Source organism: Lithobates pipiens, unplaced genomic scaffold, assembly GCF_037356315.1.
Source record: "Lithobates pipiens isolate NorthernLeopardFrog02 unplaced genomic scaffold, aLitPip1_a1.2 Scaffold_28, whole genome shotgun sequence".
In the NCBI taxonomy this organism is placed as follows: domain Eukaryota; kingdom Metazoa; phylum Chordata; class Amphibia; order Anura; family Ranidae; genus Lithobates; species Lithobates pipiens.
In genome coordinates, this window is record NW_027507789.1 from 183,255,602 (window position 1) to 183,399,780 (window position 144,179).

At 44.2% G+C, this 144,179-nt stretch overlaps 3 protein-coding genes across 5 annotated transcripts; 1 reads left to right on the forward strand and 2 right to left on the reverse strand.

Moving 5' to 3' along the window:
- Positions 1-6,368: 6,368 nt before the first annotated feature.
- DNAAF19 (dynein axonemal assembly factor 19) lies at positions 6,369-29,797 on the reverse strand. 2 transcript variants are annotated; one of them, XM_077460080.1, is made up of 4 exons: positions 29,721-29,797; positions 23,988-24,139; positions 8,620-8,752; positions 6,369-6,884 (listed from the first exon to the last, which is right to left on the reverse strand). In XM_077460080.1, exons 2-4 carry the CDS (start codon positions 24,128-24,130, stop codon positions 6,477-6,479), a joined length of 684 nt encoding a protein of 227 aa, XP_077316206.1. In that variant the 5' UTR covers positions 24,131-24,139; positions 29,721-29,797; the 3' UTR covers positions 6,369-6,476. The 2 variants fall into 2 exon arrangements, with proteins under 2 accessions (XP_077316206.1, XP_077316207.1); XM_077460081.1 differs by lacking the exon at positions 29,721-29,797 and adding an exon at positions 28,797-28,924.
- A 209-nt stretch (positions 29,798-30,006) lies between these two features.
- Positions 30,007-68,612, forward strand: EFTUD2 (elongation factor Tu GTP binding domain containing 2). 2 transcript variants are annotated; one of them, XM_077460082.1, is made up of 28 exons: positions 30,007-30,086; positions 35,903-36,024; positions 37,591-37,756; positions 38,940-39,018; positions 39,104-39,179; positions 39,894-39,959; positions 41,838-41,873; positions 41,963-42,053; positions 43,644-43,726; positions 44,058-44,224; positions 45,459-45,583; positions 49,488-49,551; positions 51,132-51,222; positions 51,305-51,440; positions 52,790-52,917; positions 54,773-54,966; positions 55,987-56,098; positions 57,245-57,385; positions 58,416-58,517; positions 59,407-59,489; positions 59,654-59,740; positions 60,691-60,817; positions 61,761-61,848; positions 63,563-63,681; positions 65,439-65,533; positions 65,614-65,767; positions 66,142-66,249; positions 68,242-68,612. In XM_077460082.1, the coding sequence occupies exons 2-28, from the start codon at positions 35,914-35,916 to the stop codon at positions 68,335-68,337; spliced, it is 2,925 nt and encodes a 974-aa protein (XP_077316208.1). In that variant the 5' UTR covers positions 30,007-30,086; positions 35,903-35,913; the 3' UTR covers positions 68,338-68,612. The 2 variants fall into 2 exon arrangements, with proteins under 2 accessions (XP_077316208.1, XP_077316209.1); XM_077460083.1 differs by lacking the exon at positions 30,007-30,086 and adding an exon at positions 34,484-34,504.
- A 33-nt stretch (positions 68,613-68,645) lies between these two features.
- HIGD1B (HIG1 hypoxia inducible domain family member 1B) lies at positions 68,646-115,157 on the reverse strand. The gene is made up of 4 exons (XM_077460085.1): positions 114,650-115,157; positions 112,597-112,750; positions 82,809-82,943; positions 68,646-72,274 (listed from the first exon to the last, which is right to left on the reverse strand). Exons 2-4 carry the CDS (start codon positions 112,691-112,693, stop codon positions 72,180-72,182), a joined length of 327 nt encoding a protein of 108 aa, XP_077316211.1. The 5' UTR covers positions 112,694-112,750; positions 114,650-115,157; the 3' UTR covers positions 68,646-72,179.
- Between the last annotated feature and the right edge of the window lie 29,022 nt (positions 115,158-144,179).

Here is a 144,179-nt window from a genome sequence, read left to right on the forward strand (position 1 = left end):
AGTCATGTGCTGTAACCTCTAGAAAATAAACAGTGAGCCATAATGTGTGCTGTAACCTCTAGCAGCCAGCCAGTGAGTGGTAATGATACACTGTAACCTCTGGCAACCAATCGCAATCGCTGCCTGAACTGATTCAGTAAACTGATTTTGAGCCTAGTTGCTATTTATTGTATCTCTCAAGCCATTGCAAGGAAAGTAAACTGGCCCTTTGTTTAGAAAGTTTGGAGACCCCAGTTCTATATTAAAGCCCCAACAATTGACCCCTCACCCCAGCACTTGACCCCCCCTGTCCTCTACACAGATAGCATGCATTTCTGCATATCTCATCCAATAAAAAAAATAAAAAACACTAAGGCTGGGTATACACTAGTATAGAAGATCCGTATTGAAATTCTCACAAAGATTTGTATGGAAATTCTCAGTACTTTTGACAGATTGACAAATGTTGTTTGAAGATTTAAATCTGGATTTGATTTTGGAATGAATGCATTTTCCCGAATGAAAACTACATAGAAATGGGAGAATGGTATATATCACGGTAACACCCAAAAATCTGTCAGGTAGAAGCCAGCACAACACTAAACAAGTACAAACCAAAGATAAAGATACAATTATTTGCAGCGCTTAAAAATTTCTCCTGCTACAAATTCATGTGTAAAAAAAAAAATATGTACGATGTGAACAACCACAAAAGTAAAAATAAATAAATGACAAAAACTGTGAAAAGTGATGTGAATATCAAAAAGCTCAAACTCTACAAGTCCATATACTGTCATATACTGTAGAAGTTGGTAAAACCTGAATTGAAAAGTCCATGAAGGAATAGTGAGGAAAAATAAGCTTCTAATGCCGCATACACACGACCAGACTTTTCGAGGGACCAGGTCCGGCGGTCTTTCCGACGGACTTTTGGCGGAGTTCCGATGGACTTTCCGAATGAACGGACTTGGCCACACACAATCACACCAAAGTCAGACGGATTTGAATGTGATGACGTACGACCGGACTAGAATAAGGAAGTTCATAGCCAGTAGCCAATAACTGCCCTAGCGTCGGTTTTTGTCCATCGGACTAGCATACACACGAACGTATTTCTCGGTCCGGCGGAGTTCCGGTGGGAAAATATAAAACATGCTCTGTTTCTAAAGTCTGCCGGATTTTTGGCAAGCAAAGGTCCGATTGAGCCCACACACGATCAAATTGTCCAACGGACTTGTTCCGTCGGACCTTTGCTGTCAAAAAGTCCAGTTGTGTGTACGTCGCATAAGACAAGAAAAGGTATTCCACATGATGTCAGTGTAGAATGGAAAAACAACAATGGAACCACCACCGGTTGTGTGAATGCTTACCGGAGTAAAAGGACCCAAATGGACGTATGCACACTGAGCCAACAAGGCTTGTGGTGTAAACACCAATGCATGGGACCTCTACTCCTGTAGAACTTTTCAACTCACATTTTACAAACTTCTATATGACAGTATATGAACATACAGAGTTTTTGAAAACTACATACACTGTTAAAACAAATGTTGATGTCACCCCACTAATGATTCGAAAATTGAACGATCATTCTTAAGATTACAATTTTTGTTACAGAATCTACTAGTGTATACCCAGCTTAAAAAGGGTTTGTAAAGGCAAAAACAAACCAAAAAAACCCACACATGCCATACTTACCTGCCCTGTGTAATGGTTTTGTACAGAGCAGCGCTGATCCTCCTCTTCTCAGGTCCCCAGCTGACACGCTGGGCTCCCCCCCCCCCCCTGCCGGTTCCCCCCATAGCAAGCTGCTTGCTATGGGGACACTCGTGCATGCCCGCTCCAGAGCCCAGCTCTCTGTGTCCATGAGACACAAAGACCCTGGCACTGCCCTGTACCCTCCTCACTGGCTCTGATTGACAGCAGCGGGAGCCAATGGGTCCTACATCTCAGCCAATGAGGAGAGAGAGAGACCCAAGAGAGCCTCTGCTCTCGTGCAGGTAGGTAAGAATTAGGGGGGGGGGCTGGAGGAAATATATACTGAAGACTTTTTAACTTTATGCGTAGAAAAAAATCTTCAGCCTTTAGAACCACTTTAAGGCTAGGTTTACATCTGAGTTTTTTCTTTATGAATTTGTAATGCATTTTTCATGCGCTCCCATCGAAGTCTATTCAGGTGTTCTACCAAAATAAGCGCCTGCACCTTTTTCCAAGTTGCACAGAAGAGCATTGCATAGATGCGAATGGACCCCATAGACCAGTGATGGGCAACCTTTTTGGCGTGGTGTGTCAAAAATCGGCAAAAAATCGAGCATAACTCGCGTGGTGTGTCACTTCGACAAAAAAACATAATTTTGCGCAATTTATAGTTTAAACTACAAAAATGTATAATTGCAATATATAATTGTATTTAATAAACCAAAAACAAATTATTTAACATACCTGCTTAGTAACTTCTTTGTTCATCAGTCGATTTCGTATGTTGCCCTTGATATTATTGAACTTGTTTGGGGTGCCGTGAACCAGGGCTGTGGAGTCGGCTGCTTCCAGCTCCACGTCCTCATCAACATGCCGCTCCAGCCCGCCCCTGCTATGAATATTCCTAGTGACGCGAGGGCGAAGATTATGAATATTCATAGCGGGGGCGGGCCGGAGCGGCATGTTGATGAGGACGTGGAGCTGGAAGCAGCAGACTCCACAGCCCTGCCGTGAACTGAGATAAGTGAGGGGGAGGGCGAATTCTTTAACTAACCTGCCTATTAGTGACTTTTTTGTTGCTGAATTTCATTGGCTAAATCTTCAATTGAAGATTGGTATTTTGTACACTTCAGGCCCAAGAAAGCGCTACTAACCTCATCTGTCAATCTGTTTCTTTTGTTGGTTTTGATATTATTTAATGCTGAGAATAAGGTCTCACAAAAGTACGTAGAAGGAAAAATTGTGAGTAAAGCTGTTGCTATATTTGTCAGGGTGCTAAAAGTGTCTGGTAGTTTGTTCCAGGCACTCCAAATTTCCTGTTCGTAGTGGCACTCATCTTTATTCTCCAAGCGGCCCCTTTCCAGATTCTCAAGCTTTGACCTCAAGTCGACAAACACCTAAGCCCAGATGCTGTCTTGAAATTCTGCAAGCTGCATCTCCAAATCATCTATTTGCATCCATTGGAAACCATTTAATTCCAAACTATTGTAGACTACTACATCAGGATACTTAATTATTTTCATGGTCTGTTCTAGGCTTCTAAATTGACTAAATCTATCAGTAAACTGGTCAAGTAACGAGTCTAAAACATGCTGGTACTTCATATGCAAGAGTTCCACTTCATTTCGTACAGCTGCACTGGCCTTCTCAAAATGCTTTTGTACTCGAGGAAAATACTTATACGTTTTAGTTTCTACATCTCTCTTGAAAATTTTTACTTTACTTTCAAAAGCTTTTATGTATCCAAACATAACATCAATACTTTTGCCAAAACCTTGTAACTTTAAGTTCAGTTCATTAACATGAACAGAGAGATCTGTAAAAAACATCAGGGTGTTGACCCACTTATCATCATTGAGCTGAGGAAAGTTTCCCAGATCCTTCTCTTCAAGAAATACCTTAATTTCTTCAAAGCACTCCACAAAGCGCTCAAGAACCTTGCCTCGGCTCAACCATCTTACATTATTGTACATCAGCAGTCCACTGTAGGTGGAATCAACCTCCTGTAAAAGTGCTGAAAATTCTCGCTTGTGAAGGGGGCGAGCAGCTATTAAATTAACTATTTTTGTTAGAACTGACATTAAGTCATTTAAGTCAGTGAATCCTGCCTTGGCACATAAAGCCTCCTGATGGATAATACAATGAAAAGGCACAATCGCATGTCCAATAGCTTCTGTAAACAATTTCACAAATCCAACGTTTTTCCCCACCATGTTTGGGGCACCATCTGTCGTCACTGACACAACTTTAGATATATCAATGCTTAGGTCGCAGAATGTTTGCATAACAACCTTACATATTTCGCTTCCTGATGTACTTGTTGGCACTGATACTAACTTTATCAACTCTTCTCTTATTGTGTGACCATCAGAATATCGACCAATAATGGCCAACTGAGCATGCGATGTGACATCAGTAGTTTCATCAAGAGAGATGGAAAAATATTTACAATTCCTTATGTCTCTCTTTAATTGCTGTTGTACGTTTGTGTTCAGTCTCATTATTCGGTCTTTTATGATATTTCTACTGAGTGGTAACTCAGATATTCTCTTAATAATTGCATCTTTATTCTGCATATCGTGAAATAGAACTGGCGCACATCTTAGGAGAGTTTCTTTAATAAATTCTCCCTCATTAAGCGCTTTTGCATGCTGAGCTATGGAGTGAGCAATGCTCAAACTTGCAGAGTTTAAATTTGTAGAGCCTTTTATAAATTTAAGGATGGAGTTAGATTGGCTTTTATAAAGGTGTAGCTTCCTGGAAATGTATTCCCTCCTATCATCCTCACTTTTTTCCAAGAGCTGGGAATGATTAGTTTCAAAATGTCTATTTATATTCCACGTTCTGCTTACTACCGTTTCAGTACATAGAACGCAAAATGATCTGCCATTTTTTTCTATAATGCCATACATCTCGCTCCATGTCTCTTGAAAGGGTCGGCCACTGCTACTACCACTCCCTTTACTTAACCTTTGTTTTTAATTTTTTGGGTGCTCCATCAGTGGGCCAGTGACAGCAGATAGAATTATAGATAGCCAATTAGGGGTTAACTAGCCTAACAAGCTAACACAACCTCCCCCTCACTTATCTCAGTTATTGTGGGCAATTACAAGTCCATGGCACCCCAATAGTTTCTGCTAATGGCGCTCACAGTTCCCGTTGGCACTCCGCTGTTCCCTGCTGTGGTGGGGTCGTAACCGACAGTCCCAGGAGTAGACTCTCTGTGCCGGCCTGACTGGAGAGAGGCGCGCACTGTTCCCGCGCTCCTCTCCTGCGGGTCCTTCTTCGCCGCGCTGATGACGTGTGTGCGCACGGCACGCACGCCTTACCAGCAGCCCCTGCGCTCAGAAAGGGGCGGCGGCGATACAGTAAGTGAGTGTGGGCGGGGGAGATCACACGTCCCGCCCCCCCCCCCCACCGTTCCTCCAGCACAGATTCTCTCATCCTCTGCGGCCGTGCAGGAGCCGAGGATGAATCGCATGAAATCCTGTGCGTGTCACCCCAAATGGCTACGCGTGTCAGCACTGACACGCGTGTCATAGGTTCGCCATCACTGCCATAGACAATAATGGGATTACTCTAGTGGTACAATTTTGTGTGCTGGCCAAAACATGGCAAATCTCACAGATGTGAACGCAGGCCATATAAACCAATATGAAGACCAAATTTTACAGGTCCCCACTTTTATCCCCTCTAGGGAAAAAGTTATACAGACTACATTTTTATATAGGTCCTATAATACTCCACGTCTCCTCTTCTGTCTAAATAGACTACCTTCTGCTGTCTGCCCCAGATGTTCACCAGCTGATGGCACTTTTATCACATGATGTGGGAATGTCCACCATTTAGAGCTTTCTGATCGGAGGTCACCACTTTTATCAGTTCAGTTACCGAAATACCTAATATCTGTAACCCCGTAAGATGCCTCTTCGGTTATATTGTTAATAAATCTCTTTCTAAAAACTCTAAACATTTTCTACATCTAGTTCTGTTTTATGCTAAAAAATCTATAACTACGCAATGGAAGTCCTGGACCCCCGCCCCCCACCATATCTTTTTATCTTACCCTCATTAACCAGGCACATCCACTATACAAATTAATGTATGAAGCCAGAGGTTGCCCTCGTAAAGTGGGTGAGTTCAGACCGCACTATACCACCAAATACATAAGCTACTGGCCAGGGATAAGGTTCTTTTGTGGATCCTTTTTCACTTTCTCATGATTACTGTATTTATGTATATTGATGTCATAACAATCTGTCTTTTCTATTTGTAGCCGAGCTTGAAATGCATGATTGCTACTTCAATGCTAAACCATGTATAATGAATGGACATACTGTATAACCTATATAGTGATATTTGAGCTCTGTTTGCTCTATTTTCCTTGTTTTCGCTCATTTGTACTCCTTATTTTGTGTAAAATAAAGTTACTCTTAAAAAAACGAAATATTAAGACCAAATACCATAATATTCTCCTTTCTGTTGTGGGTATATATTCCAAGATGGGTTCAAATTGCTGGCTCCTAAATTCTTCAGATGATTATCCAAGCTTTGTACTTACAATAACATTTACATAGAAGGGGATGACTGGTAAAGCCATATTTGTACCCACAATCTACAGTATACTACTGCAATCATTGTATTTATTGACCCCATCCCAGATTTTAAGCCATGATTTTGAATCCAGCTAATAATGGGAGAAGCAGCCAATTTATTTAATACTGACAGTACTTTATAAATCATTAATGGATAGACTGATCCTTTAAATCAGCAATACCCAGAAAAATATATTATGTTTTTTAGATGCTGGGCTCCGTGACTTTATAAACAGACATAAGATGGATCAGCATTGCACTGGTTTTACCATCAGTTTGCTTTTCGTCCATGACTATACATTGCAGCTTCCCAAATAATTCCCTGCAGATTGCACATTCAGCTTTGCTGAGGAAGATCAGGTTGAGATCGAAACGTTGCGTCTGTGCCAGGCAACTCAAGATGTCCAACACTTCCTGCCACTGTACTCTCTGGATGTTCCCCTCCAGTACCTGCAATATTTCACCCAAGAGTGCTGAGCACACCTCCGCATGGAAAATGTGGGACAGTTTGTTGGCTCCAATTTGCAGCAGAAAGTCATATCTTTTCTTTACGTCTATCCTGCGCCACTCACGGGTAAATTCAAATGCATTTCTGGGTTCTAAAGAGGATTCCTATAAATAAAAATGAAAGATAAAACTTTATATAAATCTGTTACATATATGTACATATCATGAGTCCTTTCTGGCTTATTTTTTTTAAAGACACCCTTGATGTTATGATTAATAACTTTCCAAGAGCGAATTATATGCAAAGTCGCTGTCTTATTTCAGTATTTTTCATTCAAACTAACTTTTAGTTTGGCTTGGCAGTGTGCTCCCATCTTAATTGTGGGTATGTGAAGCCCACTAATGTCTTCTTCCGGGATAAGGTGCTGCTGCTGATGGTGACCCAGCATGCACCTCCCTCCCTCATGCATGCACGCGGGGCAGGGGTTATCTCGGTTTGCCATCACAATGGCGGAGGAAGTTCCAGCCCCATTGTGATGGCAACCTAATCTATCAAGCTAGCCCACTGACTCCTGGGAATAATGACACATATCTCCCAGGAGCCAAGGCGCCACAGGATATGACGTACATCACCGCGGCCACGAGGGAGGAAGAAAAAACATACACCCTAGCAATAAGGTACTGAGAGCTGGGGGGGGGGGGAAATGGACAATGATGTTTTAGTTTGCTGTTCAGAAACTGATCCTGTAAAGATGTATATGTGGATAGAACTCTGCTTTAAAGTACAGACCTTACACAGATCATACAAAAGTGTACCAACAACAACCAATCAGCATCTTTGCTCTGAGCGATTGGAACAAATTAAACAAATATTCGTTATTGCCCTTTGAAACTTCAATATGTGCTAGCACCAACATATGTTTTGACCCCCCTCAGTGACCAGTCTCATTGATGGTCTTCTCCAGAACGTGTTTTAGTCCCTTGGTGGCCAGTCCCTAGAGCGTGCGTGTGTGTGTGTTAACCCCTGGGTAGCAGGTTTCCAGTGTGTGAGCATTAAGCCCTTGGTGGTCAGCCTATATCCCAGAGTCTCTGCAGGGGTCCCCAAGGGGAGGGGAAGCTCTCTGGGGACCCTCATTTAAGGGGGAGGTTCTCTGGGGATCCTGATGTAAGGGGGAGGCTCTCTGGGGACCCTGATGTAAGGGGGAGGCTCTCTGGGGACTCTGATGTAAGAAGGAGGCTCTCTGGGGACCCTGATGTAAAAAGGAGGCTCTCTGGGGACCCTGATGTAAGGGGGGTTCTCTGGGGACCCTGATGTAAGTGGGGAGCTCTCTTGTGATATATACACACAAATGTATATTACTGTATATATATGTGTATGCCCACCTAAGTATATGACTTTCTTTACTGCTATAGGCTCTGGCCCCAGATCTTTTGTAGATCAAGCAATGCCTCTGCTTCCAGGTATGGGGGAACCATCTCTGCTTCTCTACAATGCAACACTCCATGCCTCAGTGGCCCTTGTAGGTCTCATGGGAACAGGGGGATCATGCACAGGACTTTAGAAACACAAGATCAGGATGGCAGGACAAGTACCGACTGATTATATTGTCACCTGTAAAGTGAACTTCTCCCAATATACTCATAATCCAAATGCAAAAATGTCCAGAGAAAAGGCCATCAGGACACACCAAATAGGCTCTGTGGGAATAATTTCTTAAAACAAGTACCATTTCACTTGTACAATGTGATAAATGAAGAAAAACAGCAACATTTCTGGAGGTAATCAGATGGACATATCTGGATTAAAAGAAAGGATGGAGTTTGCAGTAATGTCATGGAGGAAAAAGGCGAGCAGCCAGGTCGGACAAGCAGATGCAATCAATTTCTTCTTCCGCCTCACCTGTAATACGGTACAAACTGCCTCTCTGGATGAGCTGCTTGCTGTGGCAGTTGGATTCCATGGCTGCTTCCTATCTCCTCCAATCTTGTCCTTCCGCTCCAAGGGTTTCAGGTTAGATGCGAGTACAATATCTCTGCAGAGTACAAGAGAACATGGAATAGATTGTTCAAAGGAAAAGTCAATACCGACAACGGCAATATATTACTTTACTGAAACATCCTCCAAACTCATGTTACATTAAAAAAAAAAAACATATAATTGTTATATATAAAAAAAATAAAAATGAAAATAAAGGAATTATTGAGAGCATATATCTAAAAGGATGCAAAGAAATTCTATAGAGTGTAAAAAAATAAAAATAAAAATGGATTTCAAACAAGGGTTGGCTTCTGTAGAATTTCTAAAGTAATTTTGTGGACATAACCTCCCAACTGCCCCTGATTTGGAGCAATGTCCCTCTGTCCCTCCTTCCTCCTCATTTGTCCCTCATTTTGTTCTGATCCATATAGTTGTATATAAAATGCACTTTTTATCTTTCAAAAAGTCTTTCCCAGTTTTCATCCAGTTTCTGCATTGCTGTATTTGTAAATTTCAAAAGCCAATATAAAGAAATAGTAGTGGTTAAAATAAAAAGCAATTGAGTTTTTCTTTTGCTAATAGGTGTCCCTCATTCCCATCTCAAAAAATGGGGGGTATGGTTGACCCAAAAGGATTTTTGCAACTTTGTGATAGACATCAACCCCACCAATTTCTTGCTTCGGCCCACCCCCTCCCTCCATTCTCACCTACTAAAGGATGATGTGTGGTCTGCTCTAGCACTCTCCGTGGATATCCACATCAGATATCCCATGAAGAACCTGCACATTGACAGTGGCTGCAGGAAGAAGGACCTGTTGGCACGTCATCAGAGTGGTGGCTGCAAGAACAGCTGGCCCCCACATTTGCGTAAGGAAAGAAAATGGCAATGCGGGAACTGTTGTGTGGTGAGGATCATAGCAGGACAATACTGGATTTACTGAGTGTGTGAAAATTTTATTTGAGCATAACCCAGCACAAAAAAAAAAAGGAAGGATAAAAGGGGATTAAAAGCTAAAATTAACCCCAATGGGTGTCAAGGTTGAGGTTTCATTTAAAAGTAAACCAAACCCCAATCATTAAAATCTATATTAAAGTAGAACTCTAGGCAAAACTCCCCCCCCCCCCTTTACTTCCTGTCCTATAGCCAAAAAAAAAAGTATTATAAGAGGAAATCCCTGCAAAATAAGGGAATCTCTTGGGGACCCCCAGGCCACCAGATCTAGGTTCCCAATTGGAAGATTCCCCCTCTATTACTTTTCTGGGGACAACCAACTTTCACTTTTAATGATAAAGGTAAACAGGATAGAGAGAGGATGAATCTCACTAAGGCCACTTTCAACCTGAGGCGTTTTTCAGGTGCTACAGCGCTAAAAATAGGGCCTGTATAGCACCTGAAAAAAAACGGCCCCTCTCACTCCAGTGTGAAAGCCGGAGGGTTAAAACCACCCCGCTATGCGGCCGAATATCGCCACTAAAACTACGGCAAAGCGGCGCTAAAAATAGTGCCACTTTACCACCAATGCCCGCACCACCCCAGTGTGAAAGGGGCCTAATAGAAGCACAGACAGCTATAAAAACCTGACAGGGGGGCTAATCCCTCTGCACTCTATTCAAAACAAAAAAAAAAATTTGCCTTTAGTTAAACTATAACATTTTAATATAAATTCGTTAATCTTTTTAAATTTGCATCTTTTATTAAGATAATATCTGGTGATCTTGCCATGAAGGGCCTTGTTTAACCCCTAGGCGCTGAAGGTAAGCTAATTTGCTAACACATCTGTGCCGAGAGCATGTGCTCTGCACACTCTGGGCACAGTTATCACAGCTAAAGGAAGCTCCTGATAGCGTCTTGTGATCGGGAGCTTTCCGGTCACCTGATCGACAGCCACATGATCATTATCCCCGCCCCACCTCCGGGCATCTGAAACCTCTTAAGGGGTTTGGAGGCTCTGGTGCAAAGGGGTTAACATCTCCCTGTTATAGTGTGTGACAACTTTCTTTCAGTTGTGTTCTAGCATTGTTACTCTGTACCTGCTCCCCTGGTGGAGACGACAAGCAGCTGTGCTAACACATTGTGCAGGTATGGTCCACCACCAAGCTGGTCCAAAGTAATGACTTGAAAGCTGACACCGGAGTGAGTGAAAGATGCTGATGGGGATTAGCAGCAATAAAATGATATTTTTTATTTATTTTTTAACACATAGGGTTATTTACGAAAGGCAAAACCACTTTGGACTGCAAGTGCACATGGAAGTGCAGTCGCTCTAAATCTAAGGGGTAGATCTGAAATGAGAGGAAGCTCTGCTGATTTTATCATCCAATCATGTGCAAGCTAAAATTCAGTTTTTTTTTTTTCCTTGCATATCCCTCTCGGATCTACAGTGACTGCACTTCTAATTGCATGTTCAGTGCAAAGTGGATTTTCCTTTAGTAAATAACCCCCATAGTGCCTTAGGCCGCGTACACACGGGCGGATTGTCTGCCCAACTTAGTCCGCTGAACCGTGTTTCAGCGGACAATCCGCTCGTGTGTGGGCTTCAGCGGACTTTTTCAGCGGACAGTCTGACAGACTTTGTCTTTCGGAATTTCCGTAATTTTGTCCATCCAAACTTGGTTTTGTCCGTCCAAACTTGGTTTCAGCGGACAGTCCGCTCGTGTGTAGGCAAGTTGGACGGACTAAGTATGGCGCATGCTCAGAAAGGATTTACACGGCCGAAGGTTGCATTGCAGTGTATTGGACGTTGTTTTTCTAGTCCCGTCGTACGTGCTGTACACGTCATCACGCACGTTTTCAGCGGACTGTCTGTTCATCGTGTGTGGTCAAGTCCGTTCATTCAAAAGTTGAACGGACTGTCTGTCGGATTGTCTGACGAACTTAGTTGGGCAGACAATCCACCCGTGTGTACGCGGCCTTAGTAAACTAAAATGTGTAAAAATGCTTTTTTGCAATCAGGGCACAAGTTTTGGTAAAACAGGATTTCCAGTAATCATTGTCCCCTTGACTGCTTCCTCAGAAGCCCCTACATTGCCAGAGGTCAATTTACAGGCATCCCCCTACAACGTCCTTAGATTTACAGAACCGGAGATTTTACGTGTGGTAAGAGGCTCTATAAATACATAAGGGGTGCATTTACATTGACCATTCATTTGAGGATAGTAAGGTAGATGCTCCTAAAAAGCAACAGCTTTTTTTACCTTTTATTTACTGAAACCACTTACTGAAATTGTTTAACCCTTTCCCGCCGAGCGTACGCAGATCTGCGTACTCGGCTTCCGGGGGGTATACCGGGATGATGCCCGCACCTGCAGGCATCATCCCGGTACCGTTTTCTTCAGCAGGCGATTGGCTTTCCAGCCATAACAACCGATGCGGCTAAAAGCCGCTCGGCTGTTATGCCGGAGGAGCGGGAGGGGACGTCCCCCCCTCCCGCCGCCTCCCGCCGCTGTTACCGGTGCCCCCCTTTCAATCGGGAGCACCGATTCAAGTTGCGCTGCCACCGGCCACTGGGGAGGAACTGGAAGGAAGCCGTAATCGGCTTCGTTCCAGTCTCCTCATAGTAAACAGTAAACATAGTCATGACGTCACTTCCCGTTTACTCGGCTGCCAATGGCGCCGGTTTTAAAAAAATATACGGTATTCAGAATCGCCGTTTTCGGCGATCTGAATACATTGAAGTGTAAAGGAGGGGTGGGGGGTCTTTTAGACCCCCGATCCCTCCATAAAGAGTACCTGTCACCACCTATTACTGTCACAAGGGATCTTTACATTCCTTGTGACAGCAATAAAAGTGATCAAAATTTTTATTTTATTTTTAAAAACAATTTAGTCATTTTAAAATAAAAAAAAAATAAAAAAAAAATTTTTTAAAGCGCCCGCCGTCCCCGCGAACTCGCGAAGCAAAGTATGTAAACGGTGTTCAAATCACACATGTGAGGTATCGTCAGAGCGAGAGCAATAATTCTATCACTAGACCTCCTCTGTAACGCTAACCTGGTAACCGTAAACATTTTTTAAAGCGTCGCCTATTGAGATTTTTAGGTACCGTACTTTGTCGTCAATCCACAAGTGCGTGCGATTATAAAGTGTGACATGTTTGGTATCTATTTACTCGGCGTAACATTATCTTTCACATTATGCAAAATAATTGGGCTAATTTGACTGTTTTTTTTTTTTAATTCATGAAAGTGTCCCTTTTCCCAAAAAGTTGCGTTTAAAACACTGCTGCGCAAATACCGTGTGACATAAAATATTGCAACAATCGCCATTTTATTCTCTAGAGTCTCTGCTAAAAAAATATATATATATAATGTTTGGGGGTTCCAAGTAATTTTCTAGCAAAGAATATGGATTTTAACTTGTAAACACCAAATGCCGAAAATAGGCTTAGTCATGAAAGGGTTAAATTCTGATTAGCTCATTGCAAAAAACGTAAACTGCTATTAAAAATTAACTTACGTTAGATGAATGGCCTGAGGAACACACAGGTACAAACCTTTAGTCTATGGATAGTTCCAAGTAGAGCTGCACAATTAATCATCAAGAATCGTTATCGTGATCTTCACTAAAGTGTTTCACAATTCTTTCTATGCAACGAATTCTCTATGCTCTTTTGAAGCCACAGCCATCAAAAGAAAGGAATAGCAAAACTGGGCAAATTCTTTATCAGTTGAACTTAAGTATAAACATTGTAACAGTTTGTCAATGGAATAGACTTCCTGTGTAAGCGAAAAAAGTTTAACCACTTAAACACTAAAACTTTTTCTGACATTTGTTGGTTTCATTTGAAAATCATTTTTTGCTAGAAATTTACTTGGAACCCCCAAACATTATATATATATTTTTTTTTTGTAGAAACCCTAGAGAATAAAATGGTGGTTGTTGCAATATTTTATGCCACACGGTATTTGCGCAGTGGTTTTTCAAATGCATTTAAAAAAAAAATATACACTTTAATTAAAAAGAAAACTAAACAGTAAAGTTAGCCCAATTTTTTTTGTATAATGTAAAATTAGATGAATCATGAGAGAATCGTGATCTTTATTCTAAGCCAAAAAAATTGTGATTCTCATTTTAGCCAGAATCGTGCAACTCTAGTTGTGTCCCTCCTCTGAGTCATTCAGGTCTATCTTTGCTAGTAGAGGAGAAGGGGGAATGTCCCTCCTCGGAGTCATTCATGTCTATCTATACTAGTAGAGGAGAAGGGTGTTTCCCTCCTCTGAGTCATTCAGGTCTATCTTTGCTATTAGCGGAGAAGGGAGAGCGTCCCTCTTCCGAGTCATTCAGGTTTATCTTTGCTAGTAGAGGAGAAGGGGGAATGTCCCTCCTCCGAGTCATTCAGGTCTTGTAAGGAAAAAACAGGGAGGGGGAGGCGCCGACTTGAGCTTAGTATTAAAATGATGACTTTAATAGGCTAAGATTAAAAACACTTACAAGATGAGGCCAATAGAAGGAGCAGTCAGCTCCGAGCACGTAGCCTTTCATCACTGCAGCCCTGATTGACAAGATTCCAGCTCTGCCTAGCTCCAATCAGATGCCGGTGACATCACTTTCTGTTCCATGGTCCATGCTGTTCTGTGTGGAGCTGCTTGGTTCCTTTGCTCCTGGAGAAACACTGTGATCCATTCCAGCCGGCTTCTCTATCCTTTCCAGCTATCCAGAACAGCGGTGAGACCCACAGGGCCATGTGGAATGCCAGGACTGCACTTTACATTGACGAGCATGCATCTTCTATCATCTTGTAAGTGTTTTTAATCTGATCCTATTAAAGTCATAATTTTAATAGTACACTCAGGTCGGCACCTCCCCCTCCCTGTTTTTTCCTTACATGTCTTGCAGAGTTCTGGACACACTCTGAAGGATGGCTGCCTTCCCTTTTTTTTTTCCATTCAAACAGGTAATATTTATTGAACATCATTGCAAGAGTACAGTCACAAAGGTACATATCAAACATTAAAGAGGTGTTGCATCATAGCCATAACAATAAAGGAAATACATTTCTCCAAACCAGTAGTCATCATACATCACAGACAAAGAACAAAGGGTCCCAGTAGTGACATGTTAGTCATCGTAACAGAACATCAAATTCCCTCATCACACGTGGCAACCTCCTGCAACCATTTATCCCAGATTCTATGGTATTTAGCTGGACAGCCCCTGTTTTTATACAAAATTTTTTTATATGGGAGAGTAAAATTAACTTCCCGCTTCCAGTCCTCAACTTGGGGTGGAAGGGGCCTCATCCACTGTCTAGCTATCACCTTTCGAACAGAAAACAAAGTTTCCTGTAAGAAAGTGCTAGTAATTTTATCCAATACATCAGGAAATATCCCTAGTAGACAGGGTTTGGGGTCGAGGGCCAGAGGGGAGCCCATGACATCATGTAGAAATGACACTACTTGCTTCCAGAGTTCCTGCAGTTTGGGGCAAGCCCAGATAAGATGGAAAAACGTCCCAGTCTCAAGGAAACACATTGAGCAGAGCGTAGATTGATTCGCATTATATTTAGCAGTCCTGAGTGGGGTGAGGTATGCTTTATGTACTATGTAGATCTGAGAGAGCCTGTCCTGGAGCCTAGGGGACACCAATTTGCACGTTTCCAGAGCCTCCTCCCATTCCTCGTCTGTCAGAGCACCCACATCGCCCTCCCAGCGGGACTTGAGAGCATACGCTAGTCTCGCCGAGACGGGGGCCGTAAGCATACCATAGAAGCACGAGATTAGCTTTTTGGGATCTGTAACCTTCACTATGGCGACAATAGGATTGGGAGCAGGCCGAGGCAATGACTGCGAAAATTGTGCTCTAAGTGCATGCTGAACCTGTAGGTATTGAAATAACATAGTGTTTGGAACATTAAATTCCTCCTGCAGTGCCTGAAATGTTTTAATAACACCCTGGTGAATTAGGTGGTGTAGGTAGTATATTCCCCTCGATACCCATAGCTGTATACCCTGGAGCTTTTGAAGTTCCGGCAAATGTTTGTTATGCCAAAGTGGGGTATAGTCATTCGGCGATGCCACATTCAGTTTAGTGGATGCCAGATCCCAAATCCTTCTGTAATGGAAGAGCATGGAATGTTTATCTGGCCCCACTGCAGAGTTCCCCGCTCCTGTCGAGATAGCAGCAATCGGGTCATCTGCAATTTGTGCCCAAGTGGGGCATAGAAGAGTTAGAAAACGTTATTTATCAGTCTTGTCTATGTGGAAGAGTTGAGACAGTTGTGAGGCAACATAGTAAAGATTCAGATCTGGAAGAGCCATGCCCCCCATATCAGTCGGGCTTTTCAAAGCCTGCCAAGCAAGCTTGTGTCTAGCAGTTCCCCACACAAAGGGCCTAAGGAGACTTTCAAGGGATTTAAAGTATTTCAATGGCAAATACACCGGGGCATGCCACAACACATACAATAGTTTAGGTAATAGGACCATTTTAATCAGATTAACTCGTCCCCAAACCCCTATGGGGAGGCGGGACCAGGCCTGAATCTTGGTACGTACCAGGGCAAACAATGGTTCTACATTCAACACAATGTAATCAGCTGGGTTCCTAGAGACATAGACACCTAAATACTTAATAGTGCCAACTCGCTGAAGAGGCAGACTGGCCTGAGACTCTGTCTGTGGAAAACTGTCAATAGGTAAAATTTGGGATTTTTCCCAGTTTATGCGGAGACCGGAAAAGCTACCGAGCCATTCTATCATGTGGAGGGCCTTTGCAAGGGAAGGGCCAGAGTCCGCTAGGTATAGCAGCGTATCATCAGCGTATAGACTGATTTTCTCAGTAAGTCGACCCATCGCCAGTCCCTTGATCTCAGGGTCGGCCCGAATCGCCACCGCTAAAGGTTCAGCCGCCAAGGCATATAGTAGCGGGGACAGTGGGCACCCCTGTCTGGTACCCCTACCGAGGCCAAATGCCCGGGAAGACCATCCATTCGCCACCACCTTAGCCGTTGGGTGATGGTACAACAGTCTCACCCACCGAATAAAGTTCGGGCCGAAGCCGTACCCCGCTAGACACTTCCATAAATACTCCCATTCTACTGAGTCAAATGCTTTAGCCGTGTCAAGTGACACTACCACGCGCTCACCCATCTCCTCATGTGTTGCCTGAAGGTTTATATATAGCCTACACAGATTGAACGACGTATTCCGCCCCGGCATAAAGCCCGCCTGGTCAGCCTGAATCAGACTAAGGATCACTACGTTCAATCTGGTAGCAAGTATTTTGGCCAGAATCTTAACATCTACCTGTAATAGGGATATTGGGCGGTAGGATTCCGGGAAACCCGGATCTTTTCCAGGTTTGGGAATCAAAACTATCGTTGCCTCCCTCATAGACGGAGGCAATGTTAGCGTGTCAAAAAGATTCCTATAAAGGTCGAGAAGCCTAGGCACCAGCACGTCTTGGTAACGGGAATAAAATTCAATGGGAAGACCATCTGACCCTGGTGACTTGGATTTTGCAAATCCCGCAATAGCTTCTACTATTTCATCGGTGGTCAGGGGGGACTCCAAAGCCTGCACCTGCTCCTCCGTAACCTGAGGGAGGGAAACCTGAGCCAAAAAACGGTCCATCGGAGTGGTGTCGTTTGAGACTGTAGTGGTGTATAAGTCCGCAAAAAAGTCCCGAAACCTCTCTGTTACCGCAGAAGGGTCCGTGATGATCTCATCACCCTGACCCCGCAAAGAAATAACAACCGGGAGTCTGTCTTCCCTGTGGACCAAATATGCCAGTAACTTACCAGCCCTTTCTCCGGATTCAAAATATTTTTGTTTGGAAAAAAAAAGTTTCTGTCGGGCCTTGTCTTGGTGCAGCTGAGAAACCACTCTCGACTGTAATCTAAGGGCATCTGCATTTGCCGTAGACGGGTCATCGACGTAGGTGCGTTCCCTGGAGCTCAATTCCGCTTCAGCCTCAACAATAACAGTGGCCGAGTCAGCCTTGAGTTTATTAATGTGGGCAGTCAGTACCGATCGGGCGTGTAATTTAAACGTGTCCCACACTGCTGGAACTGATGCCGTGTGGTCATTATCCTCAAAAAACGTTTTCCATTCCGTCTCAATAGTGTCATCATCAGGCAGTAATGTCAGCCAGAACGGGTTCAGTCGCCACGTCCGCGGGGGTCTACCTAGGGGTACGTCAAGCACTACAGAGTAGGGGCTATGGTCCGAAAGTAGTCTGGGGCAGAACAATACTTCCTTAAGTCTGGGAGTGAGTTGTTTAGATATTAGTATAAAGTCAATCCGGGAAAGAGAGCCGTGTGTGGGTGAGAAGCATGAATACTCCTTCTTTTGAGGAAATTTGTATCTCCAAGTGTCCACAAGGTGAACGGTGGTTATAAGCCTGGACAGCCTAGTGGACCCAGCTTGCCCCATCATCAGTTCAGGGGTCTTGAGCCTATCAAGAGAAGGGTTAAGCGTAGTGTTGAAATCCCCCAGCCAGATAACAGGAACCGCCTGGTGTCTGGACATAAAAGACAGTCCTTCAACCACCAACGTCATGGTAAATGGGGGGGGGGATATAAAAAGCCATAATAAGGTAGGGTTCCCCATACAGTTTAGCATGTAAAAAAACAAACCTGCCCTGTGGGTCAGTAAGAATTTCGCAAAGTTCAAATTGGACAGACTTAGCTACAAGTACCGAAACCCCCCGCGAATGAGACGTGTAGGTGGAGTGAAATGCCCACCCAATCCAAGGGCGTTTGAGGGCCATCTGCAGTCCACCCTCTACATGCGTCTCAACCAGAACCATCACTTCCGCCCTTTGTTTTTTGAGGAACGTGAAGGCTGCCGCGCGCTTAAATTTGTCACGCAGGCCCCTCACGTTCCAGGTAAGAAACCGTATAGACGCCATATGGATACATAGAAAGTAACAAGTGCAGGCAACCCACCTCCAAACAGCCCTCCCAGAAACACACCCCAAAACAGTTGTGCTAGGTCAAGCCCGATCAGGGGCTGCATAGACAGCAGCAGTAAAAAACATTCAGGGAAAGCAACACTTAGTTTAGATACATACTCCAACACATTTATAGTAACCTTCTGCATGGAAACCCCAACCAACTCACCCCCTCCCCCCACCCTACCCTGCACCAACCCCAACTCGTGCGGGTATATTCCCTGAAAAACCAAACACGTCTGGCTGGGAAAACCAGTTTCATGAAATCAATAAAACTAGAGGTCGACCGATATATCGGCCGGCCGATATATCGGCCGATATTTGCCGTTTTTTAAATAATCGGCATCGGCCGATTGTGTTAATAAAAAGCCGATTCTACAGCGGGACTTTGAAATAACTTCTGTAAGAAGTCATTGTGAGTTGTCTGAGTCGTCATAGCAACACTTTCCTCCACTCTGGGCAGACTGCCAAGAAAAGAACTAAATGATACAATGTTTACACTTCTGAATGAATGAAGTCATCTCTGTGTAGAAGTTCTCAGTTTAACCATTTAAAGACTAAATCTTTTCTGACACTTGTTGCTTACAAGTAAAAATCCTGTATTTTCTGCCAGAAAATCACTTAGACCCCCCAAAAAATATATATATTTTTTTAGCAGAGATCCTAGGGAATAAAATAGCGGTTGTTGCAATATTTTATGTCACACGGCATTTGCACAGAGGTCTTTCAAATGCATTTTTTTGGGAAAAAAATACACCATTTAAAAAATAAAAATAAAATAAAAACAGTAAAGTTAGCCCATTTTTTTTTTTTTTTGTCCAAAAGTTTTGACTACCTGTTTTTATTTAATATATAGGTTTTTTGTTTTTTTTAATCTAGATCATACATACAAGTAAACTGATTGGAGGTTTGTTTTGTTTAATAAATGTTTAAAGCGGAAGTCCGCCGGGACTCCGCGTTTTTTTTTTTTTTTTTTTTAAAAGCCAGCAGCTACAAATACTGCAGCTGCTGACTTTTAAAATAATGACACTTACCTGTCCAGCACGCCCGCGATGTCGGCACCCGAAGCCGATCTCTAGATCGACACTCGAGTGCTGCCGCTGCCGCCATCTTGGGTATGGCAATCAGGAAATGGAGCCTTTCGGCTTAATTTCCCGGTTCCCTACTGCGCATGCGTGAGCCGCGCTGCGCAATGAGGACGGTCCCCGCTGCCTCTGGGATCTGTGTGTTTCCCAGCAGGCAGCGGGGCACTTGCGGAAGGGGGCGGGCACTTGCGGAAAGGGGCGTAATGTACGCCCCTTTCCGCAGAGAGCTAGCCCGGAAGTGGGTGCAGTTACCTGGATTATCCAGGTAACTGCACCCCCCTCCCCCCTGAAAGGTGCCAATTGTGGCGCCGGAGGGGGGGAGGGTTCCGATGAGCGGAAGGTCCATTTTAGGGTGGACCTCTGCTTTAAGTGTAAGAAATTTTCTGTATCACTTATGAAGACTGCTTTCACACTGGAGTGGGCAGACGTTGATGGTAAAACGCAAGTTTTAGCGGCTCTTTACCATCATTTTAGCGGTGCTATTTGGCTGCTAGTGGGGCACATATAACCCAGCTAGCGGCCAAGGAAGAGGTTAAATGCGCCCATGAAGCACCGCTGCCAAATCGCATTGCATGCGCTTCGGCAGTGGTGCCCATTCATATCAATGGGCAGGAGTGGTGGAGGAGCGGTATACACCACTCCAAACGTGCTGCTTGCAGGACTTTTTTTTTTTAAGATCCTGCCAGCGCATCGCCTCAGTGTGAAAGCACTCTGTCTTTCACACAGACTGCAGGGGAGCCATTTTGCAGGCACTTTACAGGCGCTATTTTTAGCCCAAAAGCGCCTTAAAAAACACCCCAGTGGGAAAGGTGTGTTAGATCAAGGGGGATTAAAAATAAATAAATAAAATAAAATCGGCCTAACATATCGGCCCAAAAAAATCGGCATCATATATCGGCTATCGGCCGCCATGATTTCTAAATATCGGCATCGGCATCGGCCAGAGAAAAACCCATATCGGTCGACCTCTAAATAAAACAGTTAAGAACATTAAGTCCGAGAGAGGGCTGTGGCCACCGGTACCAGAGGGCAAGGTAAAGTAGAACCCCCTGTATAGTGGTACACAGTGTTGAACAAGAAAAAGTGTCTGTTGCTGTCCAGCCCCGGTGACCATCTCCCTCATAGCAAAAAAAAGGCCCAGCAGACAATGGAGCAGTTTTCCGCTGCACCGTGCAATTAGACCGTAGGTCCAACATGTCTCCCCTTGCTCCGGGAGAAAAAAGAATAAAAAAAGAAAAAGTGTAAACCAAAAAAAAGTTTTGAAACAAAGCAAACAGGAATGTACTGCAGAAAGGGTCCCTCAACAGGGACACTAGACAAAAAAGGGGAAAAAGTTGATGCATATACGTTGACACCAGCAGCATGTGCATATGTTCCAGATTCAAGAAGTTTAGCAGGTCACACAGCAGTAAGAATTTAAAGAGAGAGAACATATGCCCCGGATGCAGGCACCCTGAGCAAAAATAGAACAGTGCAAAAAGATCAGGCAATCTGTCACAGTTCCAGGATTCCAGGGGTGAGATAAGAAAAGTGGTAGCTTACATGTCCCAAGGAGTCTCAGGCGGCTCCATCTCGAGGCGCCCTGCGTTCCAGCCATGCTATGACCTCTCTGGGTTGTTCAAAGAAGAGCGCCCGGTCCCCTGCCTCCACCCTGAGGCGTGCAGGGAAAAGCATAGAGTATTTCACTTGCTGTGCACGCAATAATCGTTTGGCCTCCATGAAACCCTGCCGGCGTTTCTGGACGTCCGCGGAAAAATCAGGGAATATTGCAACTTTAGTATTGCCCACCGGGATATTACCCTTTTCCCGGGCCATGCGGAGGGCAGCATCTCTGTCCTTATAGTTCAGGAGTTTTGCAATAAAGGTGCGTGGAGGTGCACCCTGAGGTGGAGGCCTGGCAGGCATGCGATGTGCGCGTTCAACCGCCAGCATGGGGGAGAAAGACTCTCTGCCATAGGTACTTATCAGCAATTGCTCCAGAAAAGTTGTGGGGTCCTTACCTTCAGCCCCCTCCGGAAGACCAATCAGTCGGATATTGCATCTGCGTATGCGGTTTTCCATTTCGTCCTGTTTAGTAATCAGGAGGTCTATTTGCTTCTGCATGTGGTCAGTGTCATTTTGCAGAGGTGAAAGAGCATCTTCCACATGGCTGATACGGGTCTCAGTGTCCCTCACCCGGTCCCGCAGCTTCTGGAAATCTTGTCTTAATAAAGAAATGTCCATTTGCACCTCCTCAATCTGGGATGTAAGGGACGTGCGGCATAATGTAATTGCTTCAAGAAGCCTGTCTGTGTCTCCCGCCACACGCGGCCCTCCCGGTTCCTCCGCGCCGCCATGTTCCTCCCCCTCCTCACTCACATGTCGGCGGTATTGGGACAGCCGTGCCGCCGCTGAGCGCTGAGATTTTGAGGGAGACATATGCTCCGGAATGAAGGGACGCCTGCCAGATGTATTAAGGTGAGTATCGGTGCTGTGGTGTCACAGGATCAGCGTGGGAAACAGGATTCCTCGGCGGAGCTCCGGAGACACGCGTCCTACTCCTACGCCACGCCCCGGCTGCCTTCCCTTTTAACCCTTTCTATGGATACAGCACCATCCAGCTATTACAGCCACAGACTATAAGCATTACTCCATCTGGAGCACCAGATAAACACTGACTATACCGCTAAGTCATTCAGGTCTATCTTTATTAGTAGAGGAGAAGGGGGTATGCCCCACCTCCGAGTCATTCAGGTCTATCTTTGCTTGTAGAGAGGAAGGGAGTGTGTCCCTCTGTTATTCAGGTCTATCTTTGCTAGTAGAGGAGAAGGGGGTATGTTTCACTTCCAAGTCATTTAGGGCTATCTTTGCTATTGTAAAATGAGGAGGTATGTCCCTCCTCCAAATCATTCAGGTCTATCTTTGTTAGTAGAGGAGAAGGGGGTGTGTCCCTCCTCCAAATCATTCAGGTCTATCTTTGTTAGTAGAGGAGAAGGGGGTGTGTCCCTCCTCCAAGTCATTCAGGTTTATCTTTGTTAGTAGAGGAGAAGGGGGTGTGTCCCTCCTCCGAGTCACTCAGGTCTATCTTTGTTAGTAGAGGAGAAGGGGGTGTGTCCCTCCTCCAAGTCATTCAGGTTTATCTTTGTTAGTAGAGGAGAAGGGGGTGTGTCCCTCCTCTGAGTCATTCAGGTTTATCTTTGTTAGTAGAGGAGAAGGAGGTGTGTCCATTCTTCCGAGTCATTCAGGTCTATCTTTCTTAGTCGAAGAGAAGGGGTGTGTCCTTCTTCCGAGTCATTCAAGGCTATCTTTGTTAGTAGAGGAGAAGGGGCGTGTCCTTCTTCCGAGTCATTCAAGGCTATCTTTGTTAGTAGAGAAGAAGGGGGTGTGTCCCTCCTCCAAGTAATTCAGGTTTATCTTTGTTAGTAGAGGAGAAGGGAGTTTGTCTCTCCTCCAAGTCATTCAGTTTTATCTTTGTTAGTAGAGGAGAAGGGAGTTTGTGCCTCCTCCAAGTCATTCAGGTTTATCTTTGCTAGTAGAGGAGGAGGGGAATGTCCCTCCTCAGAGTCATTCAAGTCAATCTTTGCTAGAAGAGGAGAAGGGGTGTGTCCCTCTTCCGAGTCATTCAGGCCTATCTTTGCTAGAAGAGGAGAAAGGGACAGACCCGCCTCTGAGTCATTCAGGTCTATCTTTGCTAGTGCAAAAGTATACATAGAGCAAGGAAGCTGACATACTATTGGACACTAGAGAAAACATCTACATATCCCTACAGAAAGTGTATACACACACACATATACATACGGTATGGTTTTTCACCACACCCAAGAAGTAGTCGTGTGGGGTGGGGAAGTCATCAGCTTTGCTCCACCACAAAGCACAAAAAGTGCTTTTAATTCAGGATAACACATTGAAATGGGAGTGTGGTGAAGGTGATTATTATGGGATGTGACTTTGACAGGTTCACGTTTAGCAGACTTCTTATTGTTCTATACCAATTGTCACTGCATTATAAGAACTATCATTTCCTGCAGCATGGTCATCTCTGATCCGCTAGCCCTGTCCAGGGGATTGGGGTCCTCAAATAGAAAATGTCTTTATCCATTCTTATAGACAGTTTCCAAATATATAGTTACTGTAGATATAGTAACATAGAAGAGAACCTGTCATTATATAAGGTGAGATTTGTACACAGAATAGGAAAGGTTTTCTGTCCTGCCTTTGCATTAAAGCAACCTCTAAAAAAAAAATCGTAATGCTTATAGTAAATCTGACTAATTCAACCAATCAGCTTCTTTATTTTGCTTTCAGTTGGAACCTGATTGGTTGCTGCTGGCACATACCTGAACTCCTCATAGGATGCCACTTTCTGATGGATGGCACGGAACCTGGCATCGTTCTCCCTTCGGTGCTTCTCATCTGCAGCCACAGCATTGGCCAGCTCTCTCTCCAGCTCACTGAAGTTGAGAACCTCGGGGCTATTCATTGTCGAGAGCTGAGAATATGGAGGTTATTAGAACAGATACACCAACAGCTTACCATCCCCTCCCCCTCCCCAAAATTAGAAAGTTTTGCATTAACATACGATACACCCGAGTAATGTCCCCGATCATAGATTTCCTTATTTCAAATAACTTAGAAAGGGGCAAACTATACAGAGGGTGGCACTCTGTATTAATGGTGGAAACAATATCCAGTACAGTGGGCTAGAAAACATAATGGTCCACATGATAAGGATATCAGAGAGAACCGGTCATGATGTACCTGTGCTGAATTGTGATCATTAAGTTGACCATACACTATACAATGTGATTGTACAATCTCCTTTAGATCTACCATCAACTATATAGTGCAAGGGCTTGTCTGACTGGATACAAATTGAAAGGATTGTTTAGATTTACTAAAACTATTTCAAATAATGACAACCCTAAAGAAGATTGTACACTCCGATTGTATAGTGTAGGGCCAGCTTTAACAACCTGACTCTTTGATACCTGCCTAATAGACATGTGCAATATTTTTCGTTCCGAATTAGTTTTTTTATGAATTTCAACAAATTCGTAAATATCCAAATGAATGAAAACCCGTTCAACTACCATATTTATCGGCGTATAACACGCGCCGGCATATAACACGCACGGCAATTTTAGGAGAGAAGTTTAAGGAAAAAAAACTTACATTTCAATGCCCATCAATGCAGCCTTATCAGTGTCCATCTGCAACCTTGTCAGTGTCCATCTACAGCCTTGTCATGCAGCCTGTCCATCATTGCACCCTTGCAGGGGCGAACTGATCATTTCGCTACTCGGGCACTGCCCGAGGGCCCCGGGCCACTAGAGGGCCCCATCAGGGTTGCCAGCCTCAGTAAAACCAGGGACAGTTTGTAAAAATCTGTGTTTTTTTTTTTACATCAGTCTCTGAAATGTCCCTTACTGACATCCTTTTGGTCTAAAAATCCTGAGATTATCGCTGCCCCACCTCTCCAGTAACTTCTCAGCCAATAGAAACATGTCTGTGTATACTGTGTGTACATGTATGTGTATACTGTGTGTGTATACTGTGTGGCCCCATAATCTCTGATTGCCTGGGGGGCCCATAATCTCCTATTGCCCGGGGGCCCCATAATCTCCTATTGCCCAGGGGCCCCATGAGTTGTCAGTCCGCCCCTGCATCCTTGTCAGTGTCATATGCAGCTTTGTCATGCAGCCTGTCTATCATTGCAGCCTTGTCTATCATTGCAGCCTTGTCTATCATTGCAGCCTTGTCTATCATTGCAGCCTTGTCCATCATTGCAGCCTTGTCCATCATTGCAGCCTTGTCCATCATTGCAGCCTTGTCCATCATTGCAGCCTTGTCTATCATTGCAGCCTTGTCCATCATTGCAGCTTTGTCTATCATTGCAGCCTTGTCCATCATTGCAGCCTTGTCCATCATTGCAGCCTTGTCCATCATTGCAGCCTTGTCCATCATTGCAGCCTTGTCCATCATTGCAGCCTTGTCATGCAGCCTTGTCCATCGTTGTCCCCTTGTCAGTGTTATTTTCAGCCTTGTCAGTTTTATTTGCAGGTTTTATTTGTAAAAATGGCGCCGCCGAGATGTCCTGTGTATCTTGGCGGCGCCCGGTAAATCTCGGCCGCCTTCGGCCATTCTCGTCGGCTTTCGGCCGCCTTTGGCCCTTCTCGTCAGCTTTCGGCCGCTCTCGGCAGTTTTTGCTGCCGAGAAGGGCCGAAAGCCGCTGAGAAGGGCCGAAGGCGGCTGAAAGCTGCCCAGAGGCTCCAAAATAGTGCAGGATCGGCGTATAACACGCACCCGCGATTTTCTCCTGATTTTAAGGGGAAAAGGGTGCGTGTTATACGCTGATAAATACGGTAATTTTTTCAAATTTTTTTTTTCAATTCGAATATTCAAAAATTCAAAAACCAGAAAATTTGAAATACCTAACTAACTTATGGGTATTGGAATTTCCTTTCAACTATGGCTGTTAGTGAACATAATGAATACGAATTTATCTGAAGTTCCGAATTATCAGAAATAATGAATTCTCTATCTAAACGAATGTAACAAATGAATAATATAATAATAAATAACAATAATAATAATAAAATACTTTTTATTAAATATTACTATTATTATTTATTCATTTGTTTTGTTCCATTTGTTTAGATAGGGCATTCGTTATTTCTGATAATTCGTAACTTCAAATAAATTTGTTAGTTATTCTTTTGAATTTTCTTTCTTATCTTTGGATTTTTGAATTTTCAAAATTTACAAATGTACAAATATACAAATTTTTTTAATTTAGGAAATGAGTTCACAATGAATGACCTGAAAAATGAAAAAAAAAAAAAAAACACAAAAAAACCGACCACGAATTAAACAAAATTTTTTTTTTTTGGCAGTGCACATGTCTACTACCTAATTCCAGCCCACGCACAGGGATTGCAGGTATGTATAGGAACCTCTATGTCCCCACACTTTATACTTGTTACCGCATATATTGCACAATATCAAAGCCGCATGTCAGTGCAACTTCGGGTGCAAAATGGAAGACATCTGTGTGGTTTCATGCACAGTTATCTATGCAAGTCGCACCCGAAATCGCCAAAAGTAGTGCAGGAACTACTTTTTCAAATCGGTGCGGCACGGCAAAGTCGGCATCGCACCGAATTGAACAGTGCGATTGCTGGCAATAGGGTGAGACTTGTCATGTGATTTGACGTGGGAAATCGTATGATAAGTCGCTCCAATGTGAACGGGGGCTTATTTTCAAATCTTAAGTGAATGAGCTAAAGTCTGAGTGCTCCAGTTTTAGTAAATCTGTGCGTGGTCAGCCGATTTGAAGGGCAGGGGAGACATTGGAGGTTTAATAGACCCCTGAAGTCTCCATGATGAGTACCTGTCATCTGACCAGAGTTATCACAAGGGAGCTTTGTTTACCCACTTGTGATAGCAATAAAGTTAAAGGAAAAAAAAATGTAAAAAATTTAAAGCAGTAGTAAACCCGCTAATGTTTTTTTTTTGCCACCTGCAAAGCAAAAGGCATAATGAGCTAGTATGCACCGCATACTAGCTCATTATGAAATACTTACCTTAGAACGAGGCCCCGACATCTGGCCCAATCCACGCCGAGGGAGCTGACATGCTCCCTCTGCGTTTCTTCCGGGTATCGCGGCTCCGGCGCTGTGAGTGGCCGGAGCCGCGATATCGTCACTCCCGCGCATGCGCGTGGGAGATTTCATCCCAGCAGTCAGCGGCGAATACCGAGGGGAATATCTCCTAAACTGTGCAGGTTTAGGAGATATTTTTTTACCTACAGGTAAGCCTTATTATAGGCTTTCCTGTAGGTAAAAGTAAAAAAAATGAGTATACAACCACTTTAAGTACAAATACGTAATCACATATGTAAACAGTGACTACACCACAGATGTGAGATATCACAGTGAAAGTTGGAGTTAGAGCAATAATTATAGGGCCATAATAACAATAACTCTATACTGATAAGCTTTTTAGGGCTTCAATAGCAAGCACTTTTACCCCCTTCCTGCCCAGGCCAATTTTTAGTTTGTAGTGCTGTTGCACTTTGAATTAAAATTGTGCGGTCATGCAACATTGTGACCAAACAACATTTTTATCATTATTTTGAGACAGTTAGGCCCTTTAACACGATCGGTCCGCCTGTCTGGCAGATCTGATTGGGCCACCCATTGACTTCTATGGGAAGGTGGATGTCAGTGGATGAGTGTCCACTGACACCAGCCTGCCATCCGATCCAACAAGATCCGCTTAAAACAGGTGGATGACGATACAGATGAATACAGACAGGCAGTCTGTTTTCATCCGATCTCCCCATAGAGGAGAGAGGGGTTCTGACAGGTCCATCTCAGCACTGTGAGCGGAAACCTGTCAACCACCTGCTCAGCGGGGATCAACGAAGCAAATCCCGCTGAGCTGGCAGAGTCCATCAAAATGGATCCGCCCCATGTGAAAGGGACCATAGAGCTTTTTTTTGGTGGTATTCAATAGCCACTGGCTTTTTAAAAATAAATAAAAAATGACCGAAAATGTTGAAAAAAATAAATTACATTTTATTGTAAATGTAATTAATAAGTCATTTTGATCCTTCACTGATGTGCACTGATGGGTACTGATGAGACGGCATTGATGAGGTGGCAATGATGAGGAGGCACTAATATGCAGCACTAATAGGCATGGATAGGCGGCACTTATGGGCAGGTACTGATGGACACTGAAAGGCAGCACTGATTGGCATCACTGGTAGAAACTGTTGGGGCTGCACTGATGATCAGTAGACATGTGCACAACAACAACAAAAATGTTTTGTTTTGTTTCTTTGCATTGATTCCTAGCGATTCGTAATTTCACAAGACGCGAGTTTTCATATTCGGACTCGGTCATATTTTCGGAACAGATATCTTTACATTGATACAAAATGATTCGTAATTCCATTAGTCTAATTTTCTTTGATTCGAAATTTGTAATTTTGTTAGATAATAATTTTCGTTTGTTCGGTACACTACTCGTAAATTAGTAATTGTTCTTTTGTGAGATTGCCTTTTTCATTGATTCGTACTTTCCTAGGAAATAAAGAATAATAATCCTAGGCTTGCTTTTCTAATAAGTCCTGTACTTACTCCAGTCCACTCCCTCAGTCACCAGACCTGACTCCGTCTCCTCCTCAACTGAATCTAAAAAGATTCAGGAATGCAGTGTGATTCAGACACAAAAGGGACAAGCTGATTGGCTAAAGATATTAAGTAAGATACATCACTCACTAATGCACTTCCCGTTCCAAAGAATGATTTGAGAACATGAAATTACGAACATACGAAATTAAGAACATACATATTAAGATACACTTACACTGTCCATTCAAAAGAACGATTCGAGAACACAAAGAAACGAAATTACGGACTGATGAAGAAATGAAATTACGATAACATGAATGAAAATACGAACATAGCCAATCTTCACACTGCGCCCCCCCCCCCCCCCCCGTGGCTGGAGTGGGATGATGTTATCCCAGAACAATAGAGCCACCCCACCGCTATCATTTTCCTATACGTGGGCGGGAAGTGGTTAAAGCGTCAATCAATATACACTTATTGCGATTTTTTTTTTACAAAAAATATGTAGAAGAATACATATCGGCCTAAACTGAGGAAAAAATGTTTTTTTATATATTGTTTGAGGATATTTATTATAGCAAAAAGTAAAAAATAATGCGTTTTTTTTTTTTTTCAAAATTGTGGCTCTTTTTTTGTTTATAGCACAAAAAATAAAAACCGCAGAGATGATCAAATACCACCAAAAGAAAGCTCTATTTGTGGGGAAAAAAGGACGTCAATTTTGTTTGGGAGTCACGTCGCACGACCACGCAATTGTAAGTTAAAGCGACGCAGTGCCGAATCGCAAAAAGTGCTCTGGTCAGCAAGGGGAGCTGAACTGGTTAAACATGCTAATATATTATTATTATAAAATATTAATTCATTATCAGAGGCTGGAACTACACACAGTTGGTGACAGTGACAATAACTACCATCCTGCACGGAACTCACCCAGTTAGCTTCAGATCAGTAATGTACAGCATCGATCACCATAGCAACAAGCCTCTTGCTTTTGATATCCGAACGAGCCAATCAGAAACACGGACGTCACGAAAGGCTGCCGCGTTCAGCTCAGCCATAGGTGTCTATTTTATTGCCAGAAACTCACAAAGTCTTATTTTGGGAGCTTTTTCCAGAATATATCAAACAGGAAATTAAGTTTATTGTAAGAAGGAGCTGATATAAAATATGCTCGTGCTATTTTGCATTTCGCTTTTGTTTTGTTTCAGGCGGGTCAGTCCTCAGTGGCGCGTGTATTGGTTGCACGGGGTCCTTCGCTGCTGGTGTCGCCGGAAGTGGTGTGTGGAGCGGCGTGAGGTGAGTGAATGGGACGTATGGGGAACGTTCCCGGGGTACGGAGCGTCTTCCCTTGTGTGTATGGAGGGGGGAAGGAATGCTGGGGCTTGTTTGCTGTAAGAATAGTCCTGAAGGTGTCCATAGACTGGAGCTAAATCCTTCTCACCGGTTTCCTTACTTGTCTGCTGTATAGACCTGTATGTATTGTTTAAAGAGGCCCTGTCTCCAGCATAAAAGGCAAAAAAAAAGCAAATCTAAGGGCCCAGTCACACTGTGCGCATGCTGAACTTTGCGTTTTCTGCTGCAGTGAGCCAGGAAGAGGAGGTGGGGTGTTGTACTGCTACTCGCTGCACCGCAGTTCTGTGCCGTTGCAGTGAACCGGGGTGTGCGGGAAAACGATTGTTTCCTATGTGCCTGAGCAGTGACCGGTGTGCCAACATATTTGGCGACCCATCGCAGTTTGCTTTCCGTTGCCGCCATCTTGCTACACCCCACACTCGTCCACAGTAAGAAGGGGGAAAGCGGACATCTTTTTACACTCACCGGAGTTTTGCATTTTTACATGTATTTTAAACTGTGATGGGTCGCCGAATGTGTTGTTACACCGGTCACTGCTCAGGCACATGGGAAACAATCGTTTTCCCATACACCCCGGTTCACTGTGGCGGCACAGAACTGCGGTGCAGCGAGTGGCAGTACAACACGCCTCCTCTGCGTTTTCTGCTGCAACATGCCACAAAGAGGAGGAGGTGTGTTGTACTGCCACTCGCTGCACCGCAGTTCTGTGCCGCCACAGTGAACCGGGGTGTATGGGAAAATGATTGTTTCCTATGTGCCTGAGCAGTGACCGGTGTAACAACATATTCGGCGACCAATCACAGTTTGCTACGGAAGTGACGCTCCATCGCCGCCATCTTGCTACACCCCACGCTCGTCCACAGCAAGGATACGCTAAGCCCTTGTACACACGGTCGGAGAATCCGTCGGAATGTGTCCTATCGGACCATGAGGCTAAGAAGGGGGAAAGCGGATATGTTGTTTTTGCATTTTAGACGTATAACAGTAAAGTCTGTTTCTGTAGTGAAATACAGGACTTAGAACTACGTCTGACTGCTTAGATGTTGAATTTTAAAATCAGCGAACGTCTCTCAGATTATATCTAAGTAGTCAGACGGAATTGTAAGTCCTGTATTTCACTATATAAACTGACTTTACTGTAGTTAAAATACGTGTAAAAATGCAAAACTCCGGTGAGTGTAAAAAGATGTCCACTTTCCCCCTTCTTACTGTGGACGAGTGTGGGGTGTAGCAAGATGGCGGCAACCGAAAGCAAACTGCGATGGGTCGCCGAATATGTTGGCACACCGATCACTGCTCAGGCACATAGGAAACAATCGTTTTCCCGCACACACCGGTTCACTGCCACGGCACAGAACTGTGGTGCAGCGAGTAGCAGTACAACACACCACCTCCTCTTCCTCTTCGTGGCTCATTGCAGCAGAAAACGCAAAGTTCAGCATGTGCACAGTGTGACTGGGCCCTTAGATTTGCTTTTTTGCCTTTTAAGTTGGTGACAGGGTCTCTTTAAACAATACATACAGGTGTATACAGCGACGGGTCGCCGATTATGTTGTTACACCGGTGTTTATCCGGTGTGCAAAAAATTCCAATCAGTGCACTGTGAGGGGAGGCATGGCAGCAGAGAGGATCAGGAGCAGCTGTGCACGGCAACCAATCAGCATCCAACTTTAGTTTTCAAAGCTTTGCTGAGCAAACTGAAGCTAGAAGCTGATTGGTTGCCATGCTCAACCGTTCTTGTTTTGATGAAGTCCCCCCCCCCCCCCAGTGTATGAAAATGCCCTAAATGCTTACTTCAGGTGAACTCTTGTGCAGAAAAATGCAGCATATTGCAACACGCTGCAACCCCCCTAAAGGCAGCGCTGTGGTGTGAACGGGACACATAGAGAGCAATTGTTGTTCCTGTGCAGATCTATGTCACTCATGTGAGCTGGTGTGAGTGAGCCCTCCAACAAAGCTGGGCTTTAAAAGAGAAGTGTGTGACTTAATAAGTTCGAGTCCCCTAGGTTGATGCTGTAGTTGTCCTCCGACACTTTTAAAACCCATGGATTGCTTGATTCTCGGTCTGCAAAGAGCCAGTTACTGTCAACAGCGGCACTCCGCTCTTCTGGCACTAACTGGATCACCAGGCTGTGGAGGGTATCGGGAGCGGTTGGCTCAGGTTCTTGGTGGGGCAGTGAGCCAGCTGCCAGTCCAGGCATCTGGGTGGATCCCAATGTTAAAGGCCCTAAGACCCCTTACACACTGGGCCATGTTTTAGCAGCATTTTTTGGATGCTAGCTTTTAACTCCAAAGAAGGGGTTAAAAACTCCTGTGTTGTGGCGTTTGCAATGGGAAGGGGCATTTTGGGAACGATGTATACAGCACTCCCAAACCGCCCCAAAGATGCTGTTTGCAGGACTTTTCCGAACATCCCGCAAATGCACCTCCCGGGTGAGAAAGCACCCATTGTAATGAGTGGGAGACCATTTTCAGGCGCTTTACAGATGCTATTTCTAGTGCTAAAACACAGTGTGAAATGGGTCTATAGATCTCTCCAGAGTCTGGACCAACTGTGTGATGTCAGCTGACAGTAAACTTTAGCCGCTGTCGGCTGATTCTGGGTCAGGAGTGCAAAACTAAGTGAACTCATGGAACCCCCAGGGGAAGTACGGCCAAAAAAGCTTTGGCCCTACTTCTCCTTTAATGTAGAAGTCCAGTCAAATACTATCTAAGCTGAAATCTTCTCCCACCCCCAGTCTAAGCCCTATACCAACTACCCTGTAGAATAGGGGTCTCCAAAATCATTTTCCTGTGTTTCATACTTTAGGAGGGCCGGACTGTGGCCAATGATAGTAGAAAATGCCCCAGCATCAATGGTAGTTTACAATGTCTCAATCCTGGTGGGATGTCCATCGTTGGTATCAGTGGAAGGAATGATGCCCCATCGTTGGTATCAGTGGAAGGAATGATGCCCCATCGTTGGTATCAGTGGAAGGAATGATGCCCCATGGTTGGTATCAGTGGGAGGAATGATGCCCCATGGTTGGTATCAGTGGGAGGAATGATGCCCCATGGTTGGTATCAGTGGGAGGAATGATGCCCCATGGTTGGTATCAGTGGGAGGAATGATGCCCCATGGTTGGTATCGGTGGAAGGAATGATGCCCCATGGTTGGTATCGGTGGAAGGAATGATGCCCCATGGTTGGTATCGGTGGAAGGAATGATGCCCCATGGTTGGTATCGGTGGAAGGAATGATGCCCCATGGTTGGTATCGGTGGAAGGAATGATGCCCCATGGTTGGTATCGGTGGAAGGAATGATGCCCCATGGTTGGTATCGGTGGCAGGAATGATGCCCCATGGTTGGCATCGGTGGGAGGAATGATGCCCCATGGTTGGCATCGGTGGGAGGAATGATGCCCCATGGTTGGCATCGGTGGGAGGAATGATGCCCCCTCGTTGGTATCGGTGGGAGGAATGATGCCCCCTCGTTGGTATCGGTGGGAGGAATGATGCCCCATCGTTGGTATCGGTGGGAGGAATGATGCCCCATCGTTGGTATCGGTGGGAGGAATGATGCCCCATCGTTGGTGTCGGTGAAATCAATGGTGCCTCCTCATTGGTGTCGGTGAAATCAATGGTGCCTCCTCATTGGTGTCGGTGAAATCAATTGTGCCTCATCATTGGTGTCAGTAGGAGGAATAGTGCCTTAAGGGGCCACGTCCAGCCCTCAGGCCGCAGTTTGGAGACCACTGCTGTAGAGGAAAGATGCCTATATTTACTTATTTATTCTGAATTCGGTCCGCTCACGTGATATCCTCAGCGATCAGCTTCAAGGCATGGGGGAGAGATTGCCAACAACGTCTGCAGAGTCTGGGCAATGACGTCACCCATAGGCTTATTATGGGGCATCCTTTGTCAGCGGTCCCTCCTCTACTCTGAAGCCAACACTGGGATCCAATCATGTGACCGGACCGAAGTGTCTTCAGACTAGGTAAATATAGACAACTTTCCTCTTCACAGGGTACTTAGTACAGGCAGGGCTTTTAATGGTGGGCGGGAGAAGATTTATACTTGGTCAGTATTTGACTGGACTTCTATTTTAACTACATCAACTGTTATACTAAATACAACACAAACACGGTGCATATATGTAGCCCCATGCATAAAGACCCACTTTTATGTCACTGCATATATGTGTATGATCCTCGGAAAGGCAAAGAGGTTAAAGCAGCAAGTATATTTCAAGTGCAACAAAGAATAAGGTGGCCTTCTTTGAAAATCAGTCACAGCCTGAGTAGAAAAGCCTGTTCCCTGCCAGCATGCCACAGAGAAGGACCCCTTGATCGCTGTGTGGAAAAAATGGTCTCTCTGCAGAGGTCTGTCACACCCCCTGCTTAGTCATGATTTTTAGTAAATCATGCTCCCTGTAGTAAGGATATTAGAACATCTGGCAGGTGTTTACTGCTGTCCTTGGCTCACTGGTTAGATCTCCCCTCACGTCATGTACCTGCAGGACAGGAAATGATGGGAAATTTATATAATTGCGTGACAGCCTACAGACATTGTTAAAAACATAACCGTCCCTAACCCTTTCACATTTTGTATTGACGAAATCGAAAATGTTTTGGTTGACGGTTGAATGAAGTTTTAATTTATAGAATAATTCCAGACATTGGCATGTTCTACATAATTACATTACTCCAGTTTTGACCAATGTAAGGATGTGTATATTCCATAGCTGGCCGTTGCACCTGGAATTTGGAAATCATTGGTGTAGACTAGGGATGAGCTCAGGCGTGCAAAGCCCGCCAGGAAGTCGGCGCTGCGCTAATGACAGGCAGTGAGACATTGCCCAATCTCTGCAGCCGCGCATCGGGGCAATGTCTCACTGCGCAGACTTCCTGGCTGGCTCTGCACGTTTACCATGCGAACACACCTGAGCTCATCCTTAGTGTAGACATTGCTAATCCAGTGTTCACCATTTTCTTGGCTGCACTCTTGCTTTGTGAACACAGGAGGAGGTTGGCCACTCGGCAGAGGTGCCACTCAGAGAATACTTAGCATTTTCTGAATGAATGCATAGTGTTCTGTGATTGTACAAGGTGGAGAAGTGGGGTGGTGATGTCACCCTCCTGTATTCACAATGCATCAGTCTAGCCAGTCAGCAAGGGACTCAGAAACAAGCGGAGATCACTCGAGAAGTGGTGTTTTGCATCAGTGATTTCCAGCTTCCAGCGGGATCAGACACTCATATCTACATTGGTTCAAGCTGTGTATAACATGCTGATGCCTGGAATTATTCTCTAATGTATGCAAAATAAAACAATTCACTTATTTGCTCCTTTTTGGTGTGCTAAATATGCAAAAGTGTTTATTTTTTTTTTAATCGGTTCAAGATACCTGTGGATTTTGTAAGCAATCCTGTGAAATGATCTTCTTGTGCTCGCTGTCTGTGCACAAGAAGCAGTTATAGAGATGGGGGGGGTTTGTGTTTTTGTAATCCAGTAGACCTAGGCAGGGGTGGCACCCCCTGTTTAGGAATTCAGAGCTGTGTTGTGTCAAAGAGGAAATATAGGAGCATTCTTTATTTCTAACACATCAACAGTTACTTTTATGTACTTGCAGGGTATTTAAAGGCATACAACCCAGTGAAAATTGCATTTATGCCAAAGATGTACTAAATATATATATATTTTTTTTCTTTAATTTTGCCTAGACATGCACTTTATTACATGTGTTATACATCATGTAATATTTGTTTTATTTACATCCAGAATTTGCAGACATGGACACCGACCCTTATGATGAGTTTGGCAACTACATTGGTCCTGAGCTGGACTCGGATGATGACGACGATGATGACGATATGGGCAGAGATGACAGGGATATTGATGTGGTGAGACACATTTCTATAATAATATACTGAACATAAATGGGATGCATGTGCACAGCCTGTCAGTCAGCCGAGAGTCTGGTTTATGACATCTATTTCAACACATCCTAACAAACCTACCTTTTCAGTGTTCCTTCTACATTCTCTTTAGAAAAGCCGTTATCTTCTCTACTCCTCTATCTAAGATAATGTAATTCAGGAGGATTGAAAAGGCTGGACATGTAGTTAAGTGGTTGCCATGTTAGGAGATGAGAAAGTTTAGCTTTCACTTGATCAATGGGTAGAAGATATTTTAAAAGTCAAAGGTCCTTCCTAAACTGTACGCGTGATCAGGCTATGTATATTCAAGTATTTATATATTTGTAAGGGGAAGTAAATGATCTTCCATGGACCTGGGGGCTCATTTACCTTAAATAGCAATTCACCCTTAAAGTGATCATCTTATAAAACAGCTCATTCAGTTTAAAATTGTAATGAAAGACAAAACATTTGTGTATAGATATAAAAAAATTATAAATATTTATTTCCCTTTTTATTTATTTTTATATGCGATCCTCCCTTATGGGGGAGGAGAATCAACAGTACACCGATCTTCCCAGTGTGATAGGCTATATGTGTGTGTGTGTGTGTGTGTGTGTGTGTGGGGGGGGTCAAGACTAGTCTGATCATTGGAGGAGAGCCGGTTGCGTTCCCAGCATAGCTAGAGAAGGAAGTGTGTTCTCCTGCTTAGTGTGGTCAGTTTTTAATAGGAAAGCAAGGGGACTGACAGGCTCACCAGGGATTTCACACAAAGGAAGCAATACAAAGAGAACAAGACATTTTTTTTTTCATACAAGTGCATGGTACAGCATCCCACATATCAGGAATATGAAATGCTAGGATAACAAACACTTTAAGGTTTACAGCAGAAGTTGTTCTCTCAGTAGCTTAGCTCACCCTGCCCCATCCTTCCAGGGCTTCTGCACTGGATTTACATTATTAGAAGGCTGTAAGGCCACATGGAGGGGAAGAACATGGTAGGCCGTGCTGCTGATTCACTTCTGGGAGTGGGAGGAAGGTGTGCTGGGAAGTCACTGCTGGGAGGTGGAGCAGAATGCACTGAGCTGCTGATTCACTGCTAAAAGGAGAGGCGCAGGTGTGGATCAGCTACTAAGTCAAGTTTGGAAAGAGGGGGTACAGGGTGAGCTATGCTGCTCAATCGCTGAGAGAGGAGAGTGTACAGTGGTTGCTGAGGGAGTTGAGCTGCAGAATCACTTCGTGGGGGTGCAGGATGGGCTGAGCTGCTGATTTCACTACTGGATGCGGGGAGCTGAGCTGCCTGCAAGAACAACTTCAGTGCTATTGCTGTGAACCACAAGCACCAATAACCCCAGAGAGTTTAGTTCCACTTTAATCTGAGAAAAATTCTGCTGAATTTAGTTACAAAGCATAATCTAACACTCCTTCTCCTATTAAGTTAACATTTCTGTGAATGTTTATTTTAGCAGGAATGCAGCTTGGCATTAACGATTCACTTCCTGACATTACTCCTGTCCTGTAACAATACATTGGTCATTTGTCTCTCTCCAGGCGGATGACGACGATGATGATGATTATATGGCAGATCCTGATGAGGATCGAGGTGGTATGGAAGTTGTTCTCCATGAGGACAAGAAGTATTACCCCACTGCAGAGGAAGTGTATGGCCCAGAGGTGGAGACTATTGTGCAGGAGGAGGATACCCAACCCCTGACAGGTAACTAAATACTTTATAAATTAGTTGTGGACCTTCTATATGTAAATGTGCTGAAGTACTTTAAAGCGGGAGTCCACCGGGACTCCGCGTTTTTTTGTTTTTTTTTTAAAAGCCAGCAGCTACAAATACTGCAGCTGCTGACTTTTAAAATAGTGACACTTACCTGTCCAGCACGCCCGCGATGTCGGCACCCGAAGCCGATCTCTAGGTCGCCTGTCGGGTCCTGCCGCCGCCATCTTGGGTATGGGAATCAGGAAATGGAGCCTTTCGGCTTCATTTCCCGGTTCCCTACTGCGCATGCGCGAATCGCGCTGCGCAATAAGGACGCTCCCCGCTGCCTCTGGGATCTGTGTGTTTCCCAGCAGGCAGCGGGGCACTTGCGGGAAGGGGCGGGCACTTGCGGAAAGGGGCGTAAGTTACGCCTCTTTCCGCAGAGAGCTATCCCGGAAGTGGGTGCAGTTACCTGGATTATCCAGGTAACTGCACCCCCCTCCCCCCTGAAAGGTGCCGATTGTGGCACCGGAGGGGGGGAGGGTTCCGATGAGCGGAAGGTCCACTTTAGGGTGGACCTCTGCTTTAACCTTCAAGAACTTTTTCATGAGATTCCACATCCTATAATATAGAGTAGATGTCACAGCAGCTTATGCTACAGTCATCATTATACCAAATCGTTACAGTGATCATGGATTGAAACATTGTTGCATTTTTTAAATTTATTTTATTTTTTTACTGACTGATCTGCTGGCATGTTTAACTGCTGGAGACCTTTTAAAAGAAAAAAATTGGTTTTTTGATTTTCTATAAAGATGTTTTTACTATGTAACTTCTAGTTAATCCTCACTGACTTCTCTTGACCAGCATTTTTACCTATGCGATCCTCCGCATTCTCTGTCACTCTCCTATGCTCTGGTGGGGGACTGTTCAGTTGCATACTCGCATCCAGTTTGGCAAAGCTGACCACCAGAGCATAGGTTATTAAAAGCTGCAGGGACCAGTCTTGTAGTGCAGAGGATCAGGTAAATAGAATTGCTTTTCTTGCTCCCATAAATGTAAACAAGCATAAAACTCTTGCAATGAGGGTGCAAGGGAGAAGTTTTACTTCCCCCAGCGATGAGCTTTTAAATACGTCTGAAGTTCATGCAGTCTTTTTGTATAATCCACTGTTAACTTTTGTTTTTAATAGAGCCCATTATTAAACCAGTGAAGACAAAGAAGTTCTCAATGATGGAGCAAGGGCTTCCAGCCACTGTATATTCCATGGAGTAAGTGTCTATTCCCACAACTTCATCCCTCAGTGCAACAATATCCAGCTTGCATCTCCTCATTACTTTTATATTCCATTTTTAGGTTTCTTGCTGATCTAATGGATAACTCTGAGCTTATCAGGAATGTCACTCTATGTGGTCACCTCCACCATGGAAAGGTAGGTGATGGATGAATTGTAATTTCAGATGTACTTAGCTTAATCAATTATGGCATTGAAGATCTATAAAATATAGAAAACTGTAGCAGGCAAACAGGAGTTGGCTTACTTTAGTTAAATAGGTAAAATAATATTGTTGATTAGCTTTTAGTTTTTATAACTCTACTGCAATTTTTAAATTTAGTCTTGTTAACAAATCCAGATATAAAGCTGAACTCCAGACATATGTAAAAACAAAACAAAAAGGAATGCAGCTCTGAAATGATGAATACATCTTTCAATATATTTAAATGTAAGCAGTATGTGTACCTGAATTTGACCTTATCAGCCTCTTGCAGTCCCTTCTACAACAGAGCTAAGCCCTGGAGAGAGGTGCAGGACTGCAAGGCATTTGTGTGTGTTACATTTGAATGTGTTAGAGAGAGCAGAATGACAAAGATTACCTCTTCAGTCTGATGCAGAGAAAAATTAGGTCTCCTAATATGCCAGACAGAGCTTTCCTTTGTGATTGGACTCTGCAAATCTTGGACCTGGATAGACAGAAAAACAAATCTTTTGGCATGTAAAACAATTCAATTATGTGTATTTTATGTGTATTTTGCTATTTGCCTGGAATTTAGCTTTAAGCAGAGTAGATACTGATGAGTGACTGTGTCACGTGGTATATTTTTTTAGAAAAAACAATAACATACTTATACCTACCCCTTCTTTCAGACGTGCTTTGTGGACTGTTTAATAGAGCAAACTCATCCAGAGGTCCGGAAGCGCCATGATCAGGATGTGAGTACCTGTCCTTTATTCCTCTGACCATGAACTGCACTTTCCCTACAAAGTAGGATGCATGTAGTGTGTGGACAATATGCCTTCACTGTATTGGTATTGCCTGCACTTTGGAAAAAGGAGTATATCACCACAATTTAGTGATCCTCATATGCCATATAACGAAGTTTAAAAAAAAAAAATACAAATTTGTTTCTGTTGTCATCAGACATGCTCTGTTTTCCTGGCTATATATCTGCAGCATTTGTTTGCTGAATGCCTTTCTGATGAGCCAAATGATCTGAGAATGTTTACAAAGTGAATTGTGTGATGATTCAATCAAATGAATGAAAAGAGAATCCCTGTTTACATTTACTTAAGAGGAACTGCAGGCTGCTCACATACTTTGTAATAAAAACATCTTTGCCATTCTGAAGCTTCCCTCCAACCACTTTGCATATTTTATATATACATAATCAAAATGCTTCACAATTTCAATTCGGTCAATACACATCCATTTTCGTATACAAATACTTTTTTTATGTGCAGTTTAAGAGAAGTATGAGAAGAGCTGGGCGGACAGAAAAAAATAACTTTATTAACAATAGGTACATACCATGCATACTTGATATATAAAAAAAAAAGGAAAATACACCCACAGTGTGGACCCCGGGGGAAATGTCAGCACCAGACTGCGGGGAGGCATAGGGAAAAACAGACTGGAAGGAGCTGAAGAACAGGGAAAAGCACTATGGAATATCTCTGTTCCATCACTTCCACCTAATAATTGAGCATGGGGGGGGGGGGGATATACAATTGTATTTCCCAAGGAAGGAAAAGAAGGAAAATATTACCAAAAAATAAAACAATTAAGCCCTGTCTACTTAACAGCATTCCTGATCTAGATGAGCAGTGGAGAAAGCGCTTCATTTAATCCAATCCTCATATACTCCTATTACATCTAATACTCTGCGGCTGCAACTAGAACAGTCAAGATGTAGGCCATACTGTCCATGATTCTGTCAAAGAAGAGCAGGCATATCCCTAAAGTCATGTAGCATGAAAAGCAAACTACCATAACCACTGAGATGAATGCAGACTACATCTAAAACAGCACCTATACCACGTAAGATAGATGGGAAATATCTGTATCCACTAATCTAGTTACTGCGCTTGACCCTACAGACTGCAGGGTATAATCAAGACCACTACAGGCCTCTTTCCCTCCCTTAAATCTACTGGGCCTCCCGAGGACCTCCTAAAAACATGGAAATTGGATAAATGTGTATTGAGATTGTGAAGCATTTTGATGATGTAATGGTTTATCATGATTATTAATTTTGTTTACCCTTATATACGTAATGTAACTTCAAGCCAACTTGTAGTCCTGAGGAAGCATTAAAGCCGCAAAACCCATTGACTGCTGCTTGAAGTTAACATTTGTATCGCATCCATAGTGTTTGTAGATGCAGTTTTAACAAATATATTGTAATAAAGATTTGTTATTTTTAATTAACAGATGTAAAGTGTTCATTCCTTAGTTTGGGATAGTCAGCTCAAATCCCATTTCTATAAGTTCATTTTTGTTAAGTTTATTGTGAACATTCTCAATTCTTTAGTAAATTGGCCTCATTATTTCACTAGGGATCTGGAAGGCCTCACATTAAAACTAGTAGTAAATAAATAACTATATAAATACAATAAAAATACAATACTAATCCCCATTTATGTTTGCAGGAAAAAGGTTAGTTCTTTTCAATTTCAAGCACTGTGTTTAATTGTAGCAAATATGGAGCCGCTATTATCAATGGGGCAGCTATGTTTTAGTATCACTTTTTAGTGAATTACCACCTTTTGTGTTTTGTTAATCTGATGTATGTTGCTCTTTTTCTTCCTCAGCTTTGCTATACTGACATTCTGTTCACAGAGCAGGAGGTGAGTGGTTGCATTGTTCATGTTATATATACATGTAGCAGTTTGTGGTTATGTATGAACACACAATTTATGATGCGCCTTCCTTACAGAGAGGAGTGGGTATGAAGAGTACACCAGTGACCGTCGTTCTTCCAGACACTAAAGAGAAATCTTACCTCTTTAATATTATGGACACACCTGGTATGTTAAATCATTAGAGGTGGTGGTTAATTTACTTTGTTTTCCTGCTCCCTGCAGACAGGTTTGTATGACCATCCTGAAGGGCACACGCTCATTATGTACAGCTACATTTTAGAGCAAACCTGTGTTTTTGTCCATACAGGCCAAAAGTACAGTTTTGGTTTAATGCCCCCTCTTACCCTGCACCTTTTTATTCACATTTTTGATACTTCGCTCAGACAAAAAGTGCCAGGTATGCCTGGGTATGCAGTAACACGTGGCTCACTCCCTTTGTTTCATACTACAACACTGCTGCTGGGGAATTAGTACAGTACTGTAACATGGGGGCAGAAAGAGGCCTTAGGCTAAGCTCTGGCTAGAGCAACTAGAAGCTTACACAGGGCTTCCTTACATTGTCACAATGGATTATAAGGAAAGTGAGTGTGCCCTTCTGGCGAGCAGGGCTCTAGAGTAAGAGTGTTTTCCCATTTAAAAGAGAAGTATGGGATTACTTTTTATTTTGGAATCATACTTACCTAGTTGGATGCAGCATATGTCCCCCGCCAGCTCTAATACTGAGAACCAAGCAATCAAACACCGCCAATCTCTTGGTTCTCAGAGCTCTGTAAGCAGAGATCTACTGGCTGTCAGTTACCGCTCTCTGCCCCCCTCCCCAGCTCACTGGAGCATTGGGCTGTGGAGTGGGTGGGAGCATCCTTCTCGGGGAGAGGCTGAGCTGGGTGCCGGTTCAGGTTCCTGGGTGGATCCCGACCATACACGATTGTTCCCGAGCCCGGACCGTCTCTGTGACGTCAGCTACCGTCTGCTGAAAACAGGTCACAGGAATGCAGAACAAACTGCACTCCTGTAATCCACAGGAGAAGTACAGCTAAATGAGCTTTGGCTGTACCTAGAAAATAAAAGGCAAAAATTATATTTGTTTATGGCATGACATTCCAGTTGGGGAAATTGTTACCTCAACACTTAAGCCAGCCAAAGCTGTTTCTATATGATTAGAACAGTGTTGTACCTGTACTAATAGAATTGTGTAGTGCTGTATGTGCTATTGCTGACTTTTCTAAACAATGCTATTTGCCTGGTTGTCCCTGATTAAAGTGCTTCCTGAGTCACAGATCCAGAACAAGCATGCAGCAAGTGAACTGAAAACTCAGACAGCCTCCATATTTCAGTACCATTTTTTTTTTTTTTTATGCAGATAATGCATTTATATTCTGCAAGACTGTTTATGAAATAGTCATACTTTGTATCTGTGTTTTATAGGAAACCTGTCACAAGAGTAACATGGAGGCAGCTATTGCTGACCTGTACTCCTAAAAATGTTTGTTGCCTGAATGTCTCTCATGCTGACACTGAATTACGTACACTGAGTTACAGCCCTGAACAAGTACACAGGCACATTATTCTGACTTATTTGTAGGTCAAGCATTCAGCTTCACTACCCAGGCAGATGGCACTGAAAGAGGTCTTGGTGCAATAAGAGCATTTTTTTTGCAAAATGAGGACATTAGTACATTACTGTCTGTCTTTATGAGAAGATCCTCCCATCCTGCAGCATTAAAGATATGTATTGTTACCTCCTGTGCTTTCTAGGACATGTGAACTTCTCTGATGAGGTGACAGCTGGGTTCCGCATATCAGATGGGATTGTCCTGTTCATCGATGCTGCTGAAGGGGTAAGCTTTCTTGTGCCACAGCTGGTTTGTGCACCCAAACTTTATTTCACTTGGTTCCCTTATGTTTTACATTTAAACCCATGTGGACATAGAGAATATTCTCAAGAGACCTATGCTACATGTAATATGGAACAGCTTTCTGTAAAGTGTTGACATTATCATAGATTTTAATCTTGTGTCCTACCAACGGTTTAAATTGGTACAGCTTATCCTCCTCAGGTTAAAAAAATGAGCAGCTCAGGAAGGTTTCCAGTTTTTCTATCTTTATTCCATTCATATACCTACAATATTCCCTGTTTCCTTACATTGCTTTTTTTTGTCCCTAATACAGGTCATGCTGAACACAGAGCGTCTGATTAAACATGCCGTGCAGGAACGCTTAGCTGTCACTGTTTGCATTAACAAGATTGATCGTTTGATTCTGGAACTAAAGCTTCCCCCTACTGATGCATATTATAAGCTAAGGCACATTGTGGATGAAGTTAATGGGTTGTTGAGGTGAGTGGACCTTTTCAATGCTGCAGATATTAAAGGGAGCCTCTCCTTTCTCAATCTAGGGCAAAACATTAGATTAGCTTTATTTCAGGCCCCCTTAGCAGCTTATATTCACCTTTCTATCACTCCATTTGTCTAGGAAAGCAAAATGACATATCGTGTTCATCCGTATATGGGGGAGCTCCCCTTCCTCCCACATGACAGTGCTAGGGCTTAGTGATTGGCTGTTCAAGCCTTGTCATGTGGAGGTACAGCTTGCATTTTCAGCTGTGACTTGGAGCTTACGCAGAGCTTCACCTAATTTCCGCAGGTGGTCAGGAGGTGAAAGTGGTTATGAAAAGCTGCAGGGGATGATCTTAAAGTGAACTGGTTTACTTTGCCATGAATGGGTGGTGCACAGGTTCATTTTGAAGAGACTTTGTCATCGGACCATTCGTTTCCACAAAAATCTTCCCATAAGATTATATATTTCTTTTTTTAATGAAGCAATTCTTATTGAGTGTTTTGAAGTTATAAATTCATATAAAAACAAGAATATTATATGTGCATTCAATGTATTTTTTGCGTGTTATTTACCCATGAAAGCCTCCTGAGAATATTGCTGGGTGCTGCCATCTTGAATGTGACTCAGCTGACTCAGAACTGTCACTTGAATCACACTCTGTAGTAATGCCCTTCAATTCGCCCCTGACAGTTACATTAAAGGAGTTTGCAAGTTAATAGAAAAGAAAAAAAATAAGTAAGTATTTAATTCCCAACTTGGGGAAACATTAAATGTGCTCCTTTCAGTGGGGCTTCACTTTCACTTCTAGAGTTCATTGCTTGTTTAGGTGTAGGCGAAGTGGAAAAGATGATTCACCTACCCAATCCTCTGCGCTGCTAGACTGGTCCACGCAGCATCTTCTCCTCAATGCTTCAACGCTCTAGGGTACTGATGTCATCAAGGCCAATGCAGGGTCCATAACCCTTCATTGCATGTTAAGAAGCAGAGGGACAGTCCACTGCCAGAGTATTGGGAAGCGGAGGATCAGGTAAGTATAAAAGCATTTCTCTCCCCTTGACAAGATGAGCTGTTAACCAATGCATTGTAGGTATAGCCCACTGCACAGGATCATTTTATAGTTTACCAGAGTTGGGCTTTACAATACTTGCTTTTTATCTGCATTTTATTATGTTGGTGACAGGTTCTACTGGTGTATTCCTTCTTCCTGTAATAACTGTTTTTCTCTGTCTTCAGCATTTATTCCACAGACGAGCATCTCATTCTGTCCCCTCTCTTGGGCAATGTCTGCTTTGCAAGCTCACAGTACAGCATATGCTTCACCCTGGGCTCTTTTGCCAAGATCTATGCAGATACTTTCGGTATGTTAACTTTCTGTACTAAATAATGTGTGATATTGCAAAATTGTATAAGCTTAGAGAGTAAAAAATATAAACTTTTAACATTAGCCTGCTTATATGTGAAAATGGAGAAAAACCTGCTGTTGTGCAATGAAACATGTTGAAACTTACATGGAAGGAAAAGGTAGTTGTTAGTTGAAAACCTTAGGCCTGTAGCAGGGAAGCAATTTCGTCACCCAGAAAACACTCAACCAGTAGCAGAAACACTATGTGGTTGATTTACTAAGATTGGTTTCTGAGCTGCACCAAATTTTGTACCCTCCAATTGGCTTCCAGTTTATTTTTTTTGTCAACGCTTAAAGTGTTACTAAACCCACGACAGTAAAATCAGTCTGTATATGCAGTAAAGCATGATTGTTATACTCACTGTGAAACCTAAGAGGTTAATCCTCTGCATTTTCTAAAAAGTCTGTTTGATCCTGTCTTCTCTGCTCCCTTCTTCCACTATCCCCAATCCATTTGCTGATAGAACATAGCCTCGGAGGCACTCTGCACATGCTCAATTTGGTGTGTATTGCTAGAGAGTTTTTTTTTTTTTTGGAGGGTGCATGTGATCAATGTGATCAGCAGGGCCAATCGGTATAGAGGGTCATGCAGCCTCATAGGACAGCCAGAGGAGAATTAGAACTCCTCCTTTAAAGCTTTAACCAGTAGTTGGCCAGACACTGATAGAAGTCACAAGACTGCTATATACTGCTGATGAGAAAAGGTATTACCTGTTTATATTTGCTAAAATAATTGCATTTCCATGTTTTATGTATGGGGAATGCAGGGTCCTGGGTTTAGTAACACTTTAAAAGAGAAGAGTTTATTTTTTATTTTATTTTTTTAGATTTAAGCCCCATACACACTATCAGATTTTCTGCTGATTTTTTCCATCAGATTTACCAAAACCATATAATATGAGGTCAAACCTTAGGGGTTTCAATGTGTATTCAATCAAGCAGGCCCTTGTACTACATGGTTTTGGTAAACCTGAAGGGAAAAAAAAAGGCAGACAATCTGACAAGTGTGTATGGGGCTTTATACTCACCTAGGTGGATGCAGCATCGGTCTGATGCTGCATCTGTCCCCTGGAGTCTCTGCACTGAAAACTGAGCGATCGAACACACGGTTCTCTCAGCTCTGTGAGCAGAGAACTGCAGACTGTCACTCACAGCTCTCTGCTCATCTCCACCCATACTCACTGCAGCGCTGAGCTGTGGAGATATACCTTCACTTCCTGTCCCAAAGCCAAACAGGAAGTGACAGGAAATCCCAGCAAATTAAGTTCCTTGGGGGGTCACCAAAACGAATGTCCCCATTGAAACATTTCCCCTCATTTACTTTTCTAGGGACAACCGAAAATTTAGGATTTTCTTTTACTTTCACTTTCAATGATAATGGTAAACAGGACAAATAGGGAGGAAGAATTTCCCTAACAGGAGCACAGACAGCAATAAAACTAACAGGTGTTCTAATCCATCTCTCCTCTATCCAAAATTGAAAAAAAAAAGTTTTGCCTTTAGTTATACTTTAACCTCTTGCAGTCCGCCCCATAGCAGTTTTACTGCTACAGGGTTGCAGCTGTGTGCCGGATCATGCATATGTACATGATTCCGAACTTTCACCTGCAGGAGGCGCGTGCACACTGCTTCTGCTGGATGATTCATAGGAGAAGCCAATCTGCGGGTGTCTGGCACTCAATTTCCTCCAGCACCCACAGATTGTCGGCAATACAGAGAGAACGGAGATCTGCCTTTGTAAACCAGGCAGATCTCCATTCTGACAGAGGAGAAAGAAAGGATTCTGTGTTCCTGCATGCAAAGCAGGGACTAGAATCCATTACTTCCCTTAGTAAAAGCAGCACACAGTTAACACAAACACTGCCTAGGTACACAGTTAACCCCTTGATCACCCTAGATTTTAGCCCCTTCCCAGCCAGTGTTCATTAGCACAGTAACTGCATATTTTTTAACACTGCTCACTATATTAATGGTTCCAGGCAAAGTGTCAGTATCAGAATGTCCGCCCGCAATATCGCATTCCTGCTATATTTCGCTGATCGCTACCATTACTAGTATAAGATAAAAACATTCCAGTATATATCCCATAGTTTGTAGACACTATAACGTTTGCGTAAAACAATTTTACGATTTTTTGTTTTACCAAAAGCATGTATCAGAATACATATAGGCCTAAATTTATGAAGAAATTAGATTTTGTTTTAATTTTTGTTTGGCTGTTTTATAGCAGAATTTTCTTTCTAAATTATCAGTTTTTTTCTTTTGTTTATAGTGCTAAAAATGTAAAAAACGCAGTGGTGATCAAATACCACCAAAAGAAAGCTCTATAAAATGACACAAATTTAATTTGGGTACATCATTGCATTACTGTGCAATTGTCAGTTAAAGTAACGCATTGCTGTAATGCAAAAAAATGGCCTGGTCATGTAGGAGGTAAAGCTTCCAAAGGTGGGGGTGCTGGGAAAAGCAATCCAGTGGCTTGTTATCTGCTAGGATTGCTTTTACAAGAGAGCCAACTGCCGGCTCTAAAAGCAGCCTGTAGGCATCAGCCCGGAATAACCATTTGATGTCTAGCAATGTACGGATACATTCCTGGTCGATAAGTGGTTAGGTGCAATGTTCAGTGGTTAGGGCCCCGTTCACTCATGCAGTCCAGTGCGTTTTTTTTTTTCTGCATAAAAAAAAGCATGTAAAGCAAGTTATATGGTTTCCAATGGCATAGTTGAAACCAGTGCAGTCAGTTCCAAGGCTCTCCAGTTCCAGAAATAAAAGTAGAATATGCTGCACTGGGACTGTACTTGAACGCAGTAAAACGTATCTGGAATGCACCCGGAAACACTTTAAAAACGCACATGCAAAAATGCATCCGGAACCGATCTGGAGTGCATTTTTGTTGTGTGATCCAGCCCTTAAAGAATTTGATTGGCTTTTGTGGGCAACATCTCCACTTTTCTGTCAAATCAATTTTATTGAGAAACACACAGGTTAACATCTCCACTTTTCACTGTAAAAGTTTATACTGTATATGTCGCAACTTTAAAAATTAACCCATATAGTTTCCTTAAAGTGGTTGTTAAGCCATTTGCATGCGTTTGTATAATAGTCCTTGTTTCATACACCTGTGTGCCTCTGTCTTTTATTTAAAAAAATGCTGTAAATACCTGGTTCCAGTGCGCTACTCGGCGATCACATGACTGGCCGGGTCTCCTCTCTCACGATCTGACAGCTAGAGTGGGAGGGGCCGAGGATTCCCTGCTGATGTCACTCAGGAGGAGAGAGAGACCTGTTGGGTCACGTGATTGCCGAGCAGTGCACTGGAATCAGGTTTCTACAGCATTATTTTTTTTTATAAACCACAAAAACAGAGGCACACAGGGTGTATGAAACAAGGAGGATTATATAACAAAATTACAGTAATTCCAGCAACAGGAAAGGTGGGTGGTCCATGGCATAGAGCTGACAGGCAGGGAGGGGAGGGTGAGGAGGAGAGAGGGAGACAGCAGGGCTGCGGATGGTCAGAAGCATGTAAACTGACCACGGTATCAGGGCTCAGCCGCCATGATAAACCATGGTCAGTTTACAGAGGGGAGGGTATAGCCAGGCAGGATCAGCCAGGTAATTCAGGTGATAGAGTGGGTCAAATTACACAGCACAAGCACTGTGCTGTATAACATAACATGCTTTAGGCCCCTTTCACACTTGTGCGACTTGGGACTGCAAGTTGGTAAAATCACACAAGTGTGAAAGGGGTTTTAAGGGAACCGGATCCAATTTTTTTTTTTTTTTTTTTTTAGGTTAACAAAGGCTTTAATGTAGATGAGTATTAAAAGAATCTTGTAACATTGTCATGTTTTCCTTAGGTGATATCAACCACCTGGAGTTTTCTAAACGACTGTGGGGCGATATCTACTTCAATCCAAAGACGTAAGTATTTATTTTACAAGACATCACATATACAGTGGGGAAAATAATTATTAGCTTGCCTTTTTTTTTGTTCTTGTTTATGGAGCTCAAACTGTTTTCTCAGATTCTGTCCCTGAAAGGACTTACAGTATTCGATTCCCACCACAATTGAGCACACATACTAGATTTATTTACTCGTTTAGCAAGCTGTACATTACCTTTGTAATCGTTCTCTCAGTGACTTCCATAGCTACAGACACTGCAGATCCAAATCCTCCTTTCAGCAGTAGCACTAAAATCATCTCGGTCATGCTTTCAGCAGCCCAGCACACCATGCCCCCATCACTTTGTACATTGGAGGTTAGAAGATTGGAAGGCTACTGGGTCATTGCTGGGAGAAGTAGTGTAGGGTAAGCTGGGCTGCCGACTTACTTCTGGGAGGGCTGAGCTGCTGAGAGAAGGTCTGGACAACCTTAATTGAATTGTTTCACAGTGCCTGCAGCTACAGAGGTCAGTGAGGGATTGTTTTAATGCCCATTTACTGCTTGTTAAAGAGGAACTGCAGTCTGCTCACGTAATTTGTAATAAAAACACCTTTGCCACTCTGAAGCTTCCCTCCAACCACTTTGCATATTTTTTTATATATACTGCGATTCTGTACTTGCCAAATATGCTGCCGAAATCTCCCTCCACTAAACGTGGCTGCAGCCATTTTAACTGTGGGCAGCTGAAGCTGCTACCTGTTAAATTCCTGGATTTACACAGACACACCTCCAGCTCTGCAGCTCTCATTTCCCTCTTATGACTCATCCTCCCTCCTTCCTGGTAAACTTTTAGGAGAGAGAGAGCTGTGCATGATGTCATAAGAACATAAGCCAAGAAATAGGAAGTGGGCTGTATAAGGTATTTACTGGCAGGAAAACATTGTTTACTATCCAAAGTTAAAACAACAAGAGCAGAAGATTTAATAGATGGAAAGTTGAAACAAATGACTAAAGGTCTGCTTTAAGAATAAGTAAAAGCTTGAATGTCCATAGCCTGGTCATTTGCTCACTTTAGATTCCCCAAATGGTTTTGAAATGGGGCAGGGATCTGAGATAACACAAGGACCGTAAAAGCTTCATGCAGTTAGAGTACTTGATCCTAGGGCCACAGTGCTAATAACAGAACCCACTGTAAGTGTGTAAGAAACATAATGCATGGGACAAAGTGTATAGTTGTAATGAGCTGTACCTAAGGTAATCCATAACAAATATTTATTAGTGTCTGTTTTTTTTTTTTTTTTTATTGTTTTTTTAATTAGGATTGGATTGTGGTTTTGCATTGTGGGATTTGTTGCTTCTCTGATTTGTTGCAGTGCTTGGCATGGAGATAAGCCAGCAGATTTTGTTTGCTGTGTGGATGAATTTTCTGTTCTCCATAAAAATGTGTGTATTGCAACTTGGTTCTCATATATTGGATCTGTTCTAAACAAATCAGGACACATTGCAGATTTTTTAAAGGTCTTAGCCTGCTTTGTATGGATGTGTGTGCTTCGGTATTTCTATATTTCCATCTTACAATTGGTTTCTAACTTGTTCACTTTTCTACCATTTTTCAAGACGAAAATTTACCAAGAAAGCTCCAACAAGCAGCTCGCAACGCAGTTTTGTGGAGTTTGTCCTTGAACCCCTTTACAAGATCCTGGCCCAGGTATGTTGGGTTTATATGTGTAAGTTCTGGTCCTGGTGCACATAGTTCTGATTTATTCATTGTTCGTTTTTTTGTTGCGCAGGTGGTGGGTGATGTAGACACATCTCTGCCTCAGACCCTGGAGGAGCTGGGGATCCACCTCACCAAGGAGGAGTTAAAACTGAACATCCGACCTCTGCTGAGGCTTGTGTGTAACCGCTTTTTTGGGGAGTTTACAGGTAATCTCACAGGATCATACATATATATATATATATATATATATATCTCCTGTATGTATTTGTGGCTTAATCCAAGGTTTAACATTGCTTGCATATACTAAATGGCAACACGTGTGGTGTGTGTGTGGTGTGTGTGTGGTGTGTGTGTGGTGTGTGTGTGGTGTGTGTGTGGTGTGTGTGTGGTGTGTGTGTGTGGTGTGTGTGTGGGGTGTGTGTGGGGTGTGTGTGGGGTGTGTGTGGGGTGTGTGTGTGGGGTGTGTGGGGTGGGTGTGTGGGGTGTGTGGGGTGTGTGTGTGTGTGTGTGTGTGTGTGTGTGTGTGTGTGTGTGTGTGTGTGTGTGTGTGTGTGTGTGTGTGTGTGTGTGTGGACAAAACGTGTGACTGTTTAACAACGGATTACAAAACTGCGGTCTTTAGCCACCCTCACTCGTCTGGGAAGGCTTTCCATGAGATTTTGAAGTGTATCTGTCTGAAAATGTGTCCATTTGTGAGGTCAGGTACCGATGCTGAATGAGACTATCTGGCAATTGACTTTCCATTTCACCCGAGATGTTTAGTAGCAGGTGCTGCAGCGACCATCTGCTGGAACCGAAGACAAAGTGAGAGAACGCAACCAGCACACCATGGATCTCCAGGATGGGTCCAAAGGTTTATTGGGCGATCACATTATTACAAGAGAAACAATGTTTCACAGACTTGTACTTCATCAGGCATGTGCTTTTACTGTAATAATGTGATCGCTGAATTAAGCTTTGGACCCATTCCATGGTGTGCTGGTGACATTCTCTTGCTTTGCTGTCAGTGAGATGACAGCTGTGGAACTTGATAAGAGTGTGCAAGTCATAGAATGGTAGTCGTCTTCTGATGCTTCTAAGGCAGGCGCTTTGATTTTTGGACAGAATCCTTGTAAAGCACACCTGAGAAATATATGAAATCTGCTATCACTGACTATCTTCATCTTCTGGAAACACCTGGTTGTGTCTGTCTGGCAGTATCATTTCTGAAGCAGTATCCCAGAACAGTAATATCTCAGTGATGCTAAATAACTCATCTGTATGCTCACTCTGAGTGATTAAATGCTGAAGCCTGAGACAGCAAATTAACATTTTATGAAGCACATCAGCAGTGGCATTCTACACAAAACTCTTTGCCAAGTTTGGATCTTTATATTTATCCATTTACCTGTGTATAAAATTGTGTTTAGGACTTTCCGTGCCTGGGGCAAGACGGAGTGGGTTGGTGGGTGGTTTATTATTGTCAGACTATGGTCAGGTGTTGTTGCAGATTTGCCACTCTCTTCTGTAGCCGTCTTCATTTGTTTTTTTTTTTTTCTTCCTTCCACAATGCAAGGTTTTGTGGATATGTGTGTCCAGCACATCCCTTCACCCAAGAGTGGTGCGAGAGCCAAGATTGAGCACACATACACTGGAGGCATCGATTGTGACCTAGGAGAGGAAATGAGCCAGTGTGATTCAGATGTGAGTTCATATGATCCCTCCATTTTATGAACGCTAAGAACAATTTTACAATGCAGCTTCAGATATGCTTTGTGCTATGCTTTTGTATGTCCCAAGGTTCCACGTCTCCACTGTTATGGGCACAGCAAAAAAAAAAAAGTGCTCAGAATGCAGACTTGACTCATGAAATTTAGTGTTATCAAGCAGGGAGACCACTGAACATTGCACATAGAAGGGTGACTGTCAAGTTTTACAGCGTATAACTTGGTTTTATGTAAATTTAAATTTTTTTTTTTTCCTGCCAAGAGAAATTCACTAAGCCTTTCTCTCAATTTTCCTACAGGGCATACTGTGTCCTAAGCTTGACCAGCAAAATATTAGGCTGCAGACATAGGAAATTATTATGTGATTTATTTGTTTGTTTCTTTATGCTAACGTTAGATAAATAAATGTAACTCGGGATGCCAAAATCTTATTTCTTAGCCACTGAGGGACACAGGAAGTCTTTAACCTTTTAGTTATACTGCCACTTACAGGATTCAAGCCCAGGATAAACCCTCCACCTAGCAGCATACTACCACTCTTACCAGACAAGGTGGACCCACTTGCCAGCGGCAGTGGGTCAATCGAGCTCGTAATGGCCGCTGGAAAGTGGGTCCACCTTGTCTGGTAAATGTATGTGTGTGTGTGTGTGTGTGTATATATATATATATATATATATTACACATGTTGACCATATCCCCCCTTAATCTCCTCCTTCTCAAGAGAGAATAAATTCAGTTCCTCTAATCTTTCCTCATAGCTGAGCTCCTCCATGCCTCTTATCAGTTTGGTTGCCCTTTCTCCAGTTCTCCAATATCCTTTTTGAGAACTGGTGCCCAAAACTGAACTGCATATTCCAGATGAGGTCTTACTGATGATTTGTACAGGGGCAAAATAATCTGTCTCTGGTGTCCATACCTCTCAATGCAAGAAAGGACTTTGCTCGCTTTGAAAACCACAGCTTGATGCTGTGCACTGTTATTGAGCTTATTTATCTACCGAAACCCCCAGATGCTTCTCCACCATTGATTCCCCCAGTTGTACTCCCCCCTAGTATGTATGATGTATGCATATTCATCGCCCCCAAGTGCTTAACTTTACATTTGTCAACATTAAACCTCATTTGCCACATACTGTCATTGCCCTAATTCCTTTGGCAGGACTGTTTCAGGAGTTGTACTCCAGCTTGTTTGCTGTTCCCAAACCCAAAGAAGACATTTGTCCCATTTTGAATCTCAAAGATCTGAATGTCTTTATTCGGGGTCCAGAAATTGTGCATGAATTTTACAAAATCTGCTCCTGCCTCCCTTCACTAGATAGACTTTCTGGCTGTAGACATTAACATTTCCCATGTTTTCCTGTGGGGCCCCTACCCTTTCAGTGTGTGGCCCTGCCCTTTGTCCCCTCATCTGAACATTGCGTGTTCACCAAGGTGTTAGTCTCAGTATTAGCAATACTGTGCTATCATGGCATTCTTCATTGTGTAATACTTGGATGACCTCCGGAAGAGGGAACAGTCGGTGCAAGCTCTGTCAGACTGCTGTGGAGACTATCGGACAATGTAGCTTTGACTGCCCAGATGTTATAAGGGAGCAGCCTAAATATTAGTGTTACATGAAACAATGTCAGAGAGATGGAATTAAGATCTAAAAAGTTCCTGTGTCCCTCAATGGATAAATAAAATCCTGTTTTTTGCACTGCATTACCTTTTAAACAATGTGATATATAAGTAGTCTGTTTTATTGTAAGTTAAGGGTACACAATAGTTTTGTGTGAAAAGAAGATTGTCCTGCTTTGTCTGTCCTGTAATATTTGTCTCTGCTGTATGTATTAGGGACCTCTAATGTGTCACACCACCAAGATGTACAGTACAGATGATGGGGTGCAGTTCCATGCCTTTGGTCGGGTGTTGAGTGGCACCATTCATGCTGGGCAGGCAGTGAAAGTGTTGGGGGAGAATTACACTTTAGAAGATGAAGAGGACTCGCAGATCTGCACTGTGGGAAGATTGTGGGTGTCCGTGGCCAGGTGAGTCCACAAAAACAAACTTTCAACTCGCATTCATTCTCAGTTCTGGTCTGTGTAGACTAAAAGCACCTGTTATCCATGAAAAGTTAATGTGGCCCTTGACTACTTCATTAAGACTTGATTATATTCCTGGCATGTCACAATATACACTAACTGTATAAGCTGTACTTTTTTATCAATAAAAAGCAGTCCCAGATTTCCAGTTTAGTTAGTCCTAGGCTGACATGTTGTTGTCAGTCTGTTAAGGTAAGAGGAAACCTTTCCTCAGTTTTCTCTCCCCTAGTGATCACTTATTCATTGTAACAAGGAAAAAGGCTGCAGCAGGGGGTTGATCAATGTACAACCTTTGCTAGCACGCCGCACAGTCACCAGAATATAGATCATTGTGGTATCCTTGAGCCAGCATCTCAGTCCAGGAAGAAGCTGCTGAACCTGGTTTTTGCATGAACAGATGGCTCTATCCTTCTGAGGAGAAATTCAGATGAAGGTATTGGCAGGGGTGGTACTGTTCTCTCTGTGAGAAGTAATAAATATCTGTTAGCGTTACAGCTACATGTTACTTAGGATGTGTTTAATCTAACAAATATAATAATATACCTATACCATAATAATTATTATTATTCAGGATTTATATAGTGCCAACAGTTTGCGCAGTGCTTTACAATATGAGGGCAGACAGTACACTTACAATACAAATCAATACAGGAGGGATCAGAGGGCCCTGCTCGTTAGAGCTTACAATCTAGAAGGCAGGGTCAAGTTGAAACAAAAGGTATTAACTGTGGGGGGATGAGCTGATGGAGAAAATGAAAATACAGTTAGGTGTGGGTGGGGTAGGCTTCTCTGAAGAGAAGTGTTTTCAATGTATCCTTCTCGGATCAATTGTTATCCAGTAACACCTGTTCAGTTTTATACCTAGGCCCCACTACTGGCCAGAGACATAGCTTCCAACACTGTTACATCGTGAGGTTAATTGCACTCTCCGTCCTGCAAGAGGTGACTGTGTTCTGTTCTTTACAGGTATCAAATTGAAGTGAACAGAGTGCCAGCTGGAAACTGGATTCTTATTGAGGGAGCGGACCAGCCAATTGTGAAGACTGCCACAATCACTGAACCACGGGGCAATGAGGAGGTAAATATGAGGCCCGTGTCTGGCTTATTTAACCACTTGCACTCCGAACGATAATACCCCCTTCATGACTAGGCCATTTTTTATATTTAGCACTGCGCTACTTTAACTGGTAATTGCACGGCCATGCAACTCTGTACCCAAACATAATTTTATTTCTCACAAATAGAGCTTTCTTTTGGTGGTATTTGAATCATCACTGGGCTTTTCAATTTTTGCAATATAAATGAAAGACTGAAAATGTATCCAATAAAAAAGAAAAATTTCTTCATAGATTTTGGTCCAAAAATGTATTCTGCTACATGGCTTGGTAAAAAAAAAATGGATTGGCTCGTGTGAAAGTTATAGTGTCTACAAACTATGGTGTATATATACTGGAATTTTTATTTTTATTATTTATATACTATTAGTGGCAGTGATCTGCGACTTTTATAATGGGACTGCGATGGGCAATCGGGCACTAACTGAAGCTGCGGGCAGCTGACTGCCACTGACATCACCAGTGACATGCAGTGATTGTACACAGCGGGTCCTGGGCACGAATCATTGGCCAGGTCTTGGGGACCGTCTCCCGCTGTGTACATTCACAGCGGGTGCTGGGGAGGGGTGGGGCTCATGAGCACGCCCTAAACCCAGAAACAGGCAGAGGTATATGGGTACCTCACTTTGCCTTTGCAAGCCGCCCGTCCACAGTACATTGCAGGTGGTCCGCAAGTGGTTAAGCGGGTTTTCAGTTGCATAAATTGGAAAGCTGATCAACATGCCACCATCCTGACCAATAGGAGTATCAATGTATAGAGTACTGTTTGGAACCATTTATAACTTTGGGAAAATGCAAAATGTTAAGATTGTCTCCAGAACATTAGCAGAGAAGTCTTTGAGCAAGGATGGCTGTCATAGAATTTCAACACATTTTAAGGAGATTTCTACTTCCCGTTGCATCTCTGGAAGAGGAATTGTAGAAAAATGTATCCATTGAGAAAGCAATAAAACTCTGACAGAGTTTCTAACTCTTCACTAACTATCCAAAATTGAAAGAAAATAAACACTTGGCTGGAGTTACAATTGGAATATGGAGTTCTGGAATATGTAATATTGCAAACTAACAATCAGTATGGTAACATTTTGTACATTTTAATTTTTTTCTAGGCTCAGATTTTCCGGCCATTAAAGTTCAACACCACGTCAGTCATCAAGATTGCTGTGGAGCCCGTGAACCCATCAGAACTGCCAAAGATGTTAGATGGATTAAGAAAAGTTAACAAGAGTTACCCTTCGCTCACCACTAAGGTAACTTGCCTTCTGCTATTGGCATTGGCTGTGTCTGCTGCGAGTTTGTCACAGCAACTTATCCTGTAGATCAGCGGTCCCAAAACTTTTTGCCAGTATCCGGTATTGTGCGGCCAATCTTTCCTGGGGGGGGTGTTGAGGGCTGAGTGATATTGTTGCTACTCACTGATGGGGTTTTAACAGGAATTTCTGTGCAGTCTGTATTTACAGATCATTAGCAGAAAGGTTTCATTAAATGGATCACTGGACAAAGATTCACCGAGCACCTCAGATCACCAGGCTCCTGCATCCAAGCGTTTGCTGTGCCCTGGGGAGTTAAAAGGAGGCGAGCAGCCGCCACTTATTGACAAGAGTGGAGCTTCACTTGCCTGTCGCTCACCCCCTGCTGTGTGGCTACGATAAAGTGCTGTTATCATTCAATTGCCGCACAGCAAGGGGTAAGCGAGTGAAGCTTCACCCCCTTTAATAGTGGCGGCTGCTATCCTCCTGATGCCCCCATTCAGGTCCCCTGCTGCCGGCCAACAACAGCCCAGTCCCACCTGGGTCTTCATTTGGCTGGGCTCTGAGTGGATGGTGTGGAGGGGCCTGACTGCAGGGTGTCGACTGCAGGGTGTCTCCTGCATGGCCCATTATGAGACTTCCGTGTTCCTGCTGTATTGCCAGAGTGATTTGGTTTCCCCTGCGATTTTGAAGACCAGCTCTCATGGAGGGGAAGAAACAAGAGGCAGAGCCCAGGCGGTAATAAATAGTGGCTGCCATTAGAGATCGAGCTGCCACCAACCGCCCCAGTGGCCTGGCCCCCAACAGGTCACCCACCGGCACCAGGCCACGACCGGGGGTTGGGGACCCCTGCTGTAGATGGTTTCCACCATTAGTGAGTAGTCATTGAGGGAGCTTACCTGACATGGTGAACACCAGAATGTGCTGTAGAGGGAAAGCACTGGAAATTTAGGGACTGAAGTCTTGAGTCATACAGTGCTGCTCTTGTATTATACATTTTTTGCTGCAGTAACGTTATACATGTGTCTAGGTGGAAGAGTCTGGGGAGCACGTCATTCTGGGTACCGGAGAGCTGTACTTGGACTGTGTAATGCACGACCTCCGCAAGATGTATTCAGAGATTGACATTAAGGTGAGTGTGGCCATTAAAGTGAAGTGACTGGTTCTTATAGGAGCAAATTAAAATGTTGTCCAGGCCGTTCCTCTGTTTTCTCCTTAGTTTTGTGTCCTTTCCTTTTACTGATGGATGAATAAGATTGCATTTGAATAACAAAAACATTGTTTGAAAATAATTTCCATCAGCAGCCCTATACCTAACCTCCAAGCAAACTGCTAACTACACAGATGAAATATATATATATGGGAGCCGCCTACCAAAAGATAGTATGTTTCTTTTCATCTGGTCCTTAGATTTACTCAGTCCTACCATGCCACAAAACATTGTCTGGCAGAGAAAAAGACCCTTTCTTCCTCTATTGCTGTTATGTAACATCTATTGGTCTTGACCCTCCCCCAGCCTGTGACTGGACAGTGAAAGGAGTAGCTGTTGACTGATGAGCTTATATGTCAGTCATTCTGCTCTCTCCTCCTATCAGCATGTTACATTTTATGAATACTGCAGCACAACTGACTGGCTCCTTGTTGTACAGCTTCTTCCTCTCCTATTCTGAGCTTTGCTGTACATAGGACTAATGCTAGGTCTGATTTAGTCGCTCACTCATTTAATGGTGTGTGTTTAAGTTCCACGGCAGGGCTGCTGGGGTAGGAGTGGAAAAGAATACTATAGTGTGACACTGGAGTGACAGCTATGAATCTGCTGGGGCTGCTGACTTCACATCCAAGATGGTAGTGTCCAGCAGCAGTTTCAGGGCTGTCGGATGTCTACAAAATGGAGACTTTTACAGATAAATAACTTACCAAAAATAGGTTTAATGCACATATACTGGGAAGCTGTTGAGATGAATGGTCTGACAGAGGGTTCTTTTTGAGATCAATGTTAATTTATTTTACTGGCTCTGCAGGTGGCTGATCCTGTGGTGACGTTTTGTGAGACTGTAGTGGAAACCTCATCACTAAAGTGCTTTGCTGAGACACCTAATAAGAAGTAAGTATTGATTTTTCACTATTCATGTGTAAACCTACAGTAACTTTTTCATTAACTTTTTGTCAGTCTCTCTAGTCCCTAGTCATAGTAAGAACTGTTGTTTTGTTCTTATCTTGAACATATGGACTCTTAGTTATGGCTGATATGTATTCTTTTGTGTGAAGGAATAAGATCACAATGATTGCAGAACCACTGGAGAAAGGGCTGGCTGAAGACATTGAAAATGAAGTTGTGCAGATCTCTTGGAACAGGTGAGTTCTGTAATGGATGAAGGGGAGTTTTGATCATTTACAAATATAGTTCAAGAGTTCTGCTCCTGTCGTTCTGATTTTTTATTTTTTTTTAACTTGGTTTATTGCACATCAAACAAAAAACATGTTAACACTGAAAGTAGTACAGGGTCATGAATAGTATCATACAATATGACAACTCAAACATGAAGATGCTCCGCAATATCACATGATGACAAACTGACAGATTTCTTGAAAACGATAAAGAAGAAAAAGTAAAGCAAAAACATCAACCAAAAGAACTAAAACTGTCATATCACAGTAGTCACAGTGTTACCTGCAAACTAAGGTTGCTCACGCAGGAGCAGTTTAGACACTTTATTGCCCCAAATGGTCCAGCACATCCTTGGTCATTAATTACATAACAGTATAGTCGTATACTGAGTATTAGTCTATGGATCAATGGGGTGATAGGGTAAATTAAAGTGGGGACAAGGCGGAAATGAAGTGAAGGGAGTCACTGGTATCTTGTCACTCTATCCAGGGACCCCAGACTTTAAGGGAACGGTAGTGGTAGGTTCTGAATCTATTTTTTCCACGAGCCAACATTTAGGTAATCTGTGCGTATTCAGTGTAAAGCTTTAGGTTTCCTGAGAAACCCATTGAGCCCTAGTAGAGAGCTTGGCATCTTAAAATATACCCAATAGTCACCACTTATCATTTTAATTTCTAATGTTTATAACAATTTTCGAGGTTGGGGAAAAAAAATAGAATCTCACAGATATTTTTGAATGTCATTGCTTTGCCACATGTCGTTTCTATGTTGAGCTTTAGTTCCATCTGTTGGTTAAAGGTGGTATTGCAGAAGTGGCACTCAAAGTAAACTGCATGCATTGGAAATTGCAATATTTTTAATAGAGGGGTCACATTACTAACTGCTGTTCCTAACTATTTATATTGCTGATGAACAGGAAGAAACTAGGAGAATTTTTCCAGACAAAATATGATTGGGATTTGCTGGCTGCCCGTTCTATCTGGGCATTTGGACCAGACACTACTGGACCCAACATTTTGGTAGATGATACTCTGCCATCTGAGGTATGTGTCTGTCTGCAACCAGCTGTGTTATATGTGGAGGAATGATAAGCAACAGCAAAACAAAGTAATTGTTGAATTGATGGGAAGGAACTCTTTATGAGGAACTAATTAACAAAATGTAGGGTGTGTATGTGTGTGTGTGTGTGTGTATATATATATATACACACACACACACACACACACACACACACACACTACCAGACCTTTGTGGATACATTTATATATATATATATATATATATATATAAAAAAAATACAGAGATCTCAGGCATTGCTGCCTCTGACTGGTAGTCTCACTAGATTTGCAGCAAGATTTGGTGATATTACTGTACCACTCATTTTTCTCCTTGCTGGAAGCTCTGGCATAGGGAAACAAAGCTCTGCCTGTACTGTGTAAGGATGGCTACCTCCATATAGAGACAAAGCATTGCAATTTAGTCATGGGGGAAAGATCAGCTGGTGACCAATCCTTTTGCTTCTGCCTGCCTTTTTTGAGGACATCTTTATAGCTTTCAGTTCCACTTTAAGGTAAATTTTTACCTGTCAGCAGGGTGAAGCTTCGTTGAGCTCAATGTTTCCTAAACCTTCAACCAAGGAGTTCATTCATCAATGCCTATTAGTGTCCATCAGTATGTGTCAGTTTTTAAATAACAATATTCCCTGCTGGTTATTCGATTTTAGGGAACCTATTGTAAACTGTTTAAAGTAAGTCATTTTCAGTAAACTGTCAGATGATCCTCCTGTACTTTTTTTTTTTTTTTTTTTTTAAATAGCCCCTCTATTGCAAATACACACCCTGGATGATCAGAAGAATTTTCATACTGTCCTAGCTCTGCTTTATCTGTATACAATAAATTGTGATGTTAGTTTTACATGTGTATAAATCAGCTGTGTACACACATTCACTGCTTCTGCGGTTTTTTTTTATTTGTTTTTTTATTCAGGTGGACAAAGCTCTGCTGAGTTCAGTAAAGGACAGTATAGTTCAAGGATTCCAGTGGGGTACGAGAGAGGGGCCTCTCTGTGATGAACGTGAGTATTAGAACAAGGAAATAAAACCATATTCTAATTTAAAAAAAATATATCCTATGCTCAGAAACTTTACTTTTGGGGAAAAAAGGGTGCAAAAAGGTCTCTGGCAAGAAGAATTCGTCATTCTTCTGATGTTATAGCTAGGGTAGGGATAAACAATGTTTATACACATTTACCAAGCACAGTAGATAATTAGCACAATTGTTCACTACAGCGGACTACTCTGTCTATGAAGAGGTTACATACATTCCAAACAGGACAAACCCACCAGGAAGCTCTAAATCAGGGGTAGGCAACCTTTGCAAAATTGTGGTAAAATTACAAATCTTATCATGCCTCTGGGAATAATGTTTGTGGCTGTCAGAATCTTGCGGTGTCTAATGAGACTTGTAGTTCCACAGCAACTGGAGGACCAGGTTCACCTACCCCTGCTCTAGATAATGCTGTAACTGTTGATGCAGTATTAAAGATATCCTCTGCCTTGAACATTTTCCCCTAAGAATGTCTTGAAATATTTACCCAGTTACTAGACTTTTATGAGGGAAACATTACTGATGCTGAACCTCATGCCTGAAAAGGACCTTTCTGCATGCCTGTATTGCTCATTAAAGTTTATTTATAGCAAGACCTTTTTATTTTAGTTAGGTTTGGGAATAGCTAAAGCCCCTTTCAGGGTATTATTCCTGCCTATGTCCCAAATGGGGATACTCGCCCTTACTCACCCTCTTTATTACTTGATCATCACTTGGGCAGACAGAAAATCTAGAATGTTACAGTTGTCAATGGAAGTAGAATAAAGGAGAAAATATTTCCATCAGGTGACAACTAAGAGGAAGTTTCCTCTCACTTTAGTGAGCTTTCCCCTTACTTCCTGTTGTGTCTGAAGGTAAGACTGCTCAAAGGGACACAGATATAAAAGTAAACTGACAGTGTCAGCCACCCCCACTCTATCCAAAATGAAAAAAAAATATATAGATACATTTTAACCTAAATGACAAGGGACTGGCTGCAGTTCTGGATGTGTAGCCTAATAAGGCCATAGCCACTGTCTGCCATTGTTGATTAACTGCTTACAATAATGCGATCAATTTTGTGCTTTTCTGAAATGCACCATCTATTATTGGGGGCCGATAGTCAAATTTTTCAAAGTATCGGTCAGAAACGTACCGATATTGCTGCAAGGAGTTGTACCGGGGTGATGCCTGCAGCTACAGGCATCACCAGTTACCTTTCTTTAGAGCGGACGGTCGGCTTTCTTGTAACAACTGATGCAGCTAAGCAGCCACTCGGCTTTTATCACAAGCAGCGGGAGGGGACGTCCTCGCGTTGCACCGCCTGGGTTTCCTGTCCCACAGAGAGGCCCGAACCACCAACCGGTACGTCCAATGGCTGGCCGGAGACTGAATAAAGCCAGAATCGGCTTTGTTTGGGTCTCGGATCTAATAACCCAGAAGCGATGTCATGACATCACTTACAGATTACTGGGATCCTAAAGGCGCCAATTTTAAAAAATAGAAAGTATTCAAAAATGCTGATGCTTGGTGTTTTGAATACTTTCAAGTGCAGAAGAGGGGTTTGGGGCCTTAAAGACCCCAGATCCCCCAATAAAGAGCACCTGTCACTGCTTATTACTGTCACAAGGGATGTTTACATTCTCTCTGTTACTTACCTTTTGAATACACTCTTCCTTTGTCTCTCTCTCTCTCTCTCTCAGTGATCAGGAATGTGAAGTTCAAGATCCTGGATGCTGTGATTGCACAGGAGCCTTTGCACCGCGGTGGGGGACAGATCATTCCTACAGCCCGCAGAGTGGTATACTCTGCCTTCCTTATGGTGAGCTCTTGTTTTGCATCCTCATATTGTAACTACCCCTGCCCCCCCAAGTCATTATAAAGTTATACAAGTGGATGTTGTCTCATTTTATTCAGAAAATGCCCACATATATCACATTCCTCATGCTGATAAATTAAACAAGTTTTGAAGATTATTCAAAGCATAATACGTTTGTGGACTTAATTTAGCCAAACAATCAATAGCTTTTTTTCTCAGATGTTTTGGAAGAGCCAGAAACACTTGTCATCATATGCTTATTCTGAAAAATTGATTTTGTTATGTTCACTGTTAAAGCTTTTTCTCAGTGAGAGACACAGAACTGTAGGCTATTTGAATTGTATTGTAATATACAGATGGCACTGAGAGACTAGCCTCTCGCACCACCCTGCTAACTGGAGGGTAAAGCAACTTCTAGTTCTTGTACAGCATTCCACATGCTAAGAGCATTCACCTCTCATAATAAAGGTTTGCTGCCAAAATAGAGGAAAAACTGACACCTGCCTCTGATCATTACTTAACGCACAGCCAGCAAGATCAACACACACAAGGGCAGGGACAGCTGGACCACTTCAGTTGGGTCTGTTTATGAAGTCTCAAAAGTTTCGTTCACACCATATGTGTATGAAAACTGCATAGATTTCACTTGCAGAGACATGAGTTTACATCAGTTTTCATTTGCGTTTTTAGTTTTTTTTTTTTTTTTTATGCACATTGACATCAGTTTTTATGTACGTCAGTTATGTGCCTATTCACCACAATGATGATGTCATATCAGCTTTTTGATCCATGCAGAAAACTGCATACACAATGTGATTCCTGCACAGAAAAAAAATCTGCACATGATACCAATGTTGTGGCGTGAACAGAGCACATAGAAAACCGTTCTTTCCTTTGAGCCCTTGCAGAACGCGTGCAGAAAAACTGATGTCTCTGCAAATGGTGTGAACGAGGCCTGACAGTCAGGAAGTTATAAAATATATTTAAGAGCTGTGTGTGTCCAGTCCTCACGTCACAAGTGTCAGTTTTTTTTTTTTAAACATCTCTGCCATTAGATGGCCTTGAAGCATTGATAATATGGGAGATGTGGATAATCTAGAAGGTTTACAGTATATTTCAGCATGAGCTGGAGTGGAAGCTGTACCTAGTTTCCTTGCAGTACCGATATTTTTTAAGCTGGTTATAGAATGCTGTTAGGTTGACAAACCCCACCTTGCCCTGAAAGCACATTTCACTTGTAAGAAAAAAAAAAAAAAAAAACATGAGGCCTGGCTCACTTAAACCTTCCAAATGTATGCAGAGTATGGAAGAACACCACAGTGGACGCAGCTCCATTAAACTCATATGAAACTTATGAGGAATTGTAATGAAAAACACCATAAAAAGAGCGCTCCTTTATTCAGACTTGTAGCTGTTCAGTAGATAGAGAGCTAAAGTCTAACCCTTTCTGTGGATCGCCAATTTTTTATTTGGACAATTGTTCCCTTGCTGATTTCATCTTGCATATGAAAGAGCAGAGCTTTGTGATATGGGCTCACTTCAGAGGGTGCCTGGCCACACACAGATATGGAAGAAGCTTCCTAAGGACTGAGCCAGGCAGCATTGTGTGTCAGAATATACGTCTCTGAGTCCTTGTCAGCTTCTTCCATCATTAACTATAATGAAGATCAGGTACATTAACTGGCAATTTTTATATTGAGGAACGAAAGAAACCTCAATTAATGATGAGCAAGATAACAACATGATGCTTTTTCCTGCAGGCCACACCCCGTCTCATGGAGCCATATTACTTTGTGGAAGTGCAAGCTCCAGCAGACTGTGTCTCAGCTGTATATACTGTGCTGGCCAGGAGGAGGTGGGTGTCTGATACTTTTGTCTATATATCCAATCATTTCATTGTCCCTCTTTTATAAATTGTCTGGTTCTGTCTTACAGAGGCCACGTCACACAGGATGCCCCTATACCTGGATCTCCACTCTACACCATCAAAGCATTTATCCCTGCTATAGATTCTTTTGGTTTTGAGACAGATCTGCGCACACATACTCAGGGACAGGCCTTCTCCCTGTCTGTTTTCCATCACTGGCAGGTAAGTTGGGACCATACACACAGCTGACCATACGCTGTTCTTTTTTTCCTTTCAGCCCGCTGGCTGAAAAATAAAAAAGCTAGCTAGTAGATTCCTCTGTTTACACAAACAAGGTGAATGGAGGAATCACACCAAGATGTCGTTTTCTGACAGTTGTCTGAATTCATTGATCGGTGTGTTCTGCAGCTACTGATCGAGAACATTTTCCAACAGTAATCAAATGATCTTTTGTTGAGCAGAAACTGCTCCGCACACTGCTGAAATAGCTAAATTTTGATAAGGGTATTGCAAGCTTAAGTCATCTCAGTAGTACTAATTTTGGAATTCTGCGCGTTACAGTCAAACATTACTGACTTACTGTATTCCACTGTCAGATTGTGCCAGGTGACCCCTTGGACAAAAGCATCATTATCCGACCTCTGGAGCCCCAGCCAGCACCTCACCTTGCCAGGGAGTTCATGATTAAGACAAGGCGTAGAAAGGTACGTGAATTGTTTGAGGCACAATGACTGTTTTTTATTACTCCTATAATCTCAGCTTCAGTCTGCATTTGATTTGTTTCACTGCTGTATGTGGTTTAAAGTGTGACTTTAGTATAAAAAAATTGTGTACAGGCAGGATTTTTATAGTGTCGACCTCCTCGCTGCCGAGCTTGCTATGGTGGCACTCGTGCATGCTTGGTATCGAGCCCGCTCTGTGTGTCTATAAGACAGTGATTGCGAACCTTGGCACTCCAGATGTTTTGGAACTACGTTTCCCATGTTGCTCAAGTACACTGCAGAGTGCATGAGTATCATGGGAAATGTAGTTCAAAAACATCTGGAGTGCCAAGGTTCACCATCACTGCTATAAGACATACAGAGTTGGCTCAGCTCTATCTCCGCTTCCTCCTCACTGACTGTGATTGACAGCAGTGCTGTGTCTGAACCAGGGAGAAGGGAGCGAGTCACGAGAGCCCCTTTTTCTTGTACACGTTCTTGGATCAAGATCAGGCTCATAAAGTGGGCTGCTGGGGGAGAACTGCTTACAGAAGATTTTTTTTACCTTAATGCTCTTAGAACCACTTTAATGCTGAAAAGTTATGCTATAACTCTTCTGCATTAACATTTCTTACCTGTCTGCACTGCACACTGAGCTGTGCACACGCAGCTCAGTGTACAGGTTTGGCATCTTCCAAGGGGAATAAATGCATGCATGTGTGCAATGAATGAGTGCATGCGTGGGAGTGACATCATCTTGACCAGGCCAATCAAAGCAATCAAAGATCAGGAACCTGAAGGAATACTGGCCGAAGATGTCTGCGGCCAGTGAGGGAGCTCCGGGACATCACATCACTGGAGTGGAGGTGAGTATAGTTCTGCTTTAACTTTTAATCTACCTTGTCTCATTCACCAAAGAAGCTGCTTGTGCTGTTATTGGTAAATCTAAAAATAGCAAAGTTGTAAAAGTCAGATGTTTTTGCTTGCTAAAATAGTTTTTTCTTCCTGTCCCAAAAATTACAGGCTGTAAGAACTGCAGCAATAAAATTCTAATTTCTTTATTGCTCTGTACACTTGGAAGGAGGATTTTAGCTGCTGTGTGCAACAAGGACATTTTTTTTTAAAAGCTGGAATTTAATCTGTTTTATATTTTGCTTTCCCTGGTTCCTCCTTCCCAGCCTCATTATTATGCTAATGAAATTTTTAATACAGTAGTACCTTGAATTATGACCATAATCCGTTCCAGAAGAATGCTTGTAATCTAAAGCACTCTTATATCAAAGCGAGTTTCCCCATAGGAATCAATGAAAACTCAGATAATTTGTTCCACTGAGCCACTTTTTGTCTATGCAGTACCGCATGTGACCAGAGTGGGGGGGGGTGCCGGAAACGCTCGGGAACCAAGTGTTTCCTAGTGTCTCGGAGCAGCTCCGGAGCTCTCCAAGCATCGTCAGCGCCCTCACACCTCTGGCCAAATGTGGTACTGCACACCCCAGAGGCTTGAATTCTGCTAATCTTGCGAGACAATGCTTGCAAACTGAGTCAGGATTTTTTTTTTTCTTTTAAACGGCTTATATTGCAAAACGCTGGTAAACCGCGTTACTCACAATCCGAGGTTCTACTGTATAACTTTTGTTTTCATTACATAGCTTATGGTAGACCCACTGATGTCATGACTGGGATGCTGTGCTTCTCTATGCAGATCATGGCTAGTGGGAGCAGAGCCAGCGGTTTACACGACTTTGATAAGTCACATGACTGATCTCTCTGTCTTGCTTTTTTTCCTTCACACAGACTGTTCATTTTACTAGCAAGCCACTTGGCTTCGAAGTACTTATCTCATTTATGAAGCATGTCACTGTGCTTAAAAACTGCAGGGTTTTTTTTTTTCTTGTTGTCTGGCCATATTTTGTTACATGTCAGCCAACTATTGACCCTTTGTGATGACTTATTACACAATACGTTAGTTACTCATATGATCTCTCCATATTTCAGGGTCTGAGTGAAGACGTAAGCATCAGCAAGTTTTTCGACGATCCTATGTTGTTGGAGTTGGCCAAACAGGATGTGGTCCTAAATTATCCCATGTGAGCTTAAGAGGCAGCTGTCGCCCAGATATCTGTCATTCTGAACCACCAACACCAGCCCGCCACAAACAATATTCCAGGTCAACCTTCATTATTGCAGTGTAGTGAGTCCTCACCATGGAACCCTCTGCAGTCCTGGACGTGTTCTCTGTGAGTCGGTAGAGCCCCCTGCTGGTTGTGCTTTTCACAGAACTATGACTTTTTTTACCATTGGCGCTCTTCTTGTGATGTGTACATACTGTTTATTTTTAGTTATTGAAATAAACTTTACAGATTGGATTACTGTCTGAAAATCAATCTCTGCTCTTTTGTCATAAAACACTAGGAGGCTTTATTTAAAGATCACTAAACATGGATATATATGTATATACAGATTGCGAAACGCAAATGTCTATGTAAACATTTCAGAACTAAATATATTAGATGCAATTGTCACAATCCAAGGCAGACTTGCTTTTATACACAGTGTCATTCTTCTAAAGTTTCTCATTTAAACTTCTGTACTAATATTGGTTTACTCCGTAATGCCCAGTCATAAGAGCTGATGTCTTGTACGCTCTCTCCTTTTAGGGTTTTGTCAGTGAGGTGCAAAATAAATTATTGAGGGATATTTACTAGATCTGGTGAAGCTGTGCATAGTAATCAATTTGGCTTTTAGGTTTTACTCCCCGTTCACACCGATTACAACTTTGAAATCGTTCTACTTCAGGTGCCACTTGGAAGACATCTGTGCTACTTCAACTGCTTTGCACCTAAACTTGCAAAAAGTAGTGCAGGAACTAGTTTGTTTCAAAATCAGTGTGACTCCAAAGGAGTTTGAGTCACACTGACCTCTTCCAATGTGGACAATAGGGTGCGATTTGAAACTCTTAAATCGAATGACAAGTCGCAGCGGTGTGACCGGGGGCTTATTGTCAAAGCTTAATGAACAAGCTGAAGTTTGAAGCTGATTGGTTACTATGCAAAGCTACACCATATTCTGTGTGCTCCAGTTTTAATGAATCTCCCCCATGGTGTCAAAGGAGAGAATTTGACAATAAATCATCAGAAAACTTAATATTGTGTACTCAAAATTGAAGTGTTTTTTCCAGCGGAACTCTGCTTTAAAGACCAGGGATGCCAAATGCTTACCAACTTCTGCAATTGCTAGTTACCATGCATGTTATTCTAACCCTCTGGGTCACCAACTCAACACAACTATGCAGCTCAGAAGTCCTTGTCTGCATACTTATTCTAAGTCAGTGACTCAAACCATTGAATCAAGAGAGGCTGTATGGGCAGACAGCCATGCAATGGGAACTTACCAAAGGAGAGATATGCAGTAGTCTCCATATTTTCTCATGTTGAATTTCCTTAAATTTCTATAGAAGTGCCTGGTGCTGAAGGCACAGAGTGTGTGGACATGCTTTTGTGTCAGACTGGATTTACAATTTTATACAAGTCATTGGGAATGCAAAACTAGTTTGAAGCATGTGAAATGCAGGTCAGAAGGAAATCAACTGTAGGTCAAATGCATCCGTCAATGAATTCTGAACTCAGAAGCATCTCAAACTGAAGCCAATTCTATCCACATAGGTCCCTTCTGTTGAGTTGTACTTCTACTGTGTGCAGTGTTTAAGTGCCATCTGTAATCACGCTGCTCACAATTAAATTAGTCCTCAGCAAAAAAAAAAATATTCGGTATTCGGTACATCTCTGCAAGCAGTGTTGTCAAACCTGCCCAGGTACTCCTCCCCCTCTTTTCATTTCAATAAAATAAGGGGAGGTGTCCTGTAGTCTAACAGAAGAGAACGCAAGTGTGGTTGACCACAATGCTTAGAATTTAAAGTAGTTCAGCTTAAAACTAACTCTAAATATACTGCTAGCCACATTCTAAGACTAATCTATCCCTGTAAAGAAGAAAACGCTATACATACCTTTTGTGAAGCCGGTTCAGTCCCACGCTGAGCTGTCAGTGGCGGCTTCTGTGTTTGGAGGCGTGTGCAGAAGAGGCGGCCACCAATGGAAGCCCCAACTCTATGGATGATGTCACTTCCCAGCTGTTGTTGGCTGTCTTCTAGACACAGCTTCTGCCATTGGAGCCCGGACCGGCTTCAGAAAAGGTATGTATACCGGTTTTTGTTTTACAAGGCTAAATAGGTTAGTCTTAGAATGTGACTGGCAGTAGATTTTGAGATTTTAGTTTTAGGGTGAACTTCGATCTTAAAGCGACACTAAAGGTTTGTTATTTAAATAAAATAAAATAAAAAAAGCATATCATACTTGCCTCCACTGTGCAGGTTTTTTTTACACAGAGTGGCCCTGAACCTGTTCTTCTGGGGTCCCTGGGCGGCTCCGCCCCACATCAGATAACCCCCCCCCAGGAGAAGCGATCTCCCGGGGGTTACCTTGCAGGTGTACTCCTGAGTCCAGCATTCAGCGTCCATAGAGGCTGAATGCAGTGTTCTTCCCCGACCCTGGCGCTTGCGTCATTGGATTTGATTGACGGCAGCGGGAGCCAATGGCTGCATTGCTATCAATCTATCTCTAATCAACAGCTGAGAACCCCAGACAGAAAGACGGCATGTTCCCGTGGGTCAAGTTCAAGGGGTCTGGTAAGTAAAATGGGGGGCTGGGGGGCCATTCACCGACAGGTCTTTTTTCACCTTAATGCATAGGATGCATTAAGGTGCAAAAAAACATGAACCTTAAGACCCCTTTCACACTGGGGCGTTTTTCAGGCGTTTTTCATGCGCTTTAGCGTTAAAAAATACGCCTGAAAGAAGCCGCAACTGCAATCCCAATGTAAAAGCCCGAGTGCTTTCACACCGAGATCCCTTTCATACTGGGGCGTTTTTCAGGCGCTTCAGCGTTAAAAAATACGCCTGAAAGAAGCTGCAACTGCAATCCCAATGTAAACGCCCGAGTGCTTTCACACCAAGGCGCTGCGCTGGCAGGGCGTCAAAAAAAGTCCTGCAGGCAGCTTCTTTGGAGCGGTGAATAAAGCGCCCCTTCCCATTGAAATCAATGGGAAGCGCCTGTAAAACGCCTGAAAAACGCTATTGCCAGCAGCGTTTTGTGGGCGCTTTTAACCCTTTATTTGGCCACTAGCAGGGGTTAAAAGCGCCCCAATAACGCTCGAAAAACACAGGTAAAGCGCTGCTAGTTTAAGCGGCGCTTTACGAGCGTTTTCCGGGCGCTGACATTGTGAAAGGGTTCTTAAAGCACTTGGGCTTTCACATTGGGATTGCAGATGAGGCTTCTTTCAAGCGCTTTACAGGCGCTTTTTTTAACGCTAAAGCGCCTGAAAAACGCCCCAGTGTGAAAGGGGTCTTACAACCCCTTTAAATGCAGCATTGTTCAGCATCAGGAAGTTAGGAGCTCACATGATTTCTAGCAGATCAACGTGTATTTTCTGTACTTTCAGTGTTTTTCAAAGAGGGAGTGAAGTCTTTTCAGGCTTCACATATCATCTGTCTGTGTTGTGGCAATTATATTTTCAGCCACATCTGTCAGTAATCCCAAGTAAATCAGCATAGTCTCTCCATCATAGATCATTGGTTTGGATACACTTTTCTGCATCTAACCAAGATATCTCTTTCTCCAAAAGGGCAGTAAATCTGCAGTAAGATACATTTATAGTCTTAATTTTTACTGCTGGCCAGGAAAACTGATCTTTGCTACATATCATTTTGGATAGCCTGCAGTGTGTTAGACTGTACAACAGATAAGGAGAAAATGATCTGTATGGTAAGTGTGTTGAATATATTTTGTTTTATATTCTAGCATTGCAAGACTGTAAATTGAGAGTAACCAATCAGATGAAAAATACAAGTGTTGGTTCCCTGTGATAGTTGGTTGTATAGTCTATTCCTTGGTAGAGTTTCCTTCGATTCGTTGCATGGCCTCCCTCTCTGCCTTTTGCCGCTGTCTGTATTCCTTGTACATTGCGTAGGTTGTCCCTGGGGATAAGCAGAACAAATGTTGAATACAGCACCTGCAAACACCCAACTGGGCGACAAACACCCAACGTTTGGCTACAAACCTGCAATGTAAAGCAGATCTTCTAATCGCAGATAGACTGGTACTTAAAAAATGCAAATATAAAGTTAAACAAAACCTGACCACAAAATAGCTTCAACTCTTCTGGGAAGGATGTCCACAAGGTTTAGGAGTGTGTCTATGGGAATGTTTGACTATTCTTCCAGAACGCATTTGTGAGATCAGGCACTAGTGTTGGATGAGAAGGCCTGGCTCTCACCGTCTCCGCTCTAATTCATCCCAAATGTGTTCTGTCGGATTGAGGACTGGACATTGCAGGCTAGTCAAGTTCCTCCACCACAGATTCGCTCATCCATGTCTTTATGGACCTTGCTTTGTGCACTGGTCCAAATAATTTGGTGGAGGGGGGATTATGGTGTGGGGTTGTCTTTCAAGGGTTGGGTTTGGCCCCTTAGTTCAGTGCAGGAAAGTCTTAAGGTGTCGGCATTATTTTATGCTTCCAACTTTATTGGAACAGTTTGGGGATGGCCCCTCCTGTTCCAACATGACTGCGCACCAGTCCCCAAACAACCCCACGTGCGTGTAAAGGTGGGTGTCCCAATACTTTCGGCAACAGTGTGTGTGTATTAACCACTTGCTTACTGGGCACTTAAACACCATTCTGCCCAGACCAATTTTCAGCTTTCGGTGCTCTCACACTTTGACAATTACTCAGTCATGCAACACTGTACCCAAATGAATTTTGTGTCCTTTTTTTTCCCACAAATAGAGCTTTCTTTTGGTGGTATTTGATCACCTCTGGGGTTTTTATTTTTTGCGCTATAAATGAAAAAAGACCGAAAATTTTGAAAAAAAACGCATATTTCTTTGTTTCTGTGACAGAATTATGCAAATTATTAATTTTTCTTCATAAATTTTGGCCACAATTTATACTGCTACATATCTTTGGTAAAAATAACCCAAATTAGTGGATATTATTTGGTCTTTGTGAAAGTTAGAGAGTCTACAATCTGTGGTGCGAATCGCACAAAATTGATCACACCTGATGTACTGGTGGCCTATCTCGCTTCTTGTGACCCGAACAAGTCAGGAAAGTACAAATACCCCCCAAATGACCCCTTTTTGGAAAGTAGACATTCCAAGGTATTTAGTAACTGGAATGGTGAGCTTTTTGATGTTGTCATTTTTTTCCCACAATTCTTTGCAAAATGAAGATTTTTCATTTTTTTTATTTTTCTCCACAAAATTGTCATTGTAATAGGTTATTTCTCTCACGTGGCATGTGTATACCACAAATGACACCCCAAAATAAATTCTGCTACTCCTCCTGAGTATTACAATACCACATGTGTGGGACTTTTTCACAGCCTAGCCACATAGAGAGGCCCAACATGCAGGGACCGCCATCACGTGTTCTAGAAGCATAAATTACACATCTAACTTGTTGACTACTTATTACACTTTTGAAATACCAGGACAATGACACGTGACACTGATGACAGATGGCACTGATACGTGGCAATGATGACACTTATACGTGGCACTGATGACAGATGGCACTAATATGTGGCACTGATGACAGATGACACTAATATGTGGCACTGATGACACGTGGCACTAATACGTGGCACTGATGACACGTGGCACTAATGACACGTGGCACTAATACGTGCCACCGGTGACAGATGGCACTAATACGTGGCACCAATGACGCGTGACACTGATGACAGATGGCACTGATAAGTGGCATTGATGACACGTGACACTGACAACAGATGGCACGTCACACTGACAGGTGGCACTGATGACAAATGGCACTGATATGTGGCACTGATGACAGATGGCACTAATACGTGGCACTGATGACAGATGGCACTATGTGGCACTAATAACACGTGGCACTGATGACAGATGCCACTTATACGTGGCACTGATGACAGATGGCACTGGGGACAAATGGCACTGACAACAGGTGGCACTGGGGACAGATAGCACTGCGGGCAGGTGGCACTGGGGTGGGGTGGATTGCACTGGGGCGGATGGCACTGGGGCAGGATGGCACTGGGGCAGGGTGGCACTGGGGGGGGCATGGCACTGGGGCAGGATGGCACTGGGGGGGGGGGATGGCTCTGGGGAGGATGGCACTTTTTTTACACTTTTTTTATTTATTTTTTTCTTCTGTACACTGACGGCTGCTGCAGCCGTTCTTCTCTCCCCTCTCACACGCTGTCTGTGTGAGGAGGGAGAGCGGCGCTGAGAGATGATCTCATATGTTTACATATGAGATCATCTCCCATTGGACACGCCGATCACGCTGTAAACGGCCGCTGTGATTGGCCGTTTACAGCGATCTGTGTTTGCCTGTCCCCGGGGGACACGGCAAACACAGAACTTCCGCGATGCGCGCCCGCGGCGGCGCGCATTGCGGAAGTAAACACCAGGCCGTCCAGGGACGGCCAGGCGAAGGAAGCTGCCCGCTCTAAGGCCGTCATTCGGCTATAGGGCGGGCGGGAAGCGGTTAATAAAGAAAAAAAATTCAAATATATATGCGCACACACACACAGTTTATCACAAATGTGAGTACACCCCTCACATTTTTGTAAATATTTTATTAATCTTTTCATGCGACAACACTTAAGTGTACAGCTTGTATAACAGTGTAAATTTTGCTGTTCCCTGAAAATAACTCAACACACAGCCATTAATATCTAAACTGCTGGCAACAAAAGTGAGTACACCCCACAAATTGAGCCCAATTAACCATTTTCCCTCCATGGTGTCATATGACTCGTTAATGTTACAAGGTCTCAGGTGTGAATGGGGAGCAGGTGTGTTAAATTTGGTGTTATTGCTCTCACTCTCGCATGCTGGTCGCTGGAAGTTCAACATGGAACCTCATGGCAAAGAACTCTGAGGATCTGAAAAAAAAGAATTGTTACTTTACATAAAGATGGCCTAGACTATAAGAAGATTGCCAAGACCCTGAAACTGAGCTGCAGCACGTTGGCTAAGACCATACAGCGGTTTAACGGGACAGGTTCCACTCGGAACAGGTCTTGCCATGGTCGACCAAAGAAGTTGAGTGCACATGCTCCTCGTCATATCCAGAGGTTGTCTTTGGGAAGATGTAGGAGTGCTGCCAGCATTGCTGCAGAGGTTGAAGGGGTGGGGGGTCAGCCTGTCAGTGCTCAAACCATACTCCACACACTGCATCAAATTGGTCTGCATGGCTGTCATCCCAGAAGGAAGCTTCCTCTAAAGATGATGCACAAGAAAGCCCACAGACAGTTTGCTGAAGACAAGCAGACTAAGGACTTGGATTACTGGAACCATGTCCTGTGGTCTGATGAGACCAAGATGAACTTATTTGGTTCAGATGTTGTCAAGCGTGTGTGGTGGCAACCAGGTGAGGTGTACAAAGACAGGTGTGTCTTGCCTACAGTCAAGCATGGTGGTGGGAGTGTCATGGTCTGGGGCTGCCGGCACTGGGGAGCTACAGTTCATTGAGGGAACCATGAATGCCATCATGTACTGACATACTGAAGCAGAGCATGATCTCCTCCCTTCAGAGACTGGGCTGCAGGGCAGTATTCCAACATAATGACCCCAAGCACACCTCCAAGACGACCACTGCCTTGCTAAAAAAGCTGAGGGGTAAAGGTGATGGACTGGCCAAGTATGTCTCCAGACCAAAACCCTATTGAACATCTGTGGGGCATCCTCAAATTGAAGGTGGAGAAGTACAAGGTCTCTAACATCCACCAGCTCCGTGATGTCGTCATGGAGGAGTGGAAGAGGACTCCAGTGGCAACCTGTGAAGCTCTGGTGAACTCCATGCCCAAGAGGGTTAAGGCAGTGCTGGAAAATAATGGTGGCCACACAAAATATTGACACTTTGGGCCCAATTTGGACATTTTCACTTAGGGGTGTACTAACTTTTGTTGCCAGCGGTTTAGACATTAATGGCTGTGTGTTGAGTTATTTTGAGGGTGCAGCAAATTTATACAAGCTGCACACTTACTACTTTACATTGTAGCAAAGTGTCATTTCGTCAGTGTTGTCACATGAAAAGATATAAAACATTTACAAAAATGTGACGAGTGTACTCACTTTTGTGAGATACTGTGTGTGAGTGTGTGTGTGTGTGTGTGTATATATATATATATATATATATATATATATATATATATATATATATATATATACACACACACACTTTTGTTTCACTCTATAGCCCGCTATTGATTTCTAAATCTTGCAAAAGAGATGCAAGATTTAGAATTGCTTCCTTGAAACCATGAAAATGGTCAAATATACAAGAAATCCAAGAATTCTCCCACCTGCTTGTGAAATTGATTCATTGCTTTTCCCAGGCATTAGCATAGAGCCTAATGTTTCAAGCATTTTATTTATGGTAATCTAGTTAACAAGAATGCTGCTAATTGTCCATGGGGAAGAAGGGGTCCTCTGGCTCCAGGCCTCCGCACTACTTTAAAGCTTGCTCAGATCATTTATGCTATGTTTCCTTCCCTGTCTCTTAGTCTTATCTTCCCGGGACCCATGTCCTTGCTCCCAGCGCTGTAATCCCCTGACATTCCTTGGAATACAAACTCATGCTTTTCTAGGAAATCCATCTCTAGAACCGCTTGGCCTGAGGGCTGCTGTATTGTCACATACACAAGCATATTTTCCTATAGTCAGCAAACCACACAATATACTTCCAAAACAAGATTGTACTTAGCCATATTGGTGTTTCTGAATTCCGACACGTTGTAGATATCAAGATGCTAAATACAGGAAGGAATATACATGTCATAGTTACCAACACATCAGAAAATTAGATGTTTATTTTTGGGGTGGGCAGAACCTCTAACACAGTCCTCTTCACACTAGCCCCCCCTCCCCCCCCATGTAACCCCAAACCTTCCTTAACAAAAACTTGTGCTTTGTCCTGATTTCCCCCTATCTCCTGCTTTGCCCTGTGGCTAACTGTGCATCCAGAAACAACCTTAACTTTCCCAGCCTGAATAACACAGTTTTAGCCCTTTAATTATTATTACCCTTGAAGCCTTATTCACACTATGCTGCAGTGTATGTGTTTTTGTATGTTGAGTCCTGTTACATTAGACAGGAAATTAAAAATAATGATGCAAACACACCTCAGTGCATGAAAGAAATAGATCCTGCACAATTTTTTTTCAAGGCAAGGGCAATGCAATGCGCATTTGTGCAGTGGATCGCTGCATCTTGCTGCAGATGTGTACTATAGGGGAACTAATAGATCAGACCTTTTCATCTTACGCACGCTCCATCTTTGCAAGCAAAGGTAAGCTGGTACTATACTGTAGTAATGCAGGGCGTTCACTGCTTAGTGATGGGTGGACATAAGGAAACAAAACAACTGATCCAATGTGGAGATAGGCTTTGACTTTATCCTAACATATTACAGATCTAGACATATAGCTAGTAGTAGTTGGTTACATTCAGATGGAATTTTTCTGTCATTTTGAAAACTTTTGCCTAATGGAACATTAGAACTGAAAAAAAAATCTCAGAATGGTGAAATGTCTTCAACATTATAGAACAAGTCCAGTTTAATGTGAATAACTACTTTAACTAAATCATGATAAATAAGAACCTTCACAGACATACAGTATATGCCTGTGCATTGTACCCTAATCTGTCTTGTTACAGATGGGTTCGTGGGAGGTAGCGCTGGATCGCAAGGATAGTCAATTGTACAATAATGCTGTTGGATTAAATTAAATAGGTTACTTCCAGATCATAGGGACTTTTTTTTGTTGGCACCTCAGATATCATAAGCTGATAGAGGAGTCAATTTTTATTAAATTTAAAATTATACTATATGACAAATGTATGTGGAAACCGCTCCAAATTTTTCAGTTTAGGCTTAGAAAAGCAGATCCATAACAATGGTTTGACGTAGAGTAACGCAAATGTCCTGAACTCAATTCTACTGATCACTTTTGGGATTAATTGAAATGCAGATTCTTAACCAAGTTTCTCCAACATCACTACCTGATCTCGTATATGGACAGGTCAAGCCTTTGGAAAATGCCAGTTGAGAGAGAGAAGTTAGTGGAGCCCGGTATAGTCACATAGGGGGTCAACTCCATCTAAGGCTCCCCTGGGTTTCTCACTCCTCATTGCTGAGATGCAACCAGTAAGGAGGGGGCAGGGCTGAGCTGCACTGTCAGGTCACCTGAGACCAGGTGACAGATGCACTCCGTAGGAATTGGAAGTGCATCGCTAAGATAGTGGACCCTGGGACTGACTGCTGCGGATTGTACCCAGGGAGGTTCAGGAAGCAGGTCTACTGATCCCAGTGGGAGCTGGAGCATAGATTCCCCAGGGCGCGGAGTCGAAGAGCCAGCAGGTGTTCGCCAGAGCCTCCAGTGGTGAGGATGGACTGCGCTGCAGTCTGGCTCCAGGTCGCAGCCCCTAGGATCTCACAGCTCACGCTCACGGTAGACTACAGGAGAAGGAAACAGCAGGCTGGAACAAGAAGGATAGTAAAAGGGATAAGGCAGAGGTCAGGGCAACTAGCAGACAGGAACAACAGAGTACACCCCAAAGGTTCAGGGTCACAGGCAGGGATAGTCAGGGACATGCCAAAAGGTCAAGGTCACGAGCAGACAGGAATAGTCGAGAACACGCCAAGGTCGGTAATAGAGACAAACGTAGAGCATACGGCAAGCAGGAAACAGGAAGCCAAACACACAGTGAATAAACAATGGTTGATCAGTACCGATGGCTTGCAGTGCACAGGTTAATATAGGGTCTGGGGTGGAGCCATGCTTAGAGGAGAGGTTATAAAAATCACCAGGTGGAAGTGGCTGGCCTCTTAGTCTGAACAAATGAGGAGAGGTAAGCAGACAGAGGAAGATTACTGCATAACCATAACACGCTCTCTATGGACCATTGCACAGAGCTGGTAAGTATGACATGTTTGTTGTATTTAAAAAACTCCTTTACTAACACTTTAATAATACATAAATAAAGTGAAACAATCAGCGCTACCTGGTATCCTAAAACACAAACCAACTAAATCAGCGACCTGTATATTAAAACATACATAAATGTCAATAATATTAATTAAAATAATATTAATGAATAATAATATAAAATATGAAATAGCTGCTGTATACCTATGAGCGATTCACTACACCAAACAAGTAGAGTAAAGAAAATTGCATATATAAATGGTGCATAGCTATTCTCATACAATCTGCTACACGGTGCACACAATGTATCACACTAAATTAATCTGTGCCAAAAATTGAAACGTACAATAAAATAAACATATAGTCAAAGTCCTTGTAATGCGTATTAATCCACCGCTGTGCTCCTCAACAATCTTCTCATATAAAGCAAGTGTTTCCCCCACCAGGTGAATTGTGCTCTCACCTCACTCCTATTATGTGTGCCATATATTGTAGCAGATGGGACAGAGAGGGGGAGTATATGTAGGTTCTGTCGCCCAGATGAGGTGGGTGGGTCCACATAAGTTCAGGACTTCAGAGGAGACGCCCTTAGATTCCCATGACAATGATAACTGATAAAAGGGCTGGGTTGATTGGGCTGCGCCATCCTACTGAAGAAGCTATCTTATTGGCGACACACGTAAAGCTGGGAGGAGCCCAGCCCTGAAAAGTTACGTGATCACCGAAAGCCTGAGTGGTGTGGTAAGCTCACGAGCAAGATATTAAGAAATCCTGCTTTTTTTTTTTATTTAACTTCTTGTAAGTGCAATTTTATGCAAGTATTTTAATAAATTATTTATGCAGAGAGCACTAGGTTTTCAATATCATGTGGCCAATGTAAAAAGCTTCTGAGAGAGGAAAACCATATCCAAAGATAAAAGAGGCGATATCCATCCCAGAGGGATTGGCTGGAGTTGAAAGAAAAGTCTGTGATTAATAGAAGTGAGGTGAGAGCACATTTAAAGCGGAGGTCCACCCTAAAGTGGACCTTCCGCTCATCGGAACCCTCCCCCCCTCCGGCGCCACAATTGGCACCTTTCAGGGGGGAGGGGGGTGCAGATACCTGTACAGTACAGGTATCTGCACCCACTTCCGGGTGCAGCTCTCTGCGGAAAGGGGCGTAGATTACGCCCCTTTCCGCAAGTGCCTGCCCCTTTCCGCAAGTGCCTGCCCCTTTCCGCAAGTGCCCCGCTGCCTGCTGGGAAACACACAGATCCCAGAGGCAGCGGGGACCGTCCTTATTGCGCAGCGCAACTCGCGCATGCGCAGTAGGGAACCGGGAAATGAAGCCGAAAGGCTCCATTTCCTGATTCCCATACCCAAGATGGCGGCGGCAGGACCTGAGAGACGATCTAGAGATCGGCTTCGGGTGCCGACATCGTGGGCGCGCTGGACAGGTAAGTGTCACTATTTTAAAAGTCAGCAGCTGCAGTATTTGTAGCTGCTGGCTTTAAAAAAAAAAAAAAACCCGGAGTCCCGGCGGACTCCCGCTTTAACCTGTTGGTAGAAACCAGATGAATTGTGTTTTATATGAGAAGATTGTTGAGGAGTACCGTGGTGGATTAATACATATCACAGAGACTTTCATTATATGTTTATTTTATTGTACATTTAGATTTTTGTTTTATAAGGCTACAGATTCATTTAGTGTGATACATTGTATGCACAGTGGAGCGGATTGTATGAGAATAGTGCTGCACTATATATATATATATATATATATATATATACACATATACAGTGGTGTGAAAAAGTGTTTGCCCCCTTCCTCATTTCCTGTTCCTTTGCATGTTTGTCACACTTACGGTAAGTGTTTCGGAACATCAAACCAATTTAAACAATAGTCAAGGACAACACAAGTAAACACAAAATGCAATTTTTAAATGAAGGTGTTTATTATTAAAGGTGAAAAAAAATCCAAACCATCATGGCCCTGTGTGAAAAAGTGATTGCCCCCTAAACCTAATAACTGGTTGGGCCACCCTTAGCAGCAACAACTGCAACCAAGCGTTTGCGATAACGTGCAATGAGGCTTTTACAGCGTCCTGGAGGAATTTTGGCCCACTCATCTTTGCAGAATTGTCCTAATTCAGTTACATTAGAGGGTTTTCGAGCATGAATGGCCTTTTTAAGGTCATACCACAACATCTCAATAGGATTCAGGTCAGGACTTTGGCTAGGCCACTCCAAAGTCTTCATTTTGTTTTTCTTCAGCCATTCGGTGGTGGACTTGCTGGTGTGTTTAGGATCATTTTCCTGCTGCAGAACCCAAGTTCGTTTACGCTTGAGTACACGAACAGATGGTCGGACATTCTCCTTCAGGATCTCTTGGTAGACAGCAGAATTCATAGTTCCTTTTATCACGGCAAGTCTTCCAGGTCCTGAAGCAGCAAAACAGCCCCAGACCATCACACTACCACCACCATATTTTACTGTTGGTATAATGTTCTTTTTATGAAATGCAGTGTTCCTTCTACGCCAGATATACTTGGACACACACCTTCCAAAGAGTTCCACTTTTGTCTCATCGGTCCACAGAATGTTGTCCCAAAAGTCTTGGGGATCATCAAGATGTGTTGTGGAGAAATTGAGACGAGCTTTGATGTTCTTTTTGCTCAGCAGTGGTTTTCTCCTTGGAACTCTGCCATGCAGGCCATTTTTGCCCAGTCTTTTCCTGATGGTGGAGGCATGAACGCTGACCTTAACTGAGGCAAGTGAGGCCTGCAGTTCCTTGGACGTTGTTATGGGGTCTTTTGTGACCTCTTGGATGAGTCGTCGCTGCGCTCTTGGGGTAATTTTGGGCGGCCGGCCACTCCTGGGAAGGTTCACCACTGTTCCATGTCTTCGCCATTTGTGGATAATGGCTCTCACTGTGGTTCGCTGGATTCCCAAAGCTTTGAAAATGGCTTTATAACCCTTTCCAGACTGATAGATCTCAATTACTTTCTTTCTCAATTGTTCCTGAATTTCTTTGGGTCTCGGCATGATGTGTAGCTTTTAAGGATCTTCTGGTGGACCTTACTGTGTCAAGCAGCTCCTATTTAAGTGATGCCTTGATTGTGAACAGGTGTGGCAATAATCAGGCCTGGGTGTGGCTAGAGAAATTGAACTCAGGTGTGGACAACCACAGTTATAGTATGTTTTAACAAGGGGGGCAATCACTTTTTCACACAGGGCCATGATGGTTTGGATTTTTTTTCACCTTTAATAATAAACACCTTCATTTACAAATTGCATTTTGTGTTTACTTGTGTTGTCCTTGACTATTGTTTAAATTGGTTGATGTTCCGAAACACTTAAGTGTGACAAACATGCAAAGGAACAGGAAATGAGGAAGGGGGCAAACACTTTTTCACACCACTGTATATGTGTGTATGTATATATATATATATATATATATATATATATATATATATATATATGCAACTTTAATACACAGATTCCATTGAGATTATATTTTTTACTATGACTTTGTTCTAGACATGCTTACCCAGAGCAGTGGCTCCTACCACACAGGCCTGGGCAGCGACCCGTGTATGAATCAGGTGAACAGACATCTTAATGTTGCCCCTTTCCTTCAGACGGTAAAGGCCATAAGCTACTATGACGAAAAAGCCAGCCAGGCCTGTAGAATAGAAGAATCAATGAACAGGTTACTGACATGGTTTTATTAAAGTAGAACTATAAGCAAAACTGTTTTTTTTTTTTCATTTTGTTCAGAGCAAGGCAAGGTTATAACCCCTGTTTAACTTTTTTATTTTTTCACTATCTGCGTCCTATTGTAGAGATTTCCCTTTACTTTCTGTACCATATCCAATCAGGAAGTGAGATAAAATCCCTGCAAATTAAGGGAATCCCTTAGGGGACTCCCAGGACACCAGAACCAGTGTCCTTGATTGGAAGGCTTTTCTGTGGACGGCTGGCCGGCCACGAGCGAGCGTGAGCAGGAGACACACAAATCCCTGTTCGGTTCTGAGAGGAATGACAGATCGTGTGTTCCTATTAGCTAGGAACCACAATCTGTCACTTCCTCTAGTCAGTCCCCTCCCCCTTCAGTTAGAATCACCTCCCAGGGGACACAGTTAATCTCTTGATCGCCCCCTAGTGTTAACCCCTTCACTGCCAGTGACATTTTTACAGTAATCATTTTTTTTTTATAGCACTGATCGCTGTATAAATGACAATGGTCCCAAAAATGTATCAAAATTGTCTGATATGTCCACCATAATGTTGCAGTCATGATAAAAATAGCAGATCAATGGCATTACTAGTAAAAAAAGAATAATAATAAAAATGCTATAGATCTATCCCCTATTTTGTAGACGCTATAACTTTTGCACAAACCAATCAATATATGCTTATTGCAATTTTTTTTTTACCAAAAATATGTAGAAAAATACATATACATATCGGCCTAAACTGAGAAAAAATTTACTTAAAAAAAAATAAAAAATGGGGATAATTATTATAGCAAAAGTACAAAATAATGCGTTTTTTTTTTTTTTCAAAACTGTCGCTTTTTTTGTTTGTTTATAGGGCAAAAAATAAAAACCACAGAGGCGATCAAATACCACCAAAAGAAAGCTCTATTTGTGGGAAAAAAAGGACATCAATTTTGTTTGGCTGTAACATCGCATGACTGCGCAATTGGCAGTTAAAGCGACACAGTTCGAATCGCAAAAAGTGCTCTGGTCAGGAAGGGGATAAATTCTTCTGGGGCCGAAGTGGTTAACATAGAAGTAACAATACAATTCTTAGAAATAATAAGGTATTACATGAATATATTGTTTTACCTTCCAAAGTATTTGTAATTTTGGCAATCTAGAGATTTGCACACATCTTTCACACTTGTTCAGCTTAATTGAACAAGCTGAAGTTAGAAGCTGATTGGCTACCATGCACAGCTACACCAGATTTTTCACTCTCCAGTTTTAGTAAATCAACCTCACATAGTCGCCAATTAAAAGGGTTGTAAAGGCAGAAGGTTTTTTTTTTTTTTATCTTAATGCATTATATGTATTAACCACTTCAGCCCCGGAAGATTTTTCTGCTCAATGACCAGGCCATGTTTTGCTATTCGGCACTGCATCGCTTTAACTGAAAACTGCGCGGTCGTGCGGTGCCGTACCCAAACAAAATTGATTGATCTGTTTTTCCCACAAATAGTTTTTTTTTTGGTGGTACTTGATGACCTCAGTGGTTTTTATTTTTTGCGCTATAAACAAAAAAAGAGTGACAATTTTGAACAAAAAAAAAACACATGTTGTGCGTTTTGCTATAATACATATCCCCTATTTATCTTTAAAAAAGCCATATTTTTCCTCAGTTTAGGCCGATATGTATTCGTCTACATATTTTTGGTAATAAAAATTGCAATAAGCGTATATTGATTGGTTTGCGCAAAAGTTATAGCATCTACAAAATAGGGGATAGATGTATGGCGTTTTTATTATTATTTTTTACTAGTAATGACGGCGATCTGCGATTTTTATCAGGAATGTGACATTATGTCCGACACTTTTGACACAGTTTTGAAACTATTGACAATTATACAGTGATCAGTGGTATAAAAATGCACTGATTACTTTGTAAATGTCACTGGCAGGGAAGGAGTTAACACTAGAGGGGGCGATCAAGGGGTTAAATGTGTTCCCTGACTACTGTGTGTTCTAATTGTGGGTCGGAGGGGACTGACTATAGGAGATGACAGATTTTATTTCCTAGCTATTAGAAACTCACGATCTGCCTTGCCTCTCCTCACAGAACAATGATTTGTGTGTTTGCACACACACATACCTGTTCTGCCTCTTGTGCCTGCGATCGCGCACGGCTGGCGGTCATCGCGACCGTCGGCCAAGAGCATCGGCCCCCCTGCAATGTAGCAGGAGCACGCCTGCTATCCCGCTTAAAGGAGCCGAGGTGCAGCTACGAGGGTTTGAGGGATTGTGCTGACCTGTCGCAGTATAATGATGGCAGCTGGCCGGGCAAGTGGTTAAAGTAGAACTTCAGTAATTTTTTCAACTTTCCATCTATTAAATCTCCTTGTTTTAACTTTGGATAGTAAAACATTTTTTCTACCAGTAAATACCTTATACAGCCCACTTCCTGCTTCTTGTCTGGTCATTAGCCTAGGCTTATGACATCATGCACAGCTCTCTCTCTCACTTTCATGAGAGTTTGCTGGGAGGGGAGGGGGGATGAGTCATAAGAGGGCTAATGAGAGCTGGAGGTGTGCCTCTGTGTAAGTCAAGGAAGTGAACAGGCAGCAACTTCAGCTGCCCGCAGTTAAAATGGATGCAGCCAGACTCCGTGGAGGGAGATTTCTGCAGCATATTTGGCAAGTGCAGAATCACAGTATATTTAAAATAATATGCAAAGTAGTTGGATGGAAGCTTCGGAATGGCAAAGATGTTTTTATTACAAATTATGTGAGCAGACTGCAGTTCCTCTTTAAGTTAAAAAAAAAACATTCTGTGTGTAGTAGCCCCCCCCCAGCACCCCCTAATTACTTACCTGAGCCTTATCTCTCTCCAGGGATGTCCACGAGTGTCTAAGCCAGTGATGGCGAACCTTGGCACCCCAGATGTTTTGGAACTACATTTCCCATGATGCTCAACCACACTGAAGTGTGCATGAGCATCATGGGAAATGTAGTTCCAAAACATCTGGAGTGACAAGGTTCGCCATCACTGGTCTAAGCCATCCAGGACACTCCTCTTGATTGGCTGAGACACAGCAGCGGCGCCATTGTTCCCGTGGCTGTCAGTTAAAGTCAGCCAATCAGGGGAGAGAGGTGGCAGGGCCGGGTCAGGGCTCCATGTCTGAATAGATACAGGGAGCTGTAACACGGCTCAGGTGCCCCCATTAGAAGATGCTGGCTGTAGGGGCGCTCGGCAGGAGGGAGTAGCCAGGTGTAGCGAAGAGGGACCCGAGAAGAGGAGGATCCAGGCTGCTCTGTGCAAATCCAACTGCACAGAGGAGCTAAGTAAAACATGTTTGTTTTGTTTTTTAAATGAGCCTTTACAATCACTTTAACCACTTGCCGACCGCCGCACGACGATATACGTGGACAGAATGGCACGGGCAGGCATATGGGCGTATATATACGTCCCTGCCTTCCCGCGGGTGGGGGGCCCGATCGGGCCCCCCCCGGTGCCTGCGGCGGTCGGTATCCGTTCAGGAGCGATCCGGGATGAGGGGGCGGCCATTCGTTCATGGCCACCCCCTCGCGATCGCTCCTGACGAATGGAAGTGAGGCGTGACATCACTTCCTCTCCTGTAATGTAAACACAGGAGAGGAAGTGATGTAATCTCTCCTCCGTGTCGGTATTTTTCGTTCCGGCACCGAGGAGAGAGGATCGGTGAGTTGCACCAACACGACACTACACAGTAGAACATGCCAGGCACACTCACACCCCCCCCTTCACCCCCCGATCACCCCCCCAATTACCCCTGCCCCCCCAGTCACAGTGACACCAATTGCATTTTTTATTTTTTTTTGCATTGGTGTCATTTGTGACTGAAATAACTGTTAGGGCAGTTAGGGTTAGCCCCCTTTAGTTCTAAGGTACCCCCCTAACCCCCCCAATAAAGGTTTAACCCCGTGATCACCCCCCGTCGCCAGTGTCACTAAGGCTGGGTTCACATTGCAGCGGTTTATGAGAGCGGATGTGATTCGCACCGCACTGCAGTGGAAATCACATCCGATCTCTGTGTGATTCGAGTTCAGCCATACAGATAGTATGGCTGAATTTGCGTCGCACCCGCCGCAAATTCGCACAGGACCCTTTTTTTGGTCCGCAGCAGAATCGGATCGCATGGGTGTTCACACCATGCGATCCGAGTTTGCAGATCGCACTGCGATATGCGAACTGATCTGGGGGTGTCATTAACATTTCACTGACACTCCCAGCAGTTCGCATAGGGCAGTGTGAACTGCCGCCGGGAGGCATGCGATGCGGGAACCCGCCGCGGATTCGTGGCGTTCCCGCATCGCTCCAGTGTGAACCCAGCCTAATAAGCGATCATTTTTCTGATCGCTGTATTAGTGTCACAGGTGACGCTAGTTAGGCAGGTAGGTATTTAGGTTCGCCGCAGCTTTTTATAGCGCCAGGGACCCCCATATACTACCGCATAAAGCCCCCTGATTGCCCCCTAGTTAACCCTTTCACCAGTGATCACCATATAACTGTTACAGGTGACGCTGGTTGGTTAGTTATTTTTTTATAGTTTCAGGGCACCCGCCATTTATTACCTAATAAAGGTTTAACCCCCTGATCACCCGGCGGGTGTCATTTGTGACTGTAATAACTGTTAGGGCAGTTAGGGTTAGCCCCCTTTAGTTCTAAGGTACCCCCCTAACCCCCCCAATAAAGGTTTAACCCCGTGATCACCCCCCGTCGCCAGTGTCACTAAGGCTGGGTTAACATTGCAGCGGTTTATGAGAACAGATGTGATTCGCACCGCACTGCAGTGCAAATCACATCCGATCTCTGTGCGATTCGAGTTCAGCCATACAGATAGTATGGCTGAATTCGTGTCGCACCCGCCGCAAACTCGCACGGGACCCTTTTTTTGGTCCGCAGCAGAATCGGATCGCATGGGTGTTCACACCATGCGATCCGAGTTTGCAGATCGCACTGCGATATGCGAACTAATCTGGGGGTGTCATTAACATTTCACTGACACTCCCAGCAGTTCGCATAGGGCAGTGTGAACTGCCTCCAGGAGGCATGCGATGCGGGAACCCGCCGCGGATTCGTGGCGTTCCCGCATCGCTCCAGTGTGAACCCAGCCTAATAAGCGATCGTTTTTCTGATCGCTGTATTAGTGTCACAGGTGACGCTAGTTAGGCAGGTAGGTATTTAGGTTCGCCGCAGCTTTTTATAGCGCCAGGGACCCCCATATACTACCGCATAAAGCCCCCTGATTGCCCCCTAGTTAACCCTTTCACCAGTGATCACCATATAACTGTTACAGGTGACGCTGGTTGGTTAGTTATTTTTTTTATAGTTTCAGGGCACCCGCCATTTATTACCTAATAAAGGTTTAACCCCCTGATCACCCGGCGGGTGATATAAGTTTGAGGGTCAGATAAGGTCTGCGTCGCCCCAGGCAGCGTCAGGTTAGTGCCAGTACCGCTAACACCCACGCACAAAGCATACACCTCCCTTAGTAATATAGTATCTGATCAGATCTATATTAGCGTTGCCAGCAGTTTAGGTTTCCCAAAACGCATTGTTAGCGGGATCAGCCCAGATACCTGCTAGCACCTGCGTTTAGCCCCTCCGCCAAGCCCAGACCAGCCCACCCAAGTGCAGTATCGATCGATCACTGTCACTTACAAAACACAACACGCATAACTGCAGCGTTCGCAGAGTCAGGCCTGATCCCTGCGATCGCTAACAGTTTTTCTTGTAGCGTTTTGATACAGTCGCTGACAGCCTAGGTGCTTTTTTACCTGTGAGTCTCACTAGTGTACCCCTAAATTTAGGGGTGTCTACTTTCCAAAATGGGGTCATTTGGGGGGGGTTTGTGCCATCTTGGCATTTTATGGCCTTCAAAACTGTAATAGGTAGTGAGGAGTGAAGTCAAAAATTTACTCCCTTAGAAAGCCTGAAGGCGGTGCTTGGTTTTCGGGGCCCCGTACGCGGCTAGGCTCCCAAAAAGTCCCACATATGTGGTATCCCCTGTACTCAGGAGAAGCAGCAGAACTTATTTTGGGGTGTCATTTCACATATGCCCATAGCATGTGTGAGCAATATATCATTTAGTGACAACTTTGTGAAAAAAAAATAAAAGTTTGTAATTTTCCCGCAACTTGTGCCAAATATAAAATATTCCATGGACTCAACATGCCTCTCAGCAAATAGCTTGGGGTGTCTACTTTCTAAAATGGGGTAATTTGTGGGAGTTTTGTGCCATCTTGGCATTTTATGGCCTTCAAAACTGTAATAGGTAGTGAGGAGTGAAGTCAAATATTTACGCCCTTAGAAAACCTGAAGGCGGTTCTTGGCTTTCGGGGCCCCGTACGCGGCTAGGCTCCCAAAAAATCCCACACATGTGGTATCCCCGTACTCAGGAGAAGCAGCATAATTTATTTTGGGGTGTCATTTCACATATGCCCATGGCATGTGTGAGCAATATATCATTTAGTGACAACTTTGTGAAAAGAAATATAAAAAAATTAAAGCTAGGCTCCCAAAAAGTCCCACATATGTGGTATCCCCAGTGGCGGAACTACCGCCATAGCAACCCACGCGGTCGCTATGGGGCCCGCAGTCACTATGGGGCCCGCAGCCTAGTGGGGACCGCTGCCGAATGGTGCCCTTAGCCAAAGCCCGATGCCGAGTAGTCCGGGGCTCGGCATTGGCAAGCTTCTGTCCTGCCTAGAACACCGGCGTCAGCCCCGTCGTGACGTCACTCGGCCGGAGGCTCGATGGGCGGAGCTACTGAGCTATGCTATGCTGAGCTACTGCTGAGCTACTGCAGCCTGCATACAAGAGGAGCCAGGAAGCACCGCCGAGGAGGAACCAGTCAATGCCCTCACTTGATTGCAGAATTTGCAGACTACAGTTCCAGAGGTACCGTACAAGCTAAATTAAGCTGATGCAGTGATGGGGCCAGACTGCATTCTGAACTGTCTGTGAGTTTGACTGATTTTTCTAATATGCAGCATGGCGGGGGGGAGGGGGTAAATGTCCTGCACTGGTCACAGTAATTTTTGTATTAATGTCCTGCACTGGTCACTGTCACTGATGAATGAATTTACTGGTCACTGTCACTGATGAATGAATTTCCTGGTCACGGTCATTGATGAATGAATTTCCTGGTCACGGTCACTGATGAATGAATTTACTGGTCACGGTCACTGATGAATGAATTTCCTGGTCACGGTCACTGATGAATGAATTTACTGGTCACGGTCACTGATGAATGAATTTACTGGTCACGGTCACTGATGAATGAATTTCCTGGTCACGGTCACTGATGGATGAATTTCCTGGTCACGGTCATTGATGAATGAATTTACTGGTCACGGTCACTGATGAATGAATTTCCTGGTCACGGTCACTGATGAATGAATTTACTGGTCACGGTCACTGATGAATGAATTTCCTGGTCACGGTCACTGATGAATGAATTTACTGGTCACGGTCACTGATGAATGAATTTACTGGTCATGGTCACTGATGAATGAATTTACTGGTCATGGTCACTGATGTATGAATTTACTGGTCAGTCACTAATGAATGAATTTACTGGTCAGTCACTAATGAATGAATTTACTGGTCACGGTCACTGATAAATGAATTTACTGGTCAGTCACTGATGAATGAATTTACTGGTCACGGTCAAATGATTTTACTGGTCACGGTCACTGATAAATGAATTTACTGGTCACTGATGAATGAATTTACTGGTCACGGTCACTGATAAATATATTTACTGGTCACTGATGAATTAATTTACTGGTCACGGTCATTGATGAATGAATTTACTGGTCACTGTCATTGATGAAGGAATTTACTGGCCACTGTTACTGATAAATGAATTTACTGGTCACGGTCATTGATGAATGAATTTACTGGTCACTGTCACTGATGAATGAATTTACTGGTCACTGTCACTGATAAATGAATTTACTGGTCACTGATAAATGGATTTACTGGTCACGGTCATCGATGAATGAATTTCCTGGTCACGGTCAAATGATTTTACTGGTCACTGATGAATGAATTTACTGGTCAGTCACTGATGAATGAATTTACTGGTCATGGTCACTGATGAATGAATTTACTGGTCAGTCACTGATGAATGAATTTACTGGTCACGGTCTAATGATTTTACTGGTCACGGTCACTGATAAATTAATTTACTGGTCACTGATGAATGAATTTACTGGTCACGGTCATTGATGAATGAATTTACTGGTCACGGTCATTGATGAATGAATTTACTGGTCACTGTCATTGATGAATGAATTTACTGGTCACTGTCACTGATAAATGAATTTACTGGTCACTGATGAATGAATTTACTGGTCATGGTCACTGATGAATGAATTTACTGGTCAGTCACTAATGAATGAATTTACTGGTCACGGTCACTGATAAATGAATTTACTGGTCACTGTCATTGATGAATGAATTTACTGGTCACTGTCACTGATAAATGAATTTACTGGTCATGGTCACTGATGAATGAATTTACTGGTCAGTCACTAATGAATGAATTTACTGGTCACGGTCACTGATAAATGAATTTACTGGTCAGTCACTGATGAATGAATTTACTGGTCACGGTCGAATGATTTTACTGGTCACGGCCACTGATAAATGAATTTACTAGTCACTGATGAATGAATTTACTGGTCACGGTCATTGATGAATGAATTTACTGGTCACTGTCATTGATGAATGAATTTACTGGTCACTGTCATTGATGAATGAATTTACTGGTCACTGTCACTGATAAATTAATTTACTGGTCACTGATGAATAAATTTACTGGTACCTGTCATTGATGAATGAATTTACTGGTCCCGGTCATTGATGAATGAATTTACTGGTCACGGTCACTAATGAATGAATTTACTGGTCACAGTCAAATGATTTTACTGGTCATGGTCACTGATAAATGATCTTACTGGTCATGGTCGAATTCTACTGTGCCACATGAGTATGGTAATCTGTTTTTTAATGGAATTAGTTAATTTTTTTTGTGGGGGGGGGGCTGTTTGCAGGGGGGCCCCATACAACATTTTGCTATGGGGCCCTGTGATTTCTAGTTACGCCCCTGGGTATCCCCGTACTCAGGAGAAGCAGCAGAATTTATTTTGGGGTGTCATTTCACATATGCCCATAGCATGTGTGAGCAATATATCATTTAGTGACAACTTTGTGTAAAAAAAAAAAAAAAAATTTTTTTTGTCATTATTCAATCGCTTGAGGCAAAAAAATAAAATATTCAATGGGCTCAACATGCCTCTTATCAATTTCCTTAGGGGGTCTACTTTCCAAAATGGGGTCATTTGGGGGGGTTTTGTACTGCCCTGCCATTTTAGCACCTCAAGAAATTAGATAGGCAGTCGTATACTAAAAGCTGCGTAAATTCCAGAAAACGTACCTTAGTTTGTAGATGTGACAACTTTTGCGCAAACCAATAAATATACAGTTATTGACTTTTTTTTTACCAAAGACATGTGGCTGAATACATTTTGGCCTAAATGTATGACTAAAATTGAGTTTATTGGATTTTTCTAATAATAAAAAGTAGAAAATATCATTTTTTTTCAAAATTTGCGGTCTTTTTACGTTTATATCGCAAAAAATAAAAATCGCAGAGGCAATCAAATACCATCAAAAGAAAGCTCTATTTGTGGGAAGAAAAGGACGCAAATTTTGTTTGGGTACAACATTGCATGACCGCGCAATTACCAGTTAAAGCAGCACAGTGCCAAATTGTAAAAAGACCTCTGGTCATTGACCAGCAAAATGGTCCGGTCTGAAAGTGGTTAAGCAATTCATCTTCCTAACATCACCAGACTTCCACCAGCCACCTGATTGGACAATAAATCAAGAAAGAATCAAGGCTCTGTTCATTGTTGGGGAGTTGAAGGATAAATAGTACTCCTAGGTATGGAGGAGCATGTGACTTGTTCTATGTGACAGAGCTGGCCATAGAGTTCTATCACAAGAAAGTATCCAATTTTAGGATGTTAAAGTGATCCTGTCACCACAATGTCACTTGTAAAGTAAATATAGCGAAGAACATCTGTACTTACCTTTTTGGTGGCCTGTGTCCTCAAACTTAAGATGTTTGCTGCCCCTCGGCCACTGCGGGTATTTAACACTTTGGATGGGTCCTGTATTGGCACATTACAAGAAAGACAGCCTGTTGTAGGGGAAAGAGGTATTTACACACCTGGAAGTGTGGAATATCTGGAGCAGATGGGAAGCAGAAAAGTGCCAAAGTTTACCAGAAAGCTAAGTGGAAATGCTCATTTTACAGGCTGGGCTTTGTCTTTAAGGAACCTGTTGTTTTAAGATCACTTTAACTTTGAGTTGGATAAGATTATTATGGAGAGGATTGGTCAGGTTTAGTTAAAGCGGGAGTCCACTGTCTGGAAGTTTTTTTTTTGTTAGGAGTATCACAAGCAATAACAGTACTAAACTAAGCACTCACTTCTTTAGTTTTCGAATCGATTTCCTGTCACTTTTTTCGAATATGGATAAGTTATAAACTTTCCTCCCGAGCGTTTCCATATTGCCTGTGGGCATGTGAAGCCCACAGGCATCCTCTTCCGGGATACGGGCATGCTGATGGACCAGCATGCACCGCCCGTTAGAGCGCCGATCTCGCGCATGCGCAGTATCGCCGCCATTAATTGCAGAGGTTGTCATCACAACGGGCGGCGTCGTCGGAAGTCCCGCCCCGTTGTGATGGCAACGAAGATAACGCTCATATAACCAACGTCACATATAACGTCACTTCCCTTCTCTGCCTCACGCGAGATCTCGAGTCTATGCACACCACAGACTCCGGAGAAAAAAAAAAAAAGGTCCCAGGAGCCCATGCGGCAGACCGGAACGAGTGACCTGACGATTAAGCCATGCCCCCGTTCCGCATCGGCTCCTCCCCTGTTCCGGATTTCACTGTGGAGGGAAATTTCAAAAGCAAAAAAACTAAAGAAGTCAGCTGGAAGGTAAGGGGGTTACCGAGCGTTTAGGGAAGGGGGGAACACATAGCCATGGGAGTGTATTTTAGGGTGGACCTCCGCTTTAAGAGTGAAAATAGACCTGAGCAATTACCCCCCACCGGCCCAGTCAGGTTGCCCTCAGCTTTAACCACTTACTGCATGCCGCCCCTCAAATGTCGGCTGGGCAGCGCGGCTCTCGTTCTGAGTGGACATCATATGATGGCCCTCCAAAACGACTGCTCTCGCGTGGCCGTGGGGGTGCGCATCGCGGCGATCGGCGGTGCGGTGTGTCAGTCTGAAATACCGCTACACCAATCTCGGTAAAGCGCTTCTGACGGGAAGGGTCTTTACCATGTGATCAGCTGTGTCCAATTACGGCTGCTCATGATGTAAACAGGAAGAGCCATTGATCGGCTTTTCCCTCACTCACATCTGACAGACACGAGTAGAGGATAGATGATCAGCTGCCAGGGGCAGACTGACCATTCAGCCACTAAGGCATTGCCCTGGGCCACTAGGGGGCCCCATCAGGGTTGCCAGCCTCAGTAAAACCAGGGACAGTATGTAAAAATCTGTGTTTTTTTTTTTTTATATCTGTCTCTGAAATGTCCCTTACCGACATCCCTTTGGTCAAAAAATCCAGAGATTATAGCTGCCCCACCTCTCCAGTTCCTTCTCAGCCAATAGAAACATGTCTGTGTATACTGTGTGATTGTATACTGTGTGTGTTTGTGTATACTGTGTGGCCCTATAATCTCTGATTGCCTGGGGGCCCCATAATCTCCTATTGCCCGGGGGCCCCATGAGTTGTCAGTCCGCCCCTGTCAGCTGCTCTCCTGTATTGAGGTAGTTAAAATCAAAGCACAAACTCTTAAACCCTTTTCAAAGAGCAGAAGTGGCCTCCACTATGTCCAACCAGCCCACTGCTTTGATCCTTCTAATGCCCTGTAGACACGACTGGTTTTCCCATCGGAATAAACTCTGAAGGTTTTTCCGACGGAATTCCGCTGAAACTGGCTTGCGTATACATGATCACACCAAAGTCCGATCGTCAAGAACACGGTGATGTACAACACGTAAAACTGGACAAAAAAATGGAAGTTCAATAGCCAGTAGCCAATGGCTTCTGTCTCGTACTTGCTTCAGAGCATGCGCCGTTTTTGGTTTGTCTTAACAGCATACAGACGAGCGGTTTTCCCGATAGGAATTGGTTCCATCGGAAATATTTAGAACATGTTCTATTTCTAGGTCCGTCAGAATTTTAGAAAAAAAAAGTCAGATGAGGCAAACACGCGATCAGAATCTATGATGAAAAGCTTCCGTCTGACTTTTTCTGTCGGACATTCCGAGTGTGTACGCGGCATAATTCTTAAACCAGGGTGGTTCTGAGTGAGGTAGAGTCCTCATTGGCTATGCTGAGGGAGCTCAGACAGCCTCTTATGCAAATGTCTTTCCCAGCACTGTGCAAGGCAGCCTTCTCTGAATATCCACACAATTACCCAGTCAGCAATATTATTGGGAAATTAGGACAAAATGGATGAGCCCTTGCCAGATTGCTATGAATGCAGCCATTGTGCTCTGGAGCTAATGATTTTCCTATGGCAATATTGCTTACGTGCCAAAAAAAAGTGTCATTCTTCAACAACAAGCTTTGATGCCTTTTAAACCATTTTGGAATAATTTACTGAAAACAATAGAAAATGAATGTAATGTGCTTAGGATAAACATAGATCTAAATACAAAAAAAAATAAAAAATGAGGACCCCCAAAATATAAAAAAAAAAAAAACGATAAATGGATCAGACTTGATGCATCCCATGGTCTTTTTCTGCCGTCAGCCTATTAGTTTACCATAAAGCACTTCTGGGCTTGTGCTGTGGGCGGAAAGAATGGGGGGGGGGGGGGTTGCAAAATATAGTGTTAACCGTTTTAAAGAGGACCAGCATCATATATGTTTTTTCAGGTAAAGTACATTGTAAGTGCAGCAATTCTAGGTATTAATGATCACTTTAGGGCAGGGGTGCCCAACCAGTAGCCCGCGGAGCCCTCTGATGTGGCCCACGACCTCCTGCTCTGGGATGGCGGGTTAATAAGCCCAGATTGCAGGTTGCCTACCCGCCATGCCAGAGCATTAGTGTTGTGAATGAAGCCAGCAGTGGAGGAAGCAAGCAGTTGCAGAGCAGAGCCGCATAAGCCAATGCTTAGTGTATAGCACCGGCTCCTGTCATAGGTGGAGTGAGACCAAATGCACTCTGCATGGGACAGCAAATTTATTACTAAAATCACAGTGTGTGTATATATATATATATATATATATATATATATATATATATATATATATATATATAGGGCAGAACTTACCATTGGGCTTGACTGGGCTCAAGCCCATGGGCCCCACCCATTAAGGGGCCCCACGGGCCCTGCTGAGATACATAGCCGAGTGTACTCGGCTCCACTCCACATACAGTCACACCCAGTCCCGCCCTATGATGGACATAACACAGGGACTGGGCTTGACTGACCCGAGCCGAGTACACTCAGCTCCGCTCGGGACTGCAAGAGGACCCGAGAGCCACTGTAAGGATATATTTGGCGACCCATCGCAGTTTGCTACGAAAGTGACATTCCTTCTCCGCCATCTTGCTACACCTCCACAGTAAGGATACACTAAGAAGGGGTAAAGCGGACATGTTGCACCCACTGGAGTTTTGCATTTTAGACGTATTTATAACATTAAAGTTAGTATATAGTGAAATACAGGACTTACAACTCCGTCTGACTACTTAGATGTTGAATTTTAAAAGCAGAAAACTTCTGTCAGATTAGCAAACCTGTGAGATGGGCAGGGTTGCCGCTGCTTTTAAAATTCAAGATCTAAGTAGTCAGACGGAGTTATAAGTCCTGTATTTCACTATATAAATTGTCTTTACTGTTATAAATACATGTAAAATGCAAAAATCTGGTGGGTGTAACAACATGTCCACTTTACCCCTTCTTAGTGTATCTTTACTGTGGACGAGTGTGGGGTGTAACAAGATGGTGGCAACGGAACACCTCTTCCGTAGCAAACTGTGATGGGTCGCCGAATATGTCGTTACACCGCCAAGAGGACCCGAGAGCCGCCGAGATACACAGGACTCTGTATCTTGGCGGTGTCATTTTTAAACTTCAAGACTACAATGACAAGGCTGCAGATGGATCGGCAAGGCTGCAGATGGACACTGATAAGGCTGCATTAATGGGCATTTAAATGTTTTTTCCTTAAACTTCCCTCCTAAAAGTTTTTTTTTCCTTAAAATTCCCTCCTAAACTTGGGGTACGTGTTATACTCCGATAAATACGGTAATGTATGGAAGGTAGGGCCCGAAAGTGACTCAAGCCCAGGGGCCCCAACCACCCTAAGTCCTGCCCTGTATATATATATGTGTAGCGGGGTCTCTTTAAGAACTATAAAACTACTGTTCCCAGAACCCCGCTGGTTCCCAGGATGCTTTGAGTTATGCCCCAGAGACTTATGGGGGAGGAAATATAAGGAGGGGGAGAGGCCTAGTTCGCTCTCTTTGGACACCCCCCTCTCTTCAAGCAAGAGGAGATCTGTGCTGAACTGCTGAGGCACAAGGCCTGAAGCCTGGGCCTTGTGCTCTTTTCCAAAGAGCTCTCTGCCAGCCTAGTTGCACCTGAGAGACATTTTCTCATTCCTTGCTGCTGTACACCAGAAGGATTGAAGACTCGGAGGTCGGTGGATTCCTGTTCCTAGACGAAAAGGCAGAGAAACCGGACTTGGACTTGTCCGGGTGGTGAGAGCTGTTTAAAGACAGATGCTTTATCTTTATTATTCGTTTGGATTACAAAGTTGTTCTTCAAGTGCACCACCGAAAGATTGCTAGTGAATATTGTTATACTGGACTTCCATCTAGATCAGTCAGGCCTGACTGCATAGGTAGACAGTGCTGGGTGTTTACCCATGTGGGGAAGTAGCTGAAAAAGGGCAGCGCTAGAGTTGCATAGCAATACTTTATTATGCTGATTACTCTGTTTATCTTTATTACTGGTTACTGCAGGGACCTGATTATGTGTTGCAATCCAAATGTTTGATTCATGTTATTCCTTTCATAAAAATAATAAGTAAAGTCAGTTATATACTTTGAAAGATTGTCTATGAGCTTGAGTTACCCACGCACGCACACACACATATTTAGAGTATAAGTGATTTAATGTGTATTGCTAGATACTAACTGTGCCAGAGTGGGTAGTGCAGATTGCCGGGGGGTTGGCGGAGCTGTGCTCAGGACCCAAACCAAACTTGCGGCCCTCTTAAGTGAGGGTATCGCTATACGTGGGGGCTCGTAAATCCGGGATTTCTGAGACAGCGGTGAACACGCCAGAGGTACCGGCATGGACCCACAGGGAGTCAGAGCGTGGTGTGAAGCGGCTAAGGCCGACCCAAGTCAGTCAGTGGTCATTAGCCTCCCAGGGGAGAAATGGTCGACAGAGACCGTAGAGGAGTTAATGAAGTCAGTGTCCCCAGACCATGAACCATGCGTGATGGAGATAAAATCAGACCCAGACATCTTATATCAGTATGCGCTAGTGGAATACTGGGATGGGATGCCGGAGGCTTGCAAGCGCAACCGTGTACGGACACAAGACAACAGATCCTATAGGTTGGCGCACGCAACAAAGGAGGAGCCATCGCCAACGGGATCACCGCAGGCTGCGGCCCGTACCTCACCCGAGAGTCTCAGATCAGCACCGGCCACCCTTAGCGCAGAACTGTGTGCTGTCCTGGGGGAGATTGTGGCCCAGTGCAAGAAGGATCCCACAGATTACCCGATGTCGGGGTACAGAAAACTCCGGATGTTTTCCGGGAGGAAACCTGTACCTTCGGAAGAAGAGGGATTTGAAGATTGGTTAGATAGCGCAACTCAGGCACTAGAGGAATGGGAAGTTCCAGAGCACAGAAAGAAGCAGAGGATTGTGGAAAGTCTAAAGGGGCCTGCTCTAGAGGCCGTTCGCAACCTGAAGATGAGCAGGACAGACTGTAATGCGCAGGAGTACCTAGATGTACTACAGACTGTGTTTGGTGGGACAGAGAAAATCTCTGAGCTTGCTTATCAGTTAGAGCATTGCTACCAGAAGAAAGGTGAAAAACTATCAGACTACATGGGACGTTTAGATAAAATCCTGCATAGGATGATCCTAAAGAAGGGGATCAGCCCAGGAAAAGTAGATGAGGCCCGTGCTCAACAGGTACTGAGGGGAGCTCAACCCATGGATCCTATTGCATGGACACTGCGTGCCTGACTGGATGGGAAGAATCTGGAGTACACTGACCTCATCCGAATGATCAGAGAGGAAGAGGCCCTACTGGAAGAGAAAAGGGAAGAACATCTCACCGAGCCCGTCAACCAACCGGTAGCAATAGTTACACCGGCCATGACTCCCGCTAGAGATAAGGAGCTGGACACTTTGAAATTACAGATGTCCCAGGTGATGGAGATGTTGACTGCTATGATGGCGAAAGGTCAAGGGGGAGCCCAGAAACTAAGTCCTAGGAGGGAGTTGTTTCCAGATACACCAACACCAAGCCCCACTCGAGACCGAGAAGAGATGCTATGCTACAACTGCGGGGGCAGTGGCCACTTCGCCAGTAGATGTTCCAGTCCCAAGAAGAAGAAGATAGATAACCGCCAGCCGGCGGGAAACTTCAGAGGGCCCCGGTGAGGGAGTCAACCGGGTGCCCATGCCTTTCAGTGAACTCCAAACTGAATAGAAGGAAGAGAGAGAGAGGAAACCAGACCCCTCAGAAGGAATGTCTACAAATAAGAGACAATAACATCCCTCGGCGGGTTTGTACTCCCATTACTGTGGGGAGGGTCAATGCATACCAGGCTCGAAAAAGAGTAAAGTCAAAAACCAACTGGATGAAGACGGGTCCCCAGAAGAGGGTGGCCTCAACCCGGCCCTTCCCAGAAGAATTGGTCGGCCCGTCCCCCACTGTCTCCATCCAGGTGGAAGGAGTCTACACGAAGGCCCTCCTGGACACTGGAGCTCAAGTGACTTTGTTGTACAGAGACTTCTATGATAGGCACTTGAGCCATTTGCCTATACAGAAGATAGAAGAGCTGGAGATATGGGGCCTTGGAACTCAGAGTTTCCCCTACGATGGTTACCTGCCCATAAAGCTGAACTTCGATCCATCTGTGGCAGGGAAAACGGAGGTGTTTGACACCCTGGCAGTTGTGTGTCCTAGACCGCCCGGGGCCAGCAAGATGTCCCTCATCATAGGGACCAATACGGATCTGGTGCGAAGACTTCTGACCCCTCTAGTGGAGACGAGTAACCATCAAGATCCCAATATCCATCCCAGCCTACCAACGGTTGGTCCTAGAGCAGAAGACCCCAGGAGAGGGGATAGGGAAGGTGTGGAGACTTGGGAGAGAGGGAGTGGTGCTGCAGCCCGGAGAGGTAGCCTGCCTCAGGGCCACGGTGAAGCTTACCTGGGAGCAGCCTGGCCCCTTTGTCATGCTGGAATCCGATCCAAGGGAGGATCACTCAGGCCTGGAAGTGATACCGGAAGTGATTTCAATCAAGGCCCTGAAGAAGGCTCGAGGAAGAGTCCCAGTGAGTGTGAGAAACCCTACGGAGAGACCCATAGAGATCCCTGCCAGAATGCTGTTGGGGCAGGTGAGTCCTGCGGCCCCAGTCAGCTGGTCTGAAGTAAAAGGAACGGGTGAAGGAGGAGATGTTTGGGAAAAACTTTCCATGGAGAACCCGGACCTACCTGGAGCCTGGAAGGAGAGAGCCAAGGCCCAGCTGACTAGATGGGAGAGGATTTTCTCAAAGGATGAGTTTGATGTTGGATGTGCCAGGAGTGCCACCCACCGAATCCGCCTCCAAGAAGACAAACCCTTCAGGGAAAGGGTTAGGCGGGTCCCTCTAGCTGACCTGGAGGATCTGAGGGAGCAGCTTGCGGAGTTGAAGAAGACTGGTGTGATTCGGGAGTCTAGAAGTCCCTATGCTTCCCCCATAGTGGTGGTCAGGAAAAAGAATGGGTCGTTGAGGCTTTGTATTGACTACAGGACTCTCAACAGGAGGACCATCCCTGACCAGTATACCACACCGAGAATAGAGGATGCCCTACAGAGTTTGGCTGGTGCCAAGTGGTTCAGTCTAATGGACCTCAAGAGTAATACTACCAAATCCCCATGCACCAGGAAGACCGAGAGAAGACAGCTTTCATAACCCCAGTGGGATTCTTTGAATTCAACAGAATGCCTCAGGGCCTGTCTGGAGCCCCTGCTACCTTTCAACGCCTCATGGAGAAGACCGTTGGAGACATGAACCTCATAGAAGTCCTTGTGTACTTGGACGATGTCATTGTCTTCGGGAAGACTTTGGAAGAACATGAGGCCAGGTTGGAGAAGGTGTTGAGAAGACTCAGCGAAGAGGGACTCAAGCTTTCTCCCGAGAAGTGTCGGTTTTACCAATCCTCTGTGAACTATCTGGGACACATAGTGTCTGAAAAGGGAGTGGCTACAGACCCTGAGAAGTTGGAGGCAGTTACCTCTTGGCCAAGACCGACAACAGTCACAGAGCTCAGATCTTTCCTGGGGTTCTGCTCCTATTATAGAAGATTTGTGGATGGGTTTGCCTGGATTGCCAAGCCACTGAACGAATTGCTCAAGACTAAAGGAGAAGAGGATGGTTTGGGACCCAGGAGGGCCGGTGAGTCGGTTCAAGATCAGTGGAGCCCAAGGTGTGAAGAGGCTTTCCGAACCTTGAAGAGGAGCCTTACCACGGCCCCAGTCCTGGCCTATGCCGACCCCACCAGACCATATGAGCTACATGTCGATGCCAGTCATGAGGGCCTAGGCGGAGTGCTCTATCAAGAGCATGAAGAGCAGCTGCGACCAGTGGCCTATGTGAGCCGGAGCCTGACTCCCTCGGAGAAGAACTACCCCACTCATAAATTGGAGTTCTTGGCCCTCAAATGGGCAGTAGTAGACAAACTGAAGGACTATCTCTATGGGGCGGAGTTTACCGTAAAGACAGATAACAATCCTCTGACCTACCTCTTCACTACTGCAAAGTTAGATGCAACCGGACACAGATGGTTGGCTGCATTATCCGGATTCAACTTCAGTCTAAAATACAGACCAGGGGCTGGAAATAGGGATGCAGATGCCCTGTCCCGAAGATCTCATGTCATGGTCGATGACTGGGAAGACTGGACTCAGGTAGCACCGGAAGGAGTGCGAGCACTCTGTCAGGGTGCTGAGTTTCAAGCAAGAGGGGGCTCCAGAGCAGAGGAGATAGGAGTCACCGCAGTGGGAGTCCCTCAACCCTACTGTGGGGTAATTCAACTAGCAGAGGAACTCCTGCCAAAGCTGTCCAGAAAGGAGCTGAGCTATGACCAATTGGAAGACCCCATGGGGAGATTGGTCCTTGAAGCTTTGGAGAATGAGAATCCAGAGGGACTTCAACATCACCCTTCCAAGGAGGCTCGCCTGCTGAGGAAAGAGTTGGATAAGCTACAAGTACATCAGGGAGTGGTCTACCGAAGGGGCCCCTCTGATAACTCAGAAGATAAGTGGCAGTTGTTTCTCCCAGAGAAGCACCGAGAGACGGTACTAATTGCCTTACATGAACAGCATGGCCATCTAGGGGCGGAGAGAACTTTTCAGCTTGTCAGAAGCCGGTTCTATTGGCCCTGTATGAGGGCAGAAGTGGAGGAATATTGCCGTTCTTGTGCACGATGCATCCAGAGGAAGACTCTACCCCATCAAGCTGCCCCAATGGGCCACCTACAGAGTCAGGGTCCAATGGATCTGGTGTGCATTGACTTTCTCTGCCTCGAACCCGATTTGAGTGGATTGGGAAATGTTCTGGTGGTAACCGATCATTTCACCCGTTATGCCCAGGCTTTCCCCACCAAAGACCAAAAGGCCTCCACTGTGGCCAAGGTGCTCATGGAAAAATACTTTGTCCACTATGGATTACCACAGAGAATCCACTCAGACCAAGGAAGGGACTTTGAGAGTCGTCTGATCCGGAACCTACTGGACTCATTGGGAGTAGAGAAGACCAGGACTACACCTTATCATCCACAAGGAGATGCCCAACCTGAGAGGTTTAATCGGACCTTACTAAACATGCTTGGAACTCTAGAGACAGAGAAGAAGCAACACTGGAGCCAACACATATCAGCTCTGGTGCACGCTTACAACTGCACCACAAGTGATGTGACGGGTTACTCCCCCTACCGGCTCATGTTTGGGAGAGAAGCAAGATTGCCGGTGGATCTGGCCTTTGGCATTTCCCTAGACCATGCCTCTGCTACCTCCCACAAGGGATATGTGGACCGACTTAGACACAATTTGAAAGTGGCCCATGAACAAGCTCAGGTGGCCTTGGACCAAAGGGGAGCCTGCAACAAGAGGAACTTCGATCTGAAGGTTCGAGTGCAAGACCCGCAGCCTGGGGACCGTGTACTGCTACGCAATCTGGGGATCCCTGGGAAGCACAAGCTTGCTGATAGATGGAGATCGGAGCCCTATGTCATTTGCAGAAAGCTACCTGGATTGCCTGTATATAAGCTAAAACCAGAGGGGAAAGTGGGGCCCTTGAAAACTTGGCACAGGAATCATTTGCTCCCGCTTACTGAAGCAGTCAGAATACCTCCAGTGAGAGATCCACCTGAATCTGTTTCCATTCTGGATACCCCAGGACCTAGCACTCGGTCTCAGACCTCCCGGGTTAGAGATGGACAAGATTCCCAACAAGGTGAAGGTGGAAGAGGAGAGCTTGAGTGGCTGTGGCCTTCATCAACTCCAGGAAATTCTGCCATAGATCTCCCACCTACTGAGGATACACAGGATGGGACACTGAACCCAGAAGCTACAGAGTTCATTCCATCTAGTGGTGTGCCTGAAGGCTGGGCAGATATCCCTAGCATTTACTCAGAAGAGGAAGGAACTGATGTTCCAGAACCAGTGATGCTGTCAGAATGTGTTCCTGAAGTAGAGCCTGTGGCACCAGAGCCTGAAGTCCCAAGAGAACAGAGAGCTCGCCGAGTTGTGAGACCCCCCAAGAAGCTAACCTACTCTCAAATGGGAGAGAGCTCTGAGGACTCTGTTGTGACTGCTAGAAGAAGTGCTGAACGCTCTAATCCTTCCACTGACCATTTGGTGGAGGGCAACCCCAGCTCACTCTCTGGCACAGTTAGGCAGGCCACTCATGTCAGTGTGACCTGTGGGACAGGGAATCCCACCTCTGAGTTTTGGTGGAAATTCCCTGTACCAACATCATACTCAGCACTTTCAAAATTGGTACAGGATATGTGTTAAAAGTTTATCTTTGGGGACCAAAGAGTTTAAGTGGGGGGAGTGTGTAGCGGGGTCTCTTTAAGAACTATAAAACTACTGTTCCCAGAACCCCGCTGGTTCCCAGGATGCTTTGAGTTATGCCCCAGAGACTTATGGGGGAGGAAATATAAGGAGGGGGAGAGGCCTAGTTCGCTCTCTTTGGACACCCCCCTCTCTTCAAGCAAGAGGAGATCTGTGCTGAACTGCTGAGGCACAAGGCCTGAAGCCTGGGCCTTGTGCTCTTTTCCAAAGAGCTCTCTGCCAGCCTAGTTGCACCTGAGAGACATTTTCTCATTCCTTGCTGCTGTACACCAGAAGGATTGAAGACTCGGAGGTCGGTGGATTCCTGTTCCTAGACGAAAAGGCAGAGAAACCGGACTTGGACTTGTCCGGGTGGTGAGAGCTGTTTAAAGACAGATGCTTTATCTTTATTATTCGTTTGGATTACAAAGTTGTTCTTCAAGTGCACCACCGAAAGATTGCTAGCAAATATTGTTTTACTGGACTTCCATCTAGATCAGTCAGGCCTGACTGCATAGGTAGACAGTGCTGGGTGTTTACCCATGTGGGGAAGTAGCTGAAAAAGGGCAGCGCTAGAGTTGCATAGCAATAATTTATTATGCTGATTACTCTTTTTATCTTTATTACTGGTTACTGCAGGGACCTGATTATGTGTTGCAATCCAAATGTTTGATTCATGTTATTCCTTTCATAAAAATAATAAGTAAAGTCAGTTATATACTTTGAAAGATTGTCTATGAGCTTGAGTTACCCACGCACGCACACACACATATTTAGAGTATAAGTGATTTAATGTGTATTGCTAGATACTAACTGTGCCAGAGTGGGTAGTGCAGATTGCCGGGGGGTTGGCGGAGCTGTGCTCAGGACCCAAACCAAACTTGCGGCCCTCTTAAGTGAGGGTATCGCTATATATATATGGACATATCTGTTCTGCAGTGGTTACTGGGCTGCTTTTAAACTGATCCACAGTGCACTGAGCCATAGACTTCTGGTTTTACCTGTGGGTTTGGTGCACTTTCAGAAAGTAGACCACACCTGTAGGATATGATAGAATTCTATGGCAAAGTACAGCTAACCTGCAGGAAAAGTCACAGGTACAGGTAGACCGCAGACCATTAGTGTAAAAGTAGCCTTAGGCCCCTTAACATGATCTGTCTGACCCAATCGGACCCTCAATTCATCTCTATGGAGCAGCAGATGTAAACAGACTTGTGTCCGTTTACACCTGCCTCCTTCCAATCCGATCTGCTAAAAAAATGTGGATCTGTCCCCTTCCATTTGATCAGATGAGAGGGCCCATAGAGTAGAGTGGGCTGTGTCTGTGTCAGCTTTGCATATGCAGAGTGGATGCAGAACTGTCATCTGCTCATTGTGGCCCGCGACTGGTTACTAAGTCGCTTAAGTGGCCCTCGCTCTTCAAAAGGTTGGGCACCCCTGCTTTAGGGCTAGTTTACACTTGCTTCAAAACATGGATTTGGACAGGCTTTGTTAAAGCTCTCTGAATGCCAGTCAAAGCCCCTGTCACTAAATAAAATGGTTAGCTTACAGTCCTGTTTACACCTTGCTTTTGCTTTGCTTTGCTCTGGCTTCAAAAATGATACCCCATGTCGCTCTAGTGGTGCTTGAATGGGTCCTCAAAGCCTCCATAGAATTCTATGGCAAAGCTCACTTGAAGCGCCTGCAGCTTTTTTTTTTTTTTTTTGCCACGTCAGCGAATCTTCACCTGAGACTATAAATCAACTTGACGCTCATTGTTGTCTCTTAAAATTAATCTTCACATCATTGTGGCTATTTTCTTATTGCTTACTTATGTAATTAAATAAAAATGTTTATAAAACTTTTATTTCATAATCTTAAAACTATTCTTACATCTTACTCCCATTATTCACTAAAGTAATACTACCCCCCCCCCCCCCCCTCCACCCCTATCCCCATGTCAGTAGTGTCCCTACTCCTGATAACCTGGTCTTTATGGTCTTAATTGTGCGGAGTAACTCCAGTCTCGCTTAAATTGTTTCCAACCTCTCCATTTTTTTAAAAATGTTACCCTTTCCTCTTCTTCTCTCAGATTCAGGCTTTCCATATTATATATTTCCTCTACCGCATCTACCCACTCCCATGTTGTTGGGCACTTGAAGCGCCTGCAGCTTTTGAGAGGCTTTAATTCAACTTTAGCTTCGCTTTGATTTGGAGAAATTGCAAGTATGAGATATCAACACATACAGAGGGCATCTGCCAAGCTTCATTAAAGCTTCATAAAAGCATCATCGAAGCATCACAGAAGCATCAAAAACACATAAAAAAAAGCATGTTGAAGCGGTAGACACTTCAATGTGTGTTGAAGTCAAAGCATATACAAATGAGCCCATAACAGAGATCACAGTACTCCCCTTGACAATACCTTCATCTGCTTTTCGCTCTGGGAAGATGGAACCATCTTTCTTCAGGCATCCTTAACTTAGCCCCTGATCATCTGAAACCTCTCACCTTGTACAATGTTGTAGTCTGATCAGTGGGGAAGAGTAAAGGCAAAGTAAAGTACATGGTCAAATTTCAAAATAATTTTCTTTTGAAAATCTGAAATTTCATGCGTTTTGTAATCTGATGTTGCCACCATTGATTTTGAAATTCAACCAACCAAGCCTTCAATTTCACCTCATGTTGCTACAGAAAAGAATTTTCGTGGCTGGGAATCTTCTTTTCCTTCCGGGAATTTTTTTTTCTTGTACATGCACATTTCTTTTTCTATTACTGTTTTCACACGATTCTCCCATCATTGATTAGAAATTCAGCTGTTGCTACAGCCCGCTAATGGTGGGAAATTCGAACAAAAATTCTTAGATAAGATTTTTCAAAAGAAAATTCTTTTGAAATTCGACCCTGCCTAAGGAAATGCTTCTTTCAGCCTGTAGGCTGCTTACATTCCAATATTGGCAAAACCATTTCACTGGAGGTTACAGGGTACGGAAACTTTTCTTACCCTTCTGCCTCCACACTCCCAAACTGAAATAGCCCAACCCCTTATGCCACCTTCCACCTCACCCCCAAAGCTCCATACCACATTCTCCCCACCAAGGTCTTCTGCAATGTTTACATCCTTTGTGCTAACATTCTTCACCCACTGTCCATGTATGTGCAGTAGACTCCCATAGACTTCTATGGGGCTGGCGGATTGGCTCGCATCTGTCTCTCAGCCCTGTAGAAGTATATGTTCAAAAAATTGTATATATTGTGAAATATCAGGAATTTGTTAATAATGCAGATTGTAAAGTTACCGAACAGTCCATTTTGTTTGCCTTGCCTGGTCAGCTCTACATACTCCCAGGTTAAGGGAGCTGTTGAATTTTCTGTGAAAGGTGTGCAGGAGCTGCAGAAATAGAGGACTGTAAGCCAAATATACACCATCTCCTCCTCTCGGGTTCTCGATTGCTGGACTAGACAGTTCAATGCTCTATAGCAGGGGTCTCCAAACTTTGTAAACAAATGGCCAGTTTACTGTACTTCTGGCTTTAGGGGTGCTGGACTATGGCCAGCAGGGATAGAATTTTTTTCTGGCATCAGTGAGAGTAAGCCGTGCCCCATCTTTGGTATTAGGGGAAGGAATAGTGCCCCATTGTTGGTGTCAGTGGGAGAAATGGCACCCCATTGTTGGTGTCAGTGGAAGAAATGGCGCCCCATTGTTGGTGTCAGTGGAAGAAATGGTGCCCCATTGTTGGTGTCAGTGGAAGAAATGGTGCCCCATTGTTGGTGTCAGTGGGAGAAATGGCACCCCATTGTTGATATCAGTGGGAGAAATGGCACCCCATTGTTGATATCAGTGGGAGAAAGAGTGCCCCGTTGTTGATATCAGTGGGAGAAATGGTGCCCCATTGTTGAGATCAGTGGGAGTAATGGTGCCCTATTGTTGATGGCAGAATATTGTCTCATATCATTGGGATGACGAGTGCCCCAAGGACCAGATAAAGGCAAGCAAAAGGCCACATCTGGAGACCACTGCTCTATAGGTCTAGAAAAGAGCACGCTGCTTCCAACAACAAATTCTTTGTGTACGGAGCCTGTACATGGGGTGTCATCATCTAATTCCTCCTAAGCGCTTATTCATGAGTTAACCAATTCACTGTCCATTCTCTGCCAGTACTGTGAACATTTCAAATCAGGCTCTGTATGACAGCCTAAAGCCTTTTGTAATGCTGTCAATGGATGCACACATTCCCTGAATCATTATACACGCCTTCTGGTTCCTAATTTGGACTGTCTGGTCCCCTTGCTTAATGCAAAGTTACAGATATGGGTCAAATACAAAAAATATCTTCATAGAGACAGAATATTGTTGAAGAATGTTCTAGCTTACAGATCTCATGTATCTATTGACCACTTAAGCCCCGGACCATTTTGCTGGCCAAAGACCAGACCACTTTTTGTGATTCGGCACTGCATCATTTTAACTGACAATTGCGCGGTCGTGCGACTTGGCTCCCAAACAAAATTGACATCCTTTTTTTCCCACAAATAGAGCTTTTTTTTGGTGGTATTTAATCACCCCTGCGGTTTTTATTTTTTGCGTTATAAACAAAAAAAGAGCGCCAGTTTAAAAAAAAAACTTAATTTTTACATTTTGCTATAATAAATATCCCCCAAAAATATATAAAAAAACATTTTTTTTCCTCAGTTTAGGCCGATACGTATTCTTCTACATATTTTTGGTAAAAAAAATTACAATAAGCATTTTTTGATTGGTTTGCGCAAAAGTTATAGCGTTTACAAAAAAGGGGATAGTTGTATGGCATTTTTATTAATAATTCTTTTTTACTAGTAATGGCGTGGATCAGTGATTTTATCATGACTGCGACATTGTGGCAGACACGTCGGACATTTTTGACACATTTTTGGGACCATTGTCATTTATACAGCAATCGGTGCTATACAAATGCACTGATTCCTGTGTAAATGACACTGGCAGTGAAGGGGTTAACCACTAGGTGGCAGTGTAGGGGTTAAGTGAGCCCCGGGGAGTGTTTCCAACTGTGGGGGGGAGGGGGGTGGCTGTGTGTGACACGTCACTGATCTCTGCTCCGATCACAGGGAGCAGAGATCAGTGACAGTGTCACTAGGCAGAACATGGAGAGGCTTGTTTAAATTAGCACCTCCCCATTCTTTCTGCCCGTGAGATGATCGCGGGTATCCCCGCGGCAATCAAGTCCACGGGACCCGCGATCTGACTCATGGAGGTCCCGACCGGCGCGCACGCGATGGCACAGCGGCAAATTTAAATGGACGTACCTGTATGCCCATTTGCCTGTCCGTGCCATTTTGACGACATATATCGGCGTGCGCCAGTCGGCAAGTGGTTAAATCTGTGGTGAAATTGGTTGTTTTCAGCACTGAAGGCTTTTGGCAGAGTTTAGGTATCAGAGCAGGACTGGCACACCCAATAACTTTGGGTGCTGGGTGTGATAAGTATGGTGCTATAAAGGTTTAATTCAGTGTTAGGAAATAGACTAGAGGTTAGGGTAAGTATGAAGTATTTGGGTAAGGTTAAGTGATAAGTCATCATTTCATTGGTTATATTATCCTATTTTTAGCTTCGATAGGGTAGAGAATTGTTAAAATCAATGTTTTATTGATTTTGTGATCCAATTGAGGAGAATTCCCTTCACTTCCTGTCCTGGAGACACAACAGAAAGTAAGAGGAAATTAATTATTTATTATTAGAAACATTGGAATGTTTCCCCTCACCTTGTTAAGAACTGTTTAAGTTTTGGATTCTTAACACTTTCTGTCTGGTAACAATGGACACCAGGACAAATTTAGAAGGTGAGTTGCCATTAGGTAGACAGATATAGGCAAAAAATAAAAAATTGGCAAGAGTGCTCCTTTACTGATGCATGTTTTTTCCCCCACTAGTCATTATCACATGGTACCTGAAAGGTGTGATATACCAGGCTGCTAAGGCCTGGTATATCACACAGAAAAAACACAAACGTCTGTCATTGGCAGAAGTTTTATGCATGCTTTTTATTATATTTTCAGTTTAGGTAAGAGATATACTAACTTTTTGCTATACAGTATTTACATTTTAAAGAGGAAGTAAACCCTGATGGGTTTACTTCCTCTTTTTTTCCCTGCAAAGGTAAAGCATAATGGACTACTATGCATCGCATAGTAGCTCATTATGTGTCACTTACCTGACACAGGAGCCAGCGAAGTCGCCGCTGATCCCTGTAGTCCGCCGTGTCCATCTTGCTGGTGGCGTCTCGCAGCTCCGACCAATGACAGCGGCGAAGCCGCGATGACGTCACTCCCGCGCATGCGCACGGGAGTCGCGTCTCGCAGCTCCGACGCTGCCATTCGGCGAAGCCGCGATGACGTCACTCCCGCGCATGCGCACGGGAGTCGACAAATTAGGCAAATCCATTCTTGGACTTGCCGCATTTAGTGCGCCTGCGCGCCGCTGTCTACGGCGCATGCGCCGTAGACAGCGGTGCCCATTTTCGGGCAAATGTCTCCTAAACCATATAGGTTTAGGAGATATTGCTTGGACCTACAGGTAAGCCTTAATCTAGGCTTACCTGTAGGTCAAAGTGGTTTGAAGGGGTTTACTTCCTCTTTAAGTCTCAGGGAGATGGTTAAGTGTTAGCGTCAATGGTAAATGTGGTTAATTATTGGGTGGGAAGTTAAGTGTGTTTTTTTCTTTTTTTTTTTGCAAAGTTTTTCTTTTAATTTAAATCTCTACATTAACATATGTAGCCAAAAGGAGTGCACAGTGTGTTATAATGCTTACAATTCAAATGAAAAACAAGTGCCGTAGGTATATCGAAAGAACTTCACAAACATACACTATATTACCAAAAGTATTGGGGTGCCTGCCTTTACACGCACATGAACTTTAATGACATCCCAGTCTTAGTCTGTAGGGTTCAATATTGAGTTGGCCCACCCTTTGCAGCTATAACAGCATCAACTCTTCTGGGAAGGCCGTCCACAAGGTTTAGGAGTGTGTCTATGTTTGACCATTCTTCCAGAAGAGCATTTGTGAGGTCAGGCACTGATATGGACAAGAAGGTCTGGCTTGCAGTCTCCAATCTAATTCATCCCAAAGGTCTTCTATCAGGTTGAGGTCAGGACTCTGTGTAGGCCAGTCAATTTCCTCCTCCCCAAACTCGCTCATCCATGTCTTTATGGACCTTGATTTATGCACTGGTCCAAATTATTTGGTGGAGGGGGATTATGGTGTGTAGTTGTTTTTCAGGGGTTGGACTTGGAACCTTAGTTCCAGTGAAGGGAACTGTTAAGACGGCAGACATTTTGGACAATTTCATGCTCCCAACTTTGTGGGAACAGTTTGGGGATGGCCCCTTCATGTTCCAACATGACTGCGCACCAGTGTACAAAACAAGGTCCATAAAGACATGGATGAGCGAGTTTGGGGTGGAGGAACTTGACTGGCCAGCACAAAGTCCTGACCTCAACCCGATAGAACACCTTTGCGATGAATTAGAGAGAAGACTGTTAGCCAGGCCTTTTCATCCAACATCAGTGCCTGACCTAACAAATGCGCTTCTGGAAGAATGGTCAAACATTCCCATAGACACACTCCTAAACCTTGTAGACAGTCTTCCCAGAAGAGTTGAAGCTGTTATAGCTGCTAAGGGTGGGGTATTGAACCCTACAGACTAAAAGTTCATGTGCTTGTAAAGGCAGGTGTCCCAATACTTTTGATAATATAGTGTATATCCCGTGGGAAGATGTGGAGGGGCCTGGGCCACCCCTGAACACCCAGGAAGGCTGGAAGCAATTTGTCTACTGTATAGAAACATAAGAGAAAAGGTAAAAGATAAACATTATCTGAAGAACAAAAAATAGCCGAGACTAAATGGGCCAAAGGACCCACATAGGACTTTACTCACTCTGCAGAAGCGGACCTGTCAGATCTCAGCTCTCCTGTATGGGGGATTGGATGAAAACGGACCGCCTGTCTGTTTTTTTATCAGATCCGACAGACGAATGGAAAATAGGGTTTTCATCTGTCTAGATACAGCGGATCGGATGTCAGCGGAAATGTCCCCGCTGACATCTGTGGCTCCATAGACCTGCATGGGGCGTCTGTTCACGTCCGCCTAAAAAACTGAACGGTCTGCCCGTGTGAAGGAGCCCTAAGTGTGATATTTATTGTAACGCTCACTTACCCACTGGGACGAGAGGGGACTGCTTCATTTTACGTTGCAATTTGCTGGTGACAGTCTCCTGTTCTTCCGGGACCCACCCATCCCTGTCTGCAGACATATTGCCACCTTTGTACCAGCCCGTCACATGGTGTTCAACTCCAAACTTTACAGTTATCTGCAAAAGAGGAGGAAGTGGAGTTAATGTGGTATAAAATAAAGGGATAACAAACCCAGAATGTAACAGTAAGGGCTCATTTACACTTGCTTCGGCTTCAACTCACATTAATGGCTAGTTTACACTTGCTTCAAAACAAGGCTTCAGACACACTTTGTTAAAGCTCTCTGAATGCCAATCAAAGCTCCTGTCTCTAAATAAAATGGTTATCTTACAGTCCTGTCACCTTGTTTTTGCTTTGCTTTGGCTTCGCTTCAAAAATTATACCCCATGTAGCTTTAGTGGTGCTTCGAAGCTTCTTCAAAGCCTCCATAGAAGTCTATGCCAAAGCTTGCTTGAAGCCTCATTGATAGAGTTGCCACCTCATCCCTTTAAACCCGAACACCTTTGAATTACACAGGTTCTGAGGCTAATTAAATCACAGAATGAGTATAATTTTCACCTTAATCAGCCACAGAACCTGTGTAATTAATATGTGTTTGGGTTTAAAGGGATGAGGTGGCAGCCATAGTCTTCGAAGCACCAAGCAAAAGCAAGGTTTAAACAGGACTGTAAGCTAACCATTTTATTTTGTGACAGGAGCTTTGACTGGTGCTGGGGGAGCTTTAACAAAGAGTGTCCAAAGCCATGTTTTTAAGCAAGTGTAAACTAATGTGTGCTGAAGCCGAAGCAAGTGTAAATGAGCTATTACAGTCCTGTTTGGACCTTTTTGCTTGGTACTTCGATAAGGGTGGTTTGGTGGAGCTTCAATGAGGCTTCGGTGGGGCTTCGGTGGGGCTTCGGTGGGGCTTCAATGAGGCTTCGGTGGGGCTTCAATGAGGCTTTGGTGGAGCTTCAATGAGGCTTTGGTGGGGCTTTGGTGGGGCTTTGGTGGGGCTTTGGTGAGGCTTCGATGAGGCTTTGGTGGGGCTTTGGTGGGGCTTCGATGAGGCTTTGGTGGGGCTTCAACCTAGCTTTGCCATAGACTTCTATGGAGGCTTTGAAGACACTTTGAAACACCACTGAAGCTACATGGGGGATAATTTTTGAAGCAAAGTCAAAGCAAAGCAAAAGCAAGGTGTAAACAGGACTGTAAGCTAACCGTTTTATTTAGTGACAGGAGCTTTGACTGGTGTTCAGAAAGCTTTGTTAAAGCCTGTCCGAAGCCTTGTTTTGAAGCAAGTGTAAACTAGCCCTAACTGCCACCTTCAAGGGATCTCCAGGAATGCATACCCCATGACATCCAAAAGACCCTTTCCTTAAATAGTTTGGAAATAGAGACACATCCATTAGCTCCAACCACAAAAGCAACAAACTCTATGGGCTCCGTTTACAAAGCTAACATACCAGGATAAGTAACCTTACTTTTTAAAAAAGTGACAGTTATTTTCAGGTAAGTCCAGTGACAGTTAAATAGCCTCATGGCTGTAAATAGAGTGGCTTAGACTGGTGTTAAAGCTTTGTAAATTGAGTCTTGTGTGCGTTGAGACAGATGCACGCAAGACTGTTCTAAGGCAACTATAAAGTGTTTGCTGTGCCCAAAAAAACATTCACAAAAGCAATTTGATATTGCTGGAAAGCAAAGGCAGACATCCGATTGGTCGCTCCATGTCACATTCCTTTTTAGCTTCCATAAATCTGACTTAAGGACTTCATTTATCAATCGATCAGGTTCTCCCATAATGAACTGCTGATTGTATTAAAGTCAGATCTTATGTCAAACACTTTGATGATGTCTCTGGACAGCGTCTCAAGAGACTGGTGATGATCATATGTATACATAGATTCCAAACTGGTGCATACAAGACAAGATAAATGTCAGCCAGAAGAATAACATGTACATTAATGGACAGGTTATGTACACACATGGATAATAACCAGGCATAGGTAAACAGGAGACAGATAATGAGTGATACCCACCTATATGAGTGATGCATCGGAGGAGCACACAGGCCTGTCCTCTTTCCAGGTCACTCTGGGAGGAATGGATTCTGCTCTCACAGAGGTGCTTTATGTACGAGGAGGACTGGGCTGCTTTCCATGGAGAGCCTGGGAAGAATAGCTTGGGTCGCTGGCTGACCTCCTATCACACACATGAAAAGAAAGAGGGAATTCAATTTGGCAAACACCTCATATCCCGACCTAATGGCACCCACTAGACCTGACAGTAGGAAGTTAAAGATGAGCCTCTTATCTTCATTTGTACACTAAAAAAAAAAAAGTTCTTCCATCTGCGAGACGGTCTTCATTTCTACACAACTGTACTTAAAGCCTGACATTGACGCCAACATTTTTTTCTTTTTGTGTAGAGGTAAGTAAAGTTATGGTAAAGTGTGTGTGACCAGTGGTGGCTGGTGCTTACTATTTTTGGGGGCTGCACAACCAACACTACACCCCCCATGTGGGAAGCACTGGTAGCGGCAATCACTCCGCACCACCAACAAACCCCACCCCCCGTGGGAGAAAAAGGCAGTGGCGGTCACCCTGCAGCACCACCCCCTGTAGCGGGAGACACTGGCAGCGGCAATCACACCACAGCACCAACAATCCCCCCCATCAGAAGACACAGGTGGCGGCGGTCACCCCGCAGCACCACCCCCTGTAGCGTGAGACACCAGCAGCGGTAATCACACCACAGCACCAACAATCCCCCCCCCCATCGGAAGACACAGGTGGCGGCAGTCACCCCGCAGCACCACCCCCTGTAGCGGGAGATACCGGCAGCGGTAATCACACCACAGCACCAACAATGCCCCCATCAGAAGACACAGGTGGCGGCAGTCACCCCGCAGCACCACCCCCTGTAGCGGGAGACACCAGCAGCGGTAATCACACCGCAGCACCAACAATCCCCCCCATCGGAAGACACAGGTGGCGGCAGTCACCCCGCAGCACCACCCCCTGTAGCGTGAGACACAGGCAGCGGCGATCACCCCACAGCACCAACAACCCCCCCATAGCGGGAGAAACAGGCAGCAGCAGTCACTCGGCAGCACCACCCCCTGTAGCGGGAGACACAGGCAGCGGTAATCACACCGCAGCACCAACAACCCCCCCAGCGAGAAAAACAGGTAGCAGCGGTCACTCCACAGCACCACCCCCTATAGCAAGAGACACAGGCAGCAGCGATCACCCCTCAGCACCACCCCCTGTAGCGGGAGACACAGGCAGCGGCTATCACCCCGCAGCACCACCCCCTGTAGCGGGACACACAGGCAGCGGCGATTACTGCGCAGCACCAACAACCCCCCCCTCGGGAGACACAGGAGTCCATAGTCTGGCATCCCTGTATGTAGATCATGGGGCCGAACGTATGGATGGGGGGGGGGGGGCGGTGCCGGTGCGACCCTTATGGAGCAGCTGCCACTGGTCCCTTGCAGATTGGTTACCTACGCACTACAAGGGTTAATTGCTTGTTCATTCTAAGGGAGAGAGAAGCAATTTTAATTATTCGATCCTCTACGTCTCGGGCAGATGGCGCTCCCCCATGATCCGGCAGTGCAGTCCTCATGTCCAATGCAATGCAGACCCTGCATAGGTCTTGATCATGTCAGGACCTTAGACCTCTGGATCATAGGGGAGAAGATGCCGCAGGAGTCTAGCAGCAAAGAGGAGTGGAGGATCTGGTATGTAAATCTTCATTAGCCTGTTGCTGCATGCCTAACACATATGCATATATATATATATATATATATATATATATATATATATATATATATATATATATATATATATATAGGAGCCCACACACAATAGGATTTTCCGACAACACAGTCTGATCGCACATTTTCTGTTGGAAAGTCCGACCGTGTGTACAGGGCATTAGGGTTTAAGACTGATGAAGTTTCCAAATCCCAAAGACGGCTCCTTACGTTTATATTCGTAGTGGCCAAAATTACAATAGCCATGAACTGGAAGTCAGCAGTCCTACCGTTTGACCAAATTAAACATAAACTTTCTTGGCTTATGTTAAAGACTGACAGCAATTGTGCAGGCTGAAAGGATAAAATAAAGCTGTTTAACAAAATATGGGGTCCCTGGATCGCCTACTTGACGAATGACCCCAGGACACTCACTGACTAGGGAGTCTCCTGAGGGGTCTAGCACAGAGTGTGGAATCCTTCCGCCTTCCTCTCGTCTTCCTTCTCTCCCCCCTTCTGTCTCCTTCTTTTTCAGAGACTCTGGTGTTGTTGGGCCGGGGTCCGCCACTTCGTGGTTTGGGGGAACGGGTTATCACCGAATTTTTGCTGCGGTGTCCTGCTTCCCCTGGCATGGGGTGCGTGCCCTAGAACCCTAATTATATAATTGTTATTGGATTACAGGATATGGTATGTAGCTCAACACGGATGGCCTATCCCATAAAGGTTGAGAGATTTTATGAACAAGATGCAAATTGAAAAAAAGAGGATAATATGGAAAGTAATTATAAGGAATGCTTTTCCGATTGTGAACACCATACACTGTTAAAATCAATGCCATGGTCCTTACTTTGTATTGTGAAAAACTTGAATAAAAATCATTGAAAGATAAATCAGATCCCCGTTTTTTACTACAGTGTGTGATCTGTGATTGTCATCAGTGATCACATGGTACCTGGGCCATTTACAGCCTCCTGCACCATGTTATAGCTGTGGGCCAATCGCAGCATCACAATAGTAAACAATGGGGTTTATTAACTAAAGCTGGAGAGTGCAAAATCAAATGAATAAAAACCAATTCGCTTCTAACCTCTGCTTGTTAAACTAAGCTAAAAAAAAGAAAACAGAATCTGATTTGTTTCTATGCAGAAGATTTTACACTATCCAGCAAGTAAAGAAACCCTAATGAGCAATGAATGAAAGCCATTCATGACAGTTCAAACCTTTGCTGTTACAGTGATCATCACTGTGACAAGCAATTACAGTGTAAAAAGAAAAACAAATCCCTGACACACCCCCCAGAGAAGTACAGTATCACTATAGTAAAACTCAAATATTCTGATGACAGTATATAAAAAAAAAAAAAAATGAAAAACTAAAAACAAATGTTAAAGAAAAATAAATAAAAAATCGAATAAAAAAAAAAGTAGGTTTTTTTTTAGTTTTTTTTTCTTTTTTATACATACTGTCTCCAGTCAGTATCCACGATCACCACTATACCAGTCATATGATTATGCTGTACTGCACTGGCAAAAGTATGATAAAAAAAAAAAAATTAGCTAGGCTGTTAGTACATCAGGCTTGATCAATTTTCAAATATACAGTATCTCACAAAAGTAAGTACACCCCTCACATTTTTGTAAATATTTTATTCTATCTTTTCATGTGACAACACTTTGCTACAATGTAAAGTAGTGAGTGTACAGCTTGTATAACAGTGTAAATTTGCTGTCTCCTCAAATAACTCAACACACAGCCATTAATGTCTGAGTGAAAATGTCCAAACTGAGTCCAATTAGCCATTTTCCCTTCCCGATGTCATGTGACTCATTAGTGTTACAATGTCTCAGGTGTGAATGGGGAGCAGGTGTGTTAAATTTGGTGTTATCACTTTCAATCTCTCATACTGGTCACTGGAAGTTCAACATGGCACCTCATGGCAAAGAACTGAGGATCTGAAAAAAAAAAAAAGAATTGTTGCTCTACATAAAGATGGCCTAGGCTATAAGAAGATTGCCAAGACCCTGAAACAAGACCATACAGCGGTTTAACAGGACAGGTTCCTCTCAGAACAGGCCTTGCCACGTTTGACCAAAGAAGTTGAATGCACGTGCTCAGCGTCATATCCAGAGGTTGTCTTTGGGAAATAGACATATAAGTGCTGCCAGCATTGCTGCAGAGGTTGAAGGGATGGGGGGGGTCAGCCTGTCAGTACTCAGACCATACGCCGCACACTGCATCCCTCACGCTCCTGATGCTTGTGCAACTCTGCAAAGGGCGGATGCATACAGAAAAGGCCACATGATGGGCAGAGCTCATACGATGGGGGTGGATTTCTCAAAGGGGCAGGAGAAGTGTGTAAGCGATGCATACAGAAGACTCTTCTGTATGCATCCACCCCTACACCTACCCCTTGCAGAGTTGCACGAGCATCAGGAGTATGCGGGAGCATGTGGCACAATGTAGTGTTAATTGCACAGACGTCGTGTACAGCTGATCAACAGCTGTTCATGTTCGGAGACGTTCGGCGTCTCCTTTGTCCTCCGTACTGTGCAAGTGCTGCGCTTGCGCAGTACAGGGCGGACACTATCCAAAGGGGGACCTTTCTCGACAGGACACCGGCACTGGAGAGCTATAGTTCATTGAGGGAACCATGAATGCCAACATGTACTGTCACATACTGAAGCAGAGCATGATCCCCTTCCTTCGCAGACTGGGCCGCAGGGCAGTATTCTAACATAACGACCCCAAACACACCTCCAAGAAGACCATTGCCTTGCTAAAGAAGCTGAGACTAAAGGGGATGGACTGGCCAAGTATGTCTCCAGACCTAAACCCCATTGAGCATCTGTGGGGCATCCTAAAATAAAAAGTGGAGGAGCACAAGGTCTCTAACATCCACCAGCTCTGTGATATCGTCATGGAGGAGTGGAAGAGGACTCCAGTGGCAACCTGTGAATCTCTGGTGAACTCCATGCCCAAGAGGGTTAAGGCAGTGCTGGAAACTAATGGTGGCCACACAAAATATTGATACTTTGGGCCCAATTTGAACATTTTCACTTAGGGGTGTACTCACTTTTGTTGCCAGCATTTTAAACATTAATGGCTGTGTGTTGAGTTATTTTGATGGGACAACAAATTTACACTGTTATACAAGCTGTACACTCACTACTTTACATTGTAGCAAAGTGTCATTTCTTCAGTGTTGTCACATGAAAAGATATAATAAAATATTTACAAAAATGTGAGGGGTGTACTCACTTTTGTGAGATACTGTATATACCATAGTTTGTAGGCAATATAACTTTCACACAGACTAAATAATATACACAGATTTGGGGGTATTTTTACCAAAGAAATGTAGCTTTTCCAAAATGTTATAACTAAGAAAAATATGTTTGTTTTTTTTTAAATATTCTGTATTTTTCCATTTATATAACAAAAAATAAAAACCCAGTGGTGATTAATTGAGCTCTGAAAGGTTTTACCTCCGTCATGACCAGGCCATTTTTTGTTATTCAGCACTGCGCTACTAACTGCGTGGTCATGCAACGCTGTACCCAAAGGAAAAAAATTTCCCCCACATAAATAGAGCTTTCTTTTTGTGGTATTTGATCACCACTGGATTTTTTCTAAAAAAAACATTTTGAAAAAAAATATATATATATATTTTCTACTTTCTGCCATAAAATATATCCAATAAAAAATGTAGAAAATCAAATTTGTTTGTAAATTTAGGCCAAAACGTCCTTTGTGAAAAAGGACATATAGCCACACAAGAACGGGTGAGAAAAAACAAAACTCCCAGATGAACAGCAACACAGCAGGAAATGTTGTCAGGGAGCAGTGCAGACTGGGGTACCCGGGGTCCACCAGAGGAAATAGTAGCAAGAGCACCCCTTCATGTGTTGAATTATTGCAAGATGTTCTCTCTCTTGGGAGTATCCAAGATCCAAGATAGAGTATTCAAGGATACTCTTCACAGCTGTTCACATATTTAGAGAAGACAAGTATTATTATTATTATTATATTATTATACACGATTTATATAGTGCCAACAGTTTACACAGCACTTTACAATGTATAGGGGGGGCAACACAATTACAGTACAGTTCAATACAAAAGATACAGGAGGGCCCTGCTCCTAGAGCTTACATTCCCCCCGGTACTGTGGGACTTAAAGCGTATATTGATTGGTTTGCGCAAAAGTTATAGCGTCTACAAAATAGGGAATAGATTTAATGCATTTTTATTTTTTTACTAGTAATGGCGGCGATCTGCGACTTTTAGTGGGATTGCAACATTGCGGCGGACAGATTGGACACTTTTGACACTTTTGAGGGACCAGTGACATTTATACAGCGATTAGTGCTATAAAAATGCACTGATTACTGTATAAATGTCACTGGCAGGGAAGGGGTTGACACCAGGGGCAATGAAATGGATAAATGTGTTCCCTGTTTCTAACTGTATGGGGGCTGTGCTGACTGGAGGAGGAGAGAGAGATCGCTGTTCCTAATCACTAGGAATAGACGATCACTCTCAGCTCTCCTGTCAGAACGGGGATCCACCATGTTTACACTGGCAGATCCTCGTTCTGCCTCTGTGTGGAGCAATCGCGGGTGGCCGGCGGACATCGCACCCACCAGCCACGCACATGGGCTCCGGGGGCCGCGGGCTATATCTATTACACAAACCGACGTACAATGAAAGCGATTCACGTAATAGAGCCAACTTGCCACAGTATAACTGTGGCAACTGGTCGTTAAGTGCTTAAACTATTACTTGTGAAAGTAAAAGATTGAATGACTGGTAATCAGAGTCATGAGAATTAGTAAAGTTATTGAACAAGGACACAAATCTGGAACTATCGCCATACTAGACCAAGTGATTGCTATAGGGCCCACTGACATGGTGTTGGATCTGATTTGTCCAATCCTGATTGGTCATCTCTTAATTGGTTGCTGCATGATTCTGTTTTTTGAAGTATTGTATTTCTTTAAGGGGTTTCTACTTTATCTATAGATGTATCTCCACTTTTTGGACTCCTTTTTAGCTAACCCACAAGGGATTCAAATTTCATAAAAGCCTTCCCGTCAGTCTTGCACAGTTGTACAGACTCCTCTCCTGTACTGAAATTCTTTACTCTGATTGTACTGCATACTGTGAGAAGCACACTGTGACCTTATCACAGTGTTCATTAGAAACTTCATAATTCCAAAAAATATTGCCCTGTACCTTTAAATCACAATCTACAATGTAAGTCCATTGAAAATGTGCAAATCGTGCACATAAGTCATAAAGAAATACATAAACGTCCACCACTGATAATTCATAAATCCATCTGTGACCTCTTGTAAATTCCAACACCACATAGAAAACACCAGCCTCTTACCGGAACACGAGACCCCAAATTATAGGAGGTCTGTGTGGTATTAGACATCAGCCAAATGCCATGTATGGACCAAATGATTCCCATTTGTCCCATTCCCCACAGGCCTCTCCAGCAGGGATGTATCTCAATAGCGGCAAAAGATAGAAATCATAGAAGCTCCATAACATAAAGCCACATATACTATTTATTTATTATAGAGAAAAGGTACTCCCATTATTCAAAGTATTACAGAGCAGTATACAAATGGACCACCAGGGGTGCGACGGTGTGATGAAGTCAGCACTAGCCCCGCCCTGACGTGTTTCATCATAGGAGACGGTCTCAAGGGGATCAGCTGCAACCTGTCAGACAGAGCGCACCTCATTTCCTGGCTGGAGAATGTCCATCAGGAGACAGTACATAGTTGCCTAGTAATGAGTCGCAGTGTACATGTCCATTGAGACACAGGCATAGGGGCAGTGTTGGAGGTACCTATCCTTTAAAATGGGGCAGATTGGATCCTATAAATGGGATCGCCCAGTAGACTTGTTTGGGATTTTGGGATCTTAAAAACTGCACCAGGAATTGCACCTGTCTCAGGTGGCACTGTTAATCACACTGGACCAGCCCCTTCCTGCCCCTACCTCCCTCTGATCATGGGTTCTGCTTCTATCTGAATTTAATTTCTTCTAAATGTAATTTTGTTTCAATCTAACTTTTTCTCTTTTACAGATTCGTTGTGGCAGAAATAGCTTGTGGACTGGAGTTCCATCACAGTAATGGCATCCTCCATAGGTAACTAATTCTATTCTATTTTATTCTATACCATATACCTGTGTAAAATGTGTTCAGAGGTGAGATTGAGGAGAGGCACATTCATACATGGGTACCTAATGTCTTCCCACTTCTCCAACCAACTGATATAAGAAGCTAATGGAAAACCTCCGTCACTAGCTGCCACCTATAATTGAAATATCAGTTGGCGGTAAAGTGATCCTCCAAATCTGTTTTAGATGACCCGTGCCAGAAAATGACACTTACAGTCTTTCTCTTTACAGGGACCTCAAGCCTGATAATATCTTAATGGATGCAGAAGGACATATCCGCGTCGCCGATTATGGACTGGCAGTAGGAGGTCTATGGGACGATAAAAGGACCACCGGTGTGGCTGGAACCATAACTTACCTATTCAGTATATCCGAATTCATCAAATACCACTCGGATTTTTCTTTACACCCATTACTTTTATTAATGTTCAAACTCCTGAGAAGTCAGCGGAGTGCCATATACCTTTGTAACACTCCACTCTGCTTTATAAAGATTTATTTCTGTAAAGCAGCAGTATGGCCATTTAAAGGACACACAACAGCTTTATAAATACTTCCCTTAGACAGGGAGTCTATATAACAAACTATGCAGCCCCTTTAAAAATGAACTTAGCTTTTTGGGCTTCTTTGATGTATTCTGGTTTTCTGTTCTGACCAATGTACTTATTGATGTCTTTTCTTTGGATTGGCAGGTTGTCAGCAATGACTTTTACCAGTTTGAACCTGACTGGTTTTCAGTGGGAGTCATCACCTACATCTTGGCTACAAAGCGTATGCCATTTAGGAGCATGAACTTCGATGAGTACAGAAAAGAGGTGAACTTCAGCCACCCCTATTATCCCCCTGACATGGACCCGGACCTGGCGGACTTCATAAAAGGAGTAAGTAGGAGAAGAACTTTTTTTTAACTCTAAACAGCAACAGGAAAGACTTCTACTACTACTGGTGCTGCTCTAGGGGTTTAATGTAGGTTTGCTGACAAGTCTGGTCATTGGCTTGACTGTTGGGTTGTTTGGCTTCTTTGTCCCCCTGGTAAAGGTTCAGTTACACGACCATGGTGACACTTTATCATATAAGGGGGCAGAAAATGCCACATGGGTTAAATCACTGATATGCACATTTCATAATTCTATCAAAACCACTCAAACTCATTTATTTTTGCATCCAGCACCTATACTAGTCTATATGTGTGTCTTCACACGCTAAGATGCTCTATTGGGTTGAAAAGAACCACCCAGGAGGAGACGCACAATAGTCAGAGTTCTTTCCTAATCTATACAGAGCCAAGTGATGTAACTTTTATTACTCATGTATACAAGTCCTCATTGATATAACTGTTCATTATTTTATAGGTGCTTTGCAAATATCCAGAGGAGAGACTGGGGATCAGTGAAGACATTCGATCCCACATCTTCTTGGAATCCGTCGACTGGGAAGAACTAGAGGAAGGGAAAGCATTGCCCCCATTCCAAGTGGACAAGGTAAGTACCTAATCCTAATGGGATGATATTACTATATATCTGATAGATTGGAGCAATGCTGTGTCTTTACAGATAATGTAGGGAACACAAATGTAATCCAACCGGCAGGAAAACCTTACAGACTAACCAGTCAATAGTTCCTTTTTTCCATGAGAGGAGAAGATAAGAACATAACTTTCAAGCATCAGACACAATGGTGCACAGTTGTGAGTGGAAGAGAGATGGTACAATGGTACATGATACAATCTCTATGAGATCTATGAGATGTGACGTCACCCATCACTATGTGGTGGAAGTGATGGCCATAGACACATAGTGCAACTCTGCATAGAAACTAATCAGCTTCCAGGTTTTATTGTCAAAGATTAATTGGACAAGCTAAAGTTAGTAGCTGATTGGCTACCATGCACAGCTGCACCAGATTTTGCACTCTCAATTTTAGTAAATCAACCCCATAGTCTGCTTCTAGATTTATGTCCTATCTGTTCTCTCGCTACAGGGAAATGAGGAAGAAGAGATCGGCTCTAGTCTGTATTGGGGGAGCTGATAATTATTAAAAAATAAATTCAGAGATCTATAAACATTGAATATGACGCATTGTGTTTTCTTTTTACAGCCCCTGGACATGGAAATGGACGACCGACTTTCTCCATCGGCTATAATGCCAGAAACATCAAAGGATCCAGGAGAGGAGATATACTTACCCCAGTTCACATACATCAACAGTGTGTGGGCACGCATGTGAATCTGTATTAGGCAATGACATCGTCCTGAGACGATTCGGAAATAACAATTCTACGCATGTTTGACAACTTCGTAACATCAGAGAATTTTTACCACCATTCTTTACACCGCAGATGGCTGATCCAGGGAGTAATCCGATCGCCTTCGGGGGTCAGGAAGGAATTTTATCCCTATTGGAGCAAATTATACCATAAGGGCTTCATAAGAGTTTTTTGCCTTCTTCAGGATCAACAGGTGAGTTCCATACTGTACTATCAGCTGTACTTACCTCCCAGGGTGATGAACTGTTAGTGCCCACAGAGCCTGTGTAGTGGTCCGGGGATTTGAAATCCTTGCCCTTCTCCGTCCGGGTTTCAAAGCTACTACACAGGCAATGTGCCCACTGACAGCGCACCACAGATGGTTGATCCACATAATAATCCGATCAACTGGGAGTTATGGAATTCACCTGCAAAACATGCCATCATCAATTCCTATACATACAGAAGAGACTAGTGATGGCCGAACGGTTCGCCCGGCGGTCGTTTCGCGGCGAATTTCCGACTTTCGCCGTCCGCGGGTTCGAACGCCTTTTTCCGTCGTTCGCCCCGGCGGACTTACGTGTTTAATGTATACAAGAACTTTAACCTTTCGTGACACGTTTATCATGTGTTACAGGACAACCAATTGAGACATGACAGCTCATGGACACTTGGACATTCCCCCTAACCTATAAATACACCCGATCCGGTGGCCATTTTACATTCTTTCTTCTGTCACTGTAGGGAAAGGATCCTGTGTGGAGTAGGGACAGAGAAAACGCTAGCTATTTGGTACACAAAAGTTCTTTTCAGGACTGGTATAGGTGTTAGGTCAGCAGCCTGAGTTTCTTTTGTCAGTTTAGATAAAGGGACAGAGCGCTGTATGCTGCTATTTTAGGGACAGCTCAGCCAGATTAGTCTTTCTTCATCATCATCATCATCATCATCATCATCATTAGCTGTTACTATCAGGTCCACAAAAGAGCTGTTCCAGCTAATCGTTCCAGCCTACTCTTTTTTGCCAATTTGTATAGGGACAGGCAGGAAGCAGTGTGTCAGGCAGTGAGGATAATTTTAAAGACTTGCTGTTACTATTAGTTCCACAAAGGTTCTTTTCAGGACTGGTATCAGTGGTACGGTAATAGGCTTGTACACGTATAATATTCTTTCTTCCAAATATAGAAAGAATATTATACTTGACTGCTGCCCTTCTGCTGCAGTCTGCTAATCATTCACAACTCACTTGTTCCACAAAGCTCTTTATCAGGACTGGTAACTTGGTCTGTCTAGGGTGCTACGGTACATAGGCTTGGGTGCGGTACAGTCTGCTGTTCTGTAAGGACCGCTATCGGTCCACAATACATAGGGTTGCCGTGCACTACTGCTGACCGCTGCCCTATACTGCAGCAGTCCTTCAGCGGTATAGGGACTGACGCACAGTCTGCTAAACACTAATACACAACCTGCTTGGTCCACAAAAGTTCTTATAAGGACTGGTAACTTGGTATAGGGTGCTACGGTACATAGGCCTGAGTGCAGTACAGTCTGCTGTTCTGTAAGGACCGCTATCGGTCCACAATACATAGGGTTGCCGTGCACTACTGCTGACCGCTGCCCTATACTGCAGCAGTCCTTCATTGGTATAGGGACTGACGTACAGTCTGCTAATCACTAACACACAACCTGCTTGGTCCACAAAAGTTCTTATAAGGACTGGTAACTTGGTATAGGGTGCTACGGTACATAGGCCTGAGTGCGTTACAGTCTGCTGTTCTGTAAGGACCGCTATCGGTCCACAATACATAGGGTTGCCGTGCACTACTGCTGACCGCTGCCCTATACTGCAGCAGTCCTTCAGCGGTATAGGGACTGACGCACAGTCTGCTAAACACTAACACACAACCTGCTTGGTCCACAAAAGTTTTTATAAGGACTGGTAACTTGGTATAGGGTGCTACGGTACATAGGCCTGAGTGCAGTACAGTCTGCTGTTCTGTAAGGACCGCTATCGGTCCACAATACATAGGGTTGCCGTGCACTACTGCTGACCGCTGCCCTATACTGCAGCAGTCCTTCATTGGTATAGGGACTGACGTACAGTCTGCTAATCACTAACACACAACCTGCTTGGTCCACAAAAGTTCTTATAAGGACTGGTAACTTGGTATAGGGTGCTACGGTACATAGGCCTGAGTGCGTTACAGTCTGCTGTTCTGTAAGGACCGCTATCGGTCCACAATACATAGGGTTGCCGTGCACTACTGCTGACCGCTGCCCTATACTGCAGCAGTCCTTCATTGGTATAGGGACTGACGTACAGTCTGCTAATCACTAACACACAACCTGCTTGGTCCACAAAAGTTCTTATAAGGACTGGTAACTTGGTATAGGGTGCTACGGTACATAGGCCTGAGTGCGTTACAGTCTGCTGTTCTGTAAGGACCGCTATCGGTCCACAATACATAGGGTTGCCGTGCACTACTGCTGACCGCTGCCCTATACTGCAGCAGTCCTTCATTGGTATAGGGACTGACGTACAGTCTGCTAATCACTAACACACAACCTGCTTGGTCCACAAAAGTTCTTATAAGGACTGGTAACTTGGTATAGGGTGCTACGGTACATAGGCCTGAGTGCGTTACAGTCTGCTGTTCTGTAAGGACCGCTATCGGTCCACAATACATAGGGTTGCCGTGCACTACTGCTGACCGCTGCCCTATACTGCAGCAGTCCTTCAGCGGTATAGGGACTGACGCACAGTCTGCTAAACACTAACACACAACCTGCTTGGTCCACAAAAGTTTTTATAAGGACTGGTAACTTGGTATAGGGTGCTACGGTACATAGGCCTGAGTGCAGTACAGTCTGCTGTTCTGTAAGGACCGCTATCGGTCCACAATACATAGGGTTGCCGTGCACTACTGCTGACCGCTGCCCTATACTGCAGCAGTCCTTCATTGGTATAGGGACTGACGTACAGTCTGCTAATCACTAACACACAACCTGCTTGGTCCACAAAAGTTCTTATAAGGACTGGTAACTTGGTATAGGGTGCTACGGTACATAGGCCTGAGTGCGTTACAGTCTGCTGTTCTGTAAGGACCGCTATCGGTCCACAATACATAGGGTTGCCGTGCACTACTGCTGACCGCTGCCCTATACTGCAGCAGTCCTTCATTGGTATAGGGACTGACGTACAGTCTGCTAATCACTAACACACAACCTGCTTGGTCCACAAAAGTTCTTATAAGGACTGGTAACTTGGTATAGGGTGCTACGGTACATAGGCCTGAGTGCGTTACAGTCTGCTGTTCTGTAAGGACCGCTATCGGTCCACAATACATAGGGTTGCCGTGCACTACTGCTGACCGCTGCCCTATACTGCAGCAGTCCTTCATTGGTATAGGGACTGACGTACAGTCTGCTAATCACTAACACACAACCTGCTTGGTCCACAAAAGTTCTTATAAGGACTGGTAACTTGGTATAGGGTGCTACGGTACATAGGCCTGAGTGCGTTACAGTCTGCTGTTCTGTAAGGACCGCTATCGGTCCACAATACATAGGGTTGCCGTGCACTACTGCTGACCGCTGCCCTATACTGCAGCAGTCCTTCAGCGGTATAGGGACTGACGCACAGTCTGCTAAACACTAACACACAACCTGCTTGGTCCACAAAAGTTTTTATAAGGACTGGTAACTTGGTATAGGGTGCTACGGTACATAGGCCTGAGTGCAGTACAGTCTGCTGTTCTGTAAGGACCGCTATCGGTCCACAATACATAGGGTTGCCGTGCACTACTGCTGACCGCTGCCCTATACTGCAGCAGTCCTTCATTGGTATAGGGACTGACGTACAGTCTGCTAATCACTAACACACAACCTGCTTGGTCCACAAAAGTTCTTATAAGGACTGGTAACTTGGTATAGGGTGCTACGGTACATAGGCCTGAGTGCGTTACAGTCTGCTGTTCTGTAAGGACCGCTATCGGTCCACAATACATAGGGTTGCCGTGCACTACTGCTGACCGCTGCCCTATACTGCAGCAGTCCTTCATTGGTATAGGGACTGACGTACAGTCTGCTAATCACTAACACACAACCTGCTTGGTCCACAAAAGTTCTTATAAGGACTGGTAACTTGGTATAGGGTGCTACGGTACATAGGCCTGAGTGCGTTACAGTCTGCTGTTCTGTAAGGACCGCTATCGGTCCACAATACATAGGGTTGCCGTGCACTACTGCTGACCGCTGCCCTATACTGCAGCAGTCCTTCATTGGTATAGGGACTGACGTACAGTCTGCTAATCACTAACACACAACCTGCTTGGTCCACAAAAGTTCTTATAAGGACTGGTAACTTGGTATAGGGTGCTACGGTACATAGGCCTGAGTGCGTTACAGTCTGCTGTTCTGTAAGGACCGCTATCGGTCCACAATACATAGGGTTGCCGTGCACTACTGCTGACCGCTGCCCTATACTGCAGCAGTCCTTCAGCGGTATAGGGACTGACGCACAGTCTGCTAAACACTAACACACAACCTGCTTGGTCCACAAAAGTTTTTATAAGGACTGGTAACTTGGTATAGGGTGCTACGGTACATAGGCCTGAGTGCAGTACAGTCTGCTGTTCTGTAAGGACCGCTATCGGTCCACAATACATAGGGTTGCCGTGCACTACTGCTGACCGCTGCCCTATACTGCAGCAGTCCTTCATTGGTATAGGGACTGACGTACAGTCTGCTAATCACTAACACACAACCTGCTTGGTCCACAAAAGTTCTTATAAGGACTGGTAACTTGGTATAGGGTGCTACGGTACATAGGCCTGAGTGCGTTACAGTCTGCTGTTCTGTAAGGACCGCTATCGGTCCACAATACATAGGGTTGCCGTGCACTACTGCTGACCGCTGCCCTATACTGCAGCAGTCCTTCATTGGTATAGGGACTGACGTACAGTCTGCTAATCACTAACACACAACCTGCTTGGTCCACAAAAGTTCTTATAAGGACTGGTAACTTGGTATAGGGTGCTACGGTACATAGGCCTGAGTGCGTTACAGTCTGCTGTTCTGTAAGGACCGCTATCGGTCCACAATACATAGGGTTGCCGTGCACTACTGCTGACCGCTGCCCTATACTGCAGCAGTCCTTCATTGGTATAGGGACTGACGTACAGTCTGCTAATCACTAACACACAACCTGCTTGTTCCACAAAAGTTCTTATAAGGACTGGTAACTTGGTATAGGGTGCTACGGTACATAGGCTTGAGTGCGGTACAGTCTGCTGTTCTGTAAGGACCGCTATCGGTCCACAATAGATAGGGTTGACGTGCACCACTGCTGACCGCTGCCCTATACTGCAGCAGTCCTTCAGCGGTATAGGGACTGACGTACAGTCTGCTAAACACTAATACACAACCTGCTTGGTCCACAAAAGTTCTTATAAGGACTGGTAACTTGGTATAGGGTGCTACGGTACATAGGCTTGAGTGCGGTACAGTCTGCTGTTCTGTAAGGACCGCTATAGGTCCACAATAGATAGGGTTGACGTGCACCACTGCTGACCGCTGCCCTATACTGCAGCAGTCCTTCAGCGGTATAGGGACTGACGTACAGTCTGCTAAACACTAATACACAACCTGCTTGGTCCACAAAAGTTCTTATAAGGACTGGTAACTTGGTATAGGGTGCTACGGTACATAGGCTTGAGTGCGGTACAGTCTGCTGTTCTGTAAGGACCGCTATAGGTCCACAATAGATAGGGTTGACGTGCACCACTGCTGACCGCTCACCTATACTGCAGCAGTCCTTCAGCGGTATAGGGACTAAGAGTTTTGTCACAGGGTCATTTAAAAAATGACATGCAGAGGAAGAGGCAGGCCCTTCCGCAGGGGTGGTAGGGGTAGGGCAGGAGCAACAGGCTTGAGCCAAAGTGGGAAGTTGCAGAAGGTGCGTTCAATTACTTTAAAGGATGCACCAGACTTGGTTGAGTGGCTCGCTCAGCCTTACTCTTCTGCACCCTCCTCATCCTCTCGATCTGCACCCTCTTCTTCACTCTCTGCTATGTGCACCCCCAAAGACACTACCACCAACAACACGACCACCACCACCACCACCACATACCTTCCGCTTGAGTCACTGGAATTATTTTCCGATCCATATCAAGAGGACATTTCTGATGCGCAGCCACTCTTGGTATTGGATCAGGAAGAGGAGGTAGCAACAAGCGCTACTCAGCAGTCTGACGCCAGTACCCAGATCAGCCCAAGGAGGAGGTTGGTCCCCGGTGTTGCTGCCTACTCTACTTATAGCGGTGGGGAAGGTGACGTTGATGATGACGTGTCTAGTGATGTCACGTGGGTGCCCACAAGAGAGGAAGAGGAGGGGAGTTCAGAGGGAGATATGGACCAGCAGATAGGGAGGAGAAGCAGCAATGACTTACATTGCACAGCAGGGACAAAGCAGACTGCAAATGTATCAGGAGCGAGTCATCGACCATGTACGGTCACATCTGGCGCTCCCAGGACACCGGCACATGGCTCCGCAGTGTGGGCTTTTTTTAACGTGTCCGCTGCTGACAATAGCGTTGCCATCTGCAATCTTTGCAGTCAACGCGTTAGTCGCGGTAAGCCCAATACTCACCTAGGGACGACCGCCTTAAGAAGGCACATGAGCAGCCATCACCGAGCCCAGTGGGAGCAACGGAACACACAAAGCCACACTGCAGGCTCTCACCGTCCAGCCTCGTCTTCTACTTCTCCTTCTCCTCTCTCCTCACAATTGTCCTCCACTCCACCTTCCATCACGCCAAGCTCACATTTTTCTGCAAAAAGGCAGGCTTCCGTGGGCCTAATGTTTGAGCGTAAAAAAATGATGACGCCGGATAACCCTCTTGCCCAACGGTTGGCGGCTGGCTTGTCAGAACTCATAGCCCGCCAACTACTGCCATATAAACTGGTGGACTCGGAGGCCTTTCGCAAATTTGTGGCCATTGGAACACCACAATGGAAGGTCCCAGGAAGGAAGTATTTCTCAGAGAAGGGCATCCCAGAGCTATATGGCCATGTTCAGCGGCAAGTGAATGTATCTCTGGCACACAGTGTCGGTGCCAAGATACATCTGACCACAGACACGTGGTCTAGCAAACACGGGCAGGGAAGGTATATCAGTTTTACTGCCCACTGGGTGAACCTTCTGACGGCCGTCAAGCATGTAACCCGTGGCACCCGTGTAGATTTGGTTTTACCGCCACGGATTGCATGCAGGCCTGACTCTTCTTCTCCTCCTCCTACTCCATCCTCCTCCCTCTCCTCCTCAGCTGCCTCCTCCTTTTCCGCTGCTAGCGTCTCTTCCACTGCACCGCCCAAGCTCCCCAGAACCTATTCCACATGCCAGGTGAGACGTTGCCATGCCGTGCTGCGTCTGTTGTGCCTGGAAGCAAAGAGCCACACTGGCCCGGCACTCCTTTCAGCTTTGCGTTCACAGGCAGATGAGTGGCTAACACCGCTCAATTTGACAGTTGGTAAAGTGGTGTGTGACAACGGTGCCAATCTGCTTAGCGCATTGAAACAGGGCAAAATCACGCACGTGCCGTGCATGGCACACGTCTTAAACTTGGTCGTGCAGCGATTCCTTGTCAAATACCCTGGGGTCCAGGACATCTTGCGGCAGGCAAGGAAAATCTCGGCCCATTTCAGAAGATCTTACACGGCCATGGCTCGCCTTGCTGACATTCAGCGGCGACACCATCTGCCGGTCAGACGTCTTATTTGCGATTGCCCGACGCGATGGAACTCAACCTTCTATATGCTTGATAGGCTGCTCCAGCAGAAACGTGCAGTTAACGTCTACCTGTATGAACTCTGCGAAAGAAACGGTTCTGGGGAGCTGGGTTTTTTTTCACCGCGCCAGTGGCTGCTCATGCGCGACACATGCAGACTTCTGCGGCCATTTGAGGAGATCACCAAACTGGTCAGTCGCAGCCATGGCGCCATCAGTGACATGGTACCTTATGCCTTCTTTCTGGAGCGTGCATTGCGTCGTGTCATTGATCAGGCTGTGGAGGAGCAGGAGCGGGAAGATGAGGAAGTCGCAATGCTGGATGAATTCCCAGGGGGGGCTACTCTATCTGAGACAAGTCAACAACAGGAGTCTGATGAGGAGTCAGAGGAGGATGGTGCCGGGGCGGATGAGCAGGAGCAAGAAGAGCATGCTTTAAACCTTTCTGGGATCCCTGTTGTGCGAGGATGGGGAGAGGAGAATGAAGAGGACGACATTATCCTGGATGATGAGCAGGAGCCAGGCCACCACACCGCTTCCACTTTAGTGCAAATGGGGGCCTTCATGCTCCAGTGTTTTAATAGGGACCCCCGTATAAAAAGCATGAGGGTCAAGGACCAGTACTGGGTGGCAACGTACTTAGACCCCCGGTACAAACACAAAATGGCGGAAATGTTACCGCCGTCGCAGAGGGCTGTCAGAATGCAGCACTTCCAGGCCTTGCTTCGAGAAATGCTGCATTCTGCTTTTGCGTGCGCTGGCAGAGGAGCAATTCCCACTCCCAGAGAAGGATTTGCGGGTACCAATCCAACAGCGCCTGCAAGAAGAGGCCGGTTTGAAGATGTGTTGGTGACTTCGGATATGAGGTCATTCTTTCAGCCGACCCATCGACAGGTGTCATCCGGATCCAGCATCAGGGAACGCCTAGACCGTCAGGTGTCCGACTACATTGGGTTAACGGCCGATGTGGACGCTCTGAGGAGTGATGAACCCCTAGACTACTGGGTGGGCAGGCTTGACCTCTGGCCAGAGCTTGCCCAATTTGCAATCGAACTGTTGGCTTGCCCCTCATCCAGTGTCCTGTCCGAAAGGACGTTCAGCGCAGCAGGGGGGATTGTGACCGATAAGCGTACTCGCCTAGCTCACCACAGTGTTAACTACCTCACATTTCTAAAAATGAATGAGGCATGGATCTCGGAGGAATTCAACACATGTGATCAGTAGACCATGTATATGTCTATAAACAATTTTTGGAATCAAGCACACAGACCTTCTTAATTCATTTGGCTCACTTCCCTGACCCAAAAAAGCACACCGTACTATATGCCCCTACCCTCCTCTTTGAAGAGGTTGAGCGGTGTCATATTTCTACTGGGGCTGCTTATTATGAGGGGTTCCCACCATCCCTGTGCTGTGCTGACTTCCTCCTGGGTGTTCTTATTATGAGGGGCTCCCACCATCCCTGTGCTGTGCTGACTTCCTCCTGGGGGTTCTTATTATGAGGGGATCACACCATCCCTGTGCTGTGCTGACTTCCTCCTGGGGCTGCTTACGGTGCTGCTGTCAGCGCTGTATGTCACGGAGCTGCTGTCAGCGCTGTATGTCACGGAGCTGCTGTCAGCGCTGTATGTCACGGAGCTGCTGTCAGCGCTGTATGTCACGGAGCTGCTGTCAGCGCTGTATGTCACGGAGCTGCTGTCAGCGCTGTATGTCACGGAGCTGCTGTCAGCGCTGTATGTCACGGAGCTGCTGTCAGCGCTGTATGTCACGGAGCTGCTGTCAGCGCTGTATGTCACGGAGCTGCTGTCAGCGCTGTATGTCACGGAGCTGCTGTCAGCGCTGTATGTCACGGAGCTGCTGTCAGCGCTGTATGTCACGGAGCTGCTGTCAGCGCTGTATGTCACGGTGCTGCTGTCAGCGCTGTATGTCACGGAGCTGCTGTCAGCGCTGTATGTCACGGAGCTGCTGTCAGCGCTGTATGTCACGGAGCTGCTGTCAGCGCTGTATGTCACGGAGCTGCTGTCAGCGCTGTATGTCACGGAGCTGCTGTCAGCGCTGTATGTCACGGTGCTGCTGTCAGCGCTGTATGTCACGGAGCTGCTGTCAGCGCTGTATGTCACGGAGCTGCTGTCAGCGCTGTATGTCACGGAGCTGCTGTCAGCGCTGTATGTCACGGAGCTGCTGTCAGCGCTGTATGTCACGGAGCTGCTGTCAGCGCTGTATGTCACGGTGCTGATGTCAGTGCTCTGTATTACGGTGCTGCTGTCAGTGCTCTGTATCTCCTGCACCCTCTTGTTTGCCTACCCTGGTCCCTGACCTTCCCTCTCCTCCATTGCCTTCATTAGCTCCATAGTCCTGAATTGTCAGAACAATTTCCCAAATAAAAAAAAAATGCTTGTAGTTATCGATCCCAAATTCACCTCATACATGTATTATGCTATTGTCCAGGTGGTGGGACTACGTGCTACCCCCTAATAATTACCCCGTGGCCGCAAATTCGACCTAAAGGTTTGCGAAATTCGCCTCCCATTGAAGTCAATGGAGCCCGCGGCGAACGGTCGTTTTCGCGAACGTTTGTGCCCGTTCGCGTTTCGCGTTCGCGAAACGTCCCGTCGGAAGTTCGTCCATCACTAGAAGAGACCACCAAGGACTTGTGTCCTGCACCTACAGCGTCTCTCTTGATAGAAACCATCAAGCTTTGTGCCCTGTGTCAAAAGACAAGATGACACCACCAAGAATTTCTTCCCTGTAGCTGCAGTGTTTTTATACTGGAACCGCTACGCTTTGCTCTGTATGTATAGGAAAAAAAAAAAAAACTGGCCAGAGAGGGATTACTTTGATGCAGTTGGCCAGCTTAAACATGTATTGCGATACATGTGAACCAAAAATCCCTTTTTATGCAAAGTTTGTTTGAAATGGAAAGGGTGTATAGCAATGTGCAGAGCATTGATTCATAGGTTTTTTTCTCCCAACACAGCGCACCACAACGCAAAGTCGCTTGTTGCGGTGCACTGCACATTCTGTTGTGCAGATTTTGGAAAAATTCTGGAACAAGATGGATCAAGCAGAAGATGTGAAAAGGTGATCTTTATTTATATTGGCCACATTGTTTATTAGGGGCAATGCCATTTTATTCAGATTTAATGTGAGGCTCTCATTAGCCCTTGTACACACGGTCGGACATTCCAACAACCAAATCCGTCGGATTTTGTCCGAAACTGGTGTTGCATACACACGGTCGGACAAAGTTGTCAGAAAATCCGATCGTTCAGAACATGATGAAGTTATTTCGTTACGACGGGACTACGTTCAGGCTAGTAGCCAATAGCTTTGGTCTAGGAATTTGATCTGAGCATGCGTGGCACTTTGTCCGATGGGAATTCTCTACAAACGATCAGACAAAGTCCGATCAGATCATGTTGTCGGAAAATTTTATAGCCCAGCTCTAAAACTTTTTCGGTCGGATATTCAGACGGAAACAGTCCGATGGAGCCCACACACGGTCGGATTATCCGATAACACAGTCTGATCGGACATTTTCCATCGGAATGTCCGACCGTGTGTACAAGGGCTTAAAGATATATCCTTTTATAACAGTTTCAAACAATTGAAAATAATTAAGAGGGACACCTCAAAGAGTTTGAGAAGAAAAATGAGGTGTGTGAAGCGTGTTGCCAAGAGGGCATGGGGGTACATCATTGGTGCCAGTGAGAATAAAATTAATCCCATCACTTGTGTCAGTGGGATAAAAATAAGTCCTATCACTGTTGTCAGTAGAACAAAAGAAGTCCTATCATCGGTGTCAATGAGAATAAAATAAGTGCCGTCATTGGTGTCAGTGTTATTAAAATAAATTTAATAATTGAGGTCAGTGGGATAAATGACACTCCATCATGGACCTCAAAGGCAAAATAATAAATCCCACCATTAGGGTCAGTTGAAATAAAATGAGGCCCACCATTGGTGTCAGTGGGATAAGTCCCATTGTTGTGTCATTGGGAATAAAACAAGTCCCATCATTGGAGAGAGAGCAGAGGAGGAACAAGAGTGGAAAGTGATAAACAGAGGGGGGAGAGAACTGAAGAGATTGGGGGGAGGGGAGAGGAGGCCCCCAGAAGAAGACAAACTATGACTGGGGTAGGAATGGAAAGTTGAGCCCACACATAACCTCTAATGCCATGACTTCTGGGGTGGGGACCGCTGATCCAACTGCTCATCCAACTGACAAAGACAAACTCCCTGTGCACTAGTCATAGACGCATTGCTTTGCTGGTGTCAGGCTCTCCTCCTCCTACATGATATGGATATGGAGCTGTGCTGGGCAACTGGGTCCCCTGGCTCTTCTCCTAGGCTAACTTTTTATCCAATGTGACAGTTCAGGAAGAGGGGGCGTTTGCGGGGCGACTCGAAGCACGGTATTGGCTGAGGAAGGAGGCGGCTGAGGAAGGAGGCGGGGCAGCTGCAGTAGCACCTCCTCTGTGCTTGAACACAGGTATAGCCTGCACTGCACTGTGAATGTACTGGTGTTTGGAAACCCAGGCAGATGCCCAATGGATGGGGGTGCTTAACCACTTACGGACCATTACGCGCTGATATACTTCCTAACTTTGAAGAGGAATATCGTAATATAAAATAAATAAGAAAAAAAATAATAACTTTTTAAACGTGCCCCGTCCCGCCAAGCTTACGCGCAGAAGTGAACGTACATGTGAGTAGCACTCGCATATGAAAACGGTGTGCAAACCACACATGTGAGGTATCTCTGCGATCGGTAGAGCAATAATTCTAGCCCTAGACCTCCTCCGTAACTCAAAACATGCAACCTGTACAATTTTTCGAAATGTCACCTATGGAGATTTTTGAGGGTAAAAGTTTGTCGCCATTCCACGTGCGGGCGCAATTTTGAAATGTGACACGTTGGGTATCAATTTACTCAGAGTAACACTATCTTGCACAATATAAAAAAAAAATTGGGCTAACTTTTTTATTGTCTTATTTTTTTAATTTAAAAAAAATTATTTTCCAAAAAAAGTGCGCTTGTAAGGCCGCTGAGAAAATACGGTGTGACAGAAAGTATTGCAATGAACACCATTTTATTTTGTAGGATGTTAGAAAAAAAAATGTATAATGTTTTGGGGTTCTAAGTAATTTTCTAGCAAAAAAAAGCAGTTTTTAACTTGTAAACAACAAATCTCAAAAAGAGGTTCGGTCCTTAAGTGGTTAAAGAAATTTTAAAGGTGGTATAGCACCCCCATCCTGGTGCCTTCACTGAATGGAACACACGTGTGGGACATCACCTCGACAGTAGTCTATTGATCACTTCCTCCAGCCCTGTAACTGAATGTCCGTACCGCTGTATAGACTTGCAGCTGGAAGAATAGTCTGCAGGAGCCTGAGCATTGCACCCGCCATCCACTGATCCTGGTTGTAATGCTTTTCAGGCTCAAATGCAAAAATAAATAAATGCAATTTTTTTTCATCTGTGTGGGTGTGTTCAATATTCTTTTCAAAAGGTAGAATTGACATAAACTGTCGGTGTAAGTAGACTAATAAATTTATGAACAAATACTTTGTGGGGCGGCACAGAAATATAGTATAATCAGAGTATACATAGATTCTCTTAAAGTGACCCTGTCACCACTACAATGGTATTGTAGGTAATCATAAAATTCATTGTATTATAATGATCCTCCCCATACACATCTATTACCGCCATGTGTACAGATTCTGTGACATCCGTATTCAGTAATAAGTGAAGACTGTACAGAGAGAAATATGGAGGCTGCCATTGCTGGGATCTCCTTCTGGAAATACTAGTGTCCTGGCTATCATGATGACCCAAAGCTTACAGGACTTTCTGAGTTACTGACCCGGAACAAGTGTGTGTGAGTATTCAGAGATCTAAGTTTTCTCTGACTTCACTAGCTACATGCTTGTTCCAGGTCTGTGACTGAGAAAGCATTGAAGCCAGGGACAGCCAAGCACCTGGCATTTTCAGGAGGAGGAGGTTAGCAATGGCAGTCCTGTGTTTTTGTCAGAACACGCCTCCTTTAAAGGCCAACTCTGTGAAAAGTGAAAATGATCCCTTGCAGTGGTGGCTGGTGCTTACTATTTTTTGGGAGTACAACCGACACTACACCCCCGCGGGAGGCACTGGCACCCGCCATCACCCCGCAGCACCAACAACCCACCCCCCCTGCTGGAGACACAGGCATCGGCGATCACCCCCCCAGCACTAACACCCACCCTGCGGGAAACACAGGCAGCGATGGTCACCTTACCTAGTGGAGGCATGGAGGAGACTCGGAGGCAGGGAGAAGGAAGAGCCGGGCGGCTCCAGCGAGAGCACAGACATTCTTCTTCCGGCCGATTGGATCCCAGAAGTGTGTCCTGAGACACGATTGGCCAGGGCTTGGCCAATAGGGGCTTCCTGATTGGCAAGGAGGAGAATGTGGCAGAATTGCGAATATTCATTCGCTAGTGTCACACAACTGGGTGGGATCAGGGCGCAGTGCTCTGTTTTGAAGCCTATTAGAGCCTCAGGCTATAATCATGTTCTTAAAAATACACTCCCCTGCCATTGGAATCCATAGTCCAGCATTCCTGCATGTAGATCAGGGTGGGCAGGCGTATGGTTGGGGGTAGTGCCCGTGCGACTCTTATGGAGCAGCCACCACTGTGTGTGACCCTATTGGGGAGCTTTTTTCTTCCTTTCTCTCCCTATGACATCCAGGCATAAGGAGTGCAGTAGGGGGAAGAAGGCAAGGTAGCAAAGAACATATTTCAGAAGTTTATTTATTTCAGGTACTTATATAGCGATGCCAATCTACATATACATTGTACATTTACATCAATCCCTACCCTCAAGGAGCTTACACTCTAAGGTCCCTAACTCACATTCATACATACACATACGAGGGACAATTTAGACAGAATCCAATTATCCTACCAGCATTTCTTTGGCATGTGGGAGGAAACCGGAGTACCCAGAGGAAACCCACACAGGCACAGGGAGAACATGCAAACTCCAGGCAGGTAGTGTCAGGGTTGGGATTCAAACCAACGACCCCTTTTATTGCTGGGCAACCCACTACACCACTGTGCTGCCCCACAAGTTCTATCCTATTCCCACTCTACATTTTCTATCACTTTTTGCCTAAGGTAGTGAAGCCCTGAAACTTGCACCTTTAAAACCCAAGGGAGCCGAGGTGTTTAGGTGGGACTGCTAATATGAAACCCAGGTAAACACCTAAAGTAGACATAAACTATATTGTCAAAAGTATTGGAACACCTGCCTTTACACACACATGAACTTTAAAGGCATCCCAATCTTAGTCCGTAGAATTCAATATAGTAGGTTTTATAAGGTACAAAGTATGAAGCTAGCCCCAAGGCAATGAAGCCTACTTGCAAATCATGTCCCCTTGGTACACAATGCTATATTTTCTGGCTTATTCAGCGTATTCAGCTTATTCCTGTTTTTTGGATGAGATGAGGGATGTGATTGGCTGTCACAGGCAATATGGGCAGCTATTCCTTCAAGCTTAACCACTTCCCACCCGGCCAATGCATATATACGGCCGGGTGGGAGCCGTCTACTCCTGATAGGACGTTCAGGAACGTCCTTCAGGAGTAGCGGGATCGCGCGCGCGCACGCCCGCGCAGCGGCGCGATCCCGATGTGCTCGTGTCACCCGGACACGGCACATCTCAGATCGGCAGGAGGGCTCTGTGATTGGCCCTCCTGATCACATGACGGCCGTGTCCAATCACGGCCGTCATGTGATGTAAACAAACAGCCGGTTGCTAGGCAATCGGCTCTCCTCTCCTCACACGGAAGTCACCGCTGAGGAGAGGAGAGCAGAACGCTGCAGCCGGCTGATGATCAGTGAGTATGGGCTGCTTTTTACAGCTTTTTACTCACTGATCATCAGTGTAGTGTCAACACACAACACACCACACAGTACAAACACAGTCCCCACATATGTCCCCAAAACACACATGTCCCCAAAACATACATGTCCCCAAATAATAAAAACACATGTCCCTAATAATAAAAACATGTCCCCCACATATGTCCCACTAAAATCACATGTCCCAATGATTATCTGCACACATATGTACGTGATCACCTGCACACATATGTACATGATCATTTGCGTACATATGTCCGTGATCACACAAACCAATTATTATACAGTTAACGGATTTTTTTTTACCAAAAACATGTAGCAGAATACATTTTGGCTTAAATTTATGACAAAATTTGATTTTATTGGATTTCTTTTCAAATAGAAAAAAGAAAATATTGTTTTTTTTCCAAATTTACGCTATTTTTGCGCTTATATCGCAAAAAAAAAAAAACGGAGTCGTGAATAAATAACACCAAAATAAAGCTCTATTTGTGCGAACAAAATGATAAAAATTTCATTTGGGTACAGTGTAGCATGACCGCGCAATTGTCACTGAAAGCGCTAGAGCGCTGAAAGCTGAAAATTGGGCTGGGAAGGAAGGGGGTGAAAGTGCCCAGTATTGTAGTGGTTAATTCATGAAGCACCCAGCAGTCTAGTTCCATTTAAAAAGAAAGGAAAACATCATCCCAGGCAATCCATGTAACGTCACTGAGGGGCAGACTGGTCTATGTGCAGGTTATTATGGGGCATGAGAAAGGTGTATGTTATTTTTCTTACCAGCTAAATTTTATTGAACATGGCTGAATTTTGCGCACGTACATCATCATGTCATCTAGTCTTGCATTTTCTCAACATTGATGATAATTTAAGCAATGCTGTTTGTCTTTGTTAACCCTTTGCTGTGCTATTGTTTTTGACTATTTCTAAAGTGGAATTTCTACCAATACAATTCAATAAACAATATAAACTTATCAAAATGACCACTTTGTTATGTTATTAAAGCCCAACTCTTGAGACTTTCTTCCTCTATTGGGGCTCCATGCCGGCAGTATTTTATGCTTTTTTTTTTTTCATCCGTTACTTTCTTCTGATGTCTTTTTGCCGGTCATGGACACACAGCGTCCTCTTTCCCTTCGGTCTTCTCCTGTTCCTGGATGATGCACAGAGTTATGCTGACTTGATGACATTAGCGCCTCTCTCAGCATCAATACATTTGAAAGTACATGATATTGTGTTCAGGGGATGGCACCACAACACCCTGTACTCACGGTCTTTCCTCAGTCTTCTGGATTGAATGACACTGGGTGTCATTTAACACAGAAGGCTGAGGACATCTTGTGGTGAAGAAGAGGTACTAAGGGGTCCAACTTTAGGCTGAAAATGAGTATTGCAGGAGGACCTCCAGAGACAATAAATACAATTACCCTGAAGTTACACCTATCTTCATCACCAATCTTTAGCCCTTTTTCTCTCAAATAAGAGTGACCAAGGGGGAATTTGCCCAGCTAACACTGACCAGCAAGTCCCCAAATTCTGCATACTATAAGAAATGTCAACAATCCATTCCATTCTAAGGGACAAAGTTACATCTGAACTAATAATGCACAACAAAAACAGGAAACCGAGGATACATAAAGGTTTCATTCTGCCCCTAGTTACATCACTAACCTAGTCCCAAAATACCAACCAAGCCGCTCTCTTCGGTCATCCCAAGACCTCCTGCTCTCTAGCTCCCTTGTCACCTCCTCCCATGCTCACCTCCAGGATTTCTCCAGAGCTTCTCCCATCCTTTGGAACTCCCTACCCCAATCTGTCTGACTGTCCCCTAATCTATCCATCTTTAGACGATCCCTGAAAACCCTTCTCTTCAAAGAAGCCTATCCTGCTTCTAACACTGTTTTACTTCCTCCGTCAGCTCATCCCCCCCACAGCTATTAACTTTTGTATCAATTGACCCTTCCTTTTTAGATTGTAAGCTCTAACGAGCAGGGCCCTCTGATTCCTCTTGTACCAAATTGTAATGTAAATGTAATGTCTGCCCTCATGTTGTAAAGCACTGAGCAAACTGTTGGCACTAGATAAAACCTGTATAATAATAAATAATAATAATAATTCCAAGACAAATTGGGAAGTTAAAGTAGAACTAAAGGAATTTTTTTATATAGTTTTGGATTGAATGGGGAGAGATTAGAACCACTGTTAGGTTTGCATAGCTTTCTGTACCCCCATTAACTACTTGTCTACCGGACACTTTTACCCTCTTCCTGCCCAGGCCAATTTTCAGCTTTGAGCACTGTCACACTTTGAATGACAAATGCACAGTTCGTGCTACACCATACCCATATGAAATGTTATAAATATTTTCACACAAATAGAGCTTTATTTTGGTGGTATTTAATCGCCACTGTGTTTTTTTATTTTTTTGCTAAACAAACAAAAAATGACAGAAAATTTAGATTTTTTTTCTTCACAGTTTGCTATATAATTTTGCAAACAATGAATTTTTCTATTTCGATGATGTGCGCTGACGAGGCTACACTGATGGGTACTGATAGGCTACATTAATGGGCACAGATGAGGCGGTATTGATGAGGCTGCACTGATAGGCAGCACTGATGGGTGGCACTAATGGGCACTAATAGGTGGCGCTGATGGGCACTGATAGGTGACAATGATAGGGGCACTGATAGGCGGCACTGATTGGCAGCACTGGTGGGCATTGATTGGCAGCACTGTTGGGGCTGCACTGATAAACAGGACACTGATAATCAGTGTCCTGACTATCAGTGTAGATGTCCCTTTCTCACAAGCCGGTTATCGGCTCTCTTCTCGCGCTGTCAGCGCGAGGAAAGGAATGCTGATAACCAGTTTGTGTTTACATTGTGTTTACTGCAGTGGAATAACGTCCTTACAGGTTGTCTCCAATTTACAAGCCGACCTCAATGCTCTGTCTAATTGGGCGACTATGTGGCAGATGAGGTTTAATGGTGAGAAATGTAAAGTTATGCACTTGGTTGTTAAGAATATGCATGCATCATACATGCTAGGGGGAGTACAACTGGGGGAATCCATAGTGGAGAAGGATCTGGGGGATTTGGTAGATCATAAGCTCAATAATAGCATGCAATGCCAAGCTGCGGTTTCCAAAGCGAGCAAAGTCCTTTCCAGTATTAAGAGAGGTATGGACTCCAGAGAGATATCATTTTGCCCCCCTGTTCAAATCATTAGTAAGACCTCATCTGGAATATGCAGTTCAGTTTTGGGCACCAGTTCTCAAAAAGGATATCGGTGAACTGGAGAAAGTGCAGAGAAGGGCAACCAAACTGATAAGAGGCATGGAGGAGCTCAGCTATGAGGAAAGATTAGAGGAACTGAATTTATTCACTCTTGATAAGAGGAGATTAAGAGGGGATATGATCAACATGTACAAATATATAAGGGGTCCATATAGGGAACTTGGTGTCAAGTTATTCACATTACAGTCAACAAAGAGGACAAGGGGGCACTCTTTACGTCTAGAGGAAAAGAGATTTCATCTCCAAATACGGAAAGGTTTCTTCACAGTAAGAGCTGTGAAAATGTGGAATAGACTCCCTGCAGAGGTGGTTCTGGCCAGCTCAGTGGATTGCTTTAAGAAAGGCCTGGATTATTTCCTAAGTGTACATAATATA

What these genes read in the sequence shown, in the direction of transcription:
- DNAAF19 (XM_077460080.1), bottom strand. Translation starts at nt 24,130, where the DNA reads ATGAATAGCCCCGAGGTTCTCAACTTCAGTGAGCTGGAGAGAGAGCTG. An exon ending in GCATCCTATGAGGAGTTCAG is followed by an intron (nt 8,753 to 23,987) that starts GTATGTGCCAGC and finishes TGTACTCTGCAG; the next exon opens with AGATATTGTACTCGCATCTA. An exon ending in CAGTTTGTACCGTATTACAG is followed by an intron (nt 6,885 to 8,619) that starts GTGAGGCGGAAG and finishes TTTTATTTATAG; the next exon opens with GAATCCTCTTTAGAACCCAG.
- EFTUD2 (XM_077460082.1), top strand. Translation starts at nt 35,914, where the DNA reads ATGGACACCGACCCTTATGATGAGTTTGGCAACTACATTGGTCCTGAG. An exon ending in GCTGAGACACCTAATAAGAA is followed by an intron (nt 59,490 to 59,653) that starts GTAAGTATTGAT and finishes TTTTGTGTGAAG; the next exon opens with GAATAAGATCACAATGATTG. An exon ending in ATGATACTCTGCCATCTGAG is followed by an intron (nt 60,818 to 61,760) that starts GTATGTGTCTGT and finishes TTTTTTATTCAG; the next exon opens with GTGGACAAAGCTCTGCTGAG.
- HIGD1B (XM_077460085.1), bottom strand. Translation starts at nt 112,693, where the DNA reads ATGTCTGCAGACAGGGATGGGTGGGTCCCGGAAGAACAGGAGACTGTC. An exon ending in GTCCCCTCTCGTCCCAGTGG is followed by an intron (nt 82,944 to 112,596) that starts GTAAGTGAGCGT and finishes TCTATTCTACAG; the next exon opens with GCCTGGCTGGCTTTTTCGTC. An exon ending in GGTAGGAGCCACTGCTCTGG is followed by an intron (nt 72,275 to 82,808) that starts GTAAGCATGTCT and finishes GCTTATCCCCAG; the next exon opens with GGACAACCTACGCAATGTAC.